Raw genomic sequence first — 144,179 nt, forward strand, 5'->3', positions numbered from 1 at the left:
GAAGAAAACCTAAAGATTTGTGGGGGTGAAATGTCATTTTTTAAAAATTGAGAAGCAAGGTTAAAATGTCACTTTTCAAAATCTAGAGGGGAAAATTATATAAATTATATATTTGTTAATATGAAAAATAAAATAATGGTTTTACCCGTATTTATAACTGAAAATTTTAACAGAAATTAGTTCATAGATAGATGTTTGGGTTTTTAAACTGTCGCGGGTATGTTTTTGAAATTAAACTAAAACTTGAGTGGGAAATAGTCTTTTGGCCTTCTTATTTTGTAAGCACATGTTTTTCATACACCTTAAATCAATAGCATGGAAACCTAATTTTACAATAGTACATACAAAAAGACTAAATCATACAGTAAACATATATAATACTACACAATACAAGTTAGATGCATGGTTAAATAATTTTAAAATATAAATAGTGAACATACTAGTATACAGGAACATATAGTATACATATTATTTACCTTCATTACAGTACAATAAGCATATTACAGTGAATAACTTAAGAAAATAAATAGTGTGCATATAGTACACATGAAACATATGGTTTACAAGGATCATATTTTATGCATTATAGTAAGCACAACAACCAAGTTAGCACACGATACATGTAACAATAGGTGATAACAAGTTCATAAAGATGAGCATAAAACAACATAAAAATGAGCAAAAAACAAGTTTATGGTAGTAATCACAAACTAACAGGTGTCACAAGCAAACCCAGATAATAAACACATATAAATAAAAATACAAGTTCATGTATAGCAGTAATCACAAGTTCATAGCATTTATCACAAACTAACACATTGATATAAATGTATAGTAATATCAAACAAACCCCAGGAGAACTCAACCCTAAACCATAAGTTCATTGCAAACAAAACCTAAACATAAGTTAAATTTGCAATCGAGACATACTTTAAAAATTTTAAGCATAAGTTGGAGATTAGACAATAAACACTCAAACATACAATATAACCCATCAAGGACTCCATATTTTTTGTCATATGAAAATCCAATATATATAATGATGAAAAAACCCTAAACCATCATACTACAAGAACAATATGATGTTCCCATTCAAAACCGTCTATAGTAGTATCAACCCTAAAAAAAACATATGCTACATCAGTCAACACTAACCCTAAACCTTAAAGCACAAGAAACATCAAACAATCTGAAACATAAAAAAACGACAACACAAACACAAACACAACAAATTTAGAACAAATAACTCGTAAACTACATAGACAAAGCAAACCTTAACGACATAATATAACTTTTACCACACTCAATTGAAGTAGTCTTCGGCCTCGTTGGTGCTTCAAATGACATGAAAGAATACTCCAATGACAATTGATGTCATTGATAAAAAGCAAAACCGCAGTGGTTTAGGGTGGTCTTCCTCCTTGCTAAAAATAGTACTCTTTCACTCTTGTTGATGTCGTCATTGCAGCCTTTATAGTCACCATTCATCGTTTGACATTTCAATAGCTCACAAATCTTCCCAAAGATTTCGAAGCAATGTCTAAGGAAAGTCAAATGCCAAAGAAAGGAAACGAATGAACTATTTCTTTCATTCTTTTCTTCAAAACACAATTGAAAATATAAACCTACGTGTCACATTTTCATTTATCCTACATGTCACGTTTTCATTCGTCCTTTGTCTAATAAAATAATAATTTATTCCTTGACTTTTTTAATCCTCGTTAAATTACCAGAACACCCTTGCACGTGTCACTATTACATTGGATGTTTTCTTCTACAACTCTTCCTAGCCATTGATCTCTGCCCAAAAAAATTTGAACCATCCATTTCAAATCATTTTTTGCATTTATTGCGCCTGTTCTACTCGATATGCAAGGCGATATGCATCATTGAGTTGTTTTTTTATCATCGCATTTTTCATCTACCATACACATGTTTTGCTCGATTGTTGCCATGCCATCCATCGAAAATAAATCATCACACCACTTGCCATAACACAACAACAAAACGACATGAAGGGAAAATACATGCCATGTGTTAGAACGAAATGCATTGAGTATGCAAAAATTCTTCTCCTGCATTTATTATTTGCATTTTTTTGTTTTTTTAAACGAATTTAAATTTTATATTTACGTTTACGTAAACGTTACATGTATATTTACCGAAGCAAAATACTAAAATACCCCTATTTACTAACAGATTCTCCTAATATTAATAGTTTATGAGTGGGGTTTTGAGTTTTTCAAATCCCATAGATGAAACTTTAATAACACATTAAAACTTAGGTGAAAACTAGTCCTTCAACCTCTAAAAATTTGCCAAGTTTTTTAAATCTTATAATAGTAATGATTATTAATTAATGTTGAACGGATTTCTAACCATAAAATAGTAAAAAAATCTGGGGGTCTATAACAATAACCAACCTTATTGACTTTTATATTTAATATAACCATGAAATTATAGTATGATGAAAATACCTTGATATGCAAACCAATTTTTTACTATTTTTCCTTTTTTCAAATGTTTGTTCCAATCTCTCAAAAACCAAACACATTTAGCAAACAAGTCTTTCATGTATCTCTTGTCGTTATCCTTCAAAATCAATCTTCACTGTGATTTCGAAGATTCGGAAGTACTTTTCAATTTGCACAATGGGAAAAAGGGTTAGTTGTGCATGTTTGTTCGAAGGTTTTTTAACAAAGTTTGGGTTTCAGAGTTTTAGACTTAAATTTGATTGATTTGATTATTGTTTTAATGATTGAACAGATAATGCATTTGAGATTCATTAAGTTTGAATTGTACTGGAATGGAATTGAAACGATTTTCAAGCGATCTGGGCAATATTGGTCAATTTTTTTATTGGATTTCCAAAGGGTGTCAGTGAAAAGTTTATTCTCTAAAGGGGGTTAAATGTTTTTGGCAAAATCTTTATGCGATTAGTGTATAATCTTGAATAAATTATCTAGGTTGCGGTATATGGATAAGAGTAAGATTTTTACTCTAATACAGCGGTTAAAGTACATTTTTATTATATTCAAAGAATAAATATAAGAATTTTAATCTAGGACGAGGAATTAAATAATTTTACAACTTTAGCATATTCTACACACTATTAGTGTAAAATTTTGGGTAAATTAATATTTTTCCAAAACTTTTCTAAGTTTTTGCATCTATGTTTGTATTTATTCTTTTTTTTTTTTTATGTATTCACCAATTTTATACTGTGTTTGTTTGCGAAACACAATTTGAGTTAAGAAATAAGACAACCATCCAATTGTTTCATATCCATCTAGAATGTTAGTCCAATTATATAGATCTTTTTTTGTCAAATCCTCAATATACTTAAACATATATCAAACAACATAAGTACAAAACAAATACAAGATATTAGAAAGGTAAAAATAAAACTTTGAACAACCTAAATCACACCAAGTACAATCTTTTAGAGTCCAATCAAGTAGCATGTGAAAACATCATTCCACAATGTAAATTTGATGATCAATAATGAAATACTAATACATAAGACATAAATGTTGGGCTTAAATTCATTTTCTATCTAAGAATTTAAACAGAATATGCAAGATAAAAACAAAGAATCATAATATGTGAAATATAAATACTAATCTTCAGTCATTATTTGAAGAGTTTGTTGCAAATAAAACCACCAAACATCTGTCTTATAGGTGATTTGATTTTACAGTATAATAGTTTATGTATGCTTTCAAAAATCACCGCCTAGAGACTTCAAAAAAAGCTTAAATATGTATCATTCCATCAAAGATTAAACTATAGGATTTATTTTAAAAGAGAAATCGAAAATAAAATTATTTAATTTAAGATATTAAAAAGGACAAAATTCTACCGAAACATCATTTAACTAGACATTTTACACTAAGAGGTTGTTTGGTTTCCTTTATAAGAAGATTACCTTAATAATCTATTTTTTATTATTTGCATTATCTTATTCGGTTTTTCAGTAATAAAATATTACAGTAATCTTATATTAATAATGGTGATATGACAAGTAATGTAAGTGGTAATATGATTATCATCTCTACTTTAAATATTAAAAAATTATCAAAGTACTCTTAATTTTATTATATTTTATTTTTATTTATTAATTTTTTAAGACTAAAATATCCTCATTTTTAATTAATATAACAAGTAATATGATATATATTTTAAAAAATTATACCTGAGAACATTTAAGTAAAATAATATCTTAGTATTTTTTTTATTACCCTTTGCAAAACACAATAATTATTTTTACATATCTAATTTTATCAAATTTTATCAAACATAATAATAATTTATACCCAATAATCTTCAGGGTAATCTTTCAATTTCGATAATAAAATATTTTTCAAACCAAACACCTCCTAATAGTATACTTACTACACTAAAAGGTAAAATTACTTAATTTCATTGTTAGAGTAGAAATCTGGCACTTACCCACCAAATAAGCTAAAAAAAAACTACTTTAAAACCATATTAAAGTAAAAATCTTACACTTACCTAATACATACACTAAGATAATATTTAAAAAACCAGAACGATAGTTGAACCAGTTATCTCACTAGTTTATAATTCGATCAGTTCAATCTACTATCAAATTTTTATGTATTTCTTAAATAATATCAAACATTTATCATATTTTTGCAATATAAAACATATAAAATATAATTTCAAATATATTAATTAAACAATTGCCATTCTATTGTATAAATAAAGAAAAAGTCAATTACAAATTTTATCATTAATTCAATTAAGATCTTACAAATTGTAATCCTTTTAAGTCTTAAAAAGGCAAAAATTCTGTAGTAGTATGTAAACTTAGTTTTGTTGATTTTAAATATTTTTTTTAGTATATCAGGTTTATCAAGTTTGACCAAATTTTAGACAAGTCAATATTTATATATAGATCAAATCAAGTTGTGAAATCAAACGGGATTATAGACTAGTTTATGGTTTAATCAATCAAACTGGTCGATATAATCCGGTTTTGAAGGCACTACATTAAGGAAAATTAATATATTAGATGATTTACTTAAAATATATAAAAAATTAGTTGACTTAAAATTCTACATTAATAACATTTAGACTATGCTAAAATTACAAAATTACTAAACCCCATTAGGAGGGCCCTGAATACGCTAAATTCTTTAACTCTCCCTAGAGTAAAATTCTTCCCTTACCACCTACCTACATAAAAAAGTACTTTAAGCAAATATCTTACACTTACCCATGAAAACCCAGACTTAGATAATTTATCCGAGATTATATGCCAATAGCGTAGCGAATATGCCAAAAAAAAAATTGTTAGCCTGCTAAAGTGTAAAGTTTGTACTTAAACCTTCCGTTCAACTTTTAGCGTAGAGAAAATTGGTTAGCTCTTTAAAAATATAAAGCTTGTATTTAAACCCCGTTCAATTAGATTTTGACGTTTAATGTATTACGCTAAATGTCAAATTTTGTCGACACTTAACCAATGTTTTATATTTTTTGAAAAGGCCAAAGGACTATTTCCTTTCTAAGTTTAGTTATGTTCTCAAAATTACATCCATCAAATTTAAAAATTTTAAAGTTTCATCTATTCACTAATTGAGATTAAAATTTTTTATTAAAAGTAATAATAAAATTATTATTTTATTAATAATATTTAAAAAATATAAAACTTATTTTTTTCCTCCTAAATTTTAAAAATTAATAACTTTATTTTGTCTAAGGTTTTTAAATTTTGAAAAGTCATATTCTCTCTCCTTCAAACTTAGGTTTTTTTTTTTATCTTTTTCGATATTGATAACTTTTTTTTTTTACTCTGAAACATCAATTAATGTCTCTTCTCTTTAGATCTCTTTGTTAAAAATGAAAAAACATGTTTAATTATGTTTATAACATAAACACAAAATTTAACTAATTATTTGAGAAAAAACGTGTTTATTAATAGGAAAGCTTAATTTTTTTGGGAACTTTTTAGACGTGGCATTTATTAATAATTCATTTTCTCTATCGCTTCTCCTGCATGCTTCTAGTCTAGCCCTTAGGTTGCCCAATTGCAGACTAGCAGCATCCAACACCCAACAGCAAACTTTTTAGTTTTCTTCTCGGTTCTCATTTTAAATAATTTTCACTATCCAATCTCTCGTCTTTTTCCAATGACAGTTATTTTGTTATGTGTCAGATGTCTTTTCTTCCAACCCTATTCAAAAACCAACATGAGGAATGTGTGAGATGTGACTTAGGATTTATCTTTCGAGAGGCCTATTCTATTTTTGTGAATACATACAACTCTTTTAATATTATAATATTATGCATCCGCTTCAAATTATCACGTGTCAACCGTATAATTACCACCAATGTTAAGATTTAACTGTACTTAAAACATAATAATAATTAGGAATTGAGAGATGATATTAAACATCATTTCTACGCTGTTTACAAATATTTGTCACAACCCTTGATTCCATGTACAAAGCTCTTTTTCTCCATCATCACACAAACTATTCAGGTGCCTCTAAATACAAACCCTAGTAGAAATTTATCTATTTGAATCAATTTCCTTTGCTTGAATCACGTGGAACTAAGCTTAACATTTTTCTATTTTCTTATAGAAGGTATGTGTTATTTCAAAATCTAAGGTTTTTTATTGTCATTATTGAGCTTTCATTTGACCAATAATTTACTTAATTATTTAGTTTATTTGTTGACCAATAATTATTTTAGTGCATTTTTCTAAATGACTTTTTTTGTCTTAAACATATAACCGCATCCAATAAACACGGGTTTCAATATCACAAATTCTGAGGTTTTGTCAAAAAAGTTTTCTAAAAATTAATAATCCTTTCAGATAACGTTTTATAATACAGTGCACCCTATTAGGCAAACTATTTTAACAAAAAAAACTTGTCCAAACTATTACTTATGTATGATTGGGACAACTTTTTAAAAAATTGTTCGATACAACTTTTATATCTTTTTTATCATGTCAATTGTGTCATATTTCTTGAATAATATATTTTTAATTGGTGAATATGTATTGACTATATTATTTGGTGTATCCGTGTTTAGTTGTGTTTCGTAAATGAAAAACAGGTTTTTATGAAGAAATCTCAAGGTTCTTAGACATGTCACATTCAATATAAAGTGTCAAATATGTAGGCGGTGGATGCAAGATTAGAGGCATAATAAGCTAGTGGTATGATATATATGTTTTATGGTAACAAGTATGTGAGTGGTGGATGCAATACTAGAGGCATAATAAGCTAAAGGTACAATATATATGTTTTATGGAAACAAGTATGTTAGTGGTAAATGCGATGATACTACCGAGTATGTAGGTGATCCAATACCAAGGGTCATACTACCAAGTATATGATATGTCGATGATATTATAAAGGCAAATGTGTTTGATCCATGTGTTCTTTTCATAAGAGTTTTCTCAATTGCATGCAAGACATAGAGAGAAGTGTTTGTGTTTGGCGGTAACAATTCTTCTCAAGCTTCAACACCTAGATTCGGATATAAGAATGTAAATGTAATTTGTGACGTCAAGTTATTGTATTAGGTGTGTGGTGGAACATGGTTATCTAAATGTAACTTTTTTTTTTAATAAATGTGTCTTCTAATGCTAAGTTATTGTATTATGTAAATGTAGACATACTTATAAATTTATCTTATGACTCAAATTGTTGTATTAAATAAGCGCTTGGTGGAACATGATTATATAAATGTAAATGTATTTATAAATGGAGAAATTAATTAAAATAGGCAGCGAATTTGCCGCCTAAATATTTTTTAGCAAGAATTCTTAACTTTTACCTTTTTAAGCAAATGATATTTTTTATTCCAAAAATACCCTTCATCCTATTTCTTTTCATTTACAGCAGTTTTCACAGATTAATCTCTTATATTTTAGAGTATACAGATTAAGCTTAATTTTTAATATAATAATTGATACTTATATACTTTTATACATTTACAAAATGATGAACATAACTAACAAAATGATGGACATAACTAACACAAGATGTGTGGGTTGTGTCGAGTGAGAAAGGTGCACATCTCTTCGAAATGGTGCGAAAATGAGTGAAAGGGTGGGCGTTTTCTCAAAACAAAGCATTTTTCCAAGCGGATGCGAAAACGTGTGAAAGGGTGCGACACTTTTGAAAGGGTGTGACATTTTTGAAAGGGTGCGACACTTTTGAAAGGGTGCGTGAAAGTGTGTGACAACGCTGAAAGGGTGCGGGTGCATGGAAGGGAGCGACACTTTTGAAAGGTTGCATGAAAGGGTGCAGGTGTAAGGAAGGATGCAACAATTTTGAAAGGGTACGTGAAAGGGTGAGGGTGCGTGAAAGGGTGTGACAATTTTGAAAGGGTACGGGTGCGGGTGCAGGTGCATGAAGGCGTGCGTAAGAGGGTACGGGTGCGTGAAGGGGTGCGGGTGCGTGAAAAGGTACTTGAAAGGGTGCGGGCACATGAAGGGGTGTATGAATGGGTGCCGATGCATGGAAAGGTGCGACACTTTTAAAGGGTGTGACAATTTTTAAAGGGTGCGACAACTCCACGTTGAGTGAAAAAATTAGTAATAACCTTTCAACATACAAAGCAAACATAATAAGAAGATCAATAGTTTTGGCCAAAACCAAAATTACTCACCCTCGATTCATTCTCAGCAAACCGTCGTCGAAAAAACTACAGCAATGTCATCCGAGTCATCTCAGGTATGCACACATTGTTAACATTGATTTGGTTAGATTAGAATAAAGGGATTTTTGAATTGGGATTTAGGTTTTTATTTCGTTGGATGTTCGGATGTTGATAGGTTCATTATAGTTTAGAATATGTGATTGATTTTGTCTAATTGATTGTGTTAGTTAGTCGTTAGGGGAGAATGAAATGTTATTTTGGCAGCACTAATAGACCTTCATACACCAGTTCACACATAAACATACCCTTTCACACTTACAGGCGCAACCTTCGACCTTCACGACCTCTCATATTTTCACGCACCCTAAAACCTTAAACCTTTTCACACTTTCAAGCACCCGCACACCTATTTTCATGCACCCCTTCACATTTTCCCACACCCCTTCATATTTTCCCGCACCCTTTCACATTTTCACGCACTTTTTTCACACTTTCACGCACCCCTTTGCACTTGCGGGCACCCTTTCATATTTTTAGGCACCTCTTCTCACGTTCACGCACCCTTTCACATTTTCCCACACCCTTTCAAATTTTCATGCACCCTTTCACATTATCCCACACCCTTTCATATTTTCATGCACCCTTTCACATTTTCATGCACCCTTTCACACTTTCACACACTCTTTCATACTTTCAAGCACCCTTTCACACTTTCATACACTCTTTTGCACTTTCACGCACCCTTTCACATACCCTTTCACATTTTCTCACACCCTTTCACATTTTCTCACACCCTTTCATATTTTCCCACACTCTTTCACATTTTCATACACCTCTTCACATTGTCCCGCACCCTTTCATATTTTCACACACCCTCTCACATTTTCACGCACCCTTTCACACTTTCACGCACCCTTTCACACTTTCACGCACCCTTTCACATTTTCCTGCACTATTTCACATTTTCATGCACCCCTTCACACTTTCACGTAACCTTTCACATTTTCATGCACCCCTTCACATTTTCACGCACCCTTTCATATTTTCACATATCCTTTCACATTTTCATACACCCTTTCACAATTTCCATGCACCCACTTACACTTCACGCACCCCTTTACACTTTGATGGATTAAATTGGCTGATATTTTAACATTGTAAACCCTTTAACATTTTTTGTGGGTTTACCAAGGAATTGGAGTTAATGAACACCCTGGGGAAAAAAGGTATAGCGATACTCATATTTTTTTGCAAAGTTAAAAGTTAAAGGTCACGTGGAAACGGTCAAGGAATTAGAAATACTCTTACTCATGCCTAGAAAGAATTATTCAAAACAAGTTATTTTGAGCTGTTTTTAAAGGTGGAGACTTTGGAACATAGCTCTAGTTTATTGCATTTTGTGTTGTTTCAACAAAGCAGTGGTGGGAGAGAAATTATGGTTTCTGCTTAATAGAGTCAATTGTAGATTTGGCCCTATTGAATTTGTTCTAATTACAGGATTGAAATTCAGTAAGGAGATAGGTAAGAGTAAGGTTATCAGAAAATCACAGTTCAAACCAAGGTATTTTGCAGGTAACAAACCTATTGCATACGGTGAACTGGCAACGATATTTAAAGAAAAAGCATAGGAAAGTAATGATAAAGATGTCATTAAAATATCTACCTTATATCTACTTCATTATGGACTGTTGGGATCAGACAATAGAAAAATTGTATCAGAGCACATTTTTCATATAGTTGATGATTAGGATACATTTAACTCATATCCATGGGATAAGCTTGTTTAAAGGATGACTGTTAAATCTTTGGGTAAGGCTTTACAAAAAAAGTATAATGAAGTTTCGAAAATGTATCCACCATATTCACAAGATATCCCAATATTAACTTATAAGATGCAAGGATATTTATTAGCATTTTAGGTCATATTTACTGTTCTATAATATTAAATACGTTTAGTCTAAATACTCATATATCTTTGATTATTTTATATGTTAATAATATATTTTTTGTATGACAGATCTGGATATACGAGACATTTAATAATTTAGGAGGTTTTGTCGTCTGTAAATCTCTGAAGAGGATTCCTAGAATATTGAGGTGGAAAAGTTTAGAAGATCCAAGCTGGGAGGAGATTAATCGTATTTTGAACTCTTCTGAAGTAAGTTGTTAGGTTGAATAATTCAAATACTTTTAAACATATATTATTTCTACCTTTTAAACAAACTTATTCTAAACATTTTCAGGATGTTGTTACTCCTCGTTTGATTGCATCCATAGTTGAGAGACAGTCATCCTGTTACAAAGATGTTATGGATTACATTGATGATCAGAAGAATATGATACTGCTCGTACTGCTATAATATCCCCTCCAGAAATTCAATCTGCACATTTAAGTTAGAGTACTCCTGTTTGTAGGCGACAGAGTACAATTATACGTAGTCCTATGCCATCAGCTATGCACCTATATGAGCTTAACCCTGTTATGTTATCACCTCGACCCGTAAAAAGAAAACATACTCATATGGATGCAACCGCATCTGCACGAATAGATGAAGATAAACTTGAACAACTTTAGGAGCTTATCGAAGGGTTCATGCAAAAAGTTGACAAATGACTTGGAAACATCGACGACCATTAAGTAATACTTGAAGCACGTCAAACATCGATTGAAGCCAAGTTGATAGAGCTTTAACATACATACCATGCAAACCTGACTGAAGAGGCAGGTCTTTAAAGCATATATGTTGTTATATTTTTAAATAAGTGATTAATTTTATCTTGACAACTGTTCTTTTTTCTAATTCTAGGATGAGTCAATAGAAGTAGTGATTGAGTTCTCCAGTCATTATCTAGCAATCAACTGATGTCACAAATGAAACTCCTATACAACAGCATTCGAGTACTCGTAGGACATTATGAGGAAGGATTGTGAAGAATGGTGAATCACTTTAGAGCTTATACACTAATCCTTTCAAACAACGTCGTGTGCGAGAGGTTTTTTACCCATCACATCCTAAGGGAGAAAAAAATAACATGTTTAAATATTTGCAATGGTATAGAGACACTCCCAAAGAGGCAACGACAGTTACTTATTTGTACGGACCATGTGTTAAAAATCAATGGTGGAAGTCCTTATGTGAAGATAACCAATGGCTATTAGATTAGGTATATACTTTTTTGAACTCATACATGAGATTATTTTCATGTTATATTTTTATTTTGCACTGTTTTTTCACTATATTTATAATATTGTTCCTTCCAACACATTGATAGCTATTTAGTGGTACTACGACATGCGTTTCCATAAGCTAAATAGACTTGTGTGGAAACGTCTTTTGACAAGTGGTTACCGCATGAAATAAAGAAACAGAAAAATTGTGGATCCTATAATTATCAGTGGCCATATTATTATTAGAACCGATCGAAGGAATAAATTATCCAAACATAGATCAAGGTTATATCTCATGGGCTCACGTTGATTGGGTTTGTCACATTTAAATTGATATTGATATATCATTTTATTAGGCTTATCAATCACAATGTTATTGATGGTATTCTTTTCATTGTAGGTGTATGTTCTGATCATTTATGAATGTCAACATTAGGCATGCGGTGAGTTGGACTTAAATGCATGGACTTTGACTGTGTATGACTCATCCAGAGCTTTTTTTGACTCTACAGAGAGGTTTACCCAAGCGATGGCACATTATTTTTATCTTCCATCTATTATCAGTACGACAAATTATTAGGAGTTCTGAGGTCTTGAGCCAAAATTAGAGTCATTGACGATTACGAGATGTGTGGATATACCACAACAAGGCTCCGCCTCCGGTGATTGCAAGATATTCTCATTATATATTTTAGAGTATCTTGCCACTGGACGTGATTTTGATTTTCATGAAAAAAAATGCTTCCCACATGCGTTGCATTATTGCATCAAAGATATGGAAGCACGACAACAATTCACATTCTTCATGATTTTTTGTATTATATTTAAACTTATGTATATTATCATTTTTTCGTATATTATGAAAAATTTGTATATTTATTTTGTATTGGTTGGTTGAGGTTTATGCATGGATTAATTAGTTGCATTTCCTAAATTAATTTGCATATTTTTATTTGCTTAATGTATATCATCATCATCTATTTGCTTATATAATTTTAAAATGTTGATATGGTTGGAGTTTGGGTTGATGGATATATATATATTATAGTGTTGTATCTTTGATTTTGGTTTATATAGGTAGGGAACTGTCGAAATTATAGAGGAAATGTTGTCAAAATTTTTTAAACTAATGTATAAACCAAACCGATGATGATTACTAAATAGTTTTACCTTTACTGTTAGTTCGCTTTGATGATTACATTACAAGCTTAGTGTCCTAATTAGAGTTTTTTGCAACTTATACATCTCTAATTTTCTTTTCATGCTCAAGTTGCATGCTTAAGTTTTATTGTTAAAATAATGAATTAGTACGGGGTAAGAAAATGAAAAGGGCAAGCTAGCAACAGTCTAAACCAATGCCAACTATTTTCCTCCGTAAAGACAAATTTTGCAATCATCCAAAAGACATTCAACATATACCAGATGCAGAAGCAGTTGAACATATCTGATTTGCATTATCTTAAGTTATATTCTTCCTAGCAAAACCATATCTGGTGAATATGTTGGAGCCTAAGGTTAGGGATTTGTACAAACTAAATAATCGGTTGTATTCTACTTGACGTACTTCTTCCCCTTTAGATGTTTCCTATTATGTTCAGAAAAACGATCGGAACGTCGACATTCAATTTATGATGGATGAACTATACAAATTTCTTTAGGTTGCACCTATTCAGATATATCACCCAATGGTTTTACACTCTTCCTAAAAACTGCTTTCCAATATTTAGGTGAGTAATATTTATTCACTCATAGGTAACAAATTGAGAGGTTTTGAAATGTGTGCATGCTATTTGTGATAGTTGAAATTTCTTACAGCTGCATTCTTTTGTTGCAAGATTGACTTTAGTGATTGGTCTACAAGAACTATGCACTTTATATCTATCAATGGTTATTGGTTTGACAATCATATTGGTTGATTTGCGGATATGACTAGCTAACTTTTCTTCAACCCATGGAGTCAGAGGATGAGTACAAGTATTTGCATGAGCGCACAAACACTGAAATATTAGTAATTTATGAATTCATACATGTATCAAATTAGTTACACTCACAAATGATCGTACCTGTCATATTACATCGAGTATAAATCCATTTTTGTAAAGTCAAACGTAGAAATTCAAGGAGCATCATCACTGGCAATTTGCGTATGTGTCGTGCCAAAGCATTAAACAACTTGGCAATATTTGTGGTCATAATATTATATCGGATACCGAGAAAGTGAGCACAAGCCCACTGTGTATAGTCAATTCCTTTCAAATAAGCTGCTGCAGTGGGGTTTTCAGCTTTAATCATATGTAAAGCCTCTTCAAAATCTTCTATTCAATAACCTTTGCTTCTCTCCAAAATAATTCTTCTATATGTTTTGTTTACTTGTATCGAGCACGCATATTCCCCTTTATATGATGGTTACACTATCCATGATACGTATTTGGAAACACTTCTCTCAAGCAATAAGTGATGGCATAGTGCCTACCTGAGATGATTGCTAGATTTGGGAGCTCCCCAATACATTTGTGTAACACTCGGAGAAACAAGGTCCAAGTAATCGTTTCCTCATTTCCTCCAACTCCAAAAGTAACTAGATAAATTTGATTGTTTTCATCCTTACCTATTGCAATAAAAAGTGTATCCCAGTATTGACCTTTCAGGAGCGCCTCGTCAATACAAATAATAGGACGACAGTACTCACAGAATGCTTTAACGGAGCATTCTAAAGCCATAAAGACAAATTGAAACCGATTATCTGAGTCAGTGTCTATTTGTATAATAGTGTCAGGGTTTCATTGTTGAAGGTTATAACAAAATATCGATAATACTCTAAATGACTCCTCGGGTGAACCTTTTATCTCATTCAATGCCCAATTCTTTGCATACCAAGCTTGTGCATAAGATATATCAATTTGATACCTATTTGTCATATCTGTTATGATATCTTTCGGCCTATACACACGATCACTTGTAGTAAATAATGTCTGTAATATTTTTCCAAATGCCCTTTTACTTATTTGCCTATGATGAGGTCTTATGACATCACGAGGACAAATATGTGTTCCTAAATTATGCAACATAAATATATTGTTGTTACTTAACTTTACCCCTCCTACTTTCCATTTGCATTATTGATGCACACACTTTATATCCTATCTTTTTTTATTTGAACTCGAAACCTTGAATTGATAACCATTTTCTAATGCATCTCTATATAATGTATCTATTAAAACTTGTTTAGATGCAAATTGGTTTATTACATTGAATTTTCCATTTGATGGTGCAGCTGTATGATTTCAATTCCCTCATTTTCAATATCTTGATAAGGTTCTAGACCATCAAAAAATATATTAGAACTATGATGCATTAGAGTAATGTCAACTAAACTTTTAGGCACTGTCACTAACATACCAACCTCTGTATCATCAATAACATCATCACCTATTTCAGCACCACCAATGTCACTGCCACCATTATAATCCCTATCGCCCTCATCATCACAACCACGATATTTATCTTTTTCTTTGAAGTGAATATCATTTATTAGTAAATCATCTGTTTGATAACAGCCTTCGGGTGTACCCCATATTGGTTCTGGGCCTCTTTCACCATATGCCTAGTCTTGAGACGGAGGATTTCAATCAACATCATTCTCAATACCGTCATGATGATGGTTTTTATTTACCCTACTATTTTCTGGTACACTTTCTGGTTGTGTATATATGTTATCTATGGAATGAACTTCAGTTGATGGATTTTCATGAATCCCTTGATGAAGCTCTTGTTTTATTTGTGAATATTGTTCATAATTACCTCGAAATTCAATTTGTTGTATCACCACTTCAAGAAATAAGGGAGACCTTTTGCATGACTTACATAACTACATCATCATTCAAATATTGTAATCATCTTTTAATAAATAAGGCAAATCACTAAACTCTGTTAAATTTGACATATAAATTTTTATCTCATTATAACTTTGATTGATACCTAAACGAGAACATACTCCTTCTACAAATCCGTCGTAATTGATTTTTCTATTAGTTGAAAATAATTTATGAACTCTACCGATATATTTTAAATTATTACTATCTTTATTGTGCCATTGCCTACCAAATCCGAGCATGAACATCATTCCTACCATTTTTTCTAATCAATGGATTCAAGAAAAGAAATATGAGGTTGGTTTAGAATAAAGCAAATTTGGAATAATAAAAATAAATGAAGAAAAAGATGTTTATGAAATAACAGGAAAGAGTTCTTTCTAGAACAAGTAAATTGTTTTATAAATATTGTAGTAAATACTTTCATCTATCTCAAATCTACCCTATCTAAATATTAATGAAAGAAATGAATTTTCTTCTAGTTCAATGAATTAATTTTTAAATTTTTTAATGAAAGTGTTTTCATTACAGCTGATGAATTGTGCATGCATACATGCATGCACACGCCCTTGGAGAATATGACGCACCATGCATGCACCCATGGAGAGAATGACGTACCTTTTACGATTTTCATGCACCTTTCAAAGTGTCACACCCTTCCACGCACTCCTTCAGCGTTGCCACATCTTTCAGGCACCCTAAAGCATTGCCACACCCTTTCACTCACCCCTTCAGCTTTGTCGCACTCTTTCACGCACCCCTTCAGCATTGTCGCACTCTTTCACATACTCTTTCAAAAGTGTCGCACCCTTTCACACACCCCTTCAGAAATTCAAGCACCATTTCACACATTTTTGTACCTACTCAGAAAAACGTACCGTTTTGAGAAAATGCCTACCTTTTCACTCATTTTTGCATCGTTTCGAAGAGACACGCACCCTTTCTCATGTGACACAACCCACACATCCTGTGTTAATTATGTCTATCATTTTGTAAATGTATAAAAGTATATAAATATCAATTGTTATATCAAAAATTAATCTGTTTTTCATCTGTAAATCTTATTCATTACAGAAAAATTAAGCATAATCTGTATACTCTGAAATATAAGAGATTAATCTATGAAAGCTGTTGTAAATGAAAATAAATAGGATGAAGGATATTCTTGGAATGAAAAATATCATTTGCTTAAAAAGGTAAAAGTGAAGAATTCTTGCCGAAAAAGGTTTAGGTGGCAAATTTGCTACGTATTTTAGTTAATTTCCCTTATAAATGTGTTATATTGTAAAGTTATTGTACCAAGAATTTGATGGAATATTGTTATGTGGAAATTAAATATAATTGAATGTGTTAATATATTTTAATTATATTTAATGGAATATGACTATGTAAGCAAACCTTAACAATGCAATTCACATATATAACAAAAAAAGCAAAAAGACTTAGAAGTGTTACTACTAGTGATAATAGTTATTCTAGAATAGTTTCTTTAATATATATAATTTTAATTGTAATTTATTGTTGGTTTATGGTTGAATATGGTTGAGAAAATAACATGAATAAACTCATTCAAGTGTGAAAAGATTGTACAGATGAAATACAAACATAATAACAAAAAGGCCCAAATTTTATAACTTTTCCAACAAGAATCTTTGGTTTGATAAAGTAATACACTTGAACTCAAATGTTTCTAAAAATAATCCACCCACGCACCCAAGAGAAATGTAAGAGCCCAAAGGTTTATAAAACTTTTAGTGAGAGAGGTTTTTTTATTCAATTGGCAAAATCTTCACAAAATGTGATACATGGTTGGTTCATCTAGTTGTGGGTTAAAAATAATTATCAATTTTACATGGCACCACACTAAATAATTCTTATTATTTAGTTGTCATATTAATATATTTATAATACACTTAAGCACCCCTATTATATCGCATGACACCTTAACATTTTAAAATGTCATATATACCCATGTAACTTTTTACATGATTTTACTTTATTACCCTTCAAAAGGTGTTAGTCATCCCTAGATAATTATTTTTGTCTCATATCTCTCAAACTTCTCAAGTTTATATGTGTGAACTTCTATGTTCATTGTGCCCTAACTAAAAACTAATTTCAAACGAACTAAAAAACAATTTTAGAGACTCTTCAGCAATGGTAGTATCTAGTAATAATCTATAGCCCGTAAACCAAAATGAGGACATACTCTGTTGAACTTATTTTTTATCATACGTACTGTGTAGTAAAATCTCTCTATTGTCAAATCTTAACTGAGAATGGGTTCATGGCATGTCAAAACCCTAACTTCAATCATATATTGAATCATCAATCAATGTTTCTCAAACACATTATCACAAGCAACTTTTGTATGACATCTTATACTCTAGTTAGAGATTTTGGTTTTTGATATTTTTCGATATTCGTCTTAGACCTCGAATCCAAAAACATTTAGTCAATATATCTCATATTGACTATCATCATTTCTGTATATGAACAACGTATGATCAAACCCACTTATTGCACGTGTCATGAATAGTTTCATGCTCACACACCATATGAGAATATGCATCCATACTATATCTATGACATCTCAGGTCTAAGACTAATATAATCTAATGACAAATCATTGATCACATGTTACATGTCCATGTGACAATCAACCACATCTGAAAAGCAATTTCCAAACTGTTAATCCATACCAATGTCTTAATGATATGACTTTCATATCACCTGCACTAATATCATTTCATGATATTCAACTAAGATACTTAGTATGTCTACTGTGCAATGACATTTCCCAATTAACATAATGTATGTAGAGGACACTTTGATGATTTAATCTTCTGAAGATCTGCATCATTCGAACACTTTGTATGCATATAATTTATTTAATAAGCAAATAAATAAATATTGAAATAGCATACGAATGTTAAGAAAGAAGAACTCTTTCTTTTATTATTACATAAATATTATTACAAGATTAAATACCCTAAAACCGATAACATGATTAGTCCCTAAGGAAAACATTAACATGCACTACTAGCTATAATACTGGTTGAAGATGTCAAATCTAAATGTTTTTGTAAGATTGAAATTCATATAATCAATGTATTTATAAAACAAATAATATTATATTATCCATAAAACGAACAAACAAACTTGAACATTTGAGTACTACTTATATTTGAATGAGTAAATAAATATCCACTAGGAGATAGGAGACAAAGTATCGATCAACAAGCATTTTCACCCCATTTTTAAACAATGCAATTAAATGACATGAGAAGGTAATATCACTTAGTTATATATCGATCTGACTAGCAAGGAAGAGGTTGCATATAATGTCATGGTAAAGTCAAGTGTAAGTGTCTTTAGACTTTAGTCATTAACAAAAACTACTTAAAAGAAGGATATAATGGATTGCTCAAGTTAAAAATTCACATAATCAAGCCTTCTAATCGCACATATTAACTAATATAGGCTTACTTAATATAAGATTATATTAATTATTATTGGCAACCACAAAGCTCGGATATGCCAATTTCTTACTTTGCAATCCATTTAAAATCTCCAAAATCATAAACGATTAAAAAGATGAAAACACACTAAGGTGCACATTTATCCTTGCTTCAAAACCGTGATTATTCAATTTAAACTCTCCAAAATCATAGGTAATGCAAAAATACAAGAATTGCCTTATGCATACTCATGATTGTTATAATGTTTCTTTTAATGTATACACTAGGAACCAATAGTTTTGTTAATTTAAAGGCATTTCACTTTGTATGTATAATTTATATTAATAAAAGAAGTGTTTGCTTTTTCACATGTGTATTTTGTTTCACTTCATTTATTTATTCTTTAAATACATTGCATACATGTGAAATCAATGGTAATAGTGTGGGTGAAAAGTAATATCATTATGACATTTGTGGATTAACAACTAGTGAATTGTTTTTTTAACATGACCGATTACAATGAATCACATGGACATTTAAAATGTAGTCAATGATTTGTCATAATATCATACTAGTGTACCATTAATCTTTAGACTTGAGATGTCATGACTAGATTTGATATGGATATGTATGTTTCATATAGTGTATACGTACGAGACTACTCATACCACATACAATAAGTAGGATTGATCATACATTGCTCGTGTATGGAAATAGGTGATAGTGAATAAGGAATTCATTGGCTCAAAATAAGTTGATTTTGAGTTTCCAAACAAATATCGATAAATATTAGAAAACATAAATCTCTAGCCAGAGTATGACATCCCTCTCTAGACGTATACTGTTATCTTGAATATGGTCCAAAGAAATGTGTACTACTTAACTAATTAACTTAATACATTAGAATAACAAATAGTACACTGTTAAAAACACCTACTAACATTCACACACAAAAAGGTGCCATAAATAAAACCCTTGAAGTCATAACATCCATACTAGCATTAATAATAATAATAAACTCCTTAATGCATGTTTGAAACACTCAATCATAAAAGTTAGTGCATAGACTCCATAAAAACATGTAATAATAATAACTGTATTTAAAAATAGAATTGACTATTTAGCCCATCTGTCTCATGCAACAACTTATACTAGACTATTGGCTCTCCTACATACCTTACTACTCACCTCTACCTATAGAACCACAAAAAAGAACATGCAAGTGATTAAACACTCAACAAATAGGTGACATCTCGATATCTAACAAGATGCATAAACTAAAAGCTTGCATTCTATCACTAAGTTGTTATGTGTTCATACTTGGCACCTTCGTGCCTTATCATAGGCCATACACACAGTCTACCAAGCCTAAGCCTAAGCTAAACTCAACACATTTGATACCTAGTGAAAGTAATTGACACCTCGCATATCTATTAACTAACTATTGTGCCTTAAACATATGTTGATCAGATTATCGAACTAATTAACTATAATGATACCCTGATTACACGAGGAACTAATTTTAGTCCCTCTTTTACAACATACGCATAGTTATAAGATTGCTAACTGAAACCACCTTTAGGTGGCCCTTACCTTAGGCATATATGTGATGCATCTCGCTAACCATGTGAGGAACTAACTATGAGACCACTCATTTACCAAGTACCCTTGAACTGCCTATATGGCTAATATGCCTTAGCATTGAATGCATGATGCATCTCATAGGTACTATCTCTCATGTAGCCTTATTGTTTTCACATAACTAACCACTTATGCACATAATTGGTGGTTATCTAAGTATACCTTTATATTTTAGAATTTTATAGTTTTTAACCTAAATCTAACTTAGACAGGATTTGGTGTCATCTTTTACAAAGTTGGGCATCTTTACCTTGACTAGATATCTTTTCCCCTATCTTTTCTAGTCTTTTCTAGCTTAATTTCTTATTATGCATTTAGTTATGGGTAGTTTGGTAATTTTCCTCTTTGGAAAGGAGCAGTAAGTGCCTTTTCTCCTTCATTCTACTTTTCTAGCCTTAGGAATAGGTGGTACTCCTTGTGAGTTTACTATTGCTCATTCTTAGTCTCTTCAACTCATTCTTTGCTTGTTAGCACAAATGATCGCGCGTCTCTTACAAAATGTTGCGCATATGGAATTCCTCTATCGGACATTCATGCCATGCATGAACAAGATTATTTGTTATTTAAAAGATGAAAAATGTTACCTATTATAGGTACTGGCCATTCATGACATCTAGAACTTGCATATCCTACTCGTTTTTACGATTTTCAAGTCATATAACACAAGTTCAATTCTCTACTTCATCAAAACTCTAACTTTAAACAGGTCTTAACATGATTCTAATGCAACATATTCATGAAACCAATACGAATCCAAAACTCATGAATCAAATATGCTATTAATCATATTCCTATAGACATGCTCATGATTTTACATATATGCAAACCTTCTTAGTTGATTCAAGCACAAATCCTCATGATTTCTAATCATTAACGTACTAAAGTATTAAGCCCATACATCTACTAGACATAATCATGGCAATCGATGTATGTCTATCAATGAGAGAGGGAGGAAATGGAGAGGCCAAACTACTTACCTTACCTTCATTGCTCAAGCTTTCTCAACGTTGTTACAGTGATTCCAAGGATCCAACTCTCTTCCTTGCACTTTAGGGATTTCTTCTTGCAACTTTTTCTCTTAATTATGTGTTGGAACAGAAAAATATTCTAACGTGAAAAATGCTAACACAATGCCTCCTTTTTATATTGATTAAAAACACAACGAACAGGTAATCGTATGGTCAGTACTGACATCTTAATGAAAAGACAACACGCTTATAGTGCACATTCGTTCCTACTTATTCAAATTGAAGAACTTACTTAAATCATACCCAATATAAAGGAAAAGATGAAATTACCCCTAAGGCTTGCGTATGATTGTTACACAGATTAAAAAAAAAAGTCACATGAAAGGTTACTTATAGTGACACATTCCAAATATATTGTTTGACAATTTGATAAATGATGAAGGCTAGGGTTTTGACGTACCATGAACCCATCCTTGATTAGGATTCGACAACAAATGGATTTTACTATATGACATGTACAATCAGGAAAATGTTCTATGGAGTTCATTTTGCAAACTATCTCAACTCAACATTAAGAGCTTGTTAGATCTAATTTTCAATTACATTAATGTCAAAACTCCTAAGAAGATACGTAAAAAATTCAATATTATGTAACCTTGTATTTTGTTTGTCTTTCTTTAGACATGCATTTGCTTAAATTTAGTTAGTAAAGTGTCAAACGATGGTACCTATTGTGTTGTCCTTTTTAATCATATTATTTATGTTAACATTGTATTTCTTTCACATAAATGAAAACTGCTTATGCATCATTTATTTTACCCTCTATATTTGGAAATGAATTATTGTTAATAGGTTTAAACCATTAATCAAACTGTATTAAACCGCATTTTTTCAGTTCGGTTTGATTTGATTTGAAATCTAAAATGGTTTTGTTTGGTTTGAAATTTTTTTAATGTTTTTTTAGTTTGTGTAAAACCTTTGAAAATGGATAAGTAAGCCTAGAGGAGGGATGAATAGGTTTTTTAAAAAAATTGGACACCTAAACAATTAATTAATGCAACCACCAAACAATAAATATAAGCAAAAGTAAATAAAGAAAGTTAAAAAATGTTCAATTTAGAGTAGTTCGGAGCTTTCTCTTACAAGTCTGTTTCATCTACTTCTCCAAGCTAATGGCCTTAGAATTCCACTATCACTTGTAAATCTTTTATAATTAGTTTCTCTGGGATTTCATCCAACAATAATAGTTATCATGGGATTTCTTCCTCATTATTTGATTACAAAAATTAAGTGTGTATATATGCCTTTCTAAGGTTGAAATCACAATTTAAATACACTTGGTCTCTCAAGGAAATACAATGAAAGCTTTGTGAAAGTTATAAACAATATAAGTGAAAAGAATGAGTATATGGTTTGCTCAAGAGTTTTTCTAACCCTTCTTCACTTGAATTTTGCTCTATTTATAAGAAAAATGTGGCTTAAAATGTAATAGAAATTTGTCCGTTGGAACTTGAGAGAGACATTTTTCTCAAAATCTACACATAAATGGTCGAGACAACTTTCTGGAATGGTCGACAACTACAATTATGGCTAAAGATCAACCTCGGTCAGAGCTCCTAATAGTCAACAATAAATTTTCTTGTCACTTGGTACTAATCACTACAACTTGATGTACCAATTGTTCTTGCTTTCTCATCTTAGTTCTCAAAAATTCCAAAAGGGTTAACAAGAAGAGTGACGAATGAGTGAACAACTTGCATACAAATGATTTTTGCATTACGAATGGTCAGTATGATTGTACGAATAATCAGTATACTTTTGCTTACTTTGTTCTTGACTTTGACTTTGTTAACTTAAGGCGAACGAGCGACGTACCAAGTAATGTTCTTGTTCCTTGTCTGAAATTTATATCTGAATGATTGGTACCCTTTTTAGCACTAGTCGTTACTTAGCATATAGAATTCTCCCAAAATTCCTGAAGGGTTAACAACCAAAGGAATGGGTGATAAACGACATTCATACCGAGTGAAATTTTGCCTTGTATCAGTTATTCATCCCTGAGTACCAGTCGTTCTTCCTTCAGTTCTGGCATTTTTTACATTTTGTCTACCTTGTAATGTTCTAATACATTTTATGAGCTTGTTAATTATTCAAACTTATATTTTTATCATTATCAAAACACTTAAAGGTCCAACAGTTTGGTTTGAAAAACCTCTTACACAAGGTTAAATCAAAATGTGCACACTCTTATTTTCAAGATCAAGTATGGCTCGAATAGCCTATAAGTCTAGCACAGCCTGCAAAAGTACAAGTTATGTTACCTACAAGCTAAGCTAAAAGGGGAGACTTGACCTAGCCCCATTGTCGCCTTTAGTTTTCTTATTAAAACACGCAAAAGTCAACCTATCTATACAACATGCACCTATGTGTTGCACCGAATCCTCGACAAACAAGTTTAACACATAAAATATCACCACCTTTCGATGGGGTCCTTTAACACCATGGTAGTCCTAACCATATTACATATGCCTTTCATTAGGATTATATCATGACTATGGATGCTTTTAGAATGGCTACCATATGTGAACATAAGGTTCTCATAGTCAGTTGACATGCATTAATCATTTTGTCATAGTTCAAACATCCTAAAGACATTCATTTACTTTAAAGTAAAAGGATTATGGTCAACAAATTTTTGTTTTATTAATGAAAACTTGATTAAATTATGTTTATATAGATATAACAATTAACTTTAAGAAGCCTACTCTAATAGTATTATGACCATATATATGTGCATATATTCATATATAAATAAATATATCGATATGATGATGATCAAGAAAAAAAATCAACAAATCATTATTTAAAACAAAAACTCTCACTAAACCTAAATATCAAAAAACCCTAAGTGTCCTCATGTTTCCAACATAACTTTAAGAACTACACATTTTTTCTCTTTTATGAAGGGATTTAATCTATGTTTGTTCTATATTTGATGCAATATACCCTAATGCCTTCATTCTTTATGAATGATTTCTAATTGTAAAATATTTTATTTCTATATATCTCAATCTACTAATGATCTTACTGTTCTTAGTGAAGAATTCAGTTGTACTAATTCACAATAGATAAAGTTGACGCCAAGTGGTCTGCAAATGTAATTCTTCGATAATAGACTACAAATTCAATATACATGGTCGAATATGCTACTAACGACTATTTAATGTTCATTAAGGATATGGTATATTCAACACATATAATAATATATCCTGAAATAGATCTCAAATCATCTTGAGACCATCATAATTTTATTCTTTTGCTAATATCTCATTACCTTATTAGTTACAACCCAAAGATTAAGAGCTAGGTTTAAGACTTATCAACCAAGAGTTTCAAATGCTAAAGCTAGATTAGGTTTCTTGCATACTTATGTATGCATTGAGCTTCCAATAGTGTCTTCACAAGGGACATGTCACATAAATTCCTCTTCAACATCATTTTTTGGATGCTACATGATGTTAAACTTTTCTTTCATAACATAAGCACAACTTGCCTTGTAATTTTGCATGTTAAGCCTTTAAAGCACACACCTCCAATATGTATTTTGAGACTATTCAATAAATCCATGATTCCTGCCATAATGGATCTTAATACCAAAAATAAATTATGCATCTTCAGATCTTACACATTAAAATTCTTGAATAGAACCATATCTTAAAGATAAATATGTCCATACTAATATTCATACACTTATAAACACATATTGGTCCAATTTGTTCTCTATGAAGCTATGTGAAGATACAAATTCATCAAATTTGAGATATCACTATCAAGAATCTTGGTTCAAAAAATAGGAAAACTTTTTTAGTTTGCATCTAAAAAGATTTTTCCTTTGGCTTTAGATAAAAGTTATTGCACCATATAGACTTTCTTATTAAGATTTCACAAAGGTGATTGTGACATTCGTCTGGTGAAGCTCTAAACCAAATGAGCAAAATGTGTCATTATGATTATGGATGAATCTTTGGTAGAAACTTGAGAAAATGTTCACTGAAATCAATGTATCTTCTGTAAGTGAAGTCATTCACAATTTATCTTGTCTTGGACTCACTTATTCTACCTTTGAAGCTTATTTTGGTCTTTTAAACTCATTTGAAGCTTACGGGTTGTAGTCATCATACTGTTCCATAAGATCTCATACCTTATTATTAGTCAAAAAAATTATTTTTTCCTTCATGGAATTAAACTATTTGTCAAAATAAGAACAATAATGTCTTTAGAATGGATAATTGGATTTAACAATCTAACCAATATTACAATCTCTTTACTTATATACACATAGTAAAACTTAGTAATAGTATGTCATCTTTCTCTAATAAGTCTTCTTAGTAGGGTTTATACAACTACATTAATCATAGTTTACTCATGTACTATTAGATTAGCCATTAGTTTTTTAATGGGAACAACTTTAACGGTGATCTTAGGTTCTATGGGATTTCATGAAACTTGTTGGCTCCCTCCCTTTGATAATTCAAACTTAATACCATCATGTCTTATAGATAATAAAAGAATCAAATACCTTGTCTTCTTTCAAAAGTGGAAGAATATTACTTTTGTATCAAGATCTAAGAATTTTACTGTATTGGAGCCAATAACTTTAATAGCTCAATTAAGGTAATCAATGTCATATCCTTTCGAATGCCCTGGATAACTAATGACATAGCAATGAATTATCTTTAAATCTAGTCTTTTCTAGATAGGATTACAAATTTGTACATATATAAAGCATTTGTAAACTCAAAATGTCTACACTTAAGTTTTCTTCACATCTAAAACTTAAAAGAAGTATTTGGAATAGGTATACAAGAAATTTATTCAAAATATAATATGTCATCTTAATTGTTTTATCTCATAGATACTCAACTACTTTTGCTTTTTATCATAACATTAAAGCTATGATTGAGTTTTTCAAGACAACTATTTAGAGTCCTAAAATCTAGAAAATCTGGCAAAATATTCATTATGGTTATATTGTTAACTTCAACATCCATAAAATTTCCAAATCTAAATATGGTAACCCTCTTGCTTAACTTTCATCCATTGACCAACTCCATGACCCAAAAAACTATAATCCTTATTTAAGTCATAAGACTTATATTTCTAATTGTTGGTCTTTCCTTTATAATTAAACTTTAACTGAATGATAAAATTAGCTATTTTTTTACTCCTCCTTTTTTTAATCAACACATTTATAAATCAAATTAACAATACTCCATATTTGATTCTAAATTATATAAACAACTTAATTAACTGATCTATTAATAAAGAGTCATCCATTATGGGAATCTTAGGGTTCTTTAAACTCTAACCAAATATCTATAACTTATCAACTCCTTTAGGGCTATCATATCATTGTCGAGTCATATCACTAATTAAACAAATAGTTTCAGTATCATCAGATGTATTGTAATTGTAAATAACATTGATGAAGATCTCCTTAATAATTTTGGTCTAAGGTTAACCTCCCTTGAGGTAATCGATATTGAATTTCTTCATGACAAGTAAGTTTAGCCTAATAGATTTCTCCCACTAAGCATAAAAATCTATTTTTATTCAATTGAGCTTTTATCTTTAGGCTTAGATGGTTCATCAACTCGTTAGTTCTATGAAAATTATTCCATATAACCCATGAACAATAATTTTAACCTAATGTGCTAACTTGACCACACATAATAAAGTTGATAACCTAAATTTATCAATCCTAATATGAGGAGAGTATTTTATATGTCATAATATTCAATCTAAAGTAAAACATGTCTCCAAACATAGTCTTTTAGGCGTAACACATGCCTTTGTACACCACCACAAGCCATTGACGTGCCATTATTAGTTCTTCATGCACTTCATAGGTTGTTGCTTGTCTTTCACGCGTTCTAGCGTGCATAATTAAACCTTTAATGCATTCTCAGACACATTATATGTTCTTATTGCGTTTCACAAGCCACCTTAAACAATTCATTCATGCCAATATGCTTAAAAAAACTTTTACGCATTCACACACAATGTTAAGAACCAATTACACATTATTATGCATAGTCATGTGCCAAAATTTATAACTCACATGCATCCATGTCCCCTCATAAGTTGTTAGTACCCATCCACGTGCCAAAAAAGTTACTTGCATGCCATCATGGACTGTTGAAAGTGTTTCACACACCCTTACACATTGAAGTGTGCCTTCCATGTGCCTCCACACGCTTTCACTCTCTACCAAGCTTCATTACACACCAACCTGGACATGATAGTGAGTCATATCGGGCTAAACTAGGCCAGCTTTAGTATGGTCCACTATGTCTACAGGTCATGTTGGCTCAAGGCCTGTTTAGTAATAGGTCTTACGGGCTAAACCAACCTATTAAAACTTTTAGGCCCACAACATGCCCTGAGGCCCCTTGGGTTATGCCTCCGCAAGCCTTTAATAGGTCAGTGCATTAATTTTCATAAAAAATTATTTTTTAAATTATTTTTTCTAATAAAAGAAAACATGTTAGGAAATTGAATTGTCATTAGAAAGAAGATAAATTTATTTATAATAGGTGAGTTAAGTTTTCTTTATCAATCTCACCTATTTGTGATAGCTAAAACTTGAGTTTGGTTGAAATTTATGTTTTGCTTAACCTTTATTTATAATAGGGGAAGGAAGTAGGTGATTTTATTCTTTTAGATATGGGATACTTTACACTTACAATTTTACATTTTGCACTCTTGCAAAAGTATCACATATATAAAAGAATACAATCACCTACTTCCTTTACCTATTATAAATAAATGTTCAATATCAACTTCAACTAAACTTAAATTTGGGTGTCACTCACATACATGAGATTGATCCAAAAAATTCAACTCATTTTTATAAGTCTAAAATTTTCATTTCTTATAAAAATTTATAATTTTTTATATTTTAATTTTTTTTTATTTTTTTATTTTTTTAATTGTGGGCATTGTATCATCTTAGGTTAGGCCAACTCATAACCTTAAAGTCCAAGCTTGCAGAGCAAACCTAATAGCCCATAGGCTTGGCATGACCCACAATAGTGTTAGGTTATACATACTAATGTCATGCTAAAAAGATGAGGCTCAGGTCAGCCCGTCCCTTTGCCACCTCTATTCTTGCCACACACCACCACATTCAACTTATCATTTTTGACACACATGTATAACACACCATCTCCCAACCAAGTAGGTTTGGTTCATTAGGCTTCTAAGTCAATTTTTGGTTGAATGTTACCCAGAATTTGACCCAGTTCGACCTTGACCAAGTCAATTTGATTCATTTGATTTTTTGAGTTTGACATCCTAGTTCTCTTGACCTGGTTCTGACTTGCAATTTAGGATAAACCCTAATCAACACAATTTGTCTCCAGTAGTTGATTCCTTCAATTTTGTTAATAGTCAATGATTCTTGTCAATAAAGAAGGTGTTTCTCATGTCATCAACGTCTTAGGAGGTGTAGCTGCCTATGATTCACACCGAAAAAGTGTGACAAGGGACAGAGATCTCTAATTTTGATTTGACACCATCAATTCTAGTCTTACTTCATTGAATGAAAGTTTTGACCAACGAAGACAGGTTGTGAGGTCACGACTCACTTGATTGTGACCATGGTGATGTCGTTGCTTGAATTTTTGTTGTAAAATGTGACAAAGGTGGTAGCCACACTCGACGGGGTTAGTTGAATTTTGACTAGAAAACTAAACTGAATTCTAAGATCATTTTGACCAGCCTTAAATCACTAAAATTATGAATTTTTAGTTATAATTTCGAATTTTAAAGGATCAATTTTGAATCCCTAGTTTCAAGATTAAAATATGCCCTAACTTCTACATGGAACCCTAATTTTGAATTTTCCATTCCTAATTTTGAGTGATTTTCTTTAATCTCTAATTAAGAATAATACATTCTTATTTCAATTCCAAAAAATTCAGATTTTGTAACCTAATGCAACTATCTCTTATACCATATGTAAGATTTACTTTTACATAAACGAATAAAATCATCAATGCATAGGATCAATGCGTAGACTATAAAATATTGAATTAAAAAATTGTTGTGTTATAGGAATACTTGATATGTCATGCACTCTGAATCTATCAATTTTCTGAAATTACCTGTATTGGAGTGACATATCTTCCTTCTCCTCCCTTGAAATCTCTCCGAATGACAACTTTCAATAGATAAACTCGTTATGTTATGGCTTTAGATAAACGACCTAACTAATATATAGTAGGTTATTGGACCTTTCTATCAAAGGTTTAATAAATTTTAAGACTCACATTGATATCGTCTACCTGAATCATAACTTTTTAAATATATTAGGTTTATCTTTATTTATCACTTGTACTCATCTGTAAATTATAACTCAGTTTAATGGATAAATTTGTTATGTTATGGTTTCAGAGAAGGAAAATCACCAATGTATCGTTATATAGTAGGTTATTAGACCTCAATTTTACTAAATCAAAATTATAATTAATGTTAACCCAAGTAAAAAATAAAATAAAATTCTGACAATGATCATTCCGTGTTCCTCAAATTGAATGCTATAGGTCTAATGGTTGAAATACTCCACATAGAATCAGTGGATTCATGGTAAAAATCCCTATAGGGATCCAACGGTTTTATTTTTATTTTTGTGAGTAAGTTGGGGATTAAATTAGAGTTACCAACTCAGGATAACTGAAGATATTATTAGATCGGAACCTCTAGAAAATAGGATGACGTAATATGAAGATGTAAGGGGTACACGATCACAGAAGGTTTTGCAGAAATTGTTGTAGGTAGAATTGTTTTGAAATATGCATCAGGTGAGAGAGAGAGAGAGAGAGAGAGCAAATTCTGGCATTGCATGGGATAAAGATGAAGGTAAATCCCGGGAATCAGGTTGAGAATGACAGTACAGCATGTGAATTTCAGCTCGTGAAAGTCTCAAATGTTGAGGTGCTCTGTTCAACTCATTTTACTCTCTTTCAGAATCCAATGAAAACACACTACACTGTCCCTGTAACACATCCGTTCAATCACTTCAACTCTTTTTTTTTTTTTTTTTGTTTTGGGTTAAGAAGAAGGGAAGAAAAATGGATAAAACTTTGTTTGGCTACAGTTAATGAGCATATGTGAGAAGTAAATAGGCATGAAACCGCTGAGGTGGCAAGCTTAAAATGCTCCTACATTGACCATTAATTAATTTGGTTTTTTTGTGATTGTGAAACCAAAATTCTTCATTCGTTAACCCACGTTGTTATATGGTCCGTGACTATTATTAACTGAGCAGGCTGCTACTACTACAACTGTCGCACCATAAAACTAAATCCTAATGTTATTGGACTGGTAATGTTTTATTTTCAGAAATGAATCGATGCTACTCATGTAAGGCCAAAACTTTATACTGTTCAATGACACGGCTAGGGTTCTTAAGTTTTAGCTCTAAAGTCTTATTTTTTTTTATAAACACTATCACCAAACTCAATTTTTACTTTTATTTTTAAGTACAACGTTAACCCATGTTCCAAAAGTTGACGTATAATAAAGAGGAATTCTTGCTTTCTAAGACAATTAAATAAGAGTAGATTTCTCAAATCTCTAGTCCCTTTCCTTTTTGTACTAAAGTTTTCGCATTAGTTTAGGGAGTGTTGCTATCTTTTAATGAATTTTTTGAAATTTTGGGCAATATTTGATGATGAATTTTTAACCAACTAGTTTTATTTTAATCAAACAATGGGACAGACTTTAAATTTTTTCATAAACATAATTATGCACCAAACCATACAATGCATGCATGTACCATGGGTAGTGGCCTGCCAAATGGCTGTAGCCATTTTAATCTACTATAAACTTAAAAAAAAAAAAAGTTAAAAATTATTAAATTAATTAAAGATTTGAAAATTATCCGAGTAACGGTCTCATGAGGCTCTGAAAGCTTTTCCGAAATCGTGACAACATTTAAATCAAATTGCACTCTCATCCCTACATATTCCGCGCCTTTCTTACTCATTTCTCCATTCTCATTCTCACTCAGAGTCACCAAAAACTCCCATGGACAACTTCAGAAAATCCCCACTTAAGCCATGGAAAAAAGGCCCCACTAGAGGCAAAGGTGGCCCTCTTAATGCCTCTTGCCAGTACAGAGGTGTTAGGCAAAGAACATGGGGCAAATGGGTTGCAGAGATCAGAGAGCCGAATAAAAGAAGTCGACTTTGGTTGGGTTCTTTTGCTACTGCTGAAGAAGCTGCCATGGCTTATGATGAGGCTTCTAGGAGACTATATGGACCTGATGCTTATCTCAACCTTCCCCATCTTCATCCTAACTCTATTAATTCTCCTAACAAATTACACAAGTTCAAATGGATACCTTCCAAGAACTTCATTTCTATGTTTCCTTCTTGTGGCTTACTTAACATAAATGCTCAGCCTAGTGTTCATGTTATTCACCAAAGGCTGCAAGAACTTAATAAAAAAGGGGTTCTGAGTCAAACCTCTTCTTCTTCTAGTTCGATATCTTCCTGCGTGCCAAATGCTGAATTCCCGATTATGGATGATACAAACCATGTTGATGTCGATGATCCTTATGTGAAGCTGAAAGAGGTGGAAATTGCATCTGAGAAGATGCTGGGACATCATGAAGAGAAGCGGCAGATTGATCTAAATGAGTTTCTTCAGCAGCTGGGCATATTGAAAGAAAATACTCCAGCAGAAACATCTGAAGACACAGGAAGTTCCGTAGCACCAGAACCTTCCGTGAAAGATTATGGTGAACTCGCAGCCTTTGATGATAAGACTTTCAATTGGGATGCGCTGATGGAAATGCATGGTAGCACAGAACATCATGCAGCAGAAGCCAGTTGCTTCCAAGTCTATGATATTCAAGAGGAGTTTACTCTGTCTAATTCCATTTGGAACTTCTGAAAGTGTCGCTAATTTTGAAGTTAGAGCTAGCCGCACTAAATTCCTAGAAATTAGTAGATCTACTGCAGGTTGGGTATGAGCCTTATATTTTCTATCTGACAGTACCAGTTAAGCGTAAGATAAATCTTGACCATAAGTGAGAGTTAAAAAACCTTGCTGTAGCAATCTAACTGTGGTGACAATGTTCCAAAACTATAAGAGGATTACATATCTTTTATGTGGACTTCCCAAATTTACCATTCATTACATTGAGAAGGAAAGTAAATTCATGGAAAATTTGCATGTGGGATTCAATTGAATAATCCAAGACACCAAAAAATATATATATATATATATATATATATACAAAAGAGAATAAATGGAAAGGATTAATAGTACTTTTTAAGTCAAGATCACACTCTAAACTTGAATTCTGATCTCTACTCAAATACAACGATAATAATTCTATATATGGAAAAGAAGATGAATTAATTATAAAAATACAAACTTTATAAAAAAAAGAAGTTCCCATGATGCTTTATCTATGATTTCTGATCATTTTTCCACCAATTCCAGCTTTCACACTTCTCTTGCTCACAAAAGCCACCCTTAAATGTAAGTTTGTCGATTGGAGCAATTGAACCAATATTATGTGTTCAATCCCAAGACTGAATTTTTTTTTTTTTTTTGAGTCTGGGCACCATTTGGGTTTTATTTAAGTTTTATGTTCAATTCTCTTATATTTTTTGGTTTTGGTCTGCCCTTACAACTTTGAAAACTTTACAAACATACCCCTGAAAATCTGAAAACTTCACAAAAATACGCATGTACCCACAGTCTAAGCAAATTATTACCGTTTGAATTACATTTATGATGTGAAATTTCACATTTTTAAGATTAAAAGTTGTTTTGTTGACATGTGTCTGATAATTCACATTCATGGATTGAGTTTGAGGGTCTGAGTCAAAGATGTTAATTTGTTATCTATATGCTAATTACTAAGTTTTTTAATTTTTCCGAGTATATCATACTATCATATCATATAAATTTGAACATGCTTAATTTAACACATCATACATAATGTGTTAGGTCCCAGTCGAAGCCAAGAGAATTTTTAAGATAATAGAATTCTGCTTTAAGTGAGAATTAAACCAAAGAGATTGTTATTAATTCAACGTTTTTCTCAAACAGCATCTGATGGAGTTTAAATACATATGGGACTCAACTACTAGACTCCACTACTTCCCTAAACAAAAGGATTCAACAACTACTTGCCAATACATAACCAGAAAATATTCAATTAACCCCAGTAACCGAATTATTCTCTAACCACTTATTAACTTATTCTAAAGTAAATAGCAGAAACAAAATGCAAATTCTTCATCCGGAAAATCATCCAAATTAGCCAACATGCCTAGCCCACGTACACTGCACGTTCTGCATGTCCCATGCATGTAGTGACCCACTCACTTCCTATACTTCAGGTTCCTAATGGACACCCTAGTGGACCTTCTTGGCTTATCATTACTCCCCTCCAGAAGTTGAACCTTGCCCTCAAGGTTCAGATTAGGAAACCTGTCCCGTAGTTCTTGTGTATTTTCCCAAGTGGCATCCTCAATAGGTAGCTTCTTCCACTGGACAAGGCTTTCCTCAATAATATGTGTGCCCTTCTTAACCCACCTTGTGTGCAAGACAGCCTCTGGTTCCATAAGGATATCACCATCATCCGCTATAGGTGGTAACTCAGTGCTGGTGGTGTTGATGTCCCCTAGAAACTTTTTGAGCAAGGAAACATGGAAAATAGGGTGAACTCGAGAACCTACTAGAAGCCTTAGTTTGTAAGCCACCTGTCCAATTTTTTCCTCAATTAGATATGGACCATAGAATCTACTGGCCAATATTTGATAAGCTCTCTGGAAAACCGTTTGCTATCAGTGTGGGTGTAATTTAAGAAAAACGGAGTCGCCCACTTGGTACTCCACATCCCGTCTCTTTGAGTCCGTTATCTGTTTCATTTTATTGACAGCTGCATGTAAATTAATTTTCAGTTGCTGTAGTACCGTATCTCGTGAAAGTAGAGTTTGATTGACTTCATTCACAGTTGATGACCCAACTTCATAGTGTGAAATGTTTGGAGGTAACCTCCCATATAATGCTTGGAAGGGCGTCATTCCAGTAGATGCATAATAAGCCGTATTATACCAATATTCTGCCCATGGAAGAAAAGTGTTCCATTTGCGTGGTTGTTGAGACACAAAACACCAAAGGTATTTTTCAACACACCTATTAATCACCTCTGATTGGTCATCGGATTGGGGGTGATAGGCGGAGCTCATGTTCAGTTGGGTACCTGACATTTTGAAAAATTCCTTCCAAAAGTGGCTGATGAAGATTGGATCACGGTCACTTATGATGGACCTTGGCATCCCATGTAGCTTGATGACTCCGTTAACAAATTTTTCAGCTACCGTTTTGGCTGTGAAAGGATGCGACAAAGTCAAGAAGTATGCATATTTGCTCAAGCGGTCAATGACAACCATAATGGTGTTTTGGTCGTTGGATGGTGGGAGCCTTTCGATGAAGTCCATGGTAATGTCTTCCCAAACTTGACAAGGAATGGGTAATGGTTAGAGAAGACCAACTGGTGATTGAGTTTCTGCTTTATTTCTTTGGCAGCTACTACAAGAAGCCATATATTCCTGTATCACTTTGTGCATCGACGGCCAATAAAATTATTGTGCAAGCCATTTAAATGTTCTCAATACACCTGAATGCCCTCCAATTGGTGAGTCATGGAATTCTTGCAATAATTGTGTAACTATAGGCGAGTTTGGAGGAATAACAACTTGATTCTTATAACACACTAATCCATTCTGCCACCTATAAGGTTCTCCAGGTTTCTCACTTGCTAGCTTGCCTATCGTGAGCATATAGGAGTGTCTAGTAGCTTCTGTCTTAATTGCTTCCCATAAGGAGGTGTGAGACACAAATAAAGCATTAAGGCTAGGACTGCCCACTACTCTGGATAACGTATCCGCCGTTGAATTCTCTCGGCTTGGCTTATAGGTTATTTCATAATCATAGCCAAGTAATTTTGCCACCTATTTCTGTTGTTCTGGTGTAACTATTCGCTGCTCCAACAAGTATTTAAGGTTGCGTTGGTTAGTGTGAATGTAGAATCTACGACCAAGGAGGTATGGACGCCAAGTTTTAATGGCTTGAATAATGGTGAGCATCTCCTTTGCATGAATAGACCATGATTGTTTTGAGACATCCAAAGCTCAGCTCATAAAGGCTATTGGTTTGTTTTGTTGAGTTAATACCGCGCCAATACCACCACCTGAAGCATCAGATTCAATAACAAAGGGTTCATTGAAGTTAGGCATTGCAAGTGTAGGAGTAGAGGTCATTGTTTGCTTCAAGTTGTTGAATGTTGCGTCTACTTTGTTGGTCTATTCAAATTGTCCTTTTCGTAAGAGATTAGTCAATGGTCATGTTATGACACCGTAATTACGAACAAAATTCCTATAATAACCTATAAGGCCTAAAAATCTACGCAGGTCAGAAACATTAATAAATGTAGGCCAATTGAGCATTGCTTTGATTTTTTCTTGATCCACCTTAGCCCCATGAGAAGTGACAATATGACCCAAATATTCTATTTCTTGTTGTCCGAATGCACATTTGCTGGGCTTGATAAAAAAATTGTGATGCCTTAATGTTTCAAAAACCTTTGTAACATGTTCAAGATGCATGGTCCAATTGGGGCTATAAATTAAAATGTCATAAAAAAAAAAACGAGCACAAATTTTCGAAGGAATGGACAGAAAATAGAGTTCATAATAGCTTGAAAGGTAGAGGGTGCATTACACAAGCCAAAGGGCATGACTAAATATTCATAATAACCATTATGTGTACGAAATGCAGTTTTATAGATATCTAGTGGGTGTACCCGTACTTGGTGATAACCTGACCTTAAATTGAGTTTAATAAAGAAAGCAGCCCTATGGAGTTCATCTAACATATCATCAATAGTAGGAATTGGGAATCGGTCTTTTATGGTTACAGCATTAAGAGCCTTATAATCAGTGCAAAAACGCCAAGTGCCATCTTTCTTTTTGACTAATAAAACAGGAGATGAAAATGGACTAGTGCTAGGTCTTATTAGCCCCAATTTTAACATGTCATGAACTTGTTTCTCAATTTCGGCTTTTTGAAAATAGGCATACCTATAGGGTCGGACATTAATTGGTTCTGTTCCTTCCTTGAGATTGATGCGGTGGTCAATTTCCCTTATTGGTGGAAGTTGTTTTGGCTCTTGAAAAAGATCCTCAAAATTTTGCAATAGGTGCTACAGGTCTGAATAAACTCCTTGTATCGGTGCTTCGGTTGTTGGTTGAAGGCAAACAGCAAACATGGAATTTCCCTATCGGAGGTCTTTTGAAATTGCTTTAATTGATGACGCTTGAATTGGTTGGGCATCAATTCCTTGTAACTTGTGATATTGCCCCTTCCAATTAAACTTCATGGTCATCCTCTTCCAGTCACAAACCACCATACCCAATAGTTCCAGCCAATGGACTCCTAGTACCAAGTCCAACCCGGTTAGGGGTAAGGAATAAAGAGTTAAGGTAAAAAGTATACCTTGTAAGAAGACTGGCACATTCTCAAATCTATCGTGGCATGTCAATGGCTCCCCATTTGCTATTTCAACATTGAATGGTTTGGTTAGCACCACTGGTAATTGTAATAATCCTACCACCTTGTCATTGATGAAGTTGTGCGTTGATCCGCTATCAATGAGAACAACCAACTCGAAAGACCCCAGTTTAGCTTTAACTTTCATCGTACGGGTTGTCGACCATCCAATAAGTGCATGGAGGGAAATTTCTAGTTCACCGTCATCTTGGAAATCAGTAACGTCCTCCCCCTTGTCATCATCCATATCACTAGAATCTCCTTCAAGAAATAACAATTTCGGTCCTTGACACTTATGACCTAAAGTAAACCTCTCATCACAATTGAAACAAAGACCACGAGCTCATTTTTTTTGCATCTCGTCCCAAGTGAGCCGTTTCATGGGTGAGGCGGACGTGGGTTTAGTTGGTGACAGAACATCGGAGTTTGATTGGTTAAATGGCCTTGTAAATTTCTGTTGTCGAGTTAGTTGTTTGTCCCTCATTCGTGCAAGGCTGATAGCTTCTTTCAGCGATTTTGGTTTAAACATTTGGATGTCATCGGCTATATCAGCCCTGAGTCCTCCCGAATGTCCCCACTAGAGCCTTTTGAGTCCAACCTTGTACCCAATTACCCAATCTTTCAAACTCCTTTTGATAATCACGTACGGAGCCAATTTGCTTGATTTTTTACAAGGTTTCATCAAAATCCTCATAGTTGGTAGGTCCGAATCGAGCCCATAATTCCTCTATAAAGATCTCCCAAGTCACCTCTTTCCCGTCACCCTTGTGAGTTCGACGCAGCCATCTCCACCATTGATTTGCTTCTCCTTCTAGATGGTAAGAAGCTAAGTACACCTTTTGTGAGTCTAAGGTGCCTTGATATTCAAAGAACTGGTCTACTCGAGCAAACCATTCAGTAGGATCATCCTTCGAGTATTTAGGAAACTCCAGCTTTGTCAATTTAGAGAAAAATAACGACCGAGTATTTTCATTACCTTCCCGAGATTCCTCTTTGGTATTATGAGAACGCCCAGTGAAGGAATTCCCATGGCTAGAAGCTGGTTCTTACCTTGTAAGCAAGGTCTCCGTTGTCTTGCTCATGGTAATCTCCAATTGCTATAACTTTGCAGTTACACTTTCTTCGAGTTTGCTCAAGTGGTCTTAAAATCCTCCAAGTGCTGCTTCTAAATTTTCAATCCGTTCCTTGTTGGTAGTCATGTTGTCTGGCTTTGGTACCATTGATAGGTCCCAGTCAAAGCCAAGAGAATTTTTAAGATAACAGAATTCTGCTTTAGGTGAGAATTAAACCAAAGAGATTGTTATTAATTCAACGTTTTTCTCAAACAGCATCTGATGGAGTTTAAATACATATGGGACTCAACTACTGGACTCCACTACTTTCCCTAAACAAAAGGATTCAATAACTACTTGCCAATACATAACCAGAAAATATTCAATTAACCCTAGTAACCGAATTATTCTCTAACCACTTATTGACTTATTCTAAAATAAATAGCAGAAACAGAATGCAAATTCTTCATCCGGAAAATCATCCAAATTAGCCAACATGCCTAGCCCACGTACACTACACGCTCTGCATGTCCCATGCATATAATGACCCACTCACTCCCTATACTTCGGGTTCCTAATAGACACCTGAATGGACCTTCTTGGCTTATCATAATGTCATTCCATTCTCATTTCGAATCATAACAAATTCTAAATTCACTAAAAACTCTCTATTCAAAAATATATAAGTAACATTTTTCTTTAAATGGGCTTGTAACGATATTTGTGATAATCTTTCTTAACCATAAAAATAAAATCATCATCGCTTCACATCACAACTCATAAATCATGTGTGTGTTGAATCAGTCAATTCCCATAATTTCACACAGTCATAATGTTCTCCAATCAATTACTCTAAAAAACATTTTTGAACCCAAAATGTTTATTGAATAGAAATTCTACTGGAATTTTGTTTAACCCAAACCACTTTCTTCAGACCTATACCATAAATCTCTAATAGGAAAAGTGAAGGTGTTGTACTGTTGTTACTCATCAATATTCCAGTTAAAAATAATCAATAAACAATGTGTACTCTTTTATACATAAATAATGATACATCGTTGTGCAATTGAATGTTACTTTATTTTTATCTTTAATATAGAATTACCCAATTACACAATGATATGTCATTATTTATACTTAAAATAAAGTTGTGCACATTGTTTCATAGCATTACACAAAAATAAATAATAAACCACAATTGTAAAACTTATCTTTTTTCTATAAGTGAACTCGATGATGATACGGATAAATAAGGCATGTCAAACCAGCCTATTTTTCAGATAAATAAATACAGTTCAAGAAAAGACGAATTTTCTTTGTATCAAAATTTTTGTAGTTTATTTTATTATCCTATGAATCCCACCAAACCAAATATTGTTGACTCATCGGACCATGGCCAGTCAATCACCAACTTACAGGAACCACATTTGAAACTGTCAATCTATAGGCAATCTGTCGGATACCAGCTTCATCTATAAATGTCTCAAGAAGCAATCGAGGATTGTTGCCAACCAGAAGGCCTTACCATAATCACTGACAAGACGACCAAAACCAATGTCGATCACCACTACAGAGGAGAAATTGTCAGAAGGTATTCATCCATCACTATAAAAGAAAAATTGTAAAAATGTATATCACTACAAGAAAATGAAAATGATAAATATCAAATGTTAATTTGAATTAGGATTGTTAAGAATGTTTATACAAGATTAAAGAGATTAGCAAACAGTCAAATAAGATAGTACAGCACAAGAAATCAATAAGCAAAAAATAAGAACATAAGAAATACTTGGTTCAGGTTTCGATTTGAAACCCTACATCCAAGGCAGAGACAAGTCTCTTAGTCGAATCCACTATAGAACATAAGCAATTATAGCTTACACAATACCCTCCGATTTACCTCTCACATGACACTAACACACCATGAAACAATGCCTCCTATCAAGCCTTTTACAAGACTCAAGACACTTGCACAATCGGAAAAAACCAAAAGATTTCTCCTTGGCTCAACTAAACACAAGAGCAAGAACAGAACCCTAATCCCAAAAGAGCAAAGCAGAGCAAAAAGGAGCCGACTACACAGTTTCAAGTCATGCGTTCAACCTAATATACTTAGGGTTACATTTCAGTGAAAAGACTAAATTGCCCTTTAGCTTCAAATTACATTACAAACCCTAACAAACTCTATAATGACTAGCTTCTCCTTAACACCTTTAAGCCACATCCTTCATAGCTCCATCTTAGCTTAAACTGGAGAAGAAGTGTATTCCACTAGGAGACCTTCTCTGCAATTTTTTGTCATCATTTTTGATAGATTTTCAGGAAGTTTAAAGCTTCCTTGAACTTGCTCACTAGGATAGCTTTAGTCAGTATATCTGTTGGATTCACACTAGTCATGATCTTCTCAATCAATACTTGCTTGTTGGTCAACATATCTCTGATGAAGTGAAGCCTTACATCAATATGTTTAGTTCTTTCATGATATGCATTGTTTCTAGAAAGATTAATAGCACTCTGTGAATCACAGTAAACCATAGGAATATCTGAACTCAAGCCTAGTTCAGATGTAATTCCCTTCAGCCACATAACCTCCTTCACAGCTTCTGTCAAGGTAATATATTCTGCTTCAGTGGTGGATAATGTCACAATAGATTGTAAGTTGCATTTCCAGCTCACAATATTTCCACCATAGGTAAAGATATAACCAGTTAGAGATCTTCTTTTATCCTGATCAGCTGCAAAGTTTGAATCACAAAATCCCTTAACAAGCAAACTGTTAGTAGAATCAGATGTGAATAATAACCCAAGGTCTGCAGTACCTTTGAGATATTTCATTAGCCATTTTACCGCATACCAATGTTCTTTACAAGGATTGCTCATAAATCTACTTACTAAACTAATAGCATAAGCAATATCAGGTCTTGAACCAATCATTGCATACATCAAACTACCTACTGCATTTGAATAAGGTATTTTATTCATAAATTCAGATTTAATAGCAGACAGATTGATAGTAGATTTTAATTTGAAATGAGCACCCATAGGAACATTAATAGATTTAGATTCAGACATATTATATATGTTTAATACCTTTTTAATATATCCTACTTGTGACAAAAACAAAGATCTTTTTCTTCTATCTCTTTCAACATCCATACCTAATATTCTTTTTGCTGACCCTAAATCTTTCATAACAAATTCAGTTTTCAGCATTTGTTTTAAATTTATCAAAGTAGACATGTCTTTGGAAGCTAAGAGCATATCATCAACATACAAAAGCAAGTAAACATAATATCCAACATCAGATTTTAAATAATACACACAATGATTATAATTGCATCTCAAAAAACCAATAGACAGAACAAACTCATCAAACCTCTTGTACCATTGTCTAGGAAACTGCTTTAGCCCATACAGAGATTTATGAAGCAAACAAACTTTGTTTTCAGCTCCAGGTTCTACAAAGCCTTCAGGTTGCTCTATTAGAATCTGTTCTTCCATATTTTCATGCAAGAATGTTGTTGTGACATCCATCTATTCTAATTCCATATCAAATAACACAATAGTTAATAGTATGAGTCTTATTGAGGTATGCTTCACTACAGGGGAAAAAACTTCATGGTAATTTATCCCTTCTCTTTGTGAGAAGCCTTTTGCCACCACCCTTGCTTTAAATCTTGGCTGTTTTACTCCTGGAATACTTGGTTTTCTCTTAAATACCCACTTGCATCCAATTATCTTTTCCTTTAATGGTCTATCAACAAGTGACCAGGTGTTATTCCTTTTCAGAGATTCTATTTCAGTTTCCATTACTCTTAACCAATTTGAGCTACATTTACTTTCACAGGCTTGTGTATAGTTCAAGGGTTCACTCATCTCAATCAAGTCTCCTATTTGGAAAGCATAAGAGATGAGATCAGCTTGAACATATCTTGAAGGTTGTCTTATTTCTCTCCTTGGTCTATCTATAGCTAGTTGATAGTTGGATAGACTTTGTTTTTCTGGGCTTTAAGGACACTCAACTTGACTCTATGGTGAGGGTTGCTGATTCAAGTCTGTGATTTCATACTTTGAAGTACGAATTGTATCCAAACCCAAATCAAGTCCATTACCAAACTCTAAAGACTGAGTTGCAGACTCAATACTACTTTAGTGATCTGACACAGGTGTCTCCACCTCAAATTGGACCTGTCCAGATTTTCCTTCTGAAGAGAAAAGATCTTTGTAGAATTTCAATTTATTAAAAGTAACATTCTTGCTAACAACACACTTATGCTCTTCTAACAGTCATAGTTTATAGCCCTTAATACCTATGGGATAACCTAGAAAAACAGCCTTTAAAGCTCTTGGGTTCAGTTTACCTTGATTAGCATGCACATAGGCAAGGCAACCAAAAGGTTTCAAGTGATGTAAAGAAGGTGGTCTGTTTGACCACATTTTAATTGGGGTTTTGAAGCCTACAGCAGATGATGGTGACCTATTTATCAAATAGCAGGCAGTTGCTGCAGCTTCAGCCCAAAACTTCTTGCCTAAACCAGAATCAACTAAAATACATCAACCTTATTTAGGATGGTCTTATTCATTCTTTCAGCCAGACCATTTTGTTGTGGTGTTTCACTACAAGTTCTATGCCTAAGTATACCATGTTTCTTACAAAAATCAGAGAAATGTTTGTTGCAATATTCAAGGCCATTGTCAGTCCTAAGCACTTTAATTTTCTTATTAGATTGATTTTCAACTAGATTTTTCTAGTCTTTAAAGCACTCAAAAGCCTCATCTTTGTGTTTTAGGAAATAAACCCATACTCTCCTAGAGTAATCATCAATGAGTGTCATAAAATAGTGTGAATGAGATAATGAATTAGGAACATGAGGGGAACCCCACAAATTAGAATGCACATACTCAAATATACCATTGGATCTATATGTGGCAGTAGAAAACTTTAATTTATGAGATTTGCCAAGCACACAGTTTTCACAAAAATTTAAATCAGAAAACTTGTTTTGATCAATAAGCTTTTGTTTACACAATTCATTTAAGCCTGCCATACTAATATGCCTAAGTCTTTTATGCCATAAAATTGTTTCATCCAAGTTATCATGAGCAGAATGCATGTTATCAGACACCACACTACCTTCTAATATATATAACCCATTTGATAGTTTTCCTTTCATTACAACTAAGGCACCTTTCATGATTTTTAAAACACCTTTTTCAGATTTATAGGAAAAGCCATTTAAATCAAGTGAACCAAGAGAAATCAAATTTCTCCTTAACTTAGGCACTAACCTAACATTTTCAAGAGTTTTTATAGAACCATCAAACATTTTAAACTTGACATTACCAATAGCAATCACATCACAGGAATCATCATTACCCATCAAAACTTTCCCTCCATTTATGTATTTTACATCAGTAAGTCATTCTTTCCTAGGAGTTATATGAAAAGTACAACCAAAGTCTATTACCCACTCTTCATCTAACCCTACTTCAGAAAGAACTAACACTTCTGCACTTTCATACCCCTCAAGAAAATTTGCTAGTTCTAGGTTTTCAGATTTATTAGAAAAACCCTTCTTTTTCTCTAAACAATTTCTTTTAAAGTGTCCCTCTTTGTGACATGACCAGCAAGTTTTCTTTAATCTAGATTTTGATCTAGATAACTTCTTATTAGTTGTATTATTCCTTTTTTCTTGTCTACCCCTAATCTGAAAACCCTCCCCAATGGATTTCTTCTCAAATTTTATTTCTAAATTTTTAGACCTTAGGGCCCCTAAAACTTCATCCAATGACAAAGAGTCTCTCCCATATTTTATAGCAGCTTTAACATCCTTAAAAGATTCAGGTAAAGCATTCAAAATTATTATTGCTTGATTTTCATCTGATATTCTTTCATCAACACTATTATTGCTTGATTTTCATCTGATATTCTTTCATCTGATATTCTTTCATCAATAACAATTCTATGAAAATCATCAAGATTATCATCTAAAGACTTAGTGGGGTCCATTTTAAATCCAAACAACTGTTCTTTCAAATATATTTTATTTATCAGTGATTTAGTCATATATAGGGATTCTAATTTTAACCATATTTTTGCAGCAGTATCAGCATCATCAATTTTTCGCAACACATTATCAGACAGATGCAAAATTAATAAACTGTAAGTTGTTTCCATTACCTCAGCTATTTCAGCATCAGTCATACCTTCCAGGAAATCGATGGTTTTCCCAATGCTTTTGCACATTTCTGATGAACCAATACCGTATACATCTTCTTTTTCCACATGTTGAAATCGCCCTTGCCATCAAACTTCTCGACATCGATTCTGGTTGGACCCATTATTCTTTGTTGACAATTTTCTTTGTAATCTTTTGGCAAGAAGCAAGATTAGTAATACCAGAGAATATATAAGGCAAAGAATTTAAAAAGAAACCACCAGAAATCGATTAATCAAAACATTCAAAACACAAAACCCTAACTAGCTTTGATACCACTTGTTAATTTGAATTAGGATTGTTAAGAATGTTTATACAAGATTAAAAAGATTAGCAAATAGTCAAATAAGATAATACAGCACAAGAAATCAACAAGTGAAAAATAAGAACACAAGAAATACTTGGTTCAGGTTTCGATTTGAAACCCTACATCTAAGGCAGAGACAAGTCTTTTAGTCGAATCCACTATAGAACATAAGCGATTATAGCTTACACAATACCCTCCGATTTACCTCTCACACAACACTAACACACCGTGAAACAAAACCTCCTATCAAGCCTTTTACAAGACTCAAGACACTTGCACAATCAGAGAAAACCAGGAGATTTCTCCTTGGCTCAACTAAACACAAGAGCAAGAACAGAACCCTAATCGCAAAAGAGCAGAGTAGAGCAAAAGGGAGCCGACTACACAGTTTCAAGTCATGCGCTCAACCTAATATACTTAAGGTTACATTTTAGTGAAAAGACTAAATTGCCCTTTAGCTTCAAATTACATTACAGACCCTAACAAACTCTATAATGACTAGCTTCTCTTTAACACCTTTAAGCCACATCCTTCAATCAAAATTACTTAAATAATATTATAATATATATGTCATTAACTACTCATAGAAACATATTCATATGTACATGGAGAAATATATATGTCATTGCTAAACAACGGGATAAACATATGTCATTTGACACAAAACTTACACTTTCATATGTGCATAACTAAAAATCAAACCAACCTCTTCGGATGGGGCAAGCTTAGGTTGTTTCCAAGCTCCTTTGTGAGCTTTTTTATTTGTCAATATATTCGTTTATTTATCCAAAAAAACTAAAAGACCAAAAAAATATCCCATATATTCAATCTAAGATATCTATACAATTCATATATTTTCAAAAAAAATATGTTTATAACTAGACTATAGGAAGTTCATAAATTTATAGCTAAACAATCAAAACTGCTCATGTAAGTGTAAGTTCTTAATAAATAGAAATTCAAGTTCCATCAAAATCTTAATTAGATGGAGAGTAATTAGTAGGGATGCTCAAAATTATCCGATAACCAAATCAAACCAATTTTTTAACAGAAAAATAGATTATTTAAAAAAATCAGTTCAAACACTGATTCAAAAATATAGAAAAATTGATTTTTCAATTCGATTACTGGTTTATGTAATTTTTAAAATCAATTAACTGAATTAGTTTTTAAAAAGTTTAATAAAAAATTAATAAAATATTGAAAATATTTTTAAAAGGTTGGGAAAAAATAATAAAATATGATAATTTTTTAAAATTCAGTTGAAAAAATAGTTAACCAAAAATTCGGCTCAGTGAATTGTTATTTTCAGTTCAATTCAAAATTGGTTAATTTTTAAATTGATTCGATTTCGGTTTATGATTTTTTTCAAATTGAAAATTCGGTTCGGTTCAAAAAATTAACAAACCAATTTTTGTTAACTGGTTTTAAACAGCCCTAGTAATTAGGTTGAGATGAAAGTGTTACATCTAATGTCAAGTTTTTCAACAAATTTAGAATTTTGTTTTATTGTTATCAAGTTCTTTGATTTTTAACTCTTGTTGTTGAAGTATTTTTTCTTGCCCCCTCTGATTCTTTAATATTACTTGTTGTCTTTTAACTTTACGCCTTTTAACTCTATTGTTTCTTTTCTTTTGATGTTGAAACGGAAAAAAGGGCAAAATTTTGGTCAAACCTTAAACCTTTCCCAAGAACTTTCTCACAAATTTTTCATTTCTTTCAAAATCTCACAACCATGGATTCTTTTAGCAATTCAAGGATTTTCTTCTAACACAAGAATATGCCGCTTAACCGAATGGAAACAATTATAGAAAATAGAAATTATCATATTAAATAAGAAACCAAAATTGTGAAGATTATAAATATATTTTCATTTCAATGTTAAACAAAGTTATGATTATTTTTGAACTTCTTAGATTATCAGAATACGATTGTGATCATTCCTAACACCACAATATTGAAAAGTATATTATAATAAATAACAGAAAAATAGTGAAACAATAAAGTTGTTTCACTATTTTAAACTTTTCACTAGCAAAAATATCACAAAAATATATTCAATCCTTTTGATCTTTAATTTCTTTCTATCAGTTTTGTAATGTTTTTACTTTACTACGATGTTCCTTGAGTTTCATGTGCATTGCATTTCTAAAACTATTAAATCTTTATATAATGCATACTTGACATTTTCGAGTATGCAATGTCAAAAAGATTCAATGATTTAAGAAATGCAATGCATACAAAATTCAATAAACATCCTGACAAAGTAGAAGCATTACAAAATTGACCAAAAAAGAAAAAGACTGGATATATTTTTGTGATCATTTCGCTTGTTAAAAGTTTAAGGTATAAAAACATTTCTTCTTTTTTTTTTTTTCCCATTTTTCTATTATTATAATATAATGTAATATATTTTTTGATGTTGTAGTGCAGAAAATATCTTCTCTGCAGGGTTTAGCCTTGTTTTATGCATACACTAAAACTCACCGTTTTGGCATCACAAAAGCTCCACTGTTTAAAAGCCATCTGTTGGTGACTATTCACTCCGTTAAATCGGAGTTCATGCTTTTTACCAGATTTGATGAGTTGAATATGAAAAAAAGAGTAAGAAAGGTCTTTCCTAGATCAATATTCAATTAAAGAGACGTAAGGGAATCGAATTGTTTAAGGGAAAGAGCAAGGGTCTGATGTAGGGCGAAAAGGTGGGTGGTGACAAGATGGCTTCCTCCCTTTCCAGCAAATTCATGTCCAATCTTAGTATAACTATAGTCAAATACAACTACTTCAGTCCCCAGATCATCAAAACCGTGTTCCCAATTTTGTGATCTTGGTTTCCTCACTTTGTAATTGCAAAAGGATGTAGTGATATGAAAAGGAGAAAGTCGAGATTGAATGAATCATTGGTTTTGTTTGGGATTGAAGACATGGAGTGCAAGTTGAGTAGACTAGGGACATATAGTGGTGGTGGTGATGGTAGTGAAATGGACAAAGCATGAGAGAAAGATTCAGGAGAGGGTTCTGGGTGGAGATGTGATGTAACAAGGAGGACAACGCTAGGATTTGATTGAAGGATTTACATAATGATCAACAAAGACTAATTCATTTTTCTGTTTTCACCAATTTTATAATAGTTCATTAGTCATATTCCTTTTATTTATACATATATATACACTTTATTTTGATTATAATGCAATGGTTCATATCAGAGAAAAATCAATTTGAATAGGTGACAGTAAAACATTTGTTTGTGTGGGTAAATATGTGAATGTAAGTTATGGAATATAATTTAACTGAAAAAATTCAGCCTTTTTGTTGTCAAGAAGAAGATGAACCGATATTAAAGTCAGGGAATATATTTTTTGGGAATTGGTTTATTTCAATAAAGCTCAAGGAAGTTGAGTTTTATGAATATGTTGACAGATGTTTGATTAGGAAAATGTATAAATACAACTGCTCAAAAAATGACACTACACTTTCACCTACCTTTAATCATATCTGCCACAGCAATGACCTCCTTGTGCTCTATTACTACATTTGCGAATCCATAACTACTGAACTGGAATGAATAGTAAGCTTAAAATGGAAAACATAAATTAAAAATTTGCCCCTAAGCAATCACCCTAAACAAATTTTCTTCCAATGGTTCAACAATAATTATTATGCATTGCAACATTGGGCATAAAGTTGTTACATCAAATGCATCTAAATTTGCAAGTACCCCAAAAATATCTATCACAAAGGGGAATAATTTCTTCCAAAACTAAAAGTTTCAAGTAAACTCATCGAAGATGAAAATCTACTGGAAAAATGTGAGTGAATTGTCTCGTTACTTGTATATCAGTGCATCTCGTCCAGGTCCAACACCAATGTAATGAATAGGTACCCCAACAAGTTCCTCTATCCTCTCCACGTACTGACATGCAGCCTTTGGGAGGTCTGAGTAATTTCTGATACTTGAAATATCAGACTTCCATCCAGGTAGAACTTCATATTCCACCTGTAAGCATTGGAAGAAAAAGAAAACAAATTATGATGAGTTTTTCCAAGGTCTTGGATTCTTCAATGTCAACAGGGACAGAACAACAACAACACGGTTTCTAAAAGCAAGTCCTATAACTTCAAGAGTCATTGACTCTGCATTTGCAACAAGATTGTCAGAAATCATAGGAAATATTTTTATCCTGAACAAATACTTGCTAGAATTGTCTTTTTGTTGTTTGGGCAGTTCATAAGAAACTGACAAACAGCAAATGACTTTTTTTTATTACGTTCCATCAGTTATTTGAGGGCTTTCAATCAATTTCAACCACGAAGGCCAATGCATTCTCGTGAACCATCAAGATATTTTGTTTATCAAAATTCAGACATGTCAAGCAAGAGAATCCAATTTGAAATTGGGAATATGCAAACTTGCCTTCAATTGCTCAAGCAAGAGAAGATCAGCAGGGAAGGATTTAACTGGTGTACCATCAGCTTGTTTATAGGCCACTCCTAGCTGAATTTCAGGAAGCTCCGACAAAACATCCAGTTTGGTAAGATTTAGAGCAGAAAATCCATTAATTTGACAACTATACTTCAATGCAACTACATCAAGCCAACCACAACGTCGAGGACGCCCAGTAGTTGTGCCAAACTCCTGTCCAGCAAACCTAAGGAGGTCACCTCCTTGACCCAAGATTTCTGTAGGAAAAGGACCAGATCCAACCCTTGTAGTGTACGCTTTAACCTACATAGAAGAAACACCCCTGAGAATTAAGAAACCTGAAAAAGCCACATAAAAAATGCTTTTCATTTACACTACATGAATATTTAATTTTAAAAAATATTAGTAAGTTTTATGTCTCCTGAGGAAAATATAACACCAAACAATATTCCCAAAGCAATAGAGCTTGCATATTTGAGATAAAGCATCATGCACTCAACCGAATAAATAGTTAATACAAACAGCCTTAATCTTAAAGAAATTCAAAACAATAATATAATGAAGTGCAAGCACTATCTCGGTTTCACAAAATTGGCAATTTAGGAAGGATGACAGTATTATGCAAAAGCAGAAATATAGGCTAAACAACAATTGCAACCTGAGTGTTGATCTATAGATTGTGGGGCAGAGTTTATTCCCATAAAAAGAAGAAACATTTCTCTATTTCAAACAAAAAAGAAACCAAAAGCATATATCAATGAAGCATCAACTTACAACTCCAATTAGATCACCAACAGCTCTTGGAGCTATGCCAAGACCTGTGCAAATCCCACCAGCTGATGGACTGGAGGAAGTTACAAAAGGATAAGTTCCAAAGTCAATATCTAACATAGTTGCTTGACCACCTTCAACCAGAATATTTCGCTTCTCTGCAATCGATTCATTCATGAAATGCACAGTATCAGTAATGAAAGGCTCCAACCTCTCTGCAAATCTCTTGTATTTTTCAACTTCATCCCTGAGCATGTCCAGGGTATAATTAAGACCAGGGAATCTTGAAGCTGCATCTGATAATAACAGATCAAGCTTCTGAGGGAAAGTGTCCATATGCCTCAGGTCACCTACTCGAATACCATTGCGAATCACCTTGCTAGAGTAAGCCGGTCCTATTCCTCTCCTGGTTGTGCCAATAAATGATTCATCAAGCTCAGCTTCCCTAAGTCCATCTACTTCTTGATGAAAATCAAATAGTAGATGAGCACGATCAGATACCAATATCCTTCCCTTGCAAGAGACCCCATTAGCCTCCAGGCCATCAATTTCCTTGAACAGACCCGGAAGATGCACGACAACTCCATTTCCAATAACACATTTAGTGTCCTCATTAAGAATACCCGAAGGAACAAGGTGAAGAGCAAACTTCTTTCCCTCTGAATTGTAGATAGTGTGGCCAGCATTCGCTCCACCCTGTGATAAGAAATATTTACCTCTCAGCCAGAATAAACAAAATCTTCCTAGTAAGATTAAAAACATTGTTCAGCAACCCAGTGAAATATTAAAAGACATGCAATCGACAATTGAATTATATTGGAAATTGATCGATGAAGTTTTCAAATTTCGCTAACAACCCAACAGCTGAAAACACCCAAAATACCAAAAGTCGCGTCAGTCAACTCACGCAGGTTGCATGCAATCAAGTATATGTTCAAATGATTCCCAATCATATTAAGAGGGTAGTTAATTCATTAAAACAACAATAAAAGCAACAATTTCTTGTTTGAAATTAACTCAAAAAAAAAAAAAAAAACTAATCCCAGTACACGTGAGAACTGAAGAAGCAACGCAATAAAAAGTTCATATTTTTATCAACAGTATATGTGCAATAAGCTTTCTGAAATAGCACGTTTTGAAGCGTCCAAAATACCGTATTTTAGAAAAAGCACTTCTCGAGTGTTTGTCTAGCCAAAAAACTTACTTGGCAGCGAGCAACGATGTCGAAATGTTGGGCTAAAATATCAACAAGTTTGCCTTTGCCTTCATCACCCCACTGGCACCCCAACACGCCCGAGACTTGGCCGAGCGACTCGATTCGACTGGGTGACTCGTTGGCCGTCAACGTCAACGACGACGAGGCCGCCCGTGGCTGAAATGGCAGGAGGACGTTGGGAACGCGGTGGGGGTGGAGAAGGGGCTTGGGTTGGGCGCCCCACTTGGGGCCCGTACCGGGACAGGAGGAGCAGTATAGCTTTAGCGAAGTGAGGCTCATCATGCTACTGTTTATCAAAACGCGTTGGTGAAAGCGAAGTTGTTCAAAGTTCAAAGAGACAATGAAAGATTGATTGAGAATTTAAGTAGGGGAAGGGGTTTGGATAGAGTTACGCGCGGCGGATGGAATGGAAAGATTGAGTTGAGAATTTGTTCAGTGGGGATGGCGTGGAGTTGACGCCAGTTCGGCTTTGGGGGTTGGTGTGCGTGAGAAAGGCTTTGTCACAGCCTAGTTCATCGTAAAAATACCCAAATTTGATATGGTAAGAAAGTTGTAGGTGGATTGTATGATAGGTAATTCCGCTATCCATGTAATTAGTCATTTGATTTTTGTTTAAAATTTAATTCAAGAGGATGCTCAAAATTTAGAAACTTTAATGTAGAATTTCGGTTCATTAAGTACTTAGAGTCTCATTTTGCTTGGTTTGATATTTTTATCTAAATCTTAAATATTAATAAAATTAGTAGAATATTAAAATTTTTTAAATAAAATTTTGAGTTCAAATTTTTATCATGTTTATAAAATTTTAATTTATATGATGTAACAATTATAGATTTGATCATTACATCTCAGATTTATTTCATATAGAAGTCACAATCAGAGTTAGAAAAAATATTGTTCATCATAATAAAAGGCATAAAAATGGTCACTCCTTTTTGCTTTAAATTGATTGGAAATTATTTTGTAATTTAATCGTTTTGCTTTTAAGATATGTAAATAGTTAAATCATAAATAATATTGTATATCCAAAATTTAATTTTTTGTAAAAGATAAATTGGTATAAAAATAATAAGAATAAATACTAAAAAATTATAATTATCATATATCATCTTGAAATATATTATAAGTATTCTTAAGAATTCTATTATTATTATTATTATTATTATTATTATTATTATTATTATTATGACATCATTTCTCAAAAATATGTATTAATTTATATCAATAATACGTATTATATTATATAATAATCTTATTGTATTATACTAATTTTTTATATATCTTAAAATACATAACTTTTAATGTACTATATATATATATATATATGCGCGTGATTATGATGTATTTAATATGAGCAATAGCAAAATCATTTTTAATGCTTTGGTAAATTTCCAAATTCTAAAGTCAATATTCACTCTCATATATGCAATAGATTCATTGAATTTGAACATTCACCGACTGAAAATGAAGCCAACTTGTTCCAATATGAGATAAATGCATTGAATTTGGCTGTCGAATAATTGAAAATTTATTTTGCGCATCAAGTCATAATATTATCATTTTGATGAGAGTTCATGACATTAATATACGTAGAATCAAGGTTGGATTTAAGCATAATTCAATTCAAATATTAGCTTGTTTTATAGAAGGCAAGCCCAAGCTTCGGTTTGGGATTGGTGAGTCTAATAAAATGGTCGTTTGTGATCAGCTCACTCAATAGCTATGAAGTTTATGATCGATTCAAACATACTCAAAACAATATAGCTAGAGAGTTAAAGGCAAGAGAAATGTCAGAAAGTTGAAGTCTTTCACGAGAGAAGGAATTGAAACCTGGAGTTGAAGACAGAAGCAACGGAGTTGTGGCTTTACTAAAGAGTAGAAGACAGAAGCAAGAGGAGACCAAGTTGCAAGAGGAGAATAAGAGAAATGCAGCCAACAACACTGCAAATGTTAAAGATAGAAGCAAGTGGAGGTGGAGTCGTGGCGAGAGAATGAGAGAAATGCAACCAACTACATCGAAAAGTCGAAGACAAAAGTAAGAGGAGGTGTAGTGAGAGAATAAGAAATGTGCAGATGATTACACAAATTTTAGGGTTTTTAGTCTAAACCTTTGTAATTTATAATTAAGTCTAAAATATACTTAAAGAAGTCGAGCCATTTAAACATAAACTTAAAGAAGGTGAGTCATGCTCGGCTCGCAAGTCCTCCTTAGTTTAGATTTGAGCTCATGTTTTTATTCTCTCACATGTTATAACTCATGTTTAGGTTCAAGTTCATATATAACAGGTTCATTTCAAACTCGTTCAAGCAAAACTTGTTTCAAACTCAAAAAAGTCCGTTTCAAATTCAGCCTTAAATAGAATACACCAATTGCATTGCAAAAGGATGCATAATTATAATTATATCAATAATATAAACCCTTCTGCACCAACCATTAATTTATGACAACAACATAGGCGAACCTAACAACAAACCCAAGGCTAAGGTATGTCTGAGAGTGGCGATCGAATCAAAGATATTAGGAGGTTTCAAGGTATGACCAAAAACGCCTTTTCTTTTCACTCAACAGGTTAGGGAGGTCCTTTTATGAAACTTGGGATTCTCGCTCGGACTACACTCAATCTAACCTTTTATGGCGTTGTGTTTAGACTACTCAAAAGGCTAGCAAACAAAGTTCAAATGAGCATTTTCTGATGCACAAGATCCTTAACATAAGACAAGTATAGAGCATACTCATGTCTTAGAAAAACAGGATATGGAGGAGGGAACTATAGTAACCTAGATCTACTATAGAAATCAAAAGAAAAGTAGTTTACTCAAGAGTCATTATATGACAAAGGAAAAAATTTTATTGATTTCTGATCTACTTCTTCAAGAAGGAGAGACGCCTTATATAGGCTTACAAAAGCATAAGAGAATTGACAGAAGTACAGACAACTAGGACAACATTATAAGACACATTAATAATACAAGAGACATGTAACTCTATAATAATACAAAGCCTTCATAATACAGGGGACACATAAAGCTTCATATGAAACACGTGAAACATTTTAATAATAAAATCTTTAAAAGACACGTCAAACTTCACATGGGCTTTTGAGTATAAGCTTTTGTCCTTCAGGGTTGTTGGTATGGTTTGAAACACTCTTTTGTAGATCTTGGATAAAAGTTGTAATGACATCAATATCAAGAGAGGATCTTGGAGAATCTAGATCTTGAGAAAAGGAATTAAAAGTAACTAGATCATGCATGCAGTGTGTAGGAAACGAATCTTCCTGTAGATATTCATAGACAACAGGATTAACTTGTGACGAAAACGTGGATGCTTCTGGATGACATGGATAAGGAGGATAACGAAGGTCATATCGCCAGTTGTTTAGTGTCAGAGTTGGAGAAATGTCCATATCTTTAATAGGGCATGATAACTCTGATGGTGCAGTCCAGTTGGTTTTGTGCTTGACATTGAGCTTCTTATAAAAAATATCTTTCACGTAAATGATTTGTTTAGAATATTTCATAGGGTAATGTTCCCCAGGGGTATCTTTTGAAGGAGTGGGCCATATCTAGTGAGGGATAATGGTGTTGGGAATGATATTGTTTTTTGCAAACTTGGCTCATGCCACAATCCTTTCCAAATTTGAACTAAAGGCAAGTTTTTGGCAACTAGGTATTCATCCCTTAAAAAAGCATAAGACTGCATTCACCATCCCAAGACAACATTTCCAATGGATAGTTATATTATTCAAGTTAAAGACAACACCTTCTTTATTTCAAAAGGCCATGACCAGAATTTTCTTTCCTTTAGAGAAACATGCTCTTATTTATGTTGATGACATCTTGCTATTCTCTAATACAGATGCAAAACATATGAAGTTTCTTCAACAGTTTCATCAAATAATCCAACAACATGGCATTATGCTCTCTGAGAAGAAGATGATCATTGGAGAAAGTTCTATTGAATTTATGGGAATGAAGATTGAAAAAGGGACATATGTACCATAGTTGCATATAGCAGTTCATCTAACAGATCTCCCTGATAAAAACTTGACCACCAAACAATTTCAGCAATTCCTTGGAATTATTAACTATGTTTCATAATTTATTACTCGTCTCAATCATATCACAAAACCTTTATGCCACCTATTTGGGTCGAAGCCTAAACCAAAGCGATCCAAACCCTCAAACAGATTATCCCAACATTACCTCATTTATCCATTCTATTTACAAGTACATGTATCTTACAAACAGATGCTAGTGCAGATTTTTGGTCTGTCATTCTCCTTGAAGAACTTGCTAAGAAAATGAGCATATATGGATATAAAAGTAGACAGTTTTCTCTCACAAAAGTCAATTATCACTCTACCTATAAAGAAATCCTAGATGTCAAAATAGGCATTAAGAAATTTGAGTTTCATCTAGCAGGATATCATTTTGTGGTAGAAATTGACATGACTGATTTCCCCTCCATGATTATCCCAAAGAAGACAAGACTTCTAACCCTCAGTTAATCCGATAGAGCCAATAATTTTCATAGTACTCATTCACAGTAAAGCATATTAAAGGAAAGGACAATCTTATCCCTGATTTCTTTCCCCGATCACCTTACAAAAAGGCCTATATAATCTCTCCTAATTCATCAATAATTCATCTTTCCTCAATCTAGTGTTTTGAAACCATGGATCCTATACCCACTTTCATGCAACCCTTACCTCTCAATATTCCTGATCTCCCACTAGAATTTCTAGACCTTTACAGACACCTCCTACCAGATGAAACAGACACTTTTCACTAATTAATGCTCAACTACCAAATTAAGGCAATCCAAGAAATTGGACCACACACTCTTGGTCAATTAGGTATTCACCCTGAGTTTCCTTACCTCACCCTTTTTTTCTGTTAAAAATGTTCCTAAAGATTTCACATAGAATACTCTATGGTTTTGTGGTATTTACTATCATGATACACTATTATCATTCAATTTCATGTTTCTCACATGTTATCATGGCTCAAAGACATGGAAAATGAACCTTACAATCCAAAGTTCATCCAATTCTGGATTTTTCCTTCAATGGTTCTATCATTTGCCTTGGTAGACGTGTACATTTTTCTAATATCAATTAGAACATCAAAGTTTTCATAGGGGACAACAGGCCCAATATTCCATATTGTTTTTTACTCACAAAGCCTAGGTTTTAAAGCATCACAAGAAGGTATTATTCGAAATGAATGTATGAAAGTATACTTATCTTCCATATAACTTGCACAAATACCAAACCCTGTACTCCCAAGAGTATAGGAATTTTCAAAGGATAATTTTTGAAGTCAACGCCATCATCCCTCACTAGATATGGCCCGCTCATTTAGATGATACCCCTTAGAAATAATGCCTTGGGGAATATTCCAAATAAATCACTCACGTGAAAGATATTTTTTATGATAAGTTCAATGCCAAACACAAAACCAGTTGGACTGCAGCATCGTAGTTATCATGCCCTACTAAAGATATGGACATTTCTCCAACTTTGACACTAAACAACTGACAATATGATTTTCCTTATCCTCTTTATCCATGTCATCTAGAAGTATCCACATCTTTGCCACATGTCAATCCTATTGTCTATGAATATCTATAAGATTTATTTCCTATATACTGCACATAAGATTCACATGATCCGATTACCTTTAATTTCTTTTCTCAAGATCCAAATTCTCCAACACCTCCTCTCGATATTGATGTTGCCACAACTCTTATCCAAGATCTACAAAAGAGTGTTCCAAACCATGCCAACACACCTTAAAGGACAAAAGCTTCCACTAAAAAACCAATGTGAAATTTGGCGTGTCTCTTAAAGATTGTATTATTAAAGTTTGTATTGTTAAAGTGTTTCACCTGTTTCATATGAAGCCTTACGTGTCCCCCGTATTATTAAAGCTTTGTAATAGTATAAGGTTATGTGTCTCTTGTATTATTAATGTGTCCTATAATGTTGTCATCACTGTCTGTACTTTTATCGGTTCTCTTATGTTTTTGTAAGCCTATATAAGACGTCTCCCTTTCTTGAAGAAGTAAATCAGAAATCAATAAAATTTGTTCCTTTTTCATATAATAACTCTTGAGTAAACTCCCTTTCTTTTGGTTTCTATAACAGATTTAGACTACTTTAGTTCCCTCCTTCATATCTTACTCTTCTAGGACATGAGTATGTTTTGTACTTGTCTCATGTTGAGGATCTCATACACCAGAAAATGCTCTTTCAATCCTTGTTGGCTAACCTTTTGAGTAGTCCAAACATAATACTATAAAAGGTTAGATTGAGTGCAGTCCAAGCGAGACTCCTAGGTTTCATAAAAGGATCTCCCAGCTTGTTAAATGAAAAGAAAAGGCGTTTTTGGTCATACCTTGAAACTTCCTGATATCTTTGATTCGATCACCACTCTTAGACATACCTTAGCCTTGGGCTTGTTATTGGGTTCGCCCACATTCACAATTTTAACTATATGTACAAATTATGGATAATAACATCAAATTGAGAAAAAAAAAGTGTAATATTACATTACATGCACATATTTTTTAGTATATAATTGATATATTATCATGTGATTGGATATCACTTTATCTTTAATTCAAAATCACTCAATCACATGATGATACATTATTTATGTAGTCAAAAGTATATATACACAGATTTATAAATTTAAAAAAAAAAAATCTAACTTTCACTTTACTTTAAAAACAAAGAATGCCATAAAAATTTTTAGTCTAATATAATTTCTAGGTTACTGAGCATAATTTTTCCAATAAGACATTTTTTTCACAAGCACATGACTAAAATTTTAATTCTAATAATATAATGAAAAATGGGAGGAGGTCAATTTTTTTCACTTCTCATTTTAGCAATTGTGGTTTTACTGAAAACAAGAACTAAAAAGATAGACATCTGTATAACTTTCAAAGCAGAAAAGAATAAAAGAAAATATGAGAATCAATTGTCTTCTCTTCCTATATGTTGGAAAAAATTTGGTTGTAAATCGGCTTCATCTGAAAAATGTGACCCCTTGTATGGTAACCAACAGCATAGTGCACTATTATCAGGCTGTCTAGTACTGTTAAGTCTCATACTTTGAAGGAAGTAAAGGATCAGTAATTCTATCAGTTAATTCTCACCTCCTGAATCTTTCAACTATCGGCTATTTCTTTCATTCAATTTTCGGCAACCGTATAGCTCTTCAGTTTGCTTTTATCAAACATTCTTGTGGTAGACCGAAGTCTTTTTTCAAATATAGAAGTTGTAGCCTCCAAGGGTCATTATGTAACTTATAGTGAAGAATCTGTTAAAACACGGATAATAGATCAGGTGACTTGACATACACACACCAATGTCTATCAATCAATGAAATGTCACCAAGTTAGCACATTTGCAAGACGATCCAACCAATGCCTCTAAATGTGAAACATGGAAATAGAGACATAAAGTGACAGAAAAAGAGCAAGATGAAAATTTTTAATTCACTTAATTGTTGTTGGAAGTTATAAGATCATATTGGCCTAATCTTAATATTTAAGTCTTAACAATTTACAAATTGTGCCCTCAACTTATGCTCCATCAAGCAGCAGTTAAGTTGACCTTACAGATCTACCACCTATGAAGTTATTTATTTCCCTCCCAGAATATGCAACTCGTGTGTGTCAAAGATGTTACAGTGCCCAACAAGAAATCTAAAAAATATTCATTACGAATTGTATTTTTCTTTTATATGAATGGTTAAAAGATCAAAATGAACCAATCCAAACTTCTTTGTATTCAAGATTGATTCATAACCATTAGCCAGTCAGGAAGTATACTGGAGCTTGAATATCTTTAAGTCATCCGGTTATAACTTAAAAATAGGAAGAACAAATTTCCCTTTTCAAGAATGCCACTAGATTGTCAATAACTATAATTCGGTTGTATTCGTCATATGAAAGAGAATACCTGTACAAATGTGGTGAAAGCATCATCTTCCCTTAATTTCAAGAATTCAATGGCCCAATCATCCACGCGACCAATAGCAGCTTTTTGTCTCTCAGCTTCAAGCAAAACTGAATCACGATACAAGAACCTCTGCCAGATTTTCTGTACATTTGATAACTTAAATTGTATTTCTGTCCCATTGAACTCCTACAGGATGCAAAGCTACCAGCAGTTAATCCTACCAACATTCAGTTATAAGTTACTGCATGCCAATTTACTAAAATGCATAAAGATAATTACCCGAAGAATATTCATCAAATTTGGAATTTCATCTTCACGTATTCGAACAGCAAAGCTTTCATAGTTGAGTACATTCTCATATGGCAGGAAGATTCCATCCTAAACATGAGAAGATAACAAGGAACTAACATGAATGCAATTAATTTTGGAAAAACATAATAAGAGCTAGCCACGCAGACAACCCCTTTGTCAATCCTAAGATCTCAAAACTAATAATGGAAACCCAAGTTGTTTCAGTATCCTAAGCCATATGTAGAAATATATATTTTTGGACTTCAAAATAATGGTTTTTAATATAGTATGAAAACCTTAAGATCTCATGTTAATAGCTCTTCAAATATTCCACAAATCATCATATAACAAAGGCCTAATCTCATAACAGCCTAAAGTTCAAAGCCACTGTAAGAAAGATTTCTTGACTAGTTGGAAGCTGCTTCTTAAAGCCAGAGGTTGTCCAGAAGCTTACAGATTACCAAGATTTAACCAAGCAATATGCTCAATGTTCACAGAATTATTGCACTGAAAAGAGAGAAGATGCAAAATCTCACTACCTGAATGACCACAGGAATGCACCCTTGCAAAACACTATCTTCCATACGACCACTCCAACCATCTCCAGGCAATACCCCACAAAAAACTGAACTAGCTAGATCCCTGTGATAATTGTCAGATCGAAGTGGTGTAACGATTACATCTTCTGCATGTTGTCTCCCAAGCTTTCCTTCCTTGTTAGGGCTTGACCCAAACTCTTCTGCCAATTTCTGTCTAATACCCATGCTATAACTGTAGATGCAACATGTAAATAATTATATATCCTTGCAGTCATAATAAATGTGCATCATTAACAAGAAGGAAATTGAAAATTCCAGTAGATAACTCAAGATCTTCTCAAGGACCTACTGATTTAGGTAAATGTCAAATGCATTCCCTAACTGGAGAAGTCATTTTTGAAGGAGAAACTATGCGGTTTTGGGATCCTCGTGCTCCCTGGTTGTAACCTCTAAGGGGTTCCAACAGTTTAGACTTGAGTAAGTTGAAAAAAGACACACAACCTTCAAAACAATGACATTCTGCAGAATACATATGACTCATGCTCCTTTAGGTCCTTTAAATTCTGTAGGCAGTGTAGCTACCAAGATCAATGCAGTTAATTATGTTTCCCCAAGAAGTTGGTTAGCTACTTCTCATTTTGTTCTAGGATTCTTTTTATTATATTTCCAAAAGGCCCTCAGGAGTTTTTGTTACCACATAGAAATTGAAAACGAAGAAAATAACAAAATACTTTATTCAATTCATCAATATTTTTAAAATCAGACCCGATGCCATCCTAGTAGAGAGGTTTGGTTCAATCAATAGTCAGATCGGTTAACTATTTAAAAATAATATTCACAATAATATTGTATGATTTACCATTAAATATACAATAAAACTATATGTATCTACTTTGCGAACATAAATATGTACACATTTATATATATATATATATATAAAATCATATGATTAAGTAATTTTGAATTAAAGATAAAACAATACCTAATCATGTGATGACACATGTAAGTGTATACATATTTATATACCCAAAATGGGTATATATAGTATTGCTCTTAAATATATAATCTAACTAATTTTATTATTAAAATAAACTTAGTTTGATGGTATACATGTTTTAAATGATATATGAGGTTTTAAGTTCAAGTCTTAATAATGAATTTTTGAAAAAAAAAATTGATTTTTATGTTGACCGAGTCAAACCCAATCATTTACCCAGTCCAAATGGACGATTTGAATGGTTCAAATTAGTTCAACTGCAAAAAAACTTTTCAAGCAAACCGAAAATGGTTTGGTTGGCGGATGATGGTTCAACCAATCGGTCCAATCCGTTTTTAAAACCATGCAATTCATTACCCTCAAATTATTTGAAATGACCGACCGATTTCAAGCAATTACAAATAACTTTTAGTATACTTACGTATCTTCTGGCCTCCCATTTGCATAAGCAGGTCCTAAATTTCCATTGAAAAAGAACAGTTTCTTCCGCTTCTCACGAGGACTGAAGATAAAGTTGTTACTTTTAGCTTTTATGTTTGAATTTTCTATGCTCTTCAGAAAGCAAATACGGACATAAAATTGACATACTTAGAAAAAATCAATAAGACATTTACCTTGCCCAATATTCAGACTTTAAGGCAGCGACATCAGGAGATTTCCAAGCAGGAAGCACAAGATCCTTTTCAGGGTCAAAACATGTGTGGTTACCTCTTCTACTGGAAGGAATTTTATCCCAGTTGTCAGCCCAATAGGCTGTTGTTGAGTGATTATGCTTTGAATTTGTATTACCCCAATGAACCAGCATCATACTGTTCCAAATCTCCTTTGGGGCATAGCAAGCACCTTCATCCCATGAAAAAGACTGCCTTCAGATGTAACGGTGAAATCATTAGCATAGTAACTAATAGATGAACAACAAAAGAGAATAAACATTCTCTCTCCTAATTTTTCATCACACTTGCAATAAGTGAATTCTTAATGCATCATACCCAAATATGGTCTCTTCCTGAAGATCGGTTCCAATAAGGATAATGCTCAACAATGTGATCATACGCCCTCTTATAAAATTCCAGAGTGAGAGAGCTCCTCAAGCCACTATGTTCCTGAAATCATTAAGTAATGTATAAGCAAAAAATATAGCCTCATACTAAGGCACCCAACATTCATATGACTATACAACATAGCATTCCCACTATCAGGTTGCATACACCTAAATACTTACATTAGGCCTTGTAACATGTTCCAGGGTATCCTAAATTTATATTGGTTATATCAAAATTATTCCAAATGCCATTGCATTAATATAATGCAAGCTATATACCTATTTTTACACCTAACAATAAGACAAGGAAAGCTGGAGTCTTCTAAGACAAGCTATATAAGTAGTTTGTAGACCTAGGTGCCATAGGGTGGAGGGTGCCAGGTTGGAGAAAAAGATATTTTGTAGAGAATATCTCTACACATGATATTACACTCTCAAAAACATTCTTGAAAGAGGATTGTCTACACTAGAATTATTAAGATGAAATAGATGAGTTCCACTAGACATCAAATATCATTTTCAGTTAATGCATGATTTATGCACACATTATGACACAAAACCACCCACACAAAAAGATTTCACCGTTCATCACCTTTCATTGGTCAATTATGGATAACAAGTAACTATTTGTTTATAAAACACAACTATTACAGATTTTGACCTGCAAACTCAAGTGGGGTGCATCATCTGCACGAGTAATGATACACGAATCAAGAACCGGAACAAAGAAATAGTCAGCTTCTTCACCATTTAGTGTTCGATGTGGACTAGCTAAAATATTTTCATAAAGTGCCATCTGCAAATGAGCAGTATAAAAACCAATGAGCAATTTTGTGTCATAAGTTGACAAATGGCAATCTCAATTCAAGGAGTACCTGGGCACCATACAGCTGTTCTGTCCATATTGTTGCATTATGTCTATCATAGATTCTGTTTACACACTCTAACTTAAAATGCCTCCCCTACAATACATAATTAATCAATAAACATAATAAATTTGCCTTTGAAATGCAAAATATATTTCATTACGTCTTAGAGGAAGATTAATAACAAAATTACTGTGCACATTCTAACCTCAAGGAGTAGGCTGTTGAACTCTGGGGGCAAATCATAAACATAAATAAGGGGTCTTTTCTTCTTCACTGCAGCATTAAGATTGACAAGATTTGTTGTGAGATTTGCACTGCTAGGAATATCAATCTGAGCTGGCAGAAGCCATTGAGGCCATTCTTTTATAGATGATGTAACAGATGGAATACTGCAATCTGTTCCATACCAGCCATTGTCACACTGAAGATAAAAACAAAAATTGAGTTAATTTGATCTTGTTTCTGACCATTATTCCTTGCAAAGTTAACATGTAACCTTTAAAGTCCACTGTCTTCTAAGACTTTTCATGCAGTGGTAGGTTAAGGTTAATCACCTTTTTTTCATCCTGATATCAGCTATGCATTCTTACATGATAAGAACAGGATGGGAGGCATTAAGGAAAGTGTGTGTCTATGATTTTTTGTATTATTCATGACATTAATAAACACTTTATGTGCCTTTGTGCTCATTATCTACTTTTGCCAATAAATAGAAGGTGGTTGACAATTTGTTTTCATTCCAACTGACATGGGATGCCACAGTTTATAAACATATAAAGAAAAAGAATAAAAGAGTTAACCTCACAAAATCCACCACGGCAATGTCCATGCCCAGAACATTGATTAACACAAGTGCATAGCACAGGGACTTCACAGAACCTCCCCCAGAGACCATCATATTTGCAGTCACATTCTTCTTTAAACAGTACATTCATTGCATGTGCTTCCTTTGGGTCCACATTACACCAACCCGGCTTGCTAATATTTGTCGTGTAAATGTTTTCCAGGTCAGCTTTTGTCCAGTCAGTCAACTTGGGAGCACCAGGCTCAGAAGGCACGCTGAAAGATGCTTAAAACACTTTTTAACACACAATGTTTTGGGATGAAGAAATCAATAAAAATCTAGAAGTAGAATAAGAGAGGAATCTGCATGGTACTTACTTCACTTGAAAGCCACATGCCTCTGCAACAGGACGATTCGGATATTTTGTTCCTTCTCCACAGAAGCACATTGCTCTAGTTGTGTCACAATACGTTGGGCAAATTGAAACAACCCATCTCCCATACGGTTGCTCTGGTGTTTTAGGGTGATTGCAATCAAATTGTAGTCTCTCAGAGCATCCTTCTCCTGCTCCATCAGCAGACATCATTTAACTGGTAACTATAACTAGAAGAGCATATATTGTGAATAATCTATTTTCTTTGGCTAGCGCATATATATTTATTCTCTATATTCATATGAAGACTCTAATTAGTTTCAGTGAAATTGGAAGTCAAATTCAAACTGAAACTTAAGCATCTTCTCAAATCTATATTGACCAAAAATTTGTCAATAAGTTCTATCATTTTTCTATTTGGCATTCTCACTGCATTTTGACTCCCATCACATAGACAAAATACATAGTGGATTCTATATCCTCAAAAATTACATAGGTTTTTACTTGGTCACTAAAATGTAGAAAATTGAGATAGAAGAACTATTTAAGCATGATATAAGAACGACACACTTACTTACCAAAAATCGAAAGAATGACACACTTGAAAAAAAAAACATAAATCATTTGGGTCTGACTTCAAAGTGCAGGATATTTTGAGGTCACACTAAATCAACTGGAGAACAAATTTTTAGTCCACCAATACCATTGTACTGTATTGTAAACTTTTTCTTTTGGGGGTAAGTTACTGTATTGTAAACTTGTTTCTTCATGATACAAATGAATTCAATCATGATAGCCTTATCATGTAAAAAAGATGATGAGATGGACATGAAACCCAATTCCAGTTGCTCCTTTCTACTTGAATCTATTCATTGAAAATCTACTACCCATCTATAAATGAAATCCCCATCCATGCAATATACATATATAAAAAATAAACAAGTAACGTACTAACCAGTAAATCCATGGAAACATCGACATAGTCCCAATTCATGATTACAAATACCTTGACCACTACAATCATTTTTGCAGTTCTTGCCACCTATCATCTGCAAAACGAGTGATTAATAAGAAACGGCATTTGTTACGAAAGTAATGCAGCCTCAACCTATCAATTTTACTAGCAGAATAAGAGATATAACAAAAAGGAAATTACTCGTCCGAAAGGCAAGGGACAAATCTGTACTAGAAAGATTATCACCAAAATACACATAGTAGTAGTTAACTTAACCTCGACGGAACTGCAACTGAACTAAGCCACACTATTACTAAAGGAATACAAATTAAACCAATGAATAAAAGACCAAACAAGTCCATATTGTGAGAACCTCAACGATCTTAGCTTCCTTCGTGATCGCGTCACATCCAGAAAGCCAGCGTCCAATCTTAGCACTCCATGGTGCATTACGATAAACCACCGCATTGTGCAAGTCAGCCGGAAACTCGTGCTCCAAATCAACCGGCGGTGGTGTGGAAACCAGGCCGGTCTCTCTTTGAAAGGAGCCATTAACCGGACCACAAGAATTCTGAACTTGACGTGCAGAAAAGTAATCCAACGAAGGCACCAAAGGAAACAAGAATAAATGAACCACTGAAACCAGTGCTAAAATTGAAGCAACTGCCGCTACTAAAGACCACGAACATTTCAATTTCTGAATTGAAAGCATTATACTTCGTCCTTGAAGTCTCAATCTCTGCAAACAAAAATCAAATAACAGGAAAACGGAGGTGAAGGAATAAGTCAACAGAAAACGTTGACTAACCTCTCCCTAGATCTGAGATTGAATAATCTGAAACTAAAGCGCCTTCGAGGTCAACTTCAAACAGAAGGAATTTGCAGGAGGAGAGAGAAGTTTGTCAGGTAATTAATTATGAAAATAACAGTTCAAGCCTCCTTACACATTAAATTAATTTGTTAAATAACTGTCTAATATTATGATTGAAGAAGGAGAAGAAAAACAAGTGATTTGTTACAACATAATAAGAGAGAGAACCGCCAAGGCTCTCGCTGTAAAGTTTGAACGTCAGCCATAAAACTGTTAAAATGACTGCAATTGTCCTGTCTACCTGACGATTCGCTGTCGTTATATTGAGGATAGGTTTGTAAATTTGTTAAGTTATCAAGTCTTGGAATCTTTTTTGGTCTTTGCTTCGCAACCAACCACCGTGCACGGTGCATTTTTCTTCAATTTTTTTATATATTTAAATAATAATTGAAATTATTTTATAAAAAAATAATTATTATAATTTACCGTCGTATCATAATCTTACAAAATTTAAGTATACCCCTACCCCTACCCCTACCCCTACCCCTAGCTAATATAATTTAATTAATATATTATTTAACGACTCAAAATTACATCTTCAAAGTGGCATTTATTTATGGACCGCAAAAAAAGTATAAAATTTATTTATATGATATATTTAACATGTTTGGTATTTATTATAAAATGTAAAATAATAATAATAACAATTATTATTATTATTATTATTATTATTATTATTATTATTATGTTAAACACCCAAATCAGTGCAATAAGAAAATTCTGTTGGCGCTCATTTGAGTGATTTCTGTTAGAAACGATAATAATAATAAATCATTTATTTTGTTTGTCAATTTTACTTTGATTTTAGATTCACTAAGTCAAACAAAATTATTAAATTTGAGCAAATGCAATGCTCTAGCCTTTGTTTATTTTGTAAGAACAAAAAGAAATACAATTAAATTATGTTCCTCTGTCTGGCCTCACATTTACCACAATACTATAATAGAAAAACTCTTTTGGAAATTAGCTGGCAACCATAAATGGAGCCCAAGTTGAGTCGGCTTTATTTTCACCTTCAATATTAAAATAATAAAATTAAACATATAAATAAGAAAAATTAAATAAAATACTAACCTTATCTTAAATTAAGCAAAAATGTCCTATTTTTCATTTTTCAAACAAAAATACCTCATTTTTAAAACCTCAAGCAAAACTATCTAAAAAATTTTTAAAATATCAAACTACCTTTCATCACTTCTATATAAACTCTCACTCTCATACTTTTCTCACATAATTCAAACTCTCACTTTTACTTTCATTTTTACTCAATATTTGATATTATAGATTTGTTTCGAAAGAAAAAAATTTATATTTTTTAATTCAAATCAAAAAAATAAATTCGTGAGAACAAGGTATTTATATGAATCTTAACTAAAAAATTAATTTTATTTATTAAATCAAGTTCATATATTATATAAATGGGGTATTTAAATATTTGATAATGTATTAGGGGTTAAAAAAATTAAAAAAAAATATGAGGGTATTTTGATATTAAACAATATATGAATGTTTTAAGTGAAATGTTAAAAAAATATAAGGGCATTTTGATACAAGACAACATATGAGGGTGTTAAAGAAATATTAGATAAATATATAGGGTTAAATAAAATATTAGAAAAATATTGAGGACATTCTGATAGTTTATATATGAGGGTTTTAAATGAAATGGTAAAAAAATATACAAATATTTTGATACAAGACAACATATAAGGGTGTTAAATAAAACGTTAGACAAATAAAGGGTTAAATAATGTTAGAAAAATATGGAGTATTTTGATATTAAACAATGTGTGAAGGTTTTAAATGAAATATTAAGACAATATAGGGGCTTTTTGATAAAATATAGGGGCATTTCGATATAAAATAATACATGAGAGTGTTAAAAACAAGTTAGATAAATATAAAGGGCATTTTGAAATTAGACAAAATATGAGAATACTAAAAAAATACACATAAAATGAAGGGGTATTTCGATATTATAAAAATATCAAGTTGGTATATGTTATCAAAATATATGGTGCATTTTGATATTGTATAATAAATTAGAAGGTAAAATGAAATATTAGAAAAATATAGAGGATATTTGGATATTAACCAATATATGAAATAAACATTTTAGTTTCAAATAATGTATAGGGATGTTTAATAAAATATTGGAAAATTAGAGGTGGCATATGATATTCGACCATATATGAGGGGTTTAAATAAATTATAGAAAAATATAGTAGCTATTTTGATATTGGCAAATGTTTATTGTCGTTTTTTAATGATAAATATATAATTTTTCATCAAACTTTCCAATATAGAATTGATAATTGAAATGGGTAATTATAGTATTGTTCATTTTCAAGGAGAATTGATCAAATGTGATTGGAACACAGTGAAATATATTAGAGATGTTAAAAAATTGATTAAAATTCTATCAAGAACAACACGTGAGGGATTTATCTAATTTTTGAATGAAAAATATGGTATCGATCCGATCCAAAACTATATTTAACTATGCATAAAACCAAAAGGTATCAAGCTCAACGCCCCTATAAAAATCGAAAATGATGAAGATGTGGAGGGCCTTATTGACAAGTCATAATACTTCCAGGAATATATTTCAGTATTTGTTACATGTATCATAATCCAAGGACAAGAAGAAGAATAAATAGGTGACAACAATGATAGTGAAATGAAAAAGGAATTCAATGAAGCAGACTTGATTGATTTCCACAATGATACATTCAATATTATTGCAGAATGAGTTCATGGAGATAAAGAGAGGGTTCTAAATTGGGGTGACTTTGATGGGAATGAAATGATTGATGTTTCTCTTGATGAGCCAAACTTTGGGGATATGTCAATTTTTAACTATGACATAAATAATCTTCAGCTTGAAGATTCTATTATGGGTGGCATAATTATTTTGGACCATTTTTTAATAATGTCCCCACTGATTCATTTAAGTGGGCACTTGATTTTCCTCTACAACATTTAACATAATCAAGTGATATAGAATCGATACGAAAAGGGAATACTATAAAACTTGGTGACATTTTTAATAATAAAAAATATTTGAAAGATGTTGTAAATAAATTTGCCTTAGAGAAAAGATTTCAGTACAAAGTGCTGAAGTCAGAAACAATGAGATGGAAGATTAAGTGTTATAATGAGAAATGCGAATGGTTTCTAACAAGAAGAAGAGCAAACCCAATCAAGTATTCTGAATCCATAAAATGAATCTCATATACACATGTTCAGTAGATCAAATAAAGTCATATCACTGACAAGCTAGGGCTCGAGCTTTAGGTCAATTAATAAAGTCAAAGTTTGTGTTAACTTATAACATTTATCAGTCAAAATAGATCATTATCAATATTGCCAACAAGTATAAAATTGATAAATCCTATTCACAGGCTTAGCAAGCAAGACATTCGGTATTACATTCATTGAGGGGCTTACTGAAAGAGTCATTTATGCTCTTAGCCGATTATTGTTATAATTTAGAACATACTAATTCGGAAACTATAACACATATTGAAACAGACGATGGGCATCGCTTTCAATAATTTTTTCATGGCATTGGATTGTTTTATCTGTGCATTTAAACAATGTCTTCGACTAGTTATTTGCATTGACTTTACTTTTCTTAAAAGTCGATATTTATGACATTTATTTTTTGCAGTGGCCCTAGATGGTAATAACCAAATCTACCCACTATCTTTCGATGTTGGTAAAAAGGAAGATCATCAAACGTGGTGTTGGTTTTTGACAAAATTTAAAGATTGTATCAATGAAGTATCAGAGTTAGCAATAATCTCATATCGACATCACATTATATACTCTTCAATGATTAAAGTCTTTCCAAATTTATACTATAGAAGTTGTTGTTATCACCTTTTTTATAACATTCGATCAAAATACAAACACAACTCAAAGATAACGTGTTTACACATTTGTAAACATTTTATACATTTGAAAATTGGCCAAAGGACTATTTCCCACCCAAGGCATGCTGTTTTTCTAAGTTTTCCCCCATTAATTTTAAAAATCTCATTTACCTACCCGTGGGCTGTTAAAATTAACAGTTTCAAGGGTAAAATCATCATTTTGTCTATATTATTAAAAATAAGCTTAAATTTGATTTTATTTTCCCCCCTATATCTTAAAAACTAACAATTTCCCTAACCCAACTTTTCAAAAATAGCATTTTCCCTCCTAGGGTTTTCAATTTTTCAAATTCAATTTTTTGACACCATTTCTTCCTCTCCAACGACCTCTAGGCGATGCCTCTTTCTCTCTGACGTAGCCTCCTTCTGGTCGCTCTCTTAGGCATGGTTGTCGATGAAGACTCTTCATCGATAAGGACTTTTCATCAATGACCACGCCCAAGAGAGCCGTTAGAAGGATGTCATATCGAAGAGAAAGAGGCATCGCTTAGAGGTCGTTGAAAAGGAAGAAACGATGTTAGAATTTGAATTTGAAAATTGGAAAGCCTAAAGAAAAAAATACTGTTATTTAAAACTTGGGTTGGGAAAAATTGTTAGTTTTTAAGGCTTATGGGGGAAAATAATAGAACTAATGGACTCAGTTAATTTTAATAGCCCATAGGTGGGTAAATGAGATTTTCAAAATTAACGGGGAGAAACCTTGGAAATATGCATACTTTGGGTGGGAAATAGTCCTTTGGCCTTGAAAATTTTATAAATTTTGATAACAAAGTGCTCATATTATTTATAAACTCACTGGTAGTATGTTTATACTAGAAAACAGTGAAGGCATATACAGAGGCATATTTTAAGGTTATGATAAGATCTATTAATAAAGTGCATTTTAAAGCAAGCATTTAGCTACGTGAGATGGGGTTTCACCGATGGAGCAAGACATATTTTTCAAGGTACAGGTATGACATAATGGCAACTAACATTATAGAGTTATTTAATGTCCTCGTCAAACATGCACAAGGTTTGCCTCTCATGATGTTGGCTCAGTTCATTCGAGGTACATTGTAGCGATTGTTTTACGAGAAAAGAACCCATGTAAGTATGTATGACATTAATCCTATTTATCTAATTGACCACAAATTTTTATACTTATGCTTGTTTATTAACATATGTTTCGATGCTTTTTAAAATTGTAGATGAATGCTCCTACCATGTTACACCATGGACAAAGGAGAAGTTTGTCCACCATGTGTAGAAGGTTGTACACTGGGAGGTTCATCCAATTACAAATGTTCGGTATCAAGTTCTCAGTAGTGGTGCTTATATGGGCATTATGGACTTTCATGAAATGGCTTGTACGTGCAAGAAGTTTCAGTTTTCATGTATTTATGTCATTGTTGCAAGACATATGAAGCTCACTAATATGTATGCATGGGTTCATCATTTCTTTACCATCAAATAATATCATGCAATGTATGCAAAACTTGTCAATCCATTCAAGAACCAATTAGAATGGTTACTTGTCATCAAAAAAAGAGTTATCCTATCACCCTTTCTCAATCGTCATTGATTATGTCACCTTTTAAACAAAAATTGACGTCCTTCATAGGGTGAGTTATTATTATAACACCCACAAGTAAACTCAAGACATTTCAGTTTTTTTTCTAGTTTTAAATTCAATTATTTTTTGAAATTCAGTAATACACACCCGTGCATGAAGAAATACACAACCGTATATGGCCAATAGAAAGTCAAACTTTTAGATCTGATCATGATCATGGCAAAATAGGAAGTTGCCTTAGCTATGCACCTAGATACACGACTATGTATAACCTATACACGCATGAATATCATGTCTAAAAATTAAAATAAAAACATGATGACCCTAATTTTCTCCTATTTTATCTTGCATAGTCATAGAAAGCAAATAGTGTAAGAGAGAAAATAGGTATTTCCATATCTTGTGGAGTCGCCAACAATCACTGGAATCATTGTAGTCATGTAAGAGAGACACTTTTGTCGGAATCCAAAAAAATGGAGCGGTTTTTGTTACTTGATCATGAAATCTTTGAAGTTTCTTCAATATTCACATGATATGGGTTTGTGTAGACATGAATGAGATGATTGTATGATGTCCTAGATTCTGTTTCTTATTATGATAAGCCATATGCATGTTTAGCCTCTTTAATGTATGAATACTAGGTGTTTTGATTTGATATCTGAATAATGTCATTGATTTGATATGTGTATTGGTTATAAAGAATTATTTTCAATAAATAAACAACTTAAAGGACTTAAAGACTCTTTGTATTGACCTAAATATGTGTTTGAATGTTTTGATATATGATTGGAACAATATATAAACCTAGTGTGCGATCCCACAAATTACGACATACGGCTATGTGTGATCCCACAAATGCATCACCTTTTTGAATGTTCGATAATTATGATCATGTAATGAAGTTTTCAAATAGTTTAGTTATGCATATCTCTTTTGTTATATTCTTATCAGAGGTATGTATTAGGAAATGGGTGTTATAGTTATACTAAAGGTTTGTAGTTGTTGTAACCAACAAAGGCATATCTGAACAAACTACAAAATCCTAGCACCAGTTCCAAGCTCTATGCCATTGAGTTCATTTAGAATATATAAAGGAAAAAGATCTTCATAACATGATAGCGAGCAGTTCACATTCAGAGAAGGTCGAATCCTCAATATGATGATTAGCAATATCAAGGCTAATAAGATGTTAAGTAAATGGTGTATGACATATTTGGTACACATGATTCAGAAATCAACAGAGATGGCTTTAAGCATAAAAGATACTCTAATGGTGTAAGAATTTTTAGATGTATTCCCTGATAATCTTCTAGGTTTAGCATCAAAGAAAGAGGTAAAGTTTAGTAATGAGTTGGCCCCAAGAATAACACTAATTTCTAAAGCACCCTACAAGATGACCCCAACTGAATTACAAGAACTAAAGAAACAATTATAAGAATTGTTTGATGGTGATTTCATCAAACCAAGCCACTTACATGGGGTGCACCAATCCTTTTCGTAAAATAAAAAAGATAAATCAATAAGGATGTCCATTAACTATAAAGAGTTAAATAAGGTGACAGTGAAGAGTAAGTACTTGCTCCTAAGAATTTATGATTTGTTTGATTAACTCAAGGGTGCTTCAATGTTCTCGAAGATAGATCTAAGGTTAGGGTATCACCGAGCAGTAGAGTAACATATACCTAAAACTACTTTCAAGACTAGATATCAGTATTATGAGTTTGTAATCATGCCCTTCAAATTGACTAACACTCCAACGGTATTTATAAACCTCATGAACAAGGTGTTCCAGGATTATTTGGATAAGTTCTTTGTAATATTCATTAACAACGTCTTAGTTTACTCTATAACTCAATAGGAGCAAAAGTAGCACTGGAGGTTTGTGCTCTAAAGGCTGAGAAAGAGGTAATTGTTTGTAAAGTTTTCTAAATATGAGTTCTAGTTGGATAGAGTGACATTTTTGGATCATGTGGTTTCAGCAGATGGTATATTAGTAGACCTTAGTAAAATCAAGGTAATGATAGAATGACAGAGGCCCAAGACAACTAAGGGGGTCAAAAGTTTTCTGGGATTGGTAGGTTATTACAAACGTTTTATTAAGGGATTCACCAAGTTAGCACAACCCTTCACAGAGATGACACGTAGAGGATTCATTTCAGATGGTCAGAGACCTGCAAACAAAGTTTTCAAGAATTAAAAAGGAGATTGACCTCAACTCTTATCTTTGCCTTGCTAAAGAAAGGCAAGGACTATGATTTATACACAAATGTCTCATATAAATATTTGGGAGCAGTACTGATGTAGAAAAGAAAGGTGATAACTTATGTTTCCCATCAGTTAAAGGAGTATAGGACTATATACCTCACTCATATTATTGAGTTAACAGTTCTGGTGTTAACATTTAAGATATAACGACACTACTTATATGGGGTGAAGAGTAACATCTACACAAATCACAAAAACCTTAGATATTTCTGAACTCAAAAGGAACCAATATAGTTGCAGATGCCTTTAGTAGAAAAATATCCTTCTCACAAATTACTGTTCACAGTGAGTTATAACAGAAGTTGGTGAGATAGCATATTGAGATTATCATAGGGTACTTGATAGGTCTCTAGATTCACTCAACCCTTTTAGATGAGATATGTGTAGCATAGACTTCAAATGAAGAATATTTATATATTAGACAAAAGATGGCTAAGAATGCTAAGACTAAGTTTAATATGGTAAAAGATATCCTGAGCTTTCAAGGGAGGATATGTGTTATCTAACAATAGAGTTTGAAAGATAAGATCCTAACAAAGACATACAGTTCCCTTTACATGACCTATCTGAGAAGTACAAAGATGTATCAGGATTTGAAGAAAACCTTCTAATGGCCAAGAATAAAGAAAGATATTGTAGACTTTATGGTTAAGTACCTTATGTGTTAGCAGGTTAAGACTGAATAACCCTTCAATATTCTTGAATGGAAGTGGAAATACATATCAATGGATTTTGTGGTTAGATTGTTAAGGGTCAGAGGTGGCTATAATGTATTGTCGGTCGTAATTGATCGATTGACCATGTCGACATATTTCATAATAGTCAAAAACACCCCGAGTACAAATCACCAGATCAGATCTATGTAAGGGAGATTTTTGGATTTATGGAGTACTTAGGACAATAGTATCAGATTAAGACACTAGGTTTATCTCAATATTTTGGCAAAGTGTCTAGAAGTTCTTAAGTACAAGATTGGCTTTGAATACAACATATCATCCTTAGATTGATGGACAAATGGAAAAAGTCAATCAAGTGATCAAGAACATGTTGAGGGCTTATTGCTTAGATAGAGGAGTGAGTTGGATAGATGTTTTGTCATTGATGGAGTTTGCTTACAATTATAGTTACTAGACAACCATCAAGATGACTCATTTTAAGACTTTGTATGGCAGGAGATGTAGATCACCGTTGCACTAGGATGAGATAAAAGAGTTATGCAAATCAGAGGAGTTGTGACCTTGATTTCAGGTAGATGATACAGTGTTTATCAAAGTAAACTTCTATAGGCATGCTATAAGATTCAACAGGAAATGTAAGTTAGCATCGAGATTTGTGGGACACTTTAAGGTATTAGAGTGTGTAAGTAAGGTTACATACCGATTTGTGCTGCCAACAAGCGTAAAGCACATTCATAATATATTTCATGTATCATTGTCACGTAAGTATATCAATGATCCAACCCATGTGCTCAGTGTTGAGGATGTTAAACTCGAAGATAATCTAGTCTACGAAGAGTGGCTAATTCAAATATTAGATAGATGAGTTAAGAAGCTCAAAAGTAAGTAGATTCCTTTGGTAAAATTTTTTTAGAGGAATCATCGAGTTAAGGAGGCCATATAAAAGGTTGAGCAAGATATGTAACAAAGATTCCCATATCTGTTCGAGTAAATTTTGAAGACCAAATTCATATTAGGGGAGAGGATTATAACACCTACAGATAAACACAAAATATTTTAGTCTTTTTCTAATTTTAAATTCAGTGATTTTTTGAAATTCAATAGTATATGCTCATGTATAGTCAGCAAAAAGTCAAACTTTTGGATCAAATTATAATCGCAGTGAAACAAAAAGTTGTCTTAGCTATGCAACTCGACACATGTGTTGCGTCTAGAAATTAAAATAAAAATGTGATAACCCTAATTTTCTCCATTTTTTTTTCTTACATAACAATAAAAAATAGAGTGTGGGAGAGAAATGGGATATTTTTATCACTAATGGAGCCACCAATGATCATCGGAATCACTGTAACCATGCAAAGTAGACATTTTCACTAAAATCCAAGTAAGTAGAGTGATATCCCTTACTTGATAATGAAATCTTTGAAGTTTCTTTAGTATTCACATTATATAAGGTTGTGTAAACATGAATGCAATAATTGTATGATGTCCTAGATTCTATTTGCGATTATGATGAGCCATATGCATGTTTAATCTCTTGAATATATTAATATTAGGTGTTTTGATTTGATAGTTCAATAATGTTATTCATTTAATATGTGTATTTGTTATAAAGAATTATTTTCAGTAAATAAACAGCTTAGGGGACTTAGACATTCTTTGTATCAACCTGAATATGTGTTTGAATGCCTTGATATGCGACTAGAACAATATAGAAACCGTAGAGTGTGATTTCCAAATCGCAACACATGATCATGTGTGATCCCATACACATTAGTGTGTCATTTTAGAATTTTGAAAACTTGAAGATCTTGTGCTTGTTCTGAGGGAAGAAATGCATGGTCGTGTGGTATGGGACACAAGCTTGTGTATAGCTCTCCAAAAGTGGACAAAGTGAATTAGAAGACACACAACTTGTACATATGGATTGAAGTGCATGAGAGTATGTCTAAGTCAACTCCTCATATGTATATGCTCTATACATGACTGTGTGTTAAGTGTCATATGACCATGTATATAGTTCATGAGACACACAGGCATAGGTTGAGAAACACACGACTGTGTACTCTTAGACAAAGACCAAAAGATGCTTATATCCCTAGGTTACATGCATAAGATGAGAGAGTTATATAAGGAGAATAATGAGCCAATAGAAAATAACGACATAGACAAAGTGCCTAACTATATAAATGAAGGCACAAACTCAAATCAAGTTAAATATAATTGAAGAGTTAGCAATGTTAAGGCTGGGGTCACACAACTAGATAGTCATTAACTATATGCATAAGTGATGATACTTGTGAGAGCAATAGAGTCACTCAGCTAAGTTCAAGTGTACATGGTAAAGATGTGACTCTTAGATATTCCTCACGTGATTAGTAGGATACACCACATATATACTTGAGGTAGAGGTCATCTTTAGATAGTTAGTTAGCAATTTTGATTAGCTTATGTGATAAAAAAAAAAGAGTCTAACTGTATAAACGAAGGCACCAACTCAAATCAAGTCAAATCTGAGTCGAAGAGTTAGCAATTTTAAGGCTAGGGTCACACAACTAGATAGTCATTAACTATATGCATAAGTGATGATCCTTGTGAGAGTAATAAAACCATTCAGCTAAGTTCAAATGTACATGGTAAGGATGTGACTCTTAGATATTCCTCACATGATCAGTAGGATACACCATATATATACCCGAGGTAGAGGTCATCTTTGGATAGTCAGTTAGCAATTTTGATCAACTTATGTGATAAGAGAAAGAGCTACTATTAAAAATTTTCTTGTGTGATTAAAATGACCTAATTAGATAGTTTAATAGGTCACTTAGCATGTGCGTAAAGCACCACAATAGCTTTCACCAAGGTATCATATATGCTAATTCCAGCTTAGATCTCATAGTTTTTATGGATGATCTATGTCTAGGCACCAAAATGCAATAGTGTGACAATTGTTAGCTTACAAATGGAACACGAATTTTATCCTCAGATAATTTATTAGCCATGGGTGTCAAAAGGTCTCCAGTTACTAAGTTTTACTCACGTATTTCTTTTTTGTATCTTTTGTAAGTGGAGGTGAGTAACAAGGCAGATGAGGGATTTAGTAGTCTAACTAGTAGTTGAACGAGGTGAGGGGTTGTTATTATTTAGTTTATCAAACACATAGTTTTCATTACTATTATTATTATTGTTTTATTATTATCATTACTGCCAGTTTTTTCTGACATTTGGACTTTTACGAATATTGATTAATAAAGTGTTTTTATTGCATCACCTTTTTGAACATTCTATAATTATGATTATGTAATGAAGTTTTCAAATAGTCTAGTTGTGCATATCTCTTTTGTTATATTCTCATCAGAAGTATATATCAAGAAAAGGGTGTTACAGTTATACTAAAGGTTTGTAGTTGTTGTAATCAACTAGGGCATGTTTAAACAAACTACAAAAGCCTAGCATTGGTTCCAAGCTCTGTGACATTGAGTTCATCTAGAATATATAAAAGAAAGGGATCTTCACAACCTTCTATTTAGTTTGATTTATGTATTTTTAAAAATGAGTTGTAATCAATTTTGTTTGATTAATGTTTGATTTAAGTACTTATTGAAATGAGATGTAATATATTTAGTTTCAATAATCTTTGATTTAAGTACTTGTTAAAATGAGATATAATATATTTAGTTTGAATAATGTTTGATTTATGTAGTTGTTGAAATGAAATATAATCCATTGAACATTATATCAATATTATTTATGTTTCGAACATATGTTAATTTCTTTTACTCAGTTATTATGTTCATCCATTGTTTGAGTTATAATTCATACTATATCTGGTAAGTTACAATAAAACTTAAAAAATATGAAATTAAATGCATACCAATAAACCATCGTAAATAAATATATACATAACAATTGTAAAATCATATGAATAACTAATAATAAATAAAAATGTACACCCACGATCTACTTGATGCTGTAGAAATACAATTGTGAGGCCGAACGTGTATGGATCGAGATGGACAACTCATAGGGGAAATCCAGGGTTCGTGAAAGCACCAAACACTCTATAAAGCACAACATAAAAATACCGCAATCATCTAAACCCTTGCCCTACTAGGGGACACTCTCCTCCACTTGTAGCATCAAGTGATCCTCTTTTGGTGTACACCCAGTTGTGGTCCAAAAACCTGTCCCTGCCAATAAAGTTAGGATGATTATGGTGTAGGGTTGCATCCATCACGTGAGCCCATCTTGTCTGCCTATATAAGTTGTCTTAGAGTCAAATACGGTGATTGATCAATTAGGCATAATAGAAGTTTATAGGGATGAAAACATATAAACACTAAGAAATTGTAATTGACACACATATTATATATAAGTAAATTATAATGAAAATACGCATATATAATACCTTGTCGAACTTCCCCCATGATTTGTAAAATAATCTGGGTGTATAATCTACCTCCACCATTTTGGTGAATAGTTTCAACCACTCGTACTCATCTAGTGGCATGGTACTCCAACTCCCATATGTTATCCTGATATGGCTCATAAAGAATATATGGGCTGTTATGTAGCTTCCTCAATCAATGATGGTTGGAGTGGGAAAGTAACATCACTCTACTCATTCAAATATATAATTAAACATATTTACATTAATCAATAAATCAATCAACTAATCAATTAACAATTACATACTTTATCACTAATTAATATAATTCTCATATGACTATATCTAGGAATATCTCTCATATGCCACTGGAACATTTGTGGAGACGTATCAACAAGCACCAAGTCCACCCAGTCATACAGGGTGTCAATCGTCTCATAGATCCAATACTGCAATGTAAACATTAATATTTAAATTTAATTAATAATATTTTCCCTTGATAATAAATATATATAATTAACAAATATACACTTACTTGGAATGCAAGCAAAAATCCATAGATATAATTTTTACGCATATCTGACATTTGACCAGTGCATATCCTTTCACTTGTTTGTGACATTGACTTGTATATCATTTCCCACACCAAAACATCCCACAGGTAGGAATTGAAGCTGTCTAAGTGATTGACCAACTAAAGATACTCTATAGATACCTTTTTTTGTATGTCATTCCCTAGTAACACCATATGAAGGCAATATAATAAGATCATTTTGACGGCGTTGATATCATCATCTCGCCATGGCCTTGTTGGGAAAACTTGCTCCAAATTATGATATTGCAACTTCTAACATCCCCGAAAATAGATCTCTTGAATTCTATCTTCGAATCCTCATGGAATATAAGATGAAAGAATAATGATCTGACTGAATGATACTCCAATCATAAGTGCAAACCCAAATGGGTTGAATTTCACATCAACACCATTAATCCTAGACTAAAACTCATTTTTCTTTAATCCCTGATACAATTGTTGTAACATAAATGAGTGCACTAATACTTTGCTAAATCTCATATCTGGTAATCAGAGCAAATGGTCAAACCAAGTCCTTTTAAACAATCACAACTGTGTTTATGTCAATGTAGATTTAATCATGGACATTGTGGTTCATTGTACATGAGAAGTAAACTCTACTCAAAAGTGTTGTGTCTTATCCGAGATTCTTAATTCACTATCCTCACATTTTCTTTTATAGGAAATATCTTGTAAAAAAGAAATTATTATCATGATAAAGTTTATAAGAATTTTATTAGAAAAGAAATAAAATTAGAGAGAAAAATTAAAAGACAGACCTCAAATTGAAAAACTATAAGTCAAAAAATCCTAAAATGACAAAAATAAAAAAATCAACCTAAAATTTGAAAATTACACGTCGAAAAATCCTAAAATCATAAACATAAAAAAATAGACAAAAAATTTGAAAACTATACTTCAAAAAAACTCATAAAATGAAAAAAATAAAAAAAATCCAAAAATTTGAAAACTATATGTCGAAAAACTTTAAATGATAAATATAAAAAAACAGATATAAAATTTAAAAACTAGATGCCCAAAAATGATAAACATTAAAAAAAAAAAACCTAAAATTTAAAAATTATACATAAAAAAACCTTAGAATGAAAAAAAAAATAAAAAACGAACTTGAAATTAAAAACTACATGTCAAAAACCCTTAAAATGACAAAAACAAAAAAAATGACTTGAAATGCAAAAAATACATGTCGAAAAACTCTAAAATGAAAAATATAAAAAAGAGACCAAAAATTCAAAAACTACATATCAGAAAACCTTAAAATGACAAATATTGAAAAACTAATCTAAAATTTGAAAACTATATATCCAATTATCCTGGAATGACATCAACCAAAACATTAGACGTAGAAAAATCCAAAAATGACAAATATTGAAAAACAAACCTAAAATTCGAAAACTAAACGTCCAAAAACCCTAAAATGACAAATATAAAAAAATAAACTTGAAATTCAAAAATTATATATCCAATTACTCTAGAATGATAAAAACTGAAAAACCTATTTAAAATTCAAAAACTACACATTGAAAAACTAATAATGATGAGTACCAAAAAAGGGGATTTGAAAATCCAAAATTATAGTTCAAAAAAACTACAAATAATAGAAATCAAGTAACAGACATTAAATTCGAAAAATAAACATTAGAAACCCTATACTAATAAAAACCAAAAAACCGATCTCAAATTCTAAAATTACATATTGGAAAATCTAGGAATCACAAAAGTCAAAAAATAAACCTGAAATTCGAAAACTATGCTTTAAAAAACCTTAAAATATGAAAAAACAAATATAAAATCTGAAAACTACTTTTTAAAAAACCCTAGATTTAAAAAAATATCAATTTACTTCCTTAACATTTTCTCACTCTCTTATAGGTCCTAAATGTTTAAAAATATCAATTTGCCCCCTTATCAAATTCTTTCTCTCCCACAAGTCCAAGATGTTTAAAACCTTACAATTCCGTATTGGGAATCCTACGAGCTTTACTAATTAAAAAATAAACATCTCCCCCCCCCCCCTTTCCCGTGGTCCTTTGTGGGTTACTATTTCAAAACTTGCAATATCGCCCCACCCCGAGGTTCCCTTGTAGACCCCTCAGTGTAACTATTGTTTAGAAAATTACATTTGCCCCTCTCCTCCATGGTGGCGATTCAATCCAAGGGATATTTCTTAAATTTAGGATTCCCTAGGCTTAAGAAATATCCCCTGAGGTGAAGTTTCGACTTCAAAATCGAACAATTTTTTTATCAAAATCTCAGTTTCCAGCTATCATTTCAACAACAAATGATTGTACACCTATTTAAACACGATAGCTCTAAACTAATTCATTCAAAACAAGCAATAAGCAAGCCACAAATCAATTGTTCAAATCCAAAATCCTAAGCTAAAAAAGCCTAAAATTTTAATCTAATCAGTCAAATTTTAACATAAAAATAATTCAAATAAGAGACAATTTACTCACATTTTTTTTTCATTTTTGTCATCAAAAATGTCAAAAAAACTGTTTACACTGTCGAAACTCAACGACTTTGCTTACTCTGAGGAAGACCTGTGGAATTCTCTGATTTTGAGAACAATGGATAGGGGAAATTTTGGGTGAGGATATGAAATTTTTTGGTTTATATGTAAGGGCATTTTAGTTATTTTAGGTAAAAAGGGCATCTTTGCTTAAGTTTCAAAAAAATCAGACAATTTTGCTAAAACCTTTTATATTTACGATAATTAATTTAATATCCTATAAACAAATTTTACTTATTTATAAATGTACAAACTAAGTGAGATTTTTTACTTTTTTTTTTCTCATGTTAAATTCACTCACTCACATATTTTCCCTATTAAATTGAATGAATAAATTAGTAGGATGAGTTAAAATACAAGAAAAGTTTCCATCTCATTTTAATACAATTGGAATGCATGACATGATACCATGGCAAATGGCAAAGGCTCAAACCTGACAAATCACTACCTACCTAAAACTACAAGCATATGTGACAAATTTGATATATAATTATGAATCTCGAGTGGATGGGAAAATGAAACACACCATAAATGTTTGTTGCAAAAGTCATTGTTAAGACTAAAAATTAGAAACCCAATAACTCTTTCTTCTTTTTTTTTTTTCTTTTTTATCAAAAAATGCTTTAAATTGATAATCACATGCAACACTCTAGAACTCCGCTTTAATCACGCTGTCCACCATAAAACCAAATATATATTCAGCTTTTTCCTTTAATATGATTTAATTTTATTAAACAAAAATAACATGAACAACAAGATATGTCTATTCCACTTAAAACTATATTTTCTCCCTTTCAATTATAAATTTGAGTAATTTCATTATCCTACCCAAGTTTTGACCTCAAAACACATTTTTATCCCTAATTGGTATAAATAGCATTTCCCACCCAAAATCAAGCATAAATAACTTCTTTTTTTTTACCCAAAATCAAACTCTATTAATGGAACAACAATATTAGGAAGTGAAATTACCATTTTATCCCAACTATTTTATTTTTTAAATTATTATATAATTATAAACTAACAAAAATTAAAATTATTTTTTAAATATCCAAATTATATAAGGAGCGTCGTATTTCAATTTCCTTTCACTCTCACCATTTTTTTTCTATTCCTATAGATAGAGGTGTCTTTGGAAATGATAATTGTACCTCCAAAGAATTGAACATAGTGTAACGAATTATGAGTATAAATGTCATATTACAACTATTAGGGTTAAATTATCAAAAATTAATTTGCGAGTTTTAAAACCCTTTTAAGGGTTAAATTATCATGTTTAAAATATTTGGGTCTGATAGAAAATTATTTTTTTATTTTTTAAATTAATAGATGATAAAATTATCATTTTACCTTTATGCTGATTTTTTTTTTTTTTACAAAATTGATTTTGAGTAAAAAAAAAATTTATATCAACTAGAGATAAAAAATGTTTTTAGGCTAAACCTTGAGTGGGCAAATGCTATTTACTCTATAATTTATGATTGTGAAAATTTTTGACCTAATCCATGAGTTCGAGGATTTTGATTACTACAAATTGCCAAACCCTGATGGGATGTTTGGTTAAAGGATTATAAAGATTACTCCAATAATTTACTTTTTATTACTTGCATTATTTTATTTTATTTATAAGTAATAAAATATTCCAGTAATCTTTTATTACTAATAGTGATGTGATAAAGAATATAAAAGGTACTCTGATTACTATTTCAACCTTAAGTATTAAAAGATTATCAAGATAATCTTGATTTTATTGTAACTATATCCTTATTTATTAATCTTTTTAGGTATAAATAATTTTATTTTCATTTAATATAACAAATAACATAAAAAATATTTTAGAATAATTAAACCTAAATACATTTAAGTAAAATAATATACTAGTATTCTTTTATTGCTTCTAATTAAACACAATAATTATTTATATCTATATATTTTTATCAAATATAATAATAATTTATACATAATAATTTTTATCTTTAAGGTAATCTTTTCATTTTGGTAATAAAATATTTCTCAAATCAAACACCTCCTAATTGTATTGTAAAGGTCAAATGATTATTGCCAAACCTTTGGGTGGAAAATGTAATTCGCACAATTTAAATTTATTGATCTCTCGCATATTTGTTCTTTTAATGTGTTTTCTGATTGTTGTATTTATATTTTAGTGGTATTTAGTTAAGTGTGTAAAGATTACTTTGATAATCTTTAATATTTTTTAAGTAAAATAATATTTATTACATCTAATTGGACATAAAAATTATTTATATCTATTAATTTTTATCAAATAATTATAATTTATATCTAATAATATTTATAATATTTTTTTATTTTTTATAATAAAAGATTAACCAAATCAATTACACTTGTTATGTATTATATTGATTTTTTCTTTTAATAATCAGAGACTTTGTCCATATTAAATGGACTGTTTTTAATATTATTAATATACCTGAAATCATAATATTGTTGAGGAAGCATTACTCAAAATTGTAATTAGAGGAACAAACCCTCTTTTACGAACTGACATGATTTTAGTATGATAGAAAAACTTTAATTTAAATAGATTAAATGTGAAACATGTAACGATATCAAATAAGACTGTAGAAATAGTTTGTATATGCAACATCACTATAGTACAAACTAATTTGAGTTTGGTTCAATAGAAGTTACTTCATAGTTGATTAATTGTATAATAATGCGGGTGCAATATTTTGGGCAGTCCAAAATCTAACACACAAAGTCTTTAAAATAGGGAAAATTCCTAAAGTTTAAAATATTTTAATTATTTCATCAACTCAAAGTTGTTTAAACTATCTCATCTAAACGGAGTTGACCTTGAATTCGATTACAATGTTAAATCGAACTAAGTTTTGAGCTTAACTTGATATTACAATCAAGAAAAACCAACTAAAACGATGCTAGTTCGACATGTATTGAAATACCCTCTTTGTCATCAATTCGTATTAAATTCTTTTACTCTTATAAGTTTAACAAGTCTAACACCATTTAAATTTGAGTTAAAAAATATTTCTCTTTTAAACTCAAGCTTGTGTTTAAGTTTATTTAAGTTTAATTCATTTTAGATTTATTTAAATTGAGTTTAATTTTGAACTTACAGAAACTTAGCCCAAATCCAACATTATATTATGTGTCGATAACAGTTAATCATATGATGATATATCATCTGATAACTTAATTGTATATTAAAAAATATGTATATAGTTTTATTGCAAATGTAAATAAATAAAAATGGGAAAATACCGTTTTGTGCCTCTAACTATTGCGAAAGTTGTTAAGTGGAGTTTGACGATTGCATTTAATGGTTGGTTGGTTGTTGGTGTGGTTGAGATTTTTACGAGCCATTGTAGAAACTAGAAACCTTCCACAAACATTGCCTATAAAGTATTAGAGTGGTTGACCCTCCCCTGCACAACCTTAAATCTTGCATCAATAAACGCATATAATATTCTAAATAATATACTTTTGTTAAATATTAATAAATCATAGAAATTATCACCATTATGATTATTATTATTATTTTACTTACAACATAAACAAAGTAGATTTATTTTATTAATACAAGGTATAGTATTCTTATAATTGGCACAAACCCAATTAAACATAGCAATTATTAATATTATTTTAATAAATAAATGTTATATAATTTTGAATACATAATTAAATGTACAAATAATATATTATCTATAATTATATATTATTTTATCTTTATTTAAAATAAACTAATTACATAATAATATAAAATTTATATATTACTTAAGACCGTATATAATTTAAAAAAGAGGTAATATTAAGTACTTAAATATTTGTTAAGTTAGAATCCGATAGCCCATTTCCGGGGGAACGATTGATCCGACCCGACTCAGCTGTTTGATAGAGGGTAATTTAATTCCTTGGAACGGCTAACCAAATCCAAGCTCTAGCACTGACTCCTTTGTCTACGCAATCCATTCCTTTTTTTTTTTTGGGAGAAATCTTCCTCTACAAAACCAAAAAGAAGAAAAAGTAGCAGAGGCCATGGCGATTGCAGCGGCAGCTGTCATCGTCCCCTTAGGCCTCCTCTTCTTCATTTCAGGCCTCGTCGTTAATCTCATTCAGGTTTTTTTTTTTTGTATTTTTCAAATTTTTTTACATTTCTGTTTTTGAATTGTAGATTTGATTTACTGTGCATCTTAGTGTCGGATTTTCTTTTTTCACTTTAATTCATTATAGCCTTTTTTTTGGGTTAACTGCTGATAGTTTAGTTGTATTTAGATAATATAGAAACTTCGTTTCTGTCGTGAGTTTGTCTGTTTGTTTCTCGAGAAAAATGCGGCGATGGGAAACGACTGAAGATTTTGAGGTTATGTGGGTCCCAGTTGAGATGATTAAACAGCTAATTGGTTGAACTTGAACTGAATTCCACTTTGATTTCATTTTCTTTATTTTCGAGAGATTAAGCTTTGTTTTAGCTCTATAGTATCTTTCTTTTTTTTATTATAGATTAGGATGTGAATATTTTGCTTTGTATCTCAAATTCTCAATAGATTTTAGGATTATAATTGCAAACTTCTTGAAATGATAAACTTTGTGGATTATCAGTATGAGCTATTGTTTTTTTTTTTTTCAGGGGGTTTTCTTTGTTTTTATTAAGCCTCTATCAAAGAGCTGGTACAGGAGAATCAATAAAGAGGTGGCGGAATTGTTGTGGCTGGAGCTCATCTGGCTACTTGACTGGTGGGCAGGGATTAAGGTGTCAACTTATTCCATATTATTTTAGCTTTTAATATTTTTAATTATCCTTAATATTTTGATTAATCTTGTACTAAGCGTTCAAGTTATTTTTACTGCTTGTTTTCTATGTGGCATCATTTTATACAAAATTATTGCCAAATGTAAGGGTCCTACTAATAATAGGAATAGAATAGGATTACTATTAGAAATATAATATCTCATGTATCACCAATAAATGTAGGGGTGAGAATCAATTCAAGATGATGAGAGAATGATGGGTTACATCGGGTACATAATGCAAGTTGCTGTTTATACGCTACATTGTAAAATTAGGTACCAGGTTTATGATATGTTTGGAACTTCACCTAGAAAAAAGCATTTAATAATAATTGAATGTCTAAGGCACCGTTTGGTTGGTGACCGTGGAATACTATTCTTCTGAATGCAAAATAGCAAGAACTTCGTTTTTTGGTTACAAATTGAACATTAATTTTCTAGAATCTTCATTTTAGAACATAACAACAAGCATTAAAAATTACTAATATTATTCTCTTTATCAGATGAGCCAATCTGGATTTTGCTAATAATATCTCTGAGACTTTGTTTATTTTTTCAAAGCAAAAAGCAAAACTTAGTGGTATGGCGATTTGCTAGACATAAATACTTTTCAGCTTAAAGAAATATATTTAAGATCACTTTTGATAAACAAATATGAATGAAACCAAACCAATTCTCATCATCTTAAATGTGAATTATACACTTAGGAAAATGGCAAGTTCAGTTGTCTTTTTAGGGTATATGCTATTGAGAAACAATTTATGATTATGATATAGTTCTTTTTAAGTAAAAGAACTGTGCAAGCAGACATAAAATTTAGGGTTTGTTAATTCATGGCCACGGAGTTAACAGCTGAGCATGTTAAAGGTTATGTTTGCCATGTTATAGATAGTGGGAAAGAAATGAGGGCAGTGGATTTTGAATCAAAGAGATGGTGTGATCTCAAGTTATTACTGGAACTGTCAGATCACTAAGGATCCCCCAAGTTTTAGTATTAGCTATTCCAATAGTAAATAACACAGCTACATTGGCATTCATAGTAGCTGATTTCCTGTCATTGTGATTTGTTGGCTCTTGGTGCTATTTGTAAATTTATGTATTTTTGAAGAGCAATGCTATATGTACACATTTTTGAATGCACAATTAATGTGTCATTATGTGATTGAATGTTATTTTATCTTTAATTCAAAATCATCCAATCAACATAATGACATATCAGTTATGTACTCAAAAGTATGAACATATAGTTTTTTTTTTTGGGTAAGTTGTACACATATTTTTATTGATTTTTGAATAAGCCTTTTTTAGTTAATATGTTATTATATTGTTAGAGGTGTGGTAATCTTGTTTGTTCATGCTGCCATCTTGTGGTGATGTAGTGGCATATGCATGTTATGTCTTCCTCTTTGTGTCTTTCTTTATATGTGGTCTTTTGTCATTGCATTGCATTGCCTTTTCTAAGAGAAAGAAATTGCAATCTTAATGTTTGTCACATCTGATGAGGGATAGATACTATCTGATGTAAGTGTGTTATATTATGGTTGGATGATACCTCATGAGTTAAATTGTGGCATTTGGGAGCTATTGAAGAAGTAAAAGAAGATTGGAATTCTTTAGTGTTTTCTTCTTTTTATTTTTAAACCTTTCATCCTTTTGGCCTTCCATTTCACATTCAAGTTCAAGTACGAATTTGATAGTCCTTGAGTGGATTTGGTACCATTTGAGGCATATCATATATATTTTCTGGAGATTTTGTTTCTGATTATTTGTTGTTTTGGCTGCAGGTCAAACTTTACACAGATTGTGAAACATTAAAATTAATGGGTAAGGCTAAAAAGCTTGTCAAATATACAAGTAATATTTGGCGTTTCTAAGTTTTTGGAGGTGATAATAATTTTCTGTGCGAACATTCTATTGAGAAGCATATTTTTCAGTTTCATGTTGTGAATTACTGATTTTCAGGTAAAGAACACGCACTTGTCATTTCCAATCACAAAAGTGACATTGATTGGCTTGTTGGATGGGTTTTGGCTCAGGTACATAATCTATATAATGCTATTAGATTCATATGTATGCTCATGCTATACAATCAGGGGCTTACATGCATCTTACACATGCATAGATACATAGACAAACACTGAAAAACAAATTGTCATATACAGTAACTGTCTGAGTACTCATAATTTATGTATAAGCTATTACTCACTAGGAGAAAGTTTGACATTGAAGATTATATTCTTAACCCAATGTAAAAAATTATGGTATTTATTTTAGATTTTCTGATCTCATATTCCATTACATTGTATCTATTGCTTAGTGATTGTTAAGTTTGCTATGACAGCGGTCAGGTTGCCTTGGCAGTGCATTGGCTGTAATGAAGAAGTCATCAAAATTTCTTCCGGTACGTTTTAGTTCTCCAACTTATTTGTTTTGACAATGTAATTTAATGGAGTTAGTCACTGAAACAAACCGGATTGAGTTGATGGTTTATGTATAATTCCCTCCCCTGGGATGCATTTTGAATTTGACAATCTGCCATTGGGTTCTGGACTAAAAATGATATACAATTTTTCTTTCATTATGCTTCTTAATGGAAAGAGAAAAAATTTCATACTCATTCATGATTTTAATCTAGGAATATTGTGGCAAATTGTATCTCCTATCAAAATTTTGTCTTCATCCTTTTACTCAAATTGATTTGTTAGCAACTGCATTTATGTACCATTTACCTCATTTTAACTTATAAGTAGCTGAAGATGTTTGTTGGCAATTAGTGTTGGTTTTTAAATTGATGGTGTGAATTTTTATTATGACATTGAAGTTAAATTTTGTTTTGTTTTATTTTTATGGTTCTGTGTCCTGTTTCAATATGGATATCACTTAGAATAGCTTTTCTTTTGTCATGTTTCTTAGAGTTTGTAAATGTGTAAAATATGAGCAGGTCATCGGTTGGTCTATGTGGTTTTCTGAGTACCTATTTCTGGAAAGAAGCTGGGCCAAGGATGAAGGCAAAATAAAGGTATGGTTGTTTAAATTTTCTCTGACTTTATGTAGGCATGTTTATTTCCATGATGCAGATACGTTTTTTTTCCATTCATCTCTTTGTTTATATATGTCTCTCCTTTTTCCTATGGAATACCACTTTTGCTGCTCTCTGAATCTTGTGGGACTATTATGCAGTCAGGTCTCCAACGACTAAAAGACTTCCCTCGGTCCTTTTGGTTGGCTCTTTTTGTGGAAGGAACTCGCTTTACGCAGGCAAAGCTTTTAGCAGCGCAGGAATATGCGGCTTCAAATGGATTGCCTATTCCTAGAAATGTTCTGATTCCTCGTACTAAGGTCAAATTCAGTCTATTTTAATATTTTTCTCCATTTTTTTAATTTTCTGGCTAGTTCTAATTCTCCCAAATCCAGAGTGGAAAAACAAATTCTATGAACAAAAGACTGTGGACCCTAGTCCTCCTTTTAGCTGTATAATGTTTGTGTTCTTGTACAATCCTAGCTAAAATAATTGTGAGTTGCATTTTTGGGCTTAAGACCTATGATGTAATAGTTTGTTTGGCCTTAGTTGTTACATTTAGATTGTGTTTTAAAGTTTTATAAAGTTAGACAAATTTTTGCAGAACTAGTCAAAGCCCTATTATCAGGCTTTATCATATTGTATGTCAGTAGCTATACCACTCACTTTGTGAAAAAATGTTTGTTATTTGTCATTTGATTACACTGGTGAAAAATATATTCTTTGAGTTAACAATCAGCTAGGCCCAGGTCTAGACATCTAAGCATCAAGCCTTTCCTTGTATGAAAGCTGCTAGCAGTATGATCATCACAGTCTATGATACATAGCTGTGTGGCAATAAAAGCAAAGGTGTGGCTCAGTTGGTGGATTTGTTTTACTAGGGATTCAATTTCTGTGGATAATTCTTGGTTTGGAGCCCAGGAAATGATCATTGATCATAGATGGAGCTGATGGTGAAAGGAGTTTGGTCATTTGCTCATGGAAGAATTTATAGTGATGTCATGCATTGGTGGTTGACTAACACTTGTTTATCTCATAACTGGTGTATATTGTGTGAAAAAGATTCTGAAAGCATTGATCATCTCTTTTATTTTTCTTTTTTAAATTCTAATGACTGAAGCTGTGCTGGAATCTCTTTGGGGAAGGAGGAAGTTTGGTCAGTTATTCTGATCTCTTGTAGGTCCTTGTTGGTTGAAATTTACATGATTCTGATGGGGTGAAAAAGCCAAGGTTTTGTGGAAGTCTTGTGTTTTGGCTGTATTTTGGGTTTTATAGTCAGAGGAATTTAGAGTATTTTATGAGAAGCTTATGAAGATTAGGATGATTTCCTATAGATAGACTTCGAGTGAGTTTATGCTTCTTTTTGGTCTTTAGTTTCATAAAAGTTTCTGGATACTTCCTTTTTTATTTATTTTTAGAGAATGAAATTCTGTTGTGGCTTGAGTTTATGCTGTTTGTGTCTTTTTTTGCTTTTTATTTTTTATGGTGGACAACTGGTTCCCCAAATTTTAAAAATATTTTCCTATTTTTAATATACTAAGTTATATGTTCCCTTTATAAAAAAAGAAAAAAAGAAAGAAAATACAGCCTAATGTGTCTGTGGTTTCTAGGGATTTGTTGCAGCAGTCAGTCATATGCGCTCATTCGTCCCAGCTGTATATGATGTAACTGTAGCTATTCCTAAAAGTTCACCTGCACCTACAATGCTCAGAATGTTCAAGGGGCAACCTTCTGTGGTAAGCCATTGGTGATTGAGACTTTTTTAAACAACTCTATAAAGCATATTAGGAAATTTTTTGTATTTGCATATAATTGTGAGTTTGAATTTAGTTGACATGGTTTCATATGAGATATGGTTTTACACCAATTGAGCATCTTGTGTTATTTTTGAATGGGGATTCTGATGTCCCAGACATGCTTGTGTTCAACATGTCCCAGACAAGTTCAATGCCATGTGACATGAGAGTTTAGTACAAATGTTAATTGGTCTAAAACCAAATGGTTTTACAAAACTTACTCCAATGCTATTTTTTTTCTCAGAAAATTTTCCTATCTAAGTTGATTAGCATTAGTCCAGTTAATATTTCAGGTATATTGGGTGATTGGTTTATTGCATTGTTTAAACAGCAATCTAATTTTGTTGATTGAAGCATTCAGGTTGGTTTCCCTTTGGGGGGACATTGAATTGTCAAATATGAATAAATTTGTTTTGCTTTGATTGCATTTCATGCTTTGGCTAGATAGGGTTAGATTTTTAGCAATCTGTAGAGCTTTTTTTTTTTTTCACTGGTGCCAGGGGGTGGGAGAATGTAGTAGAGATAAGAATTTGTCGTACAGAAGTTTATTTGTGCAATGCTTAAAATATTCTTAATTTTGCAGCTTCTGAATTATTTAAAAGTACAAGGGCTGGTTTTTCTCTTGAATAAAGTTGAACCCCTTTTTATCCCTTGCAGGTGCATGTGCACCTCAAGCGACATTTGATGAAGGAATTGCCTGAATCAGATGATGCTGTTGCTCAATGGTGTAAAGATGTATTTGTGGCCAAGGTGAGTATTATTCAAATAGTACTAGGAGGCAGCTGCTTTCGTTGTGATGTTGGTATAGTTGCTTGAAACAAATTATGATGTGGATGCAAGGAATAAGTGGTGTAATGTTTACAAAGCTAATAGTTGATGCTTAAGTAAACAACTAAATTTAAGTTGTATACTCTTGCTTGGTGCTTCTATCTACAAATTCTTCTATCTGGTTGTGCTGGGAATCTATGTCTTCGTTTCCTTCTGATTTTCTTTATTTTTTATTTTTGCAAACAAGGACTCTCTTTTGGACAAACATAATGCAGAAGATACTTTCAGTGGCCAAGAGCTGCAGGAAATTCCCCGCCCATTAAAGCCACTGTTGGTGAGACACTACTCTCATAAACCCTTCAATTTATGAACCAGTGCCATTTTTTCATGAGGGTTCTGTGGATTCACCTAATGAACTGATCATTTTATCTTATAATGGGACAAACAGGTTGTTGTCTCATGGGTTTGCCTGGTTATTTTTGGGGCCCTGAAGTTTCTCCAGTGGTCTTCACTTTTATCGTCTTGGAAGGGCATTGCAATATCAGCATTCTGTTTGGCCACTGTCACTGTTCTTATGCACATCTTGATTCTCTTCTCTCAGTCAGAGCGTTCTACACCTGCAAAGGTTGCCCCAGCCAAGCCCAAGAATATCAGCAAGCCTGGAGAGTTGAGACAAGACAAACAACAGTAAATCAGAGCTCTTAAGGGATTGGTAACTTCATCTCAATCATATATTTTTGTGGACTTATGATACGTTTAGGTTGTGTATTGGCCTGGAGTATGTCCGTATGCATTTGTTTCAAACTCGACATTAGCTATGATTTTGTTTTTTTGTATTGACAAAGTTTGTGTGCAATCAATTCATTATTCACTGGTTAACTAGGGTGACTTTGTATAGACTATTCAAGGGGCTGTTGTAGCTGGCCCCAAATTAAACTAGTCATTTTGATTCATTTTTTTGTTGTTTACTTCTCCTTTGAGCAATTGCAAATTTTAAATGCAATTTTTGCATGTGTGACCTTTTTAAAGACAACTCATTCCAGTAAGCCCTTCCCAGGATTTATTTGCCATATATGTTAGTGGTTTAACCAGCTTGAAATTATTACATGGAGTGAGACTTGAAGAGTGGGGAATCAATTTTTATGCTAATTAAATGTGTATATATATATATATATATATATATATATATATATATATATATATATATATATATATAATTATTATCCTTGTGAGATCTTTGGATTGCCTTCATCAATAATTTTAGGAGTCTTCCAGATACCGATATTAGTTTTCTTTATGTAAGAGAAGGGTTTAAGGCTGACCACCATGATATTAGTTTTCTTTATATAGGAGAAGGGTTTAAAGGCTGACCACCATGTCTTCCTAGCTGGTATGCTTTTTTCAAAATATAATAATAATAATAATAATAATAATAATTTTTTAGAAAAAAATATATTGAAATTAAGAGAAATTAAATAAATTACCTAAACATTAGGGGTTTAAGAAAATTGTCCAATTCTTTTGGACTTAAGCGGAAGTGCCTCATTTACCTAAAATTACCAAAATGCCCTCATATAAAAGGCAAAATTTTTTTATATTTTTAGCAAAAAATTTTCCTGCTCAACTGTGTACAAAACGAAATCTCATGGGTTCTTTCATGGGTCCCCTATGACGATGGTTTCTTCGATATTTGAATGGAATTGTTGACGTTTTTCGACGACGAAAATGATGAAGAATCGTTCCTTCTTTTGTCTAAATCATTTTTATATTTAGATTTAATGGATTTAAAGTAAGATTTTGTGCGATTTTGGTTTAGGGTTTTTGGATTTGAAAAATTGATTTTTGTTGCTTGATTCTTGGTTGTTTTCTACAAATTAATTTAGGGTTATTGTGAAAAATAGATTTAGAGTAAGTACTATAAATTTTTAGTACTTGTTGAAGAATTAGAAAATGTTAAGGGAGAAATTGATATTTTGTTTAAATATAGGGCTTTTTATTCGCGTAGCTATCGAATTTTATTTTTGTTTTTCTCATTTAAGGATTTTTCAAAATGTAGTTTTTAAATTTCAGCTCCGTTTTTCGATTTCTCTAATTCATAGGGTTTTTGATATGTAGTTTTCAAAATTTACGTTTGTTTTTTAATGTTTTCATTCTATGATTTTCATATGTGTTGTTTTCAAATTTTAGATTGGTTTTTTGATGTTTGTTATTTTAGGGTTTTTAGAGTGTAGTTTTTGAATTTTACGTCTGTTTTTCGATATTTTCATTATATGATTTTCAGACATGTTGTGTTTAAATTTCAAATCAATTTTTTAATATTTGTCATTTTAGGGTTTTTAGACGTATAGTTTTCAAATTTTACATTCGTTTTTTGATATTTCCATTCTATGATTTTTAGACGTGTTGTTTTTAAATTTCAAATCGATTTTTGTTATTTTAGGTTTTTTTAATGTATACTTTTCGAATTTCATATTTGTTTTTTGATATTTCTTATACTTAAGTTTTTCAATATGTAGTTTTCAAATTTGAGCTTAGTTTTTTGGTTTTTGTGATTTTGGGATATTTTGATATATAATTTTTGAATTTTAGATCAATTTTTGGTTTTGTCATCTTAAGGTATTTTAACATTTAGTTTTCGAATTTCCAGTTTGTTTTTTGATATATTCGATATTCTAGGGTATTCTAACATATAATTTTGGAATTTTGTATCGATTTTCTGATTTTTGCTATTTTAGAGTATTTCAACATTTAGTTTTCAACATTCAGTTCTATTTTTTTATTTTTCTTATTTTAGGATATTTCGAAATGAAATTTTCAAATTTCTGATCGATATTTCAGTTTTTGTCATTCTAAGTATTTCAATGTGTAATTTTTGAGTTTTAGATTCGTTTTTTGATATTTCTTATTTTAAGATTTTTAGATCTGTAGTTTTCAATTTCAGTTCAGTTTTTTTACTTTTGTCATTCTTTGGTATTTTGACATATAATTTTCGAATTTTATATTGATTTTTTGGTTGTTATTATTCTAGGATATTTCAACGTTTAGTTTTCGATATTCAGTTCCTTTTTTTATTGTTATCATTTTATGGAATTTTGATATGTAATTTTTGAATTTTCGATCGATTTTTAAATTTTTGTCATTCTAGGGTATTTCAACATGTGGTTTTCAAATTTCAGGTCTATTTTTTTATATTTATCATTTTAAGGTATTTGCATATATAGTTTTTAAATTTTAGTTCTATTTTTCTAGTTTTTTCAATTCTAGGGTATTTTGACATGTAATTTTCGAATTTTCGATCGATTTTTCAGTTTTTGTCATTTTAGGGCATTTGAACGTATAGTTTTAAATTTTAGATCCGTTTTTTTATATTTATCATTTTAAGGTTTTTGAATGTGTAGTTTTCAAAATTTAGTTCAGTTTTTTGATTTTTTCAATTTTAGGGTATTTTGACATTTGATTTATTGAATTTTCGTTTGATTTTTTGGTTTTTGTCATTTTAGAATATTCTGAAGTGTAGTCGTCAAATTTGAAATATGTTTTTCGATATTTTTCATTTCCATATCTATTTTTATGTGTTTTTTAATGAAATTCTTATAAACTTTAATTTTTTTAATGGGATATTTCTCATAAAGAAACACATGATGATAGTGAATTAAGAATCCTGAATGAGTTACGATACTTTTGAGCAGAGATTACATGTCGTATCCAATGAACTGTAATATCCAAGATTAGGTCTCAATTGACATTGAAGTAGCTGCAGTTGTTTGAGAGAACACGTTTTGGGCATCTCTTTCAATTACCAAATACCCGATTTAATAGAGTTTTGGTGCACTTATTTCTGTTATGACAGTTATATCAGAGCTTAGGCAGAGATGAGTTTTAGTTTAGAATTAATGGGGTTACCATGAGATTTAGCGCATTCAAGTTTACACTCATGACTAGCCTACCATTCAACCGGATCATTGTACTTTCATCATATATTCCACGTGGATCCAAATATAGGATTTGAGATACTTATTTTTTAGGTTGTCAAAAGGTGCAATATCATGAATTATAGTGTGTTTTCCTGACTAGGCTATGAAGGGATGACGATATCGACGTCGTCAAAATGACCTTGTTGTACTGTTTACATATGGTGTTACCGAGAAATGACTGACAAAAGAAGGTATCTGCAGAATATCTCTAGTTAGTTAATTACTTAGACAGGTTTAATTCTTACCCATGGAGTGTTCTGGTATGGGATATGACGTTCGAATCAATGTCTTAGGCAAGTGATAGGATTTGCTCTGACCAAATGTCTGATATGCGCAAATATGAAATCTGCAAATTCCCCTTTGCATTCCAACTAAGTGTATATTTGTTGATTATATATATTGATTGACAATGAGAAAAATTAATTAAATTTAACTGTTAATGTTCACATTGCAATATTGGATATATGAGACGATCGATATCCTGTATAATTGGGTGGCCTTGGTTAATGTCCATGCATCCACAGATGTTCAGGTAGCATACGTGAGATGTTCCTAGTTGGAGTTATATGGGAACTGTATTCACCGGTGATAAGATATGTAATTGTAAATTGATTAGTTAATTGATTTATTGATTATTGCAAATAGGTTTAATTATAGGCCAAAGGACTATTTCACACCCAAGGTATGTTGATTTTCCAAAGTTTCCCCCGTTAGCTTTGAAAATCCTATTTACTCACCTATAACCGTTTAAATTTGTTAATTTTAATGTAAAATCGTCATTTTATATTTAAATTAAAAATAAGCTTAAATATGATTTCATTTCTCCCCCTAAATTTAAAAACTAACTTTTCTTCCATAAACCAAGTTTAGAAAAATCACGTTTCACCCCTAGGGTTTAGTTTCAAAATCTGATCACCTTCTTTTGCGTCATTGTCGGTCGTCTCTCCCTCTTGATGGTTTCTTTTCCTCTGACAACCTACCTCACCTTCACTCAAACTCCTCCGATGTTTAGAGACGTTGTTTGAGAAGAGGAATTGTCTTCCTCGACGACGAAGATAAGATCGATTAATCTCATCTTTGTCATCTAAGAAGACGATTCCTCTTCTCAGACAACATTTCTAGACGTCGGAGAGATTGAAATAGAGTTGAGACAGACTATTGGAGGAAGGGAAACCGTCGGGAGGGAGAGACAGCTGAACATGATGTCGGAGAAGGTGACCGAATTTTGAAACTAAACCTTAGGAAGGAAATGTGATTTTCAAACTTGGCTTGGGGAAAAAAATGTTATTTTTTAAACTTTTAGGAGGAAAATGAGATAAATTTTTCAAGGGTTAGGGTTCCATTAATTTTAACCAGTTATGAATAGGTAAATGAGATTTTCAAAGTTAACCCGAGGAGGGGGGGAACTTTGAGAAATTGACATACCTTGAGTGGGAAATAGTCCTTTAGCCTTATTATATATCCAAATGAATAAGATGGTGTTATTTTCCCTTTGCAGCCATCACCAATTAAGGAGGCTACACTATGGTATACGGACATGGTTGCCTATACAAGTATGTTGGATCCACAGTCCTCCTCATCCTCCTCGGCACCATTATCGCTAAGAGATAAAGTATCTCGGATAATACCACCTGTTGATATACAGGCCACTAGTCCTGAGACACCTAACAAGGTTATTCAGCCCTATATTATGAAGCATACTATATGTCCTATCATTGAGACCTTATCCATTGAGACCACACATCTTCTTTTGGTTCAAGACCATGCTACCGATCACCCCACACATGAGTGTTCATTAACTACATCACCCATTATATCCCCATTAGATGTTGCATTGGCCCGCTGGGCAAATATGATATTATGTGAGATTTCTTATTTGTAGAATGAGATGTCTGTTATGCGAGAGTAGATGTCTTCTTAGATGTTTTGATTAGAGGATTGTATGACTCGTTTGAAGGATATCATCATGCATACACACCCAGCTCTAGTCGATCAAGTGACAAGGTCATATCTCATTTATTCTTTTTATAAATTGTATTTACCCGTTTCCCTAATATGTATATTAATTTTGTGTAGGGTACTCACGATGGTGTTGGGAGAGCCTCACCCATTGATCCTTCGATTCCATCACGTCTCTCACATGAGGTTTATAATTAATTATTTTTACTATATTTTAATGAAATATTATTATTATATTTTATATGAAATATCATTGATCAATTTGTTATTATTATTCATATAGGGTACTGCCATGAGGGGGTTTCGGTTGGCCTTTCGATTGCATTACCTCCCCCCTTTGAGGTTTGTCATTTATTATTGTTACTATATTTTTTTGAATTGTTATTGATCAATTTGCTTTATATATTCGTATAGGGTACTGCCATGAAAGAGTTTCGTTTTACCCTTCAATTGTATCGCCTCCCCCATCTGAGGTTTGTAATTTATTGTTGTTATTATATTTTTTTATTGAGTTGTTATTGATCAATTTGTTTTCTATATTCGTACAAGGTACTGGCCATGTGAGGGTTTCAATTAGCCCTTTGGTTGTATCACCTTCCCTTTCCAAGGTTTGTTATTTATTATTGTTACTATATTTTTTTTTGAATTGTTATTGATCAATTTATTTTATATATTTATACAGGGTACCGCCTATGAGGGCATTTAAGTTGACCTTTCGATTATATCACCTCTCTCACCTGAGGTTTGTAATTTATTATTGTTATTATATTTTTTATTAAATGTCATTGATTAATTTGTTATTAATATTCGTATAAGGTACTAGCCATGAAGGGGTATTGATTGAAAGTTCTCCCCGTACACCTTCTCCGATTGTGGAGGTAGTATATTTTTTATGAAATATCATTAATCAGTTTGTTATTAATATTATTACGTATATTTAAATTTTTTTTTCCAAATTGAGCAGTTGTGGTTAATTGTTAAGATCCCCAGCTCGAGTAAAAGGGTCATTAAATTTAGTTCACAGGGAGACGAGTTACTGGAGGTTATTTCACAAGGAGAGTAGGATGAGGTATATCCATTATAATTTGTATATTTTCAAATATATTAATCATTGATAATATAAAATTACATCTCTAGTTTATCTTGAGGGTATAGATAGTTGACTTGACAACAATGAAGGATTCCCCCCCCCCCCCCCCTTCCCTTTCCAAACTTGCTCCGTCATACATTGATAAAGTAACATTAACCTATTTAATTGTATTTGTTAATTAATATTAAATATTGAATTAATAATTTTATGTTATTTTTCAGTTGGTGTAGATTGCTCATGATAAGGTCATCCAAAAGGTTTTGCTTGTTCGTATTTCATATATAAATCCAATTAAACTGAAGGTAAATTGGCAGATTTGGACTATTCCATCATCTGCTACATAGCATGAGGATTCTTTCCTCATGTGGTACACTAAAGCTATAACATCCAACAACCATAAGGTTTATTGCATTGGAGAGTAGTCTAAAGCCACTTTTTAAAGGATTGTTATTGAGCTATGCGAGTGGCTGATTGACGATGTAAGTGGTCTATATCCATTAAATTTGGTTAAATGTTTTATATATTCGTCAAAACATAATACAATTCATGGTAAATATAAATTTTAGTATGTAGATTCTTTATTGACATTATTATGTCGAAACTAGCACGAGTAACAAGTCATCGTTCCACAGAGTTGGACAATGGCCCATACCTTTTTTGTGGAGCATATCGAGATGACAATTTACAGTTAGAGTATCATGTCGCCAGAGGAGTATGAGTGGCTCAAGCTATTCAAAAAGATGGTGGAAGTGGATTACACCCCCGATTTGTTTTACAAACCATGAAGGTAGAACACATGTATCCATTATAATTTCTCAATGTTTATACGTTTTCATCTCTATAAACTTTGATTGTGCCTATTGGGTCATTGATTTTCTTGATTGGTCAATCACCGTATACTACTTCGAGGTATCGTACACAGGCAAACACAAGAGGCTCACATAATGGAAGCAACCTTACATGACATTCATACTAGCATTATTAGAGGCGATAAGTTTTTGGACTGTCTCTGGGCATACACCACGAGTAGATCACTTTGTATTGCGCCAAACAAATAGTGTCCCCTAGCAAGATGAGGGTTCTGGTGATTATGGTATTTTTATGTTATGCTTCATAAAGTGTCTGGAGCCTTCATGAAGTCTAGATTTTCCACGTGAGTCATCCACCTTTATGCATCAACGTTTAGCTTAGCAGTCGTCTACCTTTGTGCATCCACTTTTGCATGCATTGCATTTCATACTGAGTTTGGTTATGAAGATCTCTTTCCTTTATCTTTTTTGGATGAAACTTGGGCGATGAAGCTTAAAATCGGTGTTGGGTTTTTGCATTGTGTTCAGACATACCCTGATTGCTTACACCAACTACAAACCTTAGGTGTAACGATTTCTCCCTATAAAAGACATTGATTTCTATTTAAGGGGTGACCTGATCGAGAACGATCAAGAATGAGGGGCAAGATAACTCTTTCTTCGGGGCTATGTAACTATTTTGATTGGTTCTTAAGTGGATTGATAGGTTTCGCATACATTGCACGGTAGTAAACGGTAGTGAAGAAAAGATGAATCCATGCATTTACATTTGTGAGCCTTATATATCTTATAACAACAATAACATGCTTGCATGAAATATGTGAAAGCTGAAACTTCTTACACGTACAAGACATTTCATTAAAGTCCACAATGCCCATGTATCCACTACTACTTAAAACCTGATATTGAATATTTGTAATTGGACGAATCTTCAAGCGCAACCTTTAATACATGGCGGCCAATTTTGTCCATCATCTATGGTGTAACATAGTTGGGGTATTTATTTGCAATTTGGAAAAAAACATCAATACATCTATTAATAACAAGCATAACAGTAAAAAGACATTCTCAAATAAATAATTAGTATTAATTTCATACGTTACTTGTATGGTTTCTCTTATCATAAAACCATTATTGTAATGTGTCTTGAATGAACTCGGCAAGTATCATGATGGGTAAAACCCATGCATGTCTGACAAGAGCATTAAATGACTCTATAATATTAGTTGTCATTATGTTATACTGGTGTCCTAGAAAATGTACCCTACTCCATTAGTGAAACCTTACCTTATGTAAGGAAGTCTTGGCTTGAAGATGCACCATGTCAAAAGATTTCATCATAGCCTAAAAATTTGCATTTGTATATGACTTTGTGGTTTTCTAATAAAAACATGCAACCTACAAGTTTATCAATAATACGAGCACTTCATTATCAAAATTTATAAAATATTAACCGGTATAAAAACTTTATAAATGTTAAAACACGTTACCTGTGAGTCACGTTTGTACTTTGATTGCATGTTACAAATAAGATGATGGCAAAAACACCTATGGTGTACAACTAAAAAGCCTTTAGCCATTGCATAGTTATAGCATGATGTTGATATGAGATTATTGTCAATTCTGATATTTCATTAATGCATTCTTTAATCTTCTTTTTTAATAGCACTTAAAGCAATTAGATATATTTAGTTATTATCATTGAGGGCCACTGTAAGAAATAAATGTCTGAGATATCAATCTTTAAGAAAAATAACATCAATGCAAATGACAGGTCGAAGATATTGTTTAAATGCACAGACGAAATATCTCATTGCAATTATAGCAAGCTCTAAATTATAGAAATAATCAGGTAAGAGCATAAATGATTCTTCCGGTGAGCCCTTTAATGAATTTAAAATCCAATTTCTTGCCTATCAGACTTAAGAATATGAAATGTCAATTTTATAGCTATTACCGATAAATTTGATCAATCAATCAACACAAACTTTGACCTCATTAATTGACCTAAAGCCTAGACCCAATCTTATTTGTGATGTGATATTATCTGATCAACTGAATATGTGTGAGTTGGATTCATTTTTCCAATTCGAAAGACTTGACTAGGTTTGACTCTACTTCTCGTTAGAGACCATTGGCATTTTTCATCATAACACTTACTTTTCCATCTCTCCGTGTTAGACTTAAGCACTCTGTACTGAAATCCTTTCTCTAGAGCAAATTGATCCACAATATCTTTCAAATGTTTTTTGTCATAAAAAATGTCACCAAGTTTTATAGCATTCCTCTCTCAGATCAATCATGCATCACTTGATAATATTAAAGGCTGTGGAGGAAAATCAGAAACCACTTAAATAGATTAATAAGAACATTATCAAAAAATGGTTTTAAATAATTTTTATCACCCATAACAGAATCTTCAAACTACATACTATTTATATCACAATTAATAGGTGACATATCCTCGAAGTCTGCCTCATCAAAAGGAAAATCAGTTATCTCGTTCCCCTCAAAGTCATCCTAGTATGAAACCCTCTCTTTGTCTCCACGAGCCCATTCAACAGTAATATAAAATGCATTATTATTGAAATCAATCAAGTCTTCCTTAACAGATTTTTTTTCACTTCATTATCATTGTTGCCACCAATTTCTTCTTCCTCTTCTCCTTATTCTTGTCTTTTGATTGGGGTATATGTAACAAAAATAAGAATACATTCCTTGAAGTATTGAAACGTGTTAATAAGGTCTTACACATCTTCATCATTTTCGATCTTTATAGGACAATCGAGCTCAATTTTTTTTAGTTTCATATATAGTTAATGTAGTTTCTGATTAGATCAATATCGCACCGTTCACTCAAAAATTGGATAACTTCCTTAAGTGTTGTTTCAAAGGAAATTTTAACCAACTGTTTACAACCTCCAACATACTTCATTATGTTTTCATCACGTTGGATCCATTTTACTTGGAAACGAATAACAATATAAGTAGCTGTTTTAATTATCAATCATATAATAGAAAATTTTGGGCAAAAATTAAACATTTATAAAAAAAATTCACAATAACCATTTATTGTTATATATACCACCTCTAATTTCCTAACATGTCATTAAATCCATATATTATTTGAAACTAAAATGTTAATTTCATATATTGGTTAATATCTGAATGACCTTTATAATTTTTTAATATTTCATTTTACTTTCTAATATATTATAAAATCTCAAAATGCATTATTTTTTATAACATATATGAACTTGATATTCTTATAATATCGTAAATGTCCTCTCGTTGTTTGTGTATTTTTAGTACCCTCATATTTTGTCTAAATTAACAATACCCCTTATATTTATTTAAAATTTTATTTTACCACTTCAAATATTGTATTTTATCGATATGCCCCTATATTTCATTTAAAATTTTCTTACAATGTTTAATATTAAAATGTTTGTATACTTTTTTAACATTTCATTTAATTCCCTATAATTATCTATCATTTCATTTAATACTTTTATATGTTGTCTTATATCGAAATATCTCTATATATTTATAACATTTCATTTAAAACATTCTTACAATGTTTAATATCAAAATACCCCTATATATTTTTAATATTTCATTTAACCTTCTATAATTATCTAACATTTTTTTAACACATTCATATGTTGTCTTATATCGAAATGTTTCTATATATTCCTAATATTTCATTTAAAACCTTCTTACAATATTTAATATCAAAATGTCCATCAAATTTTTCTAACATTTGTGTAACCCCCTATATTTATCTAATATTTCATTTAATACTCTCATATATTGTCTTATATCAAAATACTTCTATATATTGCTAACATTTCAGTTAAAACCTTCTTATACTATTTAATATTAAAATATCCTTATATTTTTATAATATTTTATTTAACCCCCTATAATTATTTAACATTTCTTTAACACCTTTATATGTTAACTTGTATCAAAATAGCCCCATATTTTTTTAACATTTCATTTAAAACCTTTATATATTGTTTACTATCAAAATACCCCCATATTTTTTAATATTTTTGAACCCCCTAAAATATTATCAAATTTCTAAATGCCTCCTTTTTATAACATACAAACTAAATTTAACAAATAAAATTAAGTTTTGAGTTAAGATTTGTATATATACCTTTTTTCTCATGAATTGATTTCTTTTAATTCAAATTCAAAAATATGAATTTTTTTCTTACGAACGAACCTACAGTATCAAATATTGAGTAAAAATAAAAATGAAAGTGAGTGTTTGAATGATGTGAAAAATATATGTAAGTGAGAGTTTATATAGAAATGGTAAAAGGTAGTTTTGATATTTCAAAAAAAATTTTGAGGTATTTCTGCTTGAAAGTTTGAAAAGTGAATATTTTTGTTTAGAAATAGGAAAAGAGGGTATTTTTGCTTAAAAGGGGCAAAATGGGTATTTGCTTTAATTTCCCTAAAATTAATAAGCTATGATATTGTACTTGACATTTGTTATAACATTATAATCCATCAATCCCTTAAGTATTGTTATAATCATTCCATGGGCTAACAAATTAAAAGAAAGAAATAATAATTTGTATACATATATTTTATATATATTATAAGTTTTCTAATTTCTATCTCAAAGTAATATTTTGATTACATTACATGTATTTGTATTTTATTTTCTCCTATACAAACATAACTTCGTTGCATCAAATAAAATTTCTCACATTCTTGAATTCAGTTGCCTAACATCTTTTTAAATAGATTCTTTAAATCTGTCCAGCCGAATGGAATTCCAAACCCAAGGTTTGCCTCTTTGGTATGTTTCCGCCCATGATGTTTAGAAAGACGTTTTACTTATATTTTTGCGGAGAATTAATATTAATTAGACCTGTAATACCTACACGTAAATACTAAAATTATTTTTGTCTTTTTCCTTAAATTTGATGTGAAATTAGTAGAAAAAGAATATTATACGTATATATTTTAAATACATAAATAGATATACAATTATATATATTATCATATAATTAGTTGTTACTTTATCTTTTAATTTAAAATCATCTAATTATGTAAAAATATACATTAAATATATACTTATTTATGTACTTAGAATATGTACAAATATTTTTATTATAAGTAAAAATATGATTAAGTTAAAGAATTTAAAAAAATAGGATGTTCAATGGTCATCTAGATGGTGAACGTCCATTTGCGGTTAAATTAGATAATGTGTTACATCATAAATGCAGTAAGAGGTGAACGTTTTTTCCACCAAGATGAATGCTTGTTCGGACAGTAATCCGTTGAACTGCCTATACTTTACACACCTATGAAACACTGAACTCAATCGTTTGTTACATTTTCTTCAGTCCAACTCGTCGAAGGAGAGAGTGATAAATATAGAAATATATCGCTTGGAATCCAAGAGTTTATGGTGTTTTCATATGTCTGTGTGATATATGATGAATATCATGTTCTGATTGGAGTTTTATGAAGTCCGAACATGTAAATAATCTGATTGGGATTATAACTTTGATTGTTTGATTAAGGTTTAAGTATTGGAAGAATGCATGAATTGATTGTGGATTTGTTAGATTTCTAATATATTGTTGATTGACGATTAGGGCTCATTATTCTGAGATAGCATAGATTGGTTTGAGTTAATTTGTATATGGATTTTAGACCAAAAACGATCAGTTCTGTGGCCATATGTGAGATGGGACAATCATTTCAAGAACAAGAACGATTATTCCTCAATCTATTTAAGGTTTTTAAATTCTTGATAGAACATTTGTCCCAAGGACAAGTACAATCACTTATGTCATATAGATTAGGTTGCGATGAATATCTATACTAAAGCATAATACCAATGGTCATTTAAAAAATGACGAAAGTAGCCCTTGATAGACACACAAACATGGGATAAAGATTAAGGGTATGTTGAGAACAATAGAATGAATGCTCGTTTTTATGGTCATAAATGGCATTCCATAGAAGAAAAATATGAGCAATCATTTCATTAAGAGAATTGTCCTGTAAGATTTTAAAGGACAGTAAGAGTACATAAAAATCCTAGACATGTCTAATATAGATTATGAGATATGGCATGAGCCATGAGTATGTATATTTGTGGTGAAAAGTAAATGCAAGCTTAAGATGAGATTAATATAGGGCTTTGAGTACGAGATCATGATTTTTAAGAGTATCACCTATTCTTATGCATGAGATGAATAAATTGATTTTACATGTTTTTTCAGTTTTCTTTAAGGTGATGAGTTGATAGGGACATAGAGATTACGTAGAATAGATACGAGACACAAAGATCTTGTGAAACATTTGTGAGACATAAAATTCAATAGATAAAGAGATTTGTGTCACCTATGAAAATATGTTTGTTTTATGATAACTTTGAAAAGATATATTTTTTTGAGATTTTTTTTTTTTGAGAGGTGACAATTGTGAAATAGTCTGTACACCCATAAAGAGGTGTTGTATCCATTAAAATGATACGTTATTTACCTATGCACCTACAAAAAAATGTTCTAAGAGTTCGTGGATGTACACCCACAAAAAAATATTAGAACAAATTTATACAAATTGTAAATTGCAATAACCCATAATACTCAAAAAATTCATACAAACTGTAAATTGCAATAACTTATAATACTTACATGGTTAAAGTGTTGAATCTTTGTCTCAACCTAATCCGATTAACACAAATATGAGATGTTTTATAAAAAGAATGTTTTTTAAGAAAGGCTTTCACCAAATATTTTTTTATGATACTTTTGCATGCATTGCATTTCATACTGAGTTTGGGTCTTTAGATTTGTCCTAGATGACCAAATTAATAAGATTAGGAATTTAGGAATGCAAGATTAATATGTGGAAGGGAACAAAGAGAAAAAAGTTTAGGAATTAGAGGTTTCTATTTACAAAGTGATTAACATTCACTTATTTTTATTTTATGTTTTGTAGGTTATATGTGATAATGACGATTATTTAAAGACAGGTCAGCTAAGGACAAACATAAGAGGGGTTAATTACATTATGATATTTTGTTGGAAATATATGTTATATGTTTATTTATGAGTTATGTTTATGTATGCATATTTAGTTATTTCTATGGTAACATCTTTTATACACTTCCAATATTATAATTTTTATATAATATGAGGTGTTTTTTTATTAATTTGCATGTTTATTTTTGTAATTATGATATTTTTGTAATCATGCATAAATAGTGAAAAAAGTAGAATCTCTTTCAAGGGTAGGATTTTTGAAGATAGGTGATATGACTCATCTCAAATGTAAACAAAACAATTTCTTTTTATAATTTAGAGATTAATCATTAGGACCATTTTCTTTGATTAAAAATAAAAATAAAAATAGAAACCCTAACTTATACTATTCCATATAACCAAAGTAGTGTTTCTAAATGAGATCTTGACTAAATATGACTTAAATCACACCCTTTAAGATAATATTCAAACCAAATGTCATAATGTAATTTAAATTCAAAGGATTTACACTGTCTCGAGTATGATTTTAATAGAATCAGACCACATTAAATGTGATTTGATTGGATTCACATATGAACAGTCTATCGATAGAAAATGTTATCAGTGACTTTTTTATTTTTAAAATTTAATTTTTATAATTATTAAATCAAGAATTAATATAAAACCAAAGGTGGAAATTTTTATTTAATAAAATTTTGGTGGTCTTAGGTCTAACTTCATTAAACCTGACAAAGTTAATGAGGATAATGATTACAACATATCAATTAATAGGAGTGAATGAGTTTAAATATCCTATTAAAAAAAACGAGTGTTATACAAATCAGAACTTGTACAAGAGGTTTATACACAAAAACTATCCAATTGATTGTGGTTTCAAGTTTAGGTACCTAATATTGGTCACTTATAAAACTTTTTCCTTCCCATAATTTCTTTTTCTTGAAATAAAGTGTAGTTAATACATATCCAATTGGGATACATAGAACCTTGACCAAAACTTGTTCGAGGAGGTTGATACATAGAAGCTACCCAATAGACTATATATATGGTTCCAAGTCTAAGTATCCATTATTGTTCACCCACAAATTTTTATCTTCTTACAATTTATTTTTTCTTGAAATAAAGTGTAGTTAATACAAACCCAATTGGGAGAACCTTGTCAAGTAACTCAAGAATGCTAACATTCAATAACTAAAGAATAAAATTATGTGTTTAAATAAATCTTACTAATTTATTTATTTAACTTGATGTGACTATAGAATTTATATTGTACAATATAGTGTTGTATAATAGTTATACTTAATTATTATATTTTATTATATTTCCTTTTTTTATTTATGTAACCCTAAACATATAGAAGTCTTTGTACGAAGTGCATATATATATACATATGAAGAGAGCTGTTGTGGTAAGGGTGTCGTTCATGGCTGCTTCATTCAATCACAAATCTCATGCTCTTTCTCTAAAGTTGATCTTAGGTTAACATGGTACCAGAGCAAAATTAAACACATATCTAAGTTTTGTCCTCTATTGCAAAATCTTGAGTTTTGACCTCAGAATTGTAAGTTTCTAACATCATGTTCTCTAACGTGAAAAACCTGAGTTTTGATTTCAACCTTGGGTTGGTCTCAATTGACGACTCTTGTGTTTTTGTTTCTTGTTGATTTGCTTGATTTGTTTTTTTTTTTTTTTTTGGCTTTTAATCTCACATGGATCAGAAAAGAATGAGCACTTGGCCATCAACCTTGATAGTAAAAAATATCTTGTTTAGAGATTTCACTTTTAGTTTTTCATTGAAGGCTAAGGTTTGTGCGATTACATTGATGGCATAAATAAGTTGCTTAAGGCTTCCAATGCTAAAGAGACCAAATAATGGAAGATGAATAATGCAAAAATTGTGTCTTGGATTCTCGGTTCTGTGGATACAAACATTAGAATACCAATGCATGGGTTTCGCACAATAAAGGAAATGGGGGAATATTTGGAAAAAGTGTATCAACAGTCAAATTTGGCAAGAAAGTATTAGATTGAACATGATATTTTCAAGTATAACTAGAAGGAGTGGAATATACAAGAATACTATGCTAGATTCATGGACTTATAGACTGAACATGAACTTGCAAGTATAGGGAATGTGAGTGAAACTTGCTGTCTTGGGAGTTTGAAAATTATATATGAAGAAAGAAAAGTCATGCAATTCTTAATGAAGTTGTGACTAGATTATGAAGTTAGATGGGCTAATATACTTAATCATTCTACACTGCCTAGCATGGATAAAATTCTAGGAGAACTAATGCAAGAAGAGACTAGAATTGTAACTCAGGCGAGCTTGGAATAAAAAGATGTTAAATCAGTATTTTTTGTTAAAAAGAGAAATGGAAAACCTATGACAATAAAAGATTAATCCAAAATGAAATGTTATAAATGCAAAGTGTTTGGCCATGTTGCTTCGCATTGCAAAAAGAGGAATTACTGTGTCTATTGCAAGAAATCAAGTCATATTGTCACAAAATTTCAAGACCTCCAACAAAAGGGGAACAATTGAAAGAAAAACAATCACCAAGCTTATCAAGCTATTGTTGCTAATGTTTCTTTGATTGAATCCAATTCTAATGTGAAGCTTGATGTTGCCTTCCTAAATGAGCTTAATGTTGCCTCCCTAAATGCAACTAATAATGTTGGTTCTACTGGAGGTCAAGCAATACCAATCTTTGATGAAATTCAACAATTGGTGCAAAACTTTATGTCTTCAACTATTTCCTTTGCATTTTCTGTGATTGGCTTATCTAGTAAGAATTTTCACAAAATCAATTCTCTTTAGGTCATCGATTTAGGTGCTTCAAATAATATGATTGGAGCTGAACCCTCTTCTTTTAGTAAACTAATGTAGGCCTGGGTTCATCGGAGTTACTATACTGTTGTAATGCTTCACCTGTTTCTTAGCCTAGTCAAGCAACCAAGAACTCTAACGATAGTGCAAACCAAATCTCTAGCTATACTCTCATAAGCAGCATAATTTGTAAACAAGAATAGGAATGATTTGGAACAATTGTAACTCTCTGATTGTATTAAACTTTAGTGGAAAAAAATATTGAGTTCGATTACATATTGTTCTTGCCAAAATGATCACTGACGTAGCTGTTACCCAAACAACTATTGATAATCTACTAGAATCAAGATACAAATCAACGAAAATCAAAATACAAAATAACTAAGATCCAATGCCCTACTAATCCAACACTCACGGGCTAGCCATCCTTTTATTTTCTTCTTAATTCTCTTGTCTTCTAAATGTTTTCTCTCCAGGCTTATATGTCTTTCCCTCTATTTCCTCTGATTTGCTATCGGTTGTCTCTACATCTGTCACCTTGTGCTTTTGTTCTTCTGCTACAGTCCTTTTGACCCTACTAAGGTGGTCGGGAGATTCTCCTTTCTTATGATAGTTGACATTTTCCCACTCTAGTTTGTTTGTTCCTTTTCTTTACTAGTTGAAATCTATGTTGCCAGATGTCTTCAATTGTTGGCTAACATGTATCTTTCTTAAATCACTACTATGTGTCCTTCTTTTATCCCTCCTTCTCATATATACTTTGGCTTTAACGTTGCCCTGCCCATCTAGAGGCACCTTGTCCTCAAGGTGCAGGTAGGGAAATAGTTGTTTTATGTTAGAATAAAGTTCCTAGGAGCACTTAAAGTCAGGTAACTCTTTCCATTTGATCAATATCTCTAAGTCACCTTGTGTAGAATATCTATGTTGTAAGATCTCCTCTGGACAAACCACGAGCTCTCATTCATTGCTTAATCTTGTTGGCAAAGGTTGTACATTAGTTGTAGTTCCCAGATGCCTTTTTAGTTGGGATACATGAAACACAGGGTGCAGTTTTGTTGAAGCTGACATATTTAGTTTATAGGCCACTTGACCTATCCTTTCGATCACCTCATAAGGCCCATAAAAACGAGGGCTTAGTTTCTTATTGTGCCTCCTTGCTAACGAGCGAAATTAATATGGTTGAAATTTAAGAATAACGTAATCTCCAACATTGAATTTTATTTCTTAATGATGTTAATCAACCAGATTTTTCATTCTCTGTTAGGCTCGAAGAAGGTTATTTTTAAGCTTATCCAACACAAGATTTCTTTCCCTAAGCAATTCATTCATTTCAATAACTCTGATGCTTTCTGTTTCCTAACAAATAAGAGGTGGGGCATCTCTCTCGTAGACGACTTTAAAGGGTGTCATGTTTGTCGATCCATGAAACAAAGTATTATACCAATATTCTGCTCACGAAACCCACCTAATCCACTCCCTCGATTTTTCATTGCAAAAACAATGAAGATAGGTTTCTAGGCTTCGATTAACTACCTTTGTTTGTCCATCTGTTTGAAGGTGGTATGTTAAACTTAATTTGGGAGAGGTTCTAATAGCTCTAAATAGTTCTTTCCAAAAATGGCTTATGAAAACACTATCACGATCTATAACTATCAAATGCGGGAAACCATGTAATCGAACGATTTCTTTAATGAAGAGTTCAATAATGTATTTTGCTGAAAATGGCTTTTGAATCATTAAAAAGTGACCGTACTTGGACAACCTATCAATAACCACCAGAATAGTGTCAATGTCTCGAACCTTCGACAATCTTATAATGAAATCTATTGAGAGATCCTCCCATATTTGATCTGGATTAGGTAATGGTTGTAGTAATCTAGCATCCCTTGCCAAATATCACATTTCGCCACAAATTTTTTAATGTCGTTCTTTATCCCTTGCCAAAACAAAATTGCTACTATTCTACGATAGGTTTTGAGGTATCTTGAATGGCCTCCACTAGGACTCAAGTGGAATTCTTTCAAAAGAGATGGAAGAAATTTAGATCCTTTTGGAATTACTAATCTATCTTTATAAAACAATTTACCTTCTCTTAACATGCAATGGTTGTGTGTCGCTGGATTTTCCTTTAATTTTAGCACCAATATTTGAAGCTTCTTATCTTTAGCAAACTCTTTTTGGAGCTCTTCCCCACCCACTAAGTTTGCTATTGAAAGTGCCTGTAAAAACATAAGATTTCTTGAGAATGTATCTGCTGCCTTGTTTTCACATCCTGGCTTGTACGAAATCTCAAAGTCGTAGTCGAGCATCTTTACCAACCAATGTTACTGATCATGGCTTATAACTCACTGTTCCATGAGAAATTTTAAACTTTGTTAGTCTGTTCGTACTTTGAAGAGTCTCCCTAAAAGATAATGTCGCCATTTTTGGATGGCGAGGACAAAAGCCATGAGTTCTTTTTCGTACACTGATTTGTTGCGGTTGCGAGGGGATAATGCCTTGCTAAGGAAAACGATAGGTCAACTATTTTGCATCAGAAACGCACCTAATCCAATCCTTGAACCATTTGTTTCAATCACAAATTCTTGTGTAAAGTCTGGCATGGTTAAAACGAGCATCGTAGTCATGGTTGTTTTAAGTGATTCGAAGACTTGTTATGCTTCCTTGACCCAACTAAAGGGATTTTTCTTCAATAATCGAGTTAACAGTTCAACTAGTTTTCCATAGTTTTTCACAAATCGACGATAATATCCCATGAACCCTAAAAAGCCCCTAAGATCTCTAATATCTCTTGGTATAAACCATAATTCCATGTCTCTAATCTTCCTGGAGTCTACCTGAACCCCACTTTTGGACACCACATGGCCTAAATATTCTATCTCAGTTTTGTCTGCACTTTTCTTTATTGACCTTAAGCTTGTGATCGTGGAGCAGATTTAGGACAATTTGAAGATATTATAAGTGATCCTGAAACCCTTTGTTGTATACTAGAATATCATCAAAAAATACAAGCACAAATCGCCTTAAATAAGGCCTGAAAATCTTGTTTATGATCCCTTGGAAGGTGGCTGGTATGTTCGTCAATCTGAAAGGCATGACTAAGAATTTATAGTGTCCTTATGAGTTTGAAAAGTCGTCTTCTTAATATCTTCTTTCTTTACTCGTATTTGGTGGTATCCAGATTTGAGATTGAACTTACCAAAAATCTCGACTTCGTCCAACTCGTCAAGTAATTTGTCTATTATGGGCATAAGAAATCTATCCGAATGGTTAAACGGTTCAATGCTCGATAGTCAACGTAAAACCTCCATCCTCCATCTTTTTTTTGAATTGAAATAACAGGGCTGGAGAATGGACTAACACTGGTTCTAATCACTCTAATAAAAAGCATTTCTCGCACTATCTTCTCGATTTCATTCTTCTAGTAATGAGGATACCGATAAAGCCTAATATCTAGTGGTTGGGCTCCAGGTATAAGTCTTATGGAATGGTCACCATTCTTTTTTGGTGACAGCTCGGAAGGCTCTTCGAATATGTCTTCGAACTCTGTTAACAACTCAACAATCTCTGAACATTGCTCTCTCTTATCTGTTGTTTCATTTTCTGAAAGTATATCTCTTTCTACCAAAAATCCTTCACCCTTATCCCTTACTATTTCATCAAAGATTTGAGTGATGTATCTAATTTAACCAAAGACCAATCCCCTATCTACTCCTTTTTCTCCCATTCCCACAAAAACTTCATGGATTGATTTTTCCAATTCACCTTAACATCATTTAATCTATGCAACCAGTCCACACCCAATATTACATCTACCCTACTTAGTTTGAATGGTAGAAAATCTTGCCTAATAGTGAGCCTTGGCAAGGCCAATAATAACCCTTCACACTTATCTAGCCCTTGCACCCTCCGATCATCTCCTAACAAAATAGCAAACTTAACTGATTTCACAAGTAGCCTCAATTCTTTTACAAACTTGTCTGAGACAAAATTATGTGTTGCACTGTTGTTTATCAGAACCACCACCTTTTGGCCTTCCAACTCTCCCATCATCTTCATTGTCTTTAGGGAACTAAAACCTATTATAGAGCTAACATTCAAGTCTATTTCCATCTTTTGGCTTTCCAACCAGTCTATTCTTAATTCTTTTACTGGGATCCGGATTTCAGATTGAACTTACCAAAAATGTCGACGTCGTCCAACTCGTCAAGTAATTTGTCAGTTGTGGGCATAAGAAATTTGTTCGAATGGTTAAACGGTTCAATATCTGATAGTTAACGCAAAACCTTCATCCTCCATCTTTTTTTTGAACTAGAATAACAAGACTAGAGAATGGATTGACACTGGTTCTAATCACTCTAATAGTAAGCATTTCCCGTATTATCTTCTCGATTTCATTCTTCTAGTAATGAGGATACCGATAAGGCCTAATATCTGGTGGTTGGGCTCCAGGTATAAGTCTTATGGAATGGTTGTCATTCCTTTTGAGTGACAGCTTGGAAGGCTCTCCAAATATGTCTTCGAACTCTGTTAATAATTCAACAATCTTTGAACATTGCTCTCTCTTATCCGTTGTTTCATTTTCTAAAAGTGTATCTCTTTCTACCAAAAATCTTTCACCTTCATCCCTCACTATTTTCATCAAAGATTTGAGTGATGTATCTAATTTAACCAAAGACCAATCCCCTATCAACTCTTTTTTCTCCCCTTCCCACAAAAACTTCATAGATTGATTTTTCCAATTCACCTTAATAGCACTTAATCTATGCAACTAGTCCACACCCAATATTACATCTACCCCACTTAGTTTGAATGGTAGAAAATCTTGCCTAATAGTGAGTCTTGGCAAGGCCAATAATAACCCTTGACACTTACCTAGCCTTTGCACCCTCCGGTCATCTCTTAACAAAACAACAAACTTGACTGATTTCACAAGTAGCCTCAATTCTTTTACTAACCTGTCTGAGACAAAATTATGTGTTACATTGCTGTCTATCAGAACCACCACTTTCTGGCCTTCCAACTCTCCCATCATCTTCATTGTCTTTGGAGAACTAAAGCCTACTATAGAGCTAACATTTAAGCTTACTTCCATCTTTTGGCCTTTGACAACGACTTTTTCTTATTCAGATTCCACCATTTTGTCTATGTTGTCTTCATTGGCGATCATAACACGAAGTTGTTTGAAATGACACTAATGTCCTAAAATGTACCTTTCACATATTTGAAGCACAAACCTTTTTCTACTTTAGAATTAAATTCTTCGTTGGATAGTCATCGAAAATTTTCATCTCATCGTTGCATAAATGTCGACGCACTAGAACTCTTTGGAGCCTTAGTTGCCAGGTTAGTGTTTATATGGATAGGAATTATCTGAGTTTTATGAGACGAATAAGTGTTAATAAGGTGTTAGTGTTAGATTGGGTTTAGGCCAAGTGAACTAAAGTTTCTCAGGTTAGAATGACTTCTGGCTGAGTTGGTGTATGGGCTATTTACTGTGTTGGTTTGTGTGGTATAATTAGGTTTGTGGTTTGGGCTAGATGAGTTGGTTTGGGTCATTATGGTGATTAGGCTGGTTTGGAGGTGATAAGCATAACAAGTTGGGTTAGGTGTTGGTTTCAGGTTAAGCCTTCTAGAGCGTATTATATAGGGCTTATTAATGATGATGTTCTTCTTCTCTACTTGTCTTGTATGATTCATCATCTTTTCTAAGGTGCTCGACTGAAACATCTTGACTTGTGTCCTAATTTCTTCCAATAGTCCATTCAAGAAAACTACTTTGAAGGTCTTATCCGTTAGTCCGTTGGTCCGTTAATCACCACTGATAGCATCTTGAAATGGCAGGGATAACCTTTAATAGAGTGAGTCAACCGTAGGGAGAATAGCTCTTACTCCGGGGTTCGGTTGTTTGGTGGTGGGAATCTCTATAATACCTCTTCCTTGAATTCATCCCAATTGTGAAACGTCTACCTTTTTTCTCGCCATTGTAGTTGGTGGAAGGCATCTCCTTCTATACACACTCCTATTACAGTCAACCATTCACACTCTGTCAGTCGATTCACCTGAAAATATCTCTCAACTCTTACCATCCAATCCAATGTTTCCTCCCCATTAAACAAAGGTAGTTTTAGACGACGATATTGGTAGTCACGTCGATTTTCTCCGTTCACTTCTTTCTCCCTCTGTCTCATTTTATTACCTCTTTTTTTGTCTACCATCTCTTCGTGTTTCTCAAGTGGAGGGTGGTTTTGCTCTCCTATAAATGGTGAATATGAGGGGGAAGGTTCTAGTTCAATCGAAGTCTTGCCATTGTCATTCATCTTTCTGCCTAGTGTGGTCTCCCTCAAGTCCTTTAAATAATCCTTAATGGCTTCCATGTCAGTACCTAGGTTATTCATTCTGGAATGCATCTCTCCTATATGTTTTTTCATCTCCTTCATTGCCTCTTTCATAGACGTCATCTCTTTTTCTAACGTTTCCACCTTCGAATCCATATGCGTCATGCTCGGATACCAAGTGATGTAGGCTTGGGTTCATCAGAGTTATTATGTTACTGTAGTGTTTCACCTACTTCTCAGCCTAGTTAAGTAACCAAGAAGTCTAATGATGTGTGAATCAAATCTCCAACCACACTCTCACAAGCAGCACAATATGTAAACAAGAACAGGAATGATTTGGAACAATTGTAACTATTTGATTGTATTAAACTTTAGTGGAAATAAATATTGAGTTTGATTACATATTGTTCTTGCCAAAATGATCACTGATGTAGCTATTACCCAAACAATTATTGATAATCCACTAGAATCAAGATATAAATCAACGGAAATCAAAATACAAAATAACTAAGATCTAATTCCCTACTAATCCAACACTTAAGGGCTAGCCATCCCTTTATTTTCTTCTTAATTCTCTTATCTTCTGAATGTTTCCTTTCCAGACTTATATCTCTCTCCCTCTATTTCCTCTTATTTGTTGTTGGTTGTCTTTGTATCTGTTGCTTGGTGTTTCTGTTCTTCTACTATAGTCCCTCTAAACCTATTAAGGTGGTTAGAAGATTTTCCTTTCTTATGATAGTTGACATTTTCCCACTCCAGTTTGTTTTTTCCTTTTCTTTGCTAGTTGAAATCTCTGTTGCCAGATGTCTTCAATTGTTGGCTGACATGTATCTTTCTTAAATCACTACCATGTGTCCCTCTTTTATCCCTCATTCTCACATATACTTTGGCTTTAACATAAACCAATTGATAATATGCAATAGATTATTATTGCTAATAGTGAGAAATTAGATGTCATTGATACTGTTAATCTTTCTTTATCTTTGACTTCTAAATCTTCTCTTTGATTACCCAATGTTTTCTTTATTCCTCAACTCACTACCAATCTTGTTTCTATTGGCCAACTTGTTGATGACTATGACTATGTTGTTATTTTTCCCTATGCTGGTTGTATTATATAAGACCTTTGCGTTGGGATAGTAGTAAGGAAAGGGCATAGAATTAGTTGTCTATTTGCCTTATAATTCGAGAAGCCAAGATATGATAATTGTTCATTTGTTGCTCTTTAAATAGATTTGTCTATTTTAAATAAAGTTTGACACATTTGGCATTGTAGACTTGGTCACCCATTTGGCATGTGGTTTTTTAGAAAATATTTTTCATATGTTTCTATTGACAAGACTAAAAATCGTTTGATATCTTTCTTGCTTATTTTTCAAATTTTGTTAATTCTTCACAATTTCATAATGCAATAGAATAATTGCTAGTTTATAAGCATAAAGGCAAAGTTGACCAATCTACAACACACACCATTCTTGAACTAGAGCAAGGTCAAACATGTCTTTCTCAACTAGCAAGTTCACTTTCCATTCTTAAACAAGAGACATGCCTTTCCTAACCAGTAAATTTATTTACCTCTATTCATATGGTCCCTAATGAATCAATTTCTCTCAGACGTTCTACTTGTACTATTCGACCTTCTAATCTTCTTAACCTTTTTGCTCATCATTATTCTTTATACAGTTTTTTGGATTCTGTTTCTATTCCTTTTTCTTACCATGAAACATCTTAGATTCCACATTGGAAAAAAGCTATGGACATAAAAATTAGTGCCTTAGTGGAGAATGATGCTTGGAATTTCGTACGTTGTCCTCCTAACACTTCCACTATTGGTAATAGGTGGGTTTACTCTATAAAATTATGATCAGATGGTAGTATCAAACATTACAAAGCTAGATTAGTTGCACAAGGATATAAACAAGAGCATGACATTGATTATAAGGAGACGTTTGCTCTTGTTATGAAGATGACCACCATAAGGACTATTCTAGCTCTTTTTGCAATGAATCAATGACCTATATTTCAAATGGATGTGAAGAATGTTTTCTACATGGTGACTTAAAGGAAACTATTTATATGTCTCCTCCTTTTGGGTATGGGCAAGACAAGTCTTTGGTGTGTCATTTAAAAAGATCTTTATATGGATTTAAACAAGCTCTAAAAACTTGGTTTGAAATATTTCGAGATGTCATTCTGTCGGTTGGTTGTGTACAAAGTAAGTATGACTATTCCTTATTCATGCATCATTCGTCCTTGGGAGTGGTAATTCTTTTATTATATGTGGATGACATGCTTATAACTGGAAATGATATAGAAGGTATTCAACATTTAAAGAAACTTTTTAGCAAATCTTTAAAAATGAAGAATTTGGGGCATGTGACATATTTCCTTGGTTTAAAGAGTCATCTTCTCGAGGTTATATTGTTAGTCCAAGGAAATTCACAAAGGATTTGTTGAAGTTTGCTAATTTAATAGAGAAAAACATGTTATACTCTTATGGAAGTAAATGTTAAATTTAAAAGGGATGACAATGAATGAGTATCTAATCCTACCTACTATCGATAACTTGTTGGTCATTTGATTTACCTCACTATGACTCGACTTGACATTTCACATGTTGTGAATGTAGTAAGTCAGTTTGTTGCAGATCCACAAAAACCGCATCTTACGACTATTCATCGCATAATTAGATTTCTTTGTGATATAACTTCTAGAGGTTTGTTTTTTTTCATCTCATTCCTCATTTCATTTAAAAACCAATACAGATTCTAATTGGGTAGGATGCCCTAATACTCAATGATCAATGACTAGACGGTATGTTTTCTTTGGTAATTCTTTTGTCTCTTGGAAATGTAAGAAACAACATACCGTGTCTAAATCTTTTACAGAAGTTGAATATAGAACAATGTATACTATTTGTGGTGAAATTACATGGCTTAGAGGTTTGTTAAAAGAGCTTTATATGTCTATTACATTGTTCATCCCTCTTTATGATAATGACATGAGTGCTATTCAAATTGCTTTTAATCTTATCTTTCATGAACACATAAAACATATTGAGGTTGGTTGTCATTTTATTCATGAAAAACTTATGGCTGGTGAAATTTCACTTCCTCATAATGCTTCAGAGAACCAGATTGCAAATATCTTTACCAAGGTAATGACTCAAGCAAGACATGACTATTTGATTGACAAACTGATGTTAATTACTTAACTTCAGTTTAAGGGGAGGTGTAGAATCTATATTGTACAATGTGTTGTGTAATAGTTATACTTAATTATTATATTTTATTGTACTTTCCTTCTTTTTATTTATGTAACCTTAGTGATATAGAAGTCTTTGTACAAAGTGTGTGTGTGTGCATATATATATGAAGACAGTTGTTGTAGTAGGGGTGTCATTCTCGACTACTCCATTTAATCACAAATCTCATGGTTGTGGTAGGGGTGTCATTCTCGATTGCTCCATTCAATCACAAATCTCATGTTCTTTCTCTGAAGTTGATCTCAGGTTAACAGTAACAACTAATAATATATGATTGATTGATGTAAGTGTTTATTTTTTCTTTATAGATAAGTTAGTAAATTTTGTTTGTATACATAATATTTAACTTACACACATGAATGGCATAAACAAATAATAAAACTATGTGTACAACTCTTATACACAATTTTATGCACAAACAATGATGTGCCACTATGTGATTGAGGGTTGTTTTATTTTTAATTTTAAACTATCCAATCGCATAATAACATATCAGTGTACATAGCATTATTTCACAAGCAAAATGTTGTCGCTCCCAATCCATTTTCTTGAAACACATGACTTTGCCAGAAAAAACTATCATATACAGGCCTAAAGGGTAAGAGCCTACAAGGGTAAGAAGCTTTCATATACAGACCTACAAGGGTAAGAAAAGTTTCCAAACTATTTGATAGTGTGCATTTGAAACAACAAAAAACAATGTGATTTGTACATATTTTTCATATATAATTTGGGTATACAAATAATAGATCACAATATGATTATATATTATTTTATTTTTAATTCAAAATCATCTAATCACATGATGATAGATCATCTATATATAAAAAATGTGTATGCATTGTTTGATTGAACAAGAAAACATGAACCAATTTCTCTATTGACAAGACAACTGCATATGAGTTAAGAACCTAAGCTACAACAATAACATGATGGACATGACAATGCCTTCTGTTTTAATAAAAAAGTGAAGTTCAAATAAGAACTTTGAACATTCAATTAAGATAACCACAATTCACTTCACTAAGAACACAAAAGAAAGATATTGCCCATTTTGCAAAATGATTACCAAAGAGGATATAAGAAAGTTTATATATGAGTATAGATCACCAATTGTAGAAAACACAAATTTTAGTAGTAGTGAAGCCTATATCTACAAAGCATAGAAGAAAATATGTAAGTGCGTTATTGAATAACAAAAAAAAAAAGTAGTATTAAACACCAACAATAGCAAATAAAGAAATTGTTGAAAGTGGTTTATGTTGTAGCCAAGAACTCGAGTTTTGGGAAAAGCTTGAGAAATAAAAAATTCGGGTTTACTGGGAGAGGGTTGAGAAATTGAAAGTTTTGAGTTTATGGTAGAAGGTTGATAAATCTAAGTTAGGGATTCAGATTTGTCTAAAAATCCCAAATTGTGTGCAAGGTGTGAGAAGTCCAGAAGTGTTGAACTATGACTGCTTGGATTCTTTTATATAACATCAAGATAACTTTATTTGTTGAAGAAATTAAAAAAGGATACCTGATCATACCCTAAATACTATCCTAATTTAATTTTTGGATCGGTTTTGGTTCTTTAGGGAGTAAAGCTGAATTCAAAATTGAAATATATCTATGGTGAGTTGATTTTGGGTAGGAATTATGACCAAAATTAGGTACTTCGATTCCCATTGGTAGATAATTTGCTAAAATTTCCCAAAATATAATTGAATAAAGGGTGCAAAAATGTCTTTTTATAATTTTAGAGGTAGAAATGAGGATTATATGTCTGGCCTATTATTAGTAGGGCAAAGGATTATTCCCATCCAAAGATTACTCTTTTTCAAGTTTTTACCCATTAACTTTAAAAGACATAAACATTCACTTATATGTTAATTTTTGTTTGAACTATCAAGAGTAAAATTACCATTTTAAATTTTATTTAAAGAGAGAATAATTTATCCTCATTTTCCACCTTAGTTTTAAAAACTAACAATTTTCTTTCTAACTTAATTTTAAAAAAGTTATTTGTTAACCCCCACGAATTAGAGTTTTTATATTTTATGGTTAATAGCTATCCTCTCAAAATTCAAAACATTGCATTGACACCTTAAAAAATTCATTCCCTTTTTTCTAGTGACTCTTTGTCTTGGTGATTTCCTTTAGCGCATTATTAACCCCACCATTGGCAAACTCTCTCCCTCCTTGGTACTTTTCAACATGAAAGCCATCGAAAATCGGATAAAAAAGACTCGATTTGTTGCATGAATTTGTGCATCGGTCAACATTGCAAAGATTCATGCAACGGAGCTGTGCATCGGTCAACATGTAGCTTAGATGACATCGTTGTTGCACGAATCGAGACCGATAGACTCTTAAAGAAGCTCTTTGTCGAACATGAACAAACAAAGAAGAACAAATGTTGATGCACACAACTTCATCGGACACGAGCTTAACTACTAGAGAAAGGTACTAGGTTGAAATGGGCTTAACGAAAGGAAAGTCGAGATGGAGGATGTTGGGCGCCGATGAGAGAGATCGACAGTCTATAGAGAGGAGGCAACTATGGAAGGTTGTGAAAATATGAGGTGGCAACTATGAGAGGGAAATATGTGTGGGGGTGAGCTATTAACCCTAAAATATAATGGGAGTGAAAAGGTAACTTTTTAAAATTAAATTAGAAAGAAAATTGTTAGTTTTTAAAACTAAGATGAAAAATAGAGATAAATTATTCTTTTTTTAAATAAAATTTTAAAATGACAAATTTATCTCTAACAGTAGACTTGATAATTTGTGTCATTAGATTGTGTTTGTGTCATGTCAATTCATGTTTCAGGTTAAAGACTTTAAACCCTAACCTGATCCAAAATAAAATCGTATCAAAATTTCTCAACCCTAAACTGAACCTACATATTTTCAGGTTGACTTGTCTAATCCCAATTAACCCAAACTATATAACAAATAAAATAGAGTCGAAACATATATAACGACATGATTGGTTACAAAACAACACATTTTGTCAAATTTTAAGGAATAATAGGATTTGTTACATAATAGTACACAGAAAGACATTTTAACATGAAATGACATTTTTTCAAAACAGAATTGGTCTATTTCAAGTTAATACTAAGAGAGTGTTTGGTTCACTATATGAAAAGATTACTCTGGTAATTTATCATTTACTATAGTAATTTATCTTTTATTACTAATATTATTTTATTTAATTTGTCAACAATAAAAATTTTGGTAATTTTCTATTACCAACAGTGATGTGATAAGTAATATAAAATGTAATTTGATTATTAATTCTACCTTAGGTATTAATATATTATCAAGGTAATTTTGACTTTATTATTATTATATCTCTACTTATTAATTTTTTAGAACAAAATTACCTTTATTTTTAATTAATATAACAAGTAACATAAAAAATATTATAAAATAATTACACTTAACGACATTTAATCAAAATTATATCTTAGTATTTTTTTATTACATTTAACCCAATACAATAATTATTTATATATACAATTTTTATCAAATATAATAATAATTTATATATTGTCTATTTATATGATCAATTACAGGGATAAAAAATAAAATATTATAATAAAAAACCCAAATAAATATGTAATTTCAATTTCAAAATAATATAATTGATAATCAGATTGACAACTACTTGTCAAATATTTAAAAAATTTAATTTTCAATTCATATAATGAATGTGACTGTTATAAATATTAAAACCATTAATAAGTGTATAAATATGACACATTAAATATAATAGGTTCAAATTAGTAGTATTTATAATAAAAAAAAAGATACAAATATTTTTTACAAGTCTCCCAAAAAAATGTTATTAAATTAAAATGAATGTTTTTGGGTAATATAGATTTTATGTTTGGTAATACAATATCAATTTCTTTGTTGATTCGAATTTGTGAATACAGATTTTGTGGATTTAAATATTTTCTATCATATGAAAAAAAAAGATATTGGTTTTTCTTTTTTATTGTAACGATGTTATGCAATTTTTTATTTTAAATTTTTAGGTTAATATGGGTTGATATTGTGTCACCCCTAACCAAACCCCTTTTTAAGGGGCAATTCTACTTTTCTTACCTTAATCTAATATGATTTTAATTCAATTTTTTTTTCATATCGTGTCATATCAGATTAATGGTCATGCCAAATTTTGTCAGATTTATATAATAGTAATATAAAAAATTAATAGATAGATAAATATTTGAGTTTTTTAAAATTAATAAGTAGAAATTACAAAAAATAAGAAATTTTGGGTGGGAAGAATTCCTTGGCCTTATTAATGCACTAAACTTGAGTCCGCGACCAAATGGGTCGTGGACATTAGCATAGCGACATTAATGGCCGATCCCTAAAATCAAAAGAAAACCTATCCCACCAATAAAAGGCGTCTTTGGAAGTTTTAGAAACTATTGGGAACTTTGAAAGCTTGATCAAAATATTAGGGGGAATATTACTATATAAACATAAAAACGAAGGGGAAAGACGCCTCCCTTAAACCTCACTTGAACCTCTGAAGCCCCTGTTATTACTCCGTGCTTTCTTCCGCCGTCTCCGTGAACGCAGGCCATTCAAAGTTCTTAACTCGACCTTGCTGTTGTATAGTCTTCTTTAACGCCATCACGGATCAATCATGAATCCAACGGCCGAGGTCTCTTACTTACAGTCTTTACCTGCAGTTTCATTATTCTACTTTTTATTCTTTTCCTCTTAATTTTCTTGAAGAGATTAAAAACCCTTTATGTGTTATCTATTAAGCCCTAGGTAACTGGTTTTCCGCCATAGAATTGGAGCTTTAGATTTTTCCAAAATTTAATTTTTATTTAAATGTGATTTTTATCTTCATCTATTTTTGGTGTGAATATGAGGTTAATTTATATTGTTTCAGGTTGCAACGGAGGCCGTAAAAGCAGTTTGGTTCAGTCTTTTGACAGATGAAGAAGTTCGAAAGCATAGTTTTCTTAAGATCACAGAACCCCAATTATTGGACCAGCTTGATAGACCCTTGCCTGGTGGATTGTATGATCCTGCTTTGGGCCCTTTAGATGAGACTTCACCGTAAGTTTCCTCTTCAATTTTTTTTTTTTTAAAACTTTTAATTCAGTAAATTGCTGATTTAATTGTAGCAGTTAAGCGCACAAATTTAGAACAAAGTCACATTGCATTTTATTTAAATTTACTCTGTATAATCACACTTTTTCCATTTACACTGTTATTATGCCATGGATGATTTACAACATAGTGTTTAAGATATACTGAGTTCGTATGTTGTATATTGATATTTTGATAAAGTTTATTCTTCTCTTTAATGCAGTTGCAAAACTTGTGGCCAACGTCAATTTAACTGCCCGGGTCATTTTGGTCATATTGACCTTGTTTTTCCAGTTTATAATCCCTTGCTGTTCAATTTTCTTTATAACCTTCTACAGAGGACCTGTTTCTTTTGCCATCATTTTAGGGCTGGCAGGAGTGAGGTAATGCCACTTTATTGGCTGAAGATTGAAGTAATTTCATTTACCTTTTTGTCATTCTTACTGTTTTTGCCTTTTTCTTTTTCTCTCTATATAATTTAAGGTTGAGAAATGTGTTTCTCAATTGGAATTCATCATAAAAGGAGATATTGTTGCTGCCAAAAGGTTGGAGTCACTAAATGAATCCTTGAATCCAGAGGACAGTGATGGGAGCCATAAATCATGTTCTTCTGTTAACTCTGCTGTACAATGTGACAATGTCAACAATTTAAAGCAGCAAATATGGACATCACTTCAGTCTTCCGAGGCAAAGTCGGTTTTACAAGATTTTCTAAATATTAAACCCACAAAGTGTCGGAATTGCAAAGCAAAAAATCCTTCTATCAGCAAGCCTACTTTTGGATGGATTCACATGGTATATCTCTTAATTTTCTTTTGGATTGGTATCTTTCTAAGAAGTGGAAAAGGTTTGAGTGGTATTTGTTGTTTCTTGTTTTCTACTATCTACTAAATTCTAGGTGAATTGCTGCATAATGTTTGTTCTTTTAGTGTAAAATTTGGACTTTCTTTCCTTTTATCTTAACAGAAATAAGTTAGGTTAGTTTAGTTGTGTTGTTAAGTTATCTCTGTCAGTGGGTTGGTAGGTTGAAGCTACCCATATATTTACCAGGCTCTAAGTGAATTTTTAAAAAAATCTCTCTTTAAGTATTTAACCTGTTGAAGCATTGCAAGTTTTTGAAAGGTAGCTTATTGATTCACTTAGGACACAAGTTCTAACTTTACTGTTTTTAACTGATGAGAATATTGCTCTCAAAATCATGGCTGGGATGTTGATGTTGCTTGGCTAGTGATGGGTGAACGTTAAGTTGATTTTTCCAAGTAGTTTTTATTATTTTTTTATTTTTTAAAGAGTTTAGTTCAATGGGTATCGGCTGTCTGTAACTGATTGACAATGGAAGCTTCAGAAGATCATTTATGAAGGCCAGTTCAGTAATAATTCTGTAATTGTTCATATCATGTTCTCCAAATTTATATTTAGGGTTTCTTTAATCAGTAAAAGTATCTTTGTTAATTTAAACAACCAAGATGCTAATGTTGATTATCTAAGATTGCTATCATAGACATTTTTGTGGAGTTATTTTTGGGTGTGAGTGGAATCATTTTGAGACACTTAGTCCTTGTGTAGTAAAAAGGTGTCTGCATTTTTTATTTTTATTTTCATACATAAAAGGCATATATTATATGATATAGGAGTTCTTGTTAAACCTTTGTGCAATTATTTTGCCCTCCTTTGTTGCTTTGTCCTAGTAAAAAAGATCTTGTAATTCGTACAGATGTTCCTAGAATCATATGTTCCACAGGGTTTCAACAAAGGATTTGTTGTGTATATACTCATGAATTTATGCTTTCACAAAATACATGGTCATTGCTAGAGTATATGGTCTTCTAGCCTTTACAATGATGACTTTTTTGTAGTTTTCTGTCCTGTGACAGCAGTAACTGATATCTTTACCCTTGTCCAAATCAATGGCTGCAGAGTGGTATGTCACGTGCCCATATCAGAGAAAATATTATTAGAGGCCGCACAATAGGAGAGTCATTTGCTGGTGAGACAGAACCTGATGGAGACGACTCTAGTGATGTTGATACCGCTGAAACACCTGCATTTGGTGATACAGCTGGAAGAAGGTATCAGAAAGATTCTGGAAAAATGCCTTATGAGCTCAAAAACCAAAAGGATTCATTTTCTGGACCTTTATTGCCATCAGAGGTTTGTTTCTTGGTGCATTAGCTTGATGACTGTTGTAGGTGCCTATTTTGTTTTTAGTTGTAAACAATTTAGAAACTCAATTTTACATTTTCTCATTTTATCACAGGCTAAAAATATTGTGAAGAATTTGTGGGAGAATGAGGTTGAACTTTGTTCATTCATCACTGATATGCAGCAGCAAGGATTTGGAAAGAAAGCAGGTCACTGTATATTCTTCTTAGAGACCATTCTTGTACCTCCAATAAAATTCCGCCTCCCTTCTAAGGGGGGTGATTCTGTAAGTTTTTCTTACTTAGAAGATAATTTCTTGTTGCTGAAAGTTATAGAGGAATTTCTGTGAGGTTGGATTGGCTAATAATATAAGCCTATACTTGACTGTTAGAGAGAAAATGCTTTCTCTTTTTTTCTTTTGTGCTATCTTGTGCTTTGTTTTTATGATCTATATTTTGATCAGTTGATATAAGCAGACACACTCAATCAAATATGGTCCTGAGTTATGTGGCAGTATGAGATTATGCTCATTGGACTTTCTTGTAGAATTCTGCCTTCATAGATCTTGAAAGAGTGACGAATATACATGTTTTTGTGTATTTTGATTAAGTGGTAGTACATGAATTTTAGACATTAATTAAGCTTTTTTGTAGGTGTAAAAGAAACTTGTGAAGAAGTTATATCACTTTAGCAAAAGTCTGTGCATATTAGTAATGACTGGCTGAAGGTTGTAGAAATCTGTTATAGTTAAGTTGACAACAAAAGCATATTTGAAATTGGAATAATTTCGGAACAAGGTTGTTTTGTCCACAAGTGTACCTGCTTCATATATCATGTTTATTTCCTTCATGTTGTAGAAGCTTCTGTGTAAGTGTCTTTTTGGTCTTGTGTTCCCTTGTTACAAACATATGCTCTGCCATTAGTGCTTGACAGCCAACTTTTATTCTTCTGTTGGTCTGTGCATCTTAAAAGTATGTCTTCCATGTCTGCTTCTCTTATAAGTCATTGTACTTTAGTCTGAAGTCCTGATGTTATTACAGATACGATATGATGCATATTAGATCGTTTGCAAGAGAGGCATCTTGTGATGAATCAAACAGTTTAAATACAAGATTAACATAACCCTACTTAATGGCAGTTCCATTTCCTCAATGGTCATAATTTTTGATAGAACTATTTGCAATTCACCTATGATACTTATTGGTGTGCCACAGAATTTGAATGGCATGCTGGATAGCATTCCCCTTTTATCTTTATGTTATATTTGCCGTTGGGTTTTTGCTTTCTAGGATACTTTTGAAATCACATCTTTTACATCTTGCTATTTGATTTTTCTTGTAGGTGATGGAGCATCCACAAACTGTATTGCTGAGTAAGGTTATGCAATGCAATATATATTTGGGAAATGCTTATGTTAACAAGTCAGAACACTCAAAAATAATTGCTCGGTGGATGGATCTTCAGCAATCCATAAATGTGTTTTTTGATGGCAAAACTGCCACAGGTGAATATTTTCATTACATTGATTTTGAACACAAGTGAACTCTCTATTAGTTAATACCTTCTTCAGCATTGACTTAGTATTAGTTGATATTCTTTTGTGAGAAGATGAAAATTAGGTTGAATTGAGTAATGACCACCGTGATTCTACTAATTTAAATTTGTGAAGATTGTGAGAGAACCAATTACATCTTATACTTAGGAATCTTGTGATTTTTATCAACCATCCATGACTTGACCAAACAATACATAGATCATGGTAACAATCCCTGCTCATATAAAACAAATCTTCACTTCTATGCATTCCTTCATCTTGGATCTTGCAATTGTATTAAGTGCCCAATTATTTTATAGAACCTAGAAGCAGATAGTTTCTTTTGGATGGTATACTAAGTATCAATATTTTGGTTGGTTCTAGGAACTTTACCCTTATTCTAAATGGTGAATAGACTCAAAAGATAGACCGAGGAGATGTAGATGTGGCGTAAATTACAATCAGTTGGGATGTCTGATAGATATTCCTATTATTTGTCAATGTTTTATTATTTTTGCATGACAATTTGATACACAAGAGTTAGCATTGAGAAATTTCTTGAAAGAAATAACTATAAAAGATTGCACACATGTGCTTGATAAGCTTAGTTTCAATTCGCCTAAGGCCTATTTGGCTTGTCATCCATTTTTTTTTCAATTACTGTATAATCTAGAATTTTGAGTTGTATGTTAATGATTTTTAATACCCGAGAACATTTTTTAATATCGAATTGCTTCTCTAGTTAAATGACCTGGGGAAATAGAACTTTTTTTTTGTTACATTATATTTTAGGATTATCTCAATATTGTTTTTGAAAACATTTAAGTCAAATACATTTTCTCAAAATTATTCTTCTCCCTTGTTTAAAAATCAAAAGAGTTTATAAACCAAATGGGTCCTTTTTAAACAACTTTAAACACCAAGCTGCATGGGGCCACATAGCTGAGCCATTTTAACATTGTCGGATAGTTTATCACACTATGTACAACACTTGTTAGTATATTTGAGGTTTATTGAATAATTCAGTATCCTTTGGTCACATGTTAACTAAACAGTTATTGGAGCACTTCCTTTATCATCTAAGTTGTGGCATTTTTGTTAATGATAGGTCAAGGTCAAAGAGATTTAGCTTCAGGAATATGCCAGTTGTTAGAAAAAAAGGAAGGCTTATTCCGTCAGAAGTTGATGGGAAAGAGGGTTAACTTTGCGTGCCGGTCTGTCATTTCTCCTGATCCTTATTTAGCTGTGAATGAGATTGGAATTCCTCCATATTTTGCGCTAAGGCTAACCTATCCAGAGGTAAGGTGTCTATATGCTTCTTGATTAAAAAATAAACTTCGTGCTATTTCTCAATATTCACGTGTTGTGTTGGTTTTCAATGTTCTTGCATTGCAGATGATGGTTTTTTTGAGGAAGCAATTTATGTATATTTATTAATTCTATATCATGTATTTGTGTTGGGCTTAATTTAAGTTTTGCACATTGTCATGTACTGGTGTGCATGAATTTACCCAAACTCTGGCTTCTTTGTTTCTGTGTGAAATCTTATCTTGTAACTTCTATTCTTAAATTACCTAACTCCTTGAACAGTTGGCTCAACCTGCTCAAGGTATTCAACCTCAGTTGGATGCCACCTTTCCTCTTCTTGTTCCATTCTTAGAAAAGATTATGGCTTGTAAATATGAAGTAATTATTTTGTGGGATTTTGCGGTTTTGGCTGTTTCTTTTTCTTTTCTTTTCTTTTTTGGGTGTTATTATCGAGAGAAACAAGAGAATCTTCAAAGATTTTAGGGGGGGATGATTTTCTTCTTCTTTGTGACAGTTAAATTTTGATCCTCTTAATGGGCTTCTATTCTATTTCTTCGAAATTTAGTGATATGTCCTTTTTGTTCCCTCATTTTATTTGGAAAGCAGTAATCTCCTGATGTTATACAGTCTGTTATACTGTTTTTTCTTTGAGGATGTTGTTTGGGGCCTGCTTTTGTAATTAGTTTTCAAGCCTCTAGTTAGGCTTTTATATGCCTGAGTTCTTTGGTGGGTAGTTAAACAACTTTTCGATGAGCAGTGGAAAGTAGACTGTCGATGCAAACCTTGTGTAACTTTCTGGGATAGCGTTGCTCTGGTTAGGGGCCTCCATATATGTGCCAAGTCTGTAACATGGGATTTGTTTACTTAGGGTCTATTTGGACCGTGTAAAGGGCAACCATTTTGTTATTCATTCTTTTTCGCAATTATCATGCTATAAGTGCTGTCAATGCCTAGGGTGACATTGGAGTTTAAAATTTATGCTGTGTAATGAGGAAAGCTGTTGGCTGTGTTCCTATGGTGGATAAATGACATGTTAAAGAAAATTTCAGCAAGTATTAGTTTTTCATTGCTCTTATTTATTTTAAGTTGACAAGATATTCATATAAGTGTATAGATTTGCAAATACTTTTTATGCCTTCTAACCTTATTTTTCTTTTAATGTGTTTTTGAAATGTTGGATAAATATTATTGGAGAAATAACTGGTTTGGATCTTAAGTTTTTTTTGTTGCTTTTGTATGCTTGCAGAGGGTGACCCCTTGGAATGTTGTAAAGTTGAGGGATGCAATTATCAATGGTTCTGAGAATCATCCTGGGGCAACACACTATGTTGACAAGTTCAATACTATGAGATTGCCACCAAACAGAAAACAGCGTGTTTCCATCTCAAGAAAGCTTCCTTCATCAAGAGGTTCTTTTGTGCAACCTGGCATGGACTCTGAATATGAATTTGAAGGTAAAACAGTATATCGACACTTGCAAGATGGGGATGTTGTGCTTGTCAATCGACAGGTATTTGTAATTGAAACTTACAATTTCTTTTTTAATGACTGTTCATGTCTGGGCTTTATGAATAAAAGATAACTGAAATCTCTTTATTTTGGTGTATTGTACGGGGAGGCATCTAGTATAGAAAATGTGTGCCTAATTGTTGGTGCTGGATCTCAGTTTCTAAAAGTAATGCAATAAAATTGACTGATAGGATCAGATGAATAATAGTAATGATAATAATTAATAAATAAATATATTTAAATTAGGATAGTATATTTGAATTAATTATGATAGGATATTTGCTTTTATAAGGACATATTTGATTTAATTAGGATAAAATATTATTTGGATTTGAAATATTTGAGTAATATTTGAATTTGAATAGGGTAGTATAAATAGAGGTTGTGTTAGAGGGGAGAGGAGGAAAATATTTGTTATTTGGGTAGCTATTGGCTGATAGGGAGGTACGACTTTAGGGGAGAAGCTGATACCTTTTATTTGTTGTTAGTATTATTTATTTAATATAATATTTTTATTGAGTCTCCATCAAAGTGGTATTAGAGCAGTACGATTTTGAGATTTTGAGAATGAGGATAGTTGATATGATGCAAGATGAAAATGGAATATAAAGGTTTGTCTGATGATTGGTGCAATTGGAGATCCAAACAATGTGGGCAAATGAAATTTGTCTTCGTTGTGAAAGAATAGAAAAACCCAGTCATAACTGTGAATATAATTCATGGATGGTTCTTATGGTGGAAAAGGACAAATTAGATGAAGATGACATTGTAATTGTATTTGATGAGAAACAAGAAGAAAGAGAAACCCATTTGGTTGAAATGGAAGATTTCGACAAAAAAATTGAGAAAGACAATGAGATTGAAGCTCAACTACCATTGCTGTTGTCTGAGGAGGAAGGTGAGAAAGTCATAAAAAAATCTGTTCAATCACCATCGCCGCTATTTAAGGAGAAAGTCATTAAAAAACCTGTGATTGACAATGATGACAACGAGATCAAGGTTAGAATTTGGTGTGAGGTTGAGATTTGAAGTATATGTGATGGTATTGAAGACGAATGATGCGAAGTAATGTGTTTGGGAATTGCAAATAGCATGGAGTTAACCACTAACAAATGGATTAGTGGCAAAATGGGAGGGATTTTTCCAACTGGGTAGGAAGAAAAGAAAAAAATAAAAAAAATAATCAAATGATCCCCACCTTGAGGACAAGATGGGTTTTTAGGGGTGGGTAATGACAGGATCTGATAAATAATAATAATGATAATAATTAATGAATAAAATATATTCAAATTAGGATAATATATTTGAATTAATTATGCTAGATATTTGATAATAATAATAATTAGTAAATAAAATATAGTTAAATTAGGATAGTATATTATAATTAATTATGATAAGATATTTGCTTTTATTAGGATATATTTAATTTAATTAGGATAAAATATTATTTGGATTTGAAATATTTGAATTTGAATAGGGTATTATAAATAGAGGTTTTGTGTTGGATGGGAGGGGAGGAAAATATTTGTTATTTGAGTATTTGGGTAGCCATTGGCTGATAGGGAGATTACGGACTATGGCCTTAAGGGAGGAGTTGACACTTTTTATTTGTTGTCAGTATTATTTATCTAATACCATTTTTTTTATTGGTTAATATCATATTTTTTATTGGGTTTCTATTAGTGACCAACAATATGATGTGCCAAATGCATTTGAGACAGGCTAAAATGTAATAATTTGAGGGACAGACTAGTTAAATAGTTATTTTAGGATCTTTACATATTTTAGGTAGCTTAAACTTCTTCACTACTCCCCTCGTTTGTTTCTTAAAGAACATGAAACTTGTTTTATTTGTACCTATTTATTTTCCTTTATAATATTGCTTCTATTTAATGTCATGTTCTACAGGTATAATGACAAATCAATTTTATTGATAGAATTTGTTGATATGAAATGCATATATAAAACAATTAGACACAATGAAGCAACTGAATATGGAGATATAAAAGATTTCACGTTATCCATGCATGTGATGGGCGAGTCAGAATTCAATTACTGTTCAGTATTTTCCATTGGTTTTAAGCTTTTTGTGGTTACTGAAAGTAAGATGAAAATATAAAGCAGCATCACAACTGTTGCATTTGGACATTAAGATTGTTTTTTCTTTCCAAATGGATTTTTTTGTTGGTGTCTTATTTTATTCTTTGTTTGTGTAAGTTGGTATAACTTTTTTCTTTGCAGCCTACACTTCACAAACCCAGTATAATGGCTCACGTTGTTCGGGTGCTCAAGGGGGAGAAGACACTTCGTATGCACTATGCAAATTGCAGGTTGATTACAAAGCATATTGACACTCAAGACATATATGACTATCTTTGCAAGCATATCACATTTGCTAATTTGATAATCTTGTTTTGGTCCCAGCACTTATAATGCTGATTTTGATGGTGATGAAATGAATGTTCATTTTCCTCAAGATGAAATATCTCGTGCTGAAGCTTATAACATTGTCAATGCAAATAATCAATATGTTAGACCTTCCAATGGTGATCCTCTTAGATCCTTGATTCAGGTACAATATATCCCTTGGTGTCTTTAATTGCTATTATTTCTTTTTTCCCCTTGTTCTGCATGATGTGATTAGAATCATTGTGATTTTTTTTTAATAAACCTATTTGTTTGCCTTCAATTTCCAGGATCATATTGTTAGTGCAGTTCTCCTTACAAAAAAGGATACCTTTTTAAATTTTGACGAGTTTAATCAGCTTCTGTATAGTTCTGGTGTGCTTAGTAGTGGGCTGGGTTCTTTTTCTGGCAAGCCGGGCCAGAAAGTTTCCATGTCAAGTTCAGAAGAAGAAGTGCTGCCCCTTCAGCCCACAATATGGAAGCCAGAGCCCCTTTGGACAGGAAAGCAGGTTAGTATGTATTAAAATGAAAGTTTAATTTTGCATTGTATGCAGCTTTATGATTGAGGCCAGTGCTGAAAACTTAGCTCAGTGCATCCGTAATTCTAGTATGCATGCTGAATTGCTAATGTTCCTTTAGCATTGCATTTGAGCTCATGTTTCTCCAAGGTTGCTTATTTCTCAGACCTTCATATTTGGTGATATGCTGCACAAATTAGTGGTATAAGTAAAATTGCTTGTATACTCCTATGATTTTGGTATACATGTGAGAAGCACTGGAGCACTGGAGCACTGTATCTGTGCCGTCTGTTTTGATTATTGCAGGGTTCTCAAACGTTGTTATCCCAAATTATATTGCCAAGACTTTGAATCCAGCCGTTTTCATGTACTATTTTTTTTTTTGTAGATCATTACTGCTGTGCTAAATCATATTACAAAGGGGCACCCCCCATTTACTGTTCAACGAGATGGGAAAATCCCACAAGATTTTTTCAAGACTAGACCTAATGAAGGTCAATTTAGTGACAAAGAGGGGAATGACGGAGGCAAATTGAGCACAAAGAATAAGATGTCTAAAGCTAAACAAAATAAAGAAAGAGAGGTTGGTGGAAATAAACCTATTGATATTAAAGAGGCTGCCAAGAATATATCAAAGCGAAATGAGCTTAATGAAGAAAAACTTTTAATCTATAAAAACGACTTTGTACGTGGTGTGATTGACAAGGCCCAATTTGCCGACTTTGGTTTGGTTCATACAGTGCAGGAGCTGTATGGATCAAATACAGCAGGCATTTTGCTTTCAGCATTGAGCCGTATATTCACTGTTTTTCTGCAGGTTAGTTAGCTTCAACTCAACTTGCATTTTAAAGTTCTTTTATTTTGGCAAATTTTCTGGATGGCATATCAAACTTAGGTTATATGGTGTTCGTGATTCAGCTGCATGGCTTTACATGTGGAGTAAATGATCTTTTGATAAGGAATGAAAAAGACAGAGAAAGGAAGAAGCAACTTGAGGAGTGTGAAAAAATAGGCAAAGAAATTCATCTGAAAGCTCTTCAGCATGAGGATGATGCTGATGTCAAGGATGTTATTGAAGTTAAGGACAGTGATGAAATTGGTATGTTATTTTTCTAGAAGGCTTCTTTGTGGCAGTTTGAATTTTACCTTGTATCAGCTGATTTTGTGGATTTTTTAAGCCAGGTTCTAATGAATCTATATTTAGGGGATGCACCATAAAAATGAATAATAGGAAGCAAGCTTGCCTATCTTGACTAGCTGAGTGTTGATCCATTAAAGGATGCGATTTTTCTTAAATGTTTAGATACATTGAGTAATCACTTGAACTATAAACCAAAGTTTATAAGTGCCAATATTATTTTGGTTCTAACTCAGCTCCTAATGTGCACATAGACCGAATAGATAGGATCTTAACCAATACAAAGAGCTAGGGCCTCCCATTTCTGAGATCAGCCTAAGGTGCATAAAAGACAATATTTTCTTCTCCCCTTTATTCCTCCTATGTTTTCCCTTTTTATTCCCTCATCTCCTACAATCTTATCTTAATTTAAATTTATTAAATTCTTTTATTTTATCAATCTAATTCAGTCATAGTATTGCCATAATCTTTAATTTTGATTTCAATTGCATTATTTCCTAATCTTGTCTTAATCTTATCATAATCTTTAATTATAATTTCAATTGCCTTCTTCTCTAATTCTATCATAATGTAATCACAATCAACAATTCAATCCTTATATAAATAGAAGTCAGTATAATTTAATTAGCATTAAGGGGATCCAAAATCTAGACATTTGGTCAATTTGATTCTTATGACCTGTTAGGCACCCTCTTTATGCAAAAGCTTGGTTTTATAGAAAGAACCTGAAAGTAGTGTTTAATCTCTAATAAGACCATTGTCCAGTTGTGTGCTAGTGCTACATTGTTTTAGTAAATGTGCCTGTATTGGAGTTTTTTATTCCATGTTAACTATGTAAATTGATATATCCTGAGTTTGTGGTCTTTCATATATTAAGCGAAGTTCTATATACCATAGCCAAATAATTTATGGCACTTATTTGGAAAAAATGGTTGGGGGCACACAAATGGTAGAAAATAATGGTTAGGGGCATGCAGTTAGTTATTTATCCTTCTCCAACTTCATTTTCTTCTTTGTATTTTACCCAATATTTCTTATTACTAATTATCAAACTACAATATGTTGGTGTATTTTTTCGCAGACCCTAGAAAATTGATATTGAAAATAGAAAAGACTATACGTAGTGGTGGAGAAGCTGCTATAGCTTATTTTGATAGGCAGATGACAGGTGCACTCAATAAGTGCACAAGCTCTGGTGTCATCAATGAGCTTTTGTCTGAAGGATTAGTAAAACCTACTGGAAAGAATTGCATATCCCTTATGACAACGTCCGGGGCTAAAGGTAGTAAGGTAAGTGTTTTCACTCTTCTTTGGTGGTAGGTACTTTTACCTGTTTGAAAGTCTATGATTTGTGTTGGCTGTCGAGCTTGTAAAGAAATTTCTTGTTAGTATGATTTATCTTTGGATTCTACATGACAGAATATAACAATATCACGATTGTAGAATGAATTGACTAGTTTTATCTGTTATATTTTGTAAGTTGATATGTTCATAGCTGATATGATTGATTTTGTCCCTTGATCTGTATACTTCTTTTCTTTTTTCTGGCCTTGGGAATGGGGGTTCAATATTCAGGATGTTGTTTCTGGTTAAAAATGTTTTATCTTTTGAATACTGCCTTTGAAAATCCTTCCATCCTTTTTGAGTCTTCAGTTGTGTTAATAAATTATTGTGCTAATGTTGTTTTTAGCTAAAGTAATGGCATCATTAAAGTTCACTATGACACTTTCAACTTTACCTTGTGGATCAATTGTATTTAGCTGAACCTTTTGTTCATGCTGTGCTGTATGCTGCTTTTATTTGTATAATATCTAGGAGTTGATGAGTAGTTTTAGCATTTCACTCTCTGCATTATGCTTTGATCAGGTAGGTATCAATTGTGGTTAGCTGAAGCTTTTTGTTCAATGATCCATTTCTGCTTTGCTGTATGCTGCTTTTGATTGTATAATTTCTAGGAGTTATTCAGTAGCTTTAGCATTTCACACTTCGCATTTTTCTCTGAGCAGGTTAATTTTCAGCAAATATCTTCTCATTTGGGTCAACAAGAATTAGAAGGCAAACGAGTCCCTCGAATGGTTTCTGGAAAGACTTTACCCAGCTTTCATCCATGGGATTGGACACCTCGAGCAGGGGGCTTTATTATTGATCGATTTCTTACTGGTCTTCGTCCGCAAGAATATTACTTCCATTGTATGGCTGGTCGTGAAGGGTAATTTAAACTTCACTAATCTGCTTTGTTTTGGTGCCTTCCTGCAGGGATTTGTATCTTTTATATGGAGCTAAAATTTCAATTAGTATAAAGTGCATTCGCCGATAGTACTATACATCTGTATATCGCATATTGCATGTCACATAAAGACAATGTTGTGGAAGTTATAATTCCATGCTTCATTTTCTAAACCTATTCATTTGCGTTGAGAAATTTTTTATCCCAGCTGAGAAGTACAAGTAGACATGCCAGCTTTTGTATCAGATTATGGCAGTTGGTCAGAGATTCTAGTTGTTTTATGTTTTGTTAGCCTGTTGGAGATGCTGTAAGAAGACCATAGAGAGGCCTTGTTAGTGCATGCAAACTTTCTATGTTTATCTAGGTATCAATTGGATTGTTGTCTCATAAATGTTCACTAGTCAAGATAAACTCATATCATGGAACTTTTCTGGTGTGTTTAAGCATGTGGTAGTCATGGTGCATTGTAAAACTTCTTATGACGACATCTTTTAATGTATGATCTTTTGGTTCTGTAGGTTGGTTGATACTGCAGTCAAAACATCTCGCAGTGGATACCTGCAAAGATGCCTAATAAAAAATCTTGAGTCCCTGAAAATTTCTTATGATCATACTGTTCGTGATGCTGATGGTTCCGTTATTCAATTTCTATATGGAGAAGATGGTGTGGATGTCCATCAAACAAGCTTTATCACAAAATTTGAAGCCCTAGCAGCGGTGAGGATTTTTCCTGATTTCTGAAGCTGTAATTGGAAATAACAAAACCTTCTTATCCTTTATGCTTTTTCTTTCTTGTTTCCTCAGAATCAAGAAATGATTTACAAAAAGTGTGGTGATCAGCTTGATTCATCCAATGGTTATATTATGGATTTGCCGGATGCTCTTAAGGACAAAGCAGAGAAGTTTGTTGATGAACACCCATTGAAAGAACGGATCTTCTCTAATTTAATGAAACAACAGGACTTCTTGAAATTACTGAAGCACAAGTTCATCTTAAGTCTTGCCCAGCCAGGAGAACCTGTTGGCCTGCTGGCTTCTCAATCTGTGGGAGAACCTTCTACACAGATGACGTGAGATGCTTTTTTTTTTTTTTCATTCTTCTCTTGATAAATTCCTCCTTGATTGCATTCATGTATACTCATCATATAATCTCTGTTTTGCTTGTTTGTTTGTGCATTGGGGTTAATGGATAGTGTGTTTACAATTCACTCAAAACCACGATGGAGGCTAGTAAGGTGATTTATATGCCTATTTCGTTGTAAACACTAGATAATTTTTGTAGTTTAATTGTCGAGGGCTGTGAGCTTTAGTCAATATGCCATGCCATTTCTCTTATCAAATTGATGTTACATTGATGGGAAAGATTTGGCTGAAAACTGAAGGTGATTGTATTTTTCCCTTTCACAATTGTGAAGTCTATGCACATGCAGTTAAAAAAAGCCACTCTTTTAATGGCTGCTTTTTCTTTCATTTTCTCTACCTTCATCTTTCATTATTAGGATTATGTTTATATGTTCTTTTTCTCACTTTCTGTGAACTCTTGTTGGTATTCATTTCTCCAAATGATTGTCATCTCTGCTGAGTTCTGCTGTCTTGCAGTCTTCGATATCTTGTATGTCTGTCAATGTTTATGTATTACACTATGATGGTTTTTGAAATTTACATTGTAGAACATGAAGCGGATAGGCTATGAATATTCATGTGTTGTTTAAATTTGTTGATGTGCTGTAATATGTTTATTTTCTTTTTCATGGATTCAGGGTTTGGTAGAATGAGTAGTTCATAGAAAGTGTCGTCTATTTCTTAATGTTTATTTTTATGGATATTTTATGAAAGTTTTGTCTGCATATAAGGATATCTGTGTATCTGGTTAATTTCTGGCCTAAAACTTCCTTTGTGTGTAGTTAAGGGCATGGATTATCAAGAATGAAACAGAATGCTTGTCCTTTGAAATATAGTTTATTTTGTTATGTATTATCACGTAAACATTTATTAAGTTCATTTATGTAGAATTGTTATTTATTGTCTTATTGGATTATTGCTATGAATTGTCAGGTTGAATACTTTTCATCTTGCTGGGCGAGGTGAAATGAATGTCACGCTTGGAATTCCACGTCTACAAGAAATCTTGACAATTGCTTCAAAGGATATTAAGACTCCAGTGATGACATGCCCCTTGCGTGTTGAGAAGACACAGTGAGTTGCTCATTTTTCTGTTGATGCAGTGCACTATAGATTTTTCTTCCTTGCTCCACAAGTACAGTTGCTAGAAGCAATGTCTTGATCTAGGTTATTTCTTATTTATGTTTCCATTGGTTGCAATTGATGGGGATCTGAATGTTATTCTGAGTGTTACCTGATCTCGATATAGGAAGTTCTTTTACTGAAAGAGGACTAATTTGGTATCATGCCTTGATATTCCTAGTCAGACATCGTTTTTGTTATCAGGGCATGTGCTAGCTTGATAAACAAGAACTAAATGCTTGAGCCAGGTTAACTAAACTGATGAGATCATTCGTAAATATGTGCAGCGAAAGGATAGTGTCTTTTTTGGCATAATGTTAGCACAGATGGGTGCATGTTTAAAAGAGTGTCTTTTCAATAAGGTCTTATATGAGGGTTAAATTCAATAGTGTAGACTAACTTTTTAATTTCCGATAAAGACATCTTTCTGTGTTTCATTTAGTTATCGAATGTTCCAAAAAATCTTCTGAGCATGGGGTATGTCATGGTTTAGATCAAATGTCTTTTAGTTTGATTGAACTTGGAAGGACATCATGTGAATGTGATAGGGTTGAATTTTTGAGTTTAGAGTTAAATGGCACATATTTACTGGGTTTCCCGTTCTTTTCTTTTTATATGTGCATTTTTAGTAGTTTAATAGTATATTGCCTTTCATGTTTGTTTTATGGGCATGGAGTGTTAAAATGAAAGGACTAGTCCACACACACCTTATGCTTTGCATTTTGATGTATTATCTTTGTGCAGGGATGATGCCAAACGTCTTGCTGACAAGTTGAAGAAAATAACAGTGGCTGATATAGTTGACAGTATGGAAGTATCTGTCATGCCATTTGCTGTCCATGATGACCAGACATGTAGTATTTACAAGCTCAAAATGAAGCTTTACAAACCTAAACACTATCCAAAGCACGCCAATATCTCTGTGAAAGACTGGGAAGAAATTTTAGAGGTTGTGTATGTCAGGGAGTTGGAGGATGCAATACAGAATCATATGGTTTTGCTCTCCAAAATTAGTGGCATCAAAGATTTCTCCTCAGGTTTGCCACCGAGGGCTTCAAATGAGGATGGAGAAGTTTCTGTCAGCAGATCACAAAATAAGGGAGAAAATGATGATGATGTAGATGATGAGGATGGCGTAGAGACTGAGGACCTTGGGTTGGATGCACAAAAGCAAAAGCAGCAGGCTACAGATGAGAGAGATTATGAGGATGATTCTGAAGAGGAACTGAATGAAGGGTCATCAGCTGGATTTGGAAGTGAAATTGATCAGGCAGAGAATGATGATGAACATGATGAGAGTGAAAAGGAGATTGAAAATGATCAGGTGGAAAATGAAGTTGAAATTAGTAAGGATCAAACCTCTGAAAGTCTGTCACACCTTGAAGAATCCTCTATAACAAGTCCAAGCAAGAAGACGGCCAAACGAAAGAAGAAAGCCAGGGCAAAATTAGTGAAAAAGGAAACAGATAGATCAATTTATGTAGCAGCAAAAGGTTACCACTTTGAGGTTCATTTTAAATTTATAAATGAACCTCACATTTTACTGGCTCAGGTAGGTGACATTTCCATGTTCTTGGGTCTTTTATTGTAGTAAACTATATAACGAAAGCCAATATCATTTTACTTATAGTGCGTGTTGTTTCACAATTTTATGTTAATTAGTGTACATTCTTTTGATCCTTGGCTTAGGGTGAAATTGTTCTTGTTTTGTCATGTACAGATTGCTCAGAATACAGCCAAGAAGGTTGCCATTCAGAGGTCTGGAAAGATAGATCAGTGCAGAGTTATTAACTGCAAAGAAAATCAAGTAATTTATTATGGAAAAGATCCCAAAAAAAGGGTTAAAATCGAGCCTGAAGAAAAAGAAAAAATCCCGGCAATCAGTACTGCAGGAGTGGATTTCAATGCATTATGGCAGTTGCAAGATTATCTTGATGTCAGGTATGTATACTCAAATAACATTCAAGCTATGCTAGAAACATATGGAGTTGAAGCGGCCAGAGAAACCATCATCAGGGAGATAAATCATGTATTCAATTCTTATGGAATATCTGTCAATACTCGCCACCTAAGTCTTATTGCTGACTTTATGACCCATACGGGTGGATACCGATCAATGAGCCGACTTGGGGGCATAGCAGAATCAGTATCGCCTTTTAGTAAAATGACTTTTGAGACAGCTTCCAAGTTCATTGTTGAAGCAGCATACTATGGGGAGGTGGACAAGTTAGAAACTCCATCTGCTAGGATCTGTCTAGGCTTGCCAGTGAAGGTGGGTACTGGATCCTTTGATTTGATGCAAAAATTGGAAATTTGATGTACTTGCTGTTTTTAAGATGTGTAAAAAAATTTTGGTCTAGTGTATGGGACGAGTGTGTTGTGTCTTCCAATGCAAGAAAATTGATTAAGTTAAGAAGCAAATCGGGAGTTCTCTTCTGGTGTTTGTGTTTGTGTTTGTGTTTGTGATGCTTCAGGTCAGCACAAACAACTTTCATTAACACAAATATCAATAATCTTATACCCACAAAAATATTTTAAAATAATATTTGATACTAATAAGTTTTGTGTGAGCTTTAAAACCTCTTTATATTGATATTAGATTATGTATATTTATTTTGAGTATACAAATGAATATATACTTATATAAGTGTGTCATTAATTGATTGATTGATTTTGAATTAAATATAAAATAATATACAATCACGTGATGATATACATAAGTGTGTATTAATTTATATAATCAAAGTAGACATACATAGTATTACTATTTCTTTAAAGCAAAGTGATCCATTTTTAAATTCACCTATTCTCATAGACAAAAATACCTTTAATCTAAACAAAACTTTACATACTACATTTTAGCTCATGTCATCTCTGGATTTCTCCATTTTAACTCAAACTTCACATTGATGTGTTTGTTGATTTAAGCTGTAATATTTTTTTAATTCTAATTTGTTATGTAAAGATGTAATGTGGTTTTGTTGGTTGTTGATTGACTAGCGTGGGAATGATGAGTTTATGCACATAGTTTTTGGATTTAGTCATATTTGTACTATGACCATAGATTAGATTCAATCCAAGGTCTACTAATTTTGGTTGAAGCTCACGGATTCGAGTGGATTCCAAGATTTGTCTATTTTTCTTGGAGTTGTTGACTAATGCTGTATAGTAGGTAAACTGAATCATAATTGATAAAATATCTTTCATGCAAATTGTATTATATTTTATCTAACAATGAGACAATGATGTTCCTTATCTTGAACTTGATCACAAAGAGTTCATCTTTTAATGATTGGTCGTCGAGTGATTGGGTGGATTAACCTAGTGTTTTATAATTTCAACCAACCTAGTGTTTTAGAATTGAAATTCTAAAACACTAGCCTAATCCACTCATTCACTTGACAACCAATCATTGATAAAGATGCTTTTGTGAGGTCAAGTTCAATAGGATTGAATGTGATTGCCTCGTTGCTTATGGATCGTGAGGCAATGTATATTAACAATATTTTACATTATGAGATTACTTTATGGTGTGCCTATGACTTAAGTTATAGACTACCTTAAACATGATCCAATTAATCTTGATGTACATGATGGTGAATGACCCAAAGCAAATGATGCAATTGAAAGGATTTGCATGCCTTCGTGAGGGATGTAGAGGATTGAAAGTTGAAATTATAAAACACTAGACCAATCCACCCATTCACTCGACTGTCAATTGCTAATAAAGATGCTCTTATGAGATCAAGTTCGATCGAATTGAATATAACTGTCTCATTGCTTATGGATCGTGAGACAATTTGTATTAATAATATTTTATATTATGCAATTACTTTATAGTGCACCTATGACTTAAGTTATAGATTGCCTCCAACATGATCTAATTTGCCTGATATACATGATGGTGAACGACTCGAAGCAAATAAGGTAATTAAGAAGATTTGCATGCCTTCGTGAGACATTTAGAGGATTGAATGAGCCTAATGACATGTCACTCTATCCATTATAGGTTCTACCCATTTGTGTGGATTGTCCAAGTGGTTGTATGACCTTTTTTTCTGATACACTTGTGCAAAGATGGAGATGCCAAGTGTTACAACAAGATGCAACCAAAATTTTTTCATCACAATTGGGGTTTTTATACAAGTTATCGTAGAATATGGTGTTGGGTTGTTGGTTTTTCAGTCATGCTTTAATATTTAACTACTTTGCCTAATGACATGTCACTCTATCCATTATAGGTTCTACCCATTTGTGTGGATTGTCTAAGTGGTTGTATGACCCTTTTTTTCTGATACGCTTGTGCAAAGATGGAGATGCCAAGTGTTACAACAAGATGCAACCAAAATTTTTTCATCACAATTGGGGTTTTTA

The 144,179-nt window shown here is 32.3% G+C and overlaps 5 protein-coding genes and 1 long non-coding RNA gene across 9 annotated transcripts; 4 read left to right on the forward strand and 2 right to left on the reverse strand.

Annotated features, from left to right (window-relative positions):
* Positions 1-31,810: 31,810 nt before the first annotated feature.
* Positions 31,811-32,837, forward strand: LOC123226519 (dehydration-responsive element-binding protein 2F). Its single transcript, XM_044651044.1, has one exon. The coding sequence runs from the start codon at positions 31,850-31,852 to the stop codon at positions 32,717-32,719; it is 870 nt and encodes a 289-aa protein (XP_044506979.1). The 5' UTR covers positions 31,811-31,849; the 3' UTR covers positions 32,720-32,837.
* A 15,705-nt stretch (positions 32,838-48,542) lies between these two features.
* LOC123226382 (adenylosuccinate synthetase 2, chloroplastic-like) lies at positions 48,543-51,871 on the reverse strand. Its single transcript, XM_044650893.1, has 4 exons — positions 51,372-51,871; positions 50,171-50,863; positions 49,388-49,699; positions 48,543-48,970 (listed from the first exon to the last, which is right to left on the reverse strand). Exons 1-4 carry the CDS (start codon positions 51,663-51,665, stop codon positions 48,800-48,802), a joined length of 1,470 nt encoding a protein of 489 aa, XP_044506828.1. The 5' UTR covers positions 51,666-51,871; the 3' UTR covers positions 48,543-48,799.
* A 6,379-nt stretch (positions 51,872-58,250) lies between these two features.
* On the reverse strand, positions 58,251-66,297 carry LOC123224769. Of its 3 annotated transcripts, XM_044648478.1 has the most exons (15): positions 66,018-66,297; positions 65,583-65,948; positions 65,210-65,303; positions 64,259-64,445; positions 63,898-64,156; positions 63,303-63,518; positions 63,104-63,190; positions 62,890-63,024; positions 62,176-62,289; positions 61,801-62,048; positions 61,608-61,688; positions 60,190-60,421; positions 59,639-59,737; positions 59,360-59,545; positions 58,251-58,715 (listed from the first exon to the last, which is right to left on the reverse strand). In XM_044648478.1, exons 2-15 carry the CDS (start codon positions 65,919-65,921, stop codon positions 58,614-58,616), a joined length of 2,379 nt encoding a protein of 792 aa, XP_044504413.1. In that variant the 5' UTR covers positions 65,922-65,948; positions 66,018-66,297; the 3' UTR covers positions 58,251-58,613. The 3 variants fall into 3 exon arrangements, with proteins under 3 accessions (XP_044504413.1, XP_044504411.1, XP_044504414.1); XM_044648476.1 differs by having other exon boundaries at positions 65,583-66,297; XM_044648479.1 differs by lacking the exon at positions 65,583-65,948 and having other exon boundaries at positions 66,018-66,295.
* A 19,637-nt stretch (positions 66,298-85,934) lies between these two features.
* Positions 85,935-93,336, forward strand: LOC123226084 (1-acyl-sn-glycerol-3-phosphate acyltransferase 2-like). 2 transcript variants are annotated; one of them, XM_044650561.1, is made up of 11 exons: positions 85,937-86,128; positions 86,640-86,762; positions 88,585-88,624; positions 88,763-88,836; positions 89,142-89,201; positions 89,742-89,819; positions 89,981-90,139; positions 91,430-91,555; positions 92,273-92,365; positions 92,631-92,717; positions 92,832-93,336. In XM_044650561.1, the coding sequence occupies exons 1-11, from the start codon at positions 86,048-86,050 to the stop codon at positions 93,072-93,074; spliced, it is 1,164 nt and encodes a 387-aa protein (XP_044506496.1). In that variant the 5' UTR covers positions 85,937-86,047; the 3' UTR covers positions 93,075-93,336. The 2 variants fall into 2 exon arrangements, with proteins under 2 accessions (XP_044506497.1, XP_044506496.1); XM_044650562.1 differs by lacking the exon at positions 91,430-91,555 and having other exon boundaries at positions 85,935-86,128.
* Positions 93,337-97,775: 4,439 nt separating this feature from the next.
* Positions 97,776-100,280, forward strand: LOC123224701. The gene is made up of 10 exons (XR_006504044.1): positions 97,776-98,029; positions 98,434-98,502; positions 98,600-98,658; positions 98,731-98,789; positions 98,866-98,924; positions 98,999-99,058; positions 99,133-99,194; positions 99,281-99,385; positions 99,628-99,885; positions 100,039-100,280. It is a non-coding gene; the product is annotated as an uncharacterized LOC123224701 (long non-coding RNA).
* A 23,872-nt stretch (positions 100,281-124,152) lies between these two features.
* On the forward strand, positions 124,153-142,241 carry LOC123225734 (DNA-directed RNA polymerase I subunit 1). The gene is made up of 21 exons (XM_044649856.1): positions 124,153-124,339; positions 124,577-124,746; positions 125,003-125,162; positions 125,263-125,574; positions 126,697-126,930; positions 127,037-127,207; positions 128,263-128,425; positions 129,564-129,754; positions 131,010-131,273; positions 133,514-133,602; positions 133,697-133,844; positions 133,969-134,187; positions 134,585-135,013; positions 135,115-135,295; positions 136,416-136,624; positions 137,341-137,543; positions 138,080-138,278; positions 138,366-138,631; positions 139,617-139,757; positions 140,550-141,357; positions 141,526-142,241. The coding sequence occupies exons 1-21, from the start codon at positions 124,322-124,324 to the stop codon at positions 142,120-142,122; spliced, it is 5,172 nt and encodes a 1,723-aa protein (XP_044505791.1). The 5' UTR covers positions 124,153-124,321; the 3' UTR covers positions 142,123-142,241.
* Positions 142,242-144,179: the final 1,938 nt, after the last annotated feature.

The sequence above is a fragment of the Mangifera indica genome, chromosome 9, assembly GCF_011075055.1.
Source record: "Mangifera indica cultivar Alphonso chromosome 9, CATAS_Mindica_2.1, whole genome shotgun sequence".
In the NCBI taxonomy this organism is placed as follows: Eukaryota; Viridiplantae; Streptophyta; class Magnoliopsida; order Sapindales; family Anacardiaceae; genus Mangifera; species Mangifera indica.

Excerpts from the sequence above, each read along its gene's own strand:
- LOC123226519 (XM_044651044.1), top strand. The coding sequence starts at position 31,850 with ATGGACAACTTCAGAAAATCCCCACTTAAGCCATGGAAAAAAGGCCCC.
- LOC123226382 (XM_044650893.1), bottom strand. The coding sequence starts at position 51,665 with ATGATGAGCCTCACTTCGCTAAAGCTATACTGCTCCTCCTGTCCCGGT. Across the intron at positions 49,700-50,170 it reads TTGGTGATCTAATTGGAGTT|GTTAAAGCGTACACTACAAG; the intron begins GTAAGTTGATGC and ends TCTTCTATGTAG. Across the intron at positions 48,971-49,387 it reads TCTTGCTTGAGCAATTGAAG|GTGGAATATGAAGTTCTACC; the intron begins GCAAGTTTGCAT and ends CAATGCTTACAG.
- LOC123224769 (XM_044648478.1), bottom strand. The coding sequence starts at position 65,921 with ATGCTTTCAATTCAGAAATTGAAATGTTCGTGGTCTTTAGTAGCGGCA. Across the intron at positions 63,025-63,103 it reads AACAGCTGTATGGTGCCCAG|ATGGCACTTTATGAAAATAT; the intron begins GTACTCCTTGAA and ends GCTCATTTGCAG. Across the intron at positions 60,422-61,607 it reads AATGGGAGGCCAGAAGATAC|TTATAGCATGGGTATTAGAC; the intron begins GTAAGTATACTA and ends TTGCATCTACAG.
- LOC123226084 (XM_044650561.1), top strand. The coding sequence starts at position 86,048 with ATGGCGATTGCAGCGGCAGCTGTCATCGTCCCCTTAGGCCTCCTCTTC. Across the intron at positions 86,763-88,584 it reads ACTGGTGGGCAGGGATTAAG|GTCAAACTTTACACAGATTG; the intron begins GTGTCAACTTAT and ends TTTTGGCTGCAG. Across the intron at positions 88,625-88,762 it reads TGAAACATTAAAATTAATGG|GTAAAGAACACGCACTTGTC; the intron begins GTAAGGCTAAAA and ends ACTGATTTTCAG.
- LOC123225734 (XM_044649856.1), top strand. Across the intron at positions 134,188-134,584 it reads CCCTTTGGACAGGAAAGCAG|ATCATTACTGCTGTGCTAAA; the intron begins GTTAGTATGTAT and ends TTTTTTTTGTAG. Across the intron at positions 135,014-135,114 it reads TATTCACTGTTTTTCTGCAG|CTGCATGGCTTTACATGTGG; the intron begins GTTAGTTAGCTT and ends TTCGTGATTCAG.